General features: G+C 38.6%; 1 protein-coding gene across 1 annotated transcript; it reads left to right on the top strand.

The window, feature by feature from the left end:
* Window positions 1–1,670: 1,670 nt before the first annotated feature.
* On the top strand, window positions 1,671–3,595 carry LOC113783666 (major allergen Pru ar 1-like). Its single transcript, XM_027329870.1, has 2 exons — window positions 1,671–1,952; window positions 3,017–3,595. The coding sequence occupies exons 1-2, from the start codon at window positions 1,769–1,771 to the stop codon at window positions 3,310–3,312; spliced, it is 480 nt and encodes a 159-aa protein (XP_027185671.1). The 5' UTR covers window positions 1,671–1,768; the 3' UTR covers window positions 3,313–3,595.
* The last annotated feature ends 140,584 nt before the right edge of the window (window positions 3,596–144,179 follow it).

Raw genomic sequence — 144,179 nt, 5'->3', positions numbered from 1 at the left:
AGGGAGGTATGTGTAATTTTTCAAACCTTAGGACAGCTCAGTAAAATTGTCAGAAACCTCAGAGGAGGTTTCTGAAATTATCCCAAAAATGATAAATTAATTTATATCAAAATTGTGCCATTTTCACAACCAGACGAAATTGTACAAAATCTCAAATGGAAAAGGCCTAGATCCCACCAACTTCCTACCCTTCCAAGAAAGTCACTGCGGGATCGCAATACAGGGTTGGCGGTCAATATCGACGTGCACAATAAGAAAAAACTTGGAAGACATATTTCTGTATCAGTGGGGAAAGGGCACCCGTCTTTGTGGATACAGTGGACAATCTTTCATACGTTGGTGGCCATAATTTCCTACCAATACAAGTATTAGAAAGTCATAGAATTTCGGTCCAACTCCAGAATAATGGTAACGAAGACTTCTTTCGTCCCGTTTAAAATGTCATACTTTCTATTTTAAAATGTTCTAAAATATTTGTCCTGTTAAAAAAATTAAAATATTTTCTAGTTTCTCTTTTCAATATAATCCATCATTCTAATCATAAGTATGTTACTATTCAAATTCAAAATTTGAATTTGTGGAGGCAAAAGTGAAAAAAGAAGCACAAATATTATAGTAAGCCACTATTCTTAAAAAGTTGAATTCCTGAAATATGACCAAATAATTGGGATAGAGGGAGTATTATATTTCTGTTACAAATTTTAAACAGTTACTTAATGTTATATGCCTATTACAAAATTTTTTCAAGTTCTTAAAGAGTGGCTTGTTAGTAATTCAATCGATATATAACTTTTTTCAAAGCTCGACCCATTTCTTAGATAATTCAAGAAATTATTCTAACAAAAGAAAAGAAAAGTAACTGATGAAGACAAGGTAAATTGTCCTTGAGTTCAAGATTGATGTTGTGAAGAATATTCTATTCGAAGTTTTTTCATCCAAAACTTTCAAGAATTACCAGCGGAGGAGACAAATTTGTCAACAAGATCATAAAGATCGTCTTATTTAACTATCGTATAGAAGTTTAGCAACTAAAAGTTAAAAGTGATGCGTTCATCTTTTGGAGAGTCTTGTTAGTTCGATTTTGACCTCTTCTTCGTTTTTCATTTTCTTTTTTCCCCTAATAACAATATGCATACGTATGGCCAACAAATTCACCGGAGTGTCTAGAAATGCCCCCATCTGCAGCCTATCTTTTTGTAATTTTCCCTTTTATATGGTAAGAATTTAGTCAAAAAAGTCTATCTCCACAATTTCTTTTGATTATTTTCATTGCCTATCAAGGAAGCTTTGGTTAAGTCATCAAAATCGCCTGCTAACTCAAGTTCTGGTTCTTCCTAAAGGACAAAGATTAAACCGGATGTCATCTTTCGACCTTGCTTCCTGCATAGAATTAGGTTGTAATGGATTAAAAAAAAGGTTTTTGACATCTGAAATTGCTGACAAATCCCAACAGGCATAGTCAAATAATTCCACCAACCATATCCAGTGCCAAGGCATCGGCACACCAGAATGGTATGAGGTTAATTAATTTTGACTGCTTCGGTCAACGTATATGATCCAGAATGGATGACCTTGACACAAAGATGGAATATGACTAAACATTATAATACCGGTTTTCACCGGGAGACCTTGAAAGTTTCACTCTATTAATACAGCCCCCAACTTCTCAAACCATCGTCCATCAAAGCATCTTTGTACGCAACTTTCAGGCTTAAATTAATCTCTTCTTTTTCTGGTCAATTTTTCCCTTCAAATTCTCTAAGATATCATGGGTGTTGTCACTTACGATCATGAGGTTATCACCTCAATCCCACCAGCAAAGCTTTTCAAGACTTTCATCGTTGATTTTGACAACCTCATTCCTAATATCTTGCCTCAGGCCTTCAAGAGTGTCGAAATCCTCCAAGGTGATGGTGGAGCTGGAACCATCAAAGTCACCCATTTTGGCGAAGGTCAGTACCTTCCTGGTCTAGCCATCATTATCTAAATGCACGCGTCTTATTAATATGAATAGTATCAATTTTTAATGCATTATCATATATATTTAGATCCAGGAAATTCTTAAGTGCCAAAAAAGTTGAATCTCGAATATGTTCAAAGCCAATGAGAGACGCCGAATAATTACCCAAAGCGGAAGATGGGGAAATTTTGCAAATTTTGAAGTAGAAGAAATAAGGGGGGATGGATGGTGGGGCTAGTTACGGGATGGGGGAGTAGTGAGATGCAGGGAAGTTGGCGATTTGTGGGAATGAATTGAGCTGTTTGTTTGATCATCTCAGTCCCCTAGGCATGTTGAATGGATGGGGAGAGAAGAAAGAAATGGTTTTTTTAAAGCTGTGGAGTTATAGAAAATATGGTGACTTATACAGAGTGGAAATGGGAAGGAGGCAGCTGCGGCGGAGAGGCCTTGGCAAGGGATGACAGAGGACGAAATAAGAGGGAGAGAAACTAACAGCAGGGGATGGTTGTGGCAGAGAGTCGGGAAGGAGGTGGAGGTTGGAGGACATGGCAAAATATTATGGGTCTTTTTTGTAATTAACATAATTAATAAATTTCTTTTGAAATATTAGAAAACGGGGATGACTGTTGTTTGCGAGCTGAACATCTGCCGCCCTGCTATGACCTTTTTTTGTAATTTTTTTTAGTATGAAAGAGGTGGATGTAAGAATAGAAAGAAAGTACGGTGATTAGAACATAGGACCTCTAGGAATAGAATTAGAAATTTTAGTTTGAGAAAACGAAATACATGTACATATAAACTTTGGAATCAACATAAAATTTTTTAGAAAGTTTTTGGAGAGAGAGGCAAATAATTTAAAATACATAGAAAATTTTTTATATACTTAAAATTTTAGAGGGAGAAAATATAAATATCTAGAACTTAGGGGGGGCCGGGCCCGCTGTGCTCCGTTAGTTCTGGGACCCCTAATTCCTAAAACCTATAATTTTTGTCCCCTTTCCTTTTGGCCTAGCATTGCAAAAAGATGCAATTGGTAACAAAATTTTATATACGCAGGTAGCCAGTACAAGAGCATGAAGACCCATGTTGATGAGCTTGACGAGGAGAATTTTGTCGTCAAATTTACCATTATCGAAGGAGATGTTTTGGAGGATGTGATTGAGAAAATTACTTTCGTGATTAAAATCCTACCCTCTGCTGACGGAGGATCCATTACCATAACCAGCAGCACATACTACACCAAGGGTGACGCCAAGATAAACGAAGAGGATATCATGTCTCGTAAAGACAAGGCTGCTGGAGTCTTCAAGGCTCTTGAGGCTTACTTCGATGACAACCCTGATGATTACTAAGTCTTTTTCATCAATTTCTGCACAAAGAAGAATAAGTCTAGTATGTGCGTCTTTAATGTGCCTGATTTTGAAACTTCAAAAATGCGATTTTTTGCTATGTCTTTTCTTTCTGGGGTATGCATCTTTCCAAGGCAATTAAATTAGTGCCTTCGGTTTCTTAGTAAATGCTACTACTTAAGTTTTGATTATCATGTTGCCTATTTTGTACCGTTTGGATTAAGAGATAGGCATGGATTTGAATCCAAAACAATACAGCAATATTTTTCAGCACCACATTGAGTTATGTGCCAGGTGTATGATCAGTTCAACATTCTTTGCTGGTGGCAATGTCAGTACTTCCCCAAAAAGGCAGGCAGTGAGGTATCAACTTGATCAATCCCAAGTAATTCGAGAAGCTCCCTCGTGGATTAATTCAAGTCCAAAAATGAAATTCAATTATTTGACAACCTCAAATACAAAAAAGGTCCATCCAACTAACAAGAAAGGCATTCCTAAATTCTTCACTTGGATAGGGATATATAGTCAATGGATAATGATAGAATGAAAATAGACTCTCTATCAACGAAATTAACGTTGATCTATTCAAATCCAGATAACGCGTATGCTATGAAACAAGTCTGACTTTCGTTCCTGTTGGATATAAGATTATCCTACTTATGTTGTTGAACATGAAATCTAGCGTGTTCCGTTTCTCGTGTCCCTTAATATTGATAAACAAATAAATATGGTAGTAATTTGAGCAAATATTTAAGAAACATATGTAAATAAATAGTAAGTATGATACTAATTCACATGCATCTTTCATAGTATGACGCGCAAGTTAGAATAGACTTTTAAAACTATTAAGGTTTTGAAACCCAGCTTGCTCATGGATCTAAAAAAGTTATTAAGTTTAGGGTCAGTGGTTCAATTGTTGAGGCAATCGTTATTGACTTGTGATATAACAATTATTTAAAAATATTAAAGATATAAAATACATATCTAAACTATGAAAAAGATAAAAAAGAATTTCAAAGAGAAGAATATGCTAACAATTCAAAATGCACCGTATAAGTAACTTGTTGAAAAGAAAGAGTAGAAAAGGAAACTATATGTGAGGAATCAATGCATGCTTTATTGAGCGAATTGAAGAGAACTTGAGATCGTACGTAATTGGTTGTCGTTTAATGCTAATCATCGCTTGATGACGAGATTTGACTAAATTTGAAGTTGTTGGCCTTAATTATTACATTAAGAGTAATAAACCGGCTGGTTCATCTAAAATCATTTTAATTCAACAATTTAATGGTTGAACCGGCGGGTTGAGCTAGGATAGGGTGGTTTTCTTTCATTTTAGGTTTGAGGACTTGACTGGACCACACGACAGATCAATCAACCATTTAACTAGCTCGACCCTCAGTCTGATCCATGTTTAAAATCATGTTTAGTACAATACGGCTTCTATCATCTCTTGAAATTTCAAAGCATACTTTTTCTACCAGTTCATGTTATATTATAAGAACTAGTTATGATGGCATACTTAGCGAAGTGTTAAGCATGTTAATAGGTAAGGAATAGATTGACTCAGTAAGATATATCAATACTAATCTCAGATTCGAACCCTCGTGAGTTTGATAAATAAATGAGCATCCCGATAACCAAAGGGTATAATTAATATTTCACTAAAATCAAATTCAAAAACAATAGAAACATATGGAATTCAGAGATAACAATATACAATCCAATTACCATTTTTAAATTAAAAAAAATCAACATTAAAAAAAAATATTGCGTACAAGAATTATGAATCACAAGCATAAAATATTATGAAGTAAATTTTATTTACTTAATGATTTTTGTCCATATTTAACACTCAGATTGCATGTGTGTGTTTGTGTATGTATGTATGTAAGTATATATATATATATATGTACATCCACACACATATGCATATAAATTTGTGTATGTGTATGTGTGGATGTACACATATGTGTGTGTAACTGCTAATGGATAAAATTGTTTTCTCAACGAAAATTTAAAATCAAGCATATTAAAGGGAAAGACAATTTTCTCTTCTGGTTGCCATCTCATCCACGTGTCCTTCCCTTGGTAAATGCATTTGGTTAGTCATCACATTCCAGCCACTCTCAATATGATGATTTGGCAGAAAGAATAAAACTTCTCCCTGAAGCACACCAAGTAGTCGTAATGGAAAAGCGTCAAGCCCTTAGAAGTTATTATCACGTGCAAAGATTTTTGGAAGCACCTATTTTCAAGAAGGGAATAGTCTCTCAATTTCATTATAATCCAGGTTATTTCTTCCTTTCTCTTATCCGCATTCCCTCAAAACTCTTTCTATTGCCTACCCAAAGAATTCCTTTACCTTTTTCGACAGCTTTTCAGAAAATATCACATTATCCTATCCTTTAATTTTTCAAGACTATTTGCATATCTATTTTAGTGTGACATTAACTCACAATGGAGGTGAACTAGACCAACAGTCTGAATTTACAACAGATCTTACAATGATTTGGCAATTCCCCTGATTATATTAATCAAAGTAATGTCCAGGGTGATATGGGGAACAATGCATTTGTCCCACATTCATGACATGTCACTGTACATGATCGGTCACAGACAAACATTGTGGAAACTCTGTTCGCATACCAAGCGAAATGGATGCAATTTGGACTAGATATGTTCAAAACTAAGGGAATTGACATTCCCATGGAAACAATTCCAATGGCAGTACTCATGGGAACCAAAAAAAGGTGAACCTTCTCATCCATTATCTGCAAAAGTGTTGGAACATCTGTTTAATTATAACTAGAGAGAAGATTGCAGCTCATATAAGTCCTACCTCCTACCAAGTCCATATATGTTTGAAGACATTGGACCTTATCTAGAACCAGAAGATTATGATTCTGGTGAACAAGACTTTGATGATTCATTTCTGCACACTTTTAAATATCATTAGTTCATTCATCATTGATTTTTTCATCATCAAAGCAAAGGATTTTACAATAAATCGGTTAACATTCTCCCCCTTTTTGTCAATGACAAACCAATGATGAAACAAAATAGCAAGGATGGAGAGTAATCAAAATTTCTCCCTCTTTTGTCATCAGCAAAACAATAACAATAGCTCTCCCTGAGAAAGTGCACCTACCCAAAAATATACACGCCAGGAACAGGAAATATGTGACATAAGACTAAGAATAGAATACAAAAAGATAAACTGAAGCAAAAATGCATTTAAAATTTAAAGGATATTCAGCAATTGTAGTCAAACAAAGTAAAAGTGTGGTGTCCTATTCAGTTCTAAGATTGAGAAATCCAAGTCTCAGGAATTCCTAAAAACTAGAGAATTAGGATTGATCATGCTTTTTCTCGGCTTGTATTTCTCCATTTCTTTTTCTCTTCTTGGTCTTCACTTTCCTAGTGGCAGATGAGTCACCCAAAGTCTCAACATCTCGAAGAACTTCTTGAACAATGATACTTGGACGTTTAATGGCTTCATGGAAAACATCTTGAGCTGCTCTGGTATCCAATGTGTCAACAACTTGTGTGGCTAAGTCGATAGATGAATCATTTTGAATTTCTTCTGGTTGACCTTGTTCATTGTTAGCAAGATCTTCTTGAGTCTCTTCAACTATCAACTGAGTCTTAGTGTGAATAGTTTCTTGCTCAGTGGTAACATGAACTTCAACTTCTTTTTGTGCAATCTTAGTTTGTTCTTCCACATTGTGATGTTCAAGTGCAGGTTCCTCGCGTGTAGTTTGCTCCTCCATAATGTGGGCTTCAGTTGTTGTACGTTCTTTAGCGCCATCTAAGTTTGCAATGTTCTCATCTATATCACCTTCCTTCTCACTATCTGAGTCCAATTGGAATTGAGCCTTGTACTCAGCACACAGAGATTGAGCTGAGTAAGGCATCCCAAGTAAAATGGCAAGTTCCAAACATTGTGTTGCCTCGAAGAAATTCTATGAACCTTCTTATGAGTCTATTCAGAGCTCTTATCCAAAATGCCAAGTCTGGCATTGATGCTGTGAAGCATACTCGTCAAAGAGGATGTGGCTTGTAAAGAAGGAAATTTATGGATGGATTGGGAGGTAAAGGGAACGGATAAGGGTGATATAAATATAATAGGTTGGGAAGGTGGATTTCAACCAGCAGCAAGAGCGTCAAATTTGGCTTTGTCAATTAAAACTCGTGCTTTCTAAACCATTTTTCTTTGTAAAATTTCAACCCTTCTTTTCAAGATAGAGAAAATGGCCAATTTAGTCCTGAACATTTTTTTCCTTCGATTTCATCCTTATATATTATTTATAGTTAATTTGATCCTTAAACTTATATTTCGGTTCCAATCAAGGAACTCAGTAGTGGCGCCACCACATAATTTCCTTCAAGTTCCTAATTGAGCAACCTAGAAGGGGTAATTTAGGGACTTGATGTTGGAGCTGTAACAAAAATTAACCGATAGATAAGTCTTGTGAGAAATACCCAAAACCCAAAACAAAAACAAAAAATCTTCCAAAGCTGCCAAGTGGTGCTGGTGGGGTTATGCAGTTTTTGTTTTTGGGAGGAAATGATTTCCAAGGTGTTTTGCCGCCTTATCTCTCTGATTTGTGTCCAAGCTTGGTGGAGTTGGTGTTGTCCTACAATAATTTGTCAGATAATGTCCCTGAGAGCTTTGGTGCATGCTCTGTTTTGGAACTATTTGATATCTCAAACAATAAATTTTCTGGTGAATTACCTGTCGATACCCTTGGGAAGATGAGTAACTTGAAGAATTTGTCCTTATCATTCAATAATTTCCTTGGTTCTTTGCGTGAATCTTTGTCCAAGATGGTCAGTTTGGAGACTTTGGATGTGAGTTGTAATAATCTCTCTGGGGTGATTTCACCTGGGATTTGTCAGGACCCCAGGAACAATTTGAAAGTGTTGTATCTTCAAAATAATTTGCTCACTGGTTCAATACCAGAGAGTCTGAGTAATTGTTCCAAGTTGGAATCCCTTGATCTCAGTTTTAACTACTTGACTGGTACACTCCCATCTAGCTTGGGATGATTATCTCTTGGTTAAATCAGCTTTATGGAGAAATCCCACAAGAGCTGATGTACTTGCAGAGGTTAGAGAATCTGATTCTTGATTTCAGTGATCTGAATGGATCAATCCCTGCTAGTCTCAGCAATTGTACGAATTTAATTGGATTTCACTCTCAAACAACCAGTTGAGTGGTCAAATCTTGCGATTTTAAAGCTCGGAAACAATTCATTATCTGGGAATATTCCTGCAGAATTAGGGGATTGCTGTAGCTTGCTTTGGTTGGATCTTAATACCAATTTTCTTAATGGGACTATCCCTCTTGGTCTATCCAAACAAGCTGGCAATATTGCTGCTACACCGCTTACAGGGAAGTGGTATGTGTACATCAAGAATGACGAAAGCAAGTAGTGCCATGAAGCAGGGATTTTGCTAGAATTTGCAAGCACTGCCATGGAGCATGGAAGCAACCCCACCAGCACCACTTGGCAGCCTTGGAAAATTTTTTGTTTTTGTTTTGGATTTTGGGTATTTCTCACAAGACTTATCTGTCAGTTAATTTTGTTATAGCTCTAGCATCAAAGTCCCTAAAATATCCCTTTTGGATTGCTTAATTAGGAGCCTAAAGGAAATTATGCTATGGCGCTGCTGCTGAGTTCATAGATTGAAACCAATATATAAGTTTAAAGATTAAATTGACTACAAATAATATATAGGGATGAAATCGATGAAAAAAAAGTTTTAAGGACTAAATTGACCATTTTCCCTTCAAGATATTCTTGAGTAACATAAGAAGGATAAATGTGAGAACTAGTAATGGAAAAAAGAAAGTATTTGAACACTTTAGTTAAAAACTTTGCAAAAGGGAGATTTCTCCTGGTATTAGTTTCCTTAGAACCTTAAAAGCAACAAAATAGAAGGCATAAAGTAGCACTCTACTCGGGTTAGTCCTATGGCCATGGGTTGGAAACAATAAATTTGTAGCTAAGACGTATAAAATCTGCAATTTGGGACTCAACAAGGTGGTTTTAGCCCTCTGTAGCCTTTTTAAACTTAGCATTGAAAATATCAAGACCATCATTTGTACCTCCGTAAATATCAAGACCATCATTTGTACCAGGCCATTGATCAAAAGAGAAAAAGTAGGAAAATTTACCAGGGTTTTTAATCGTGCAATAAAAAAATTTGTTTATCAAAACAGAGTCAATTTCATGTCTATTCCGTTCACTCTAGAAACAATGTACTCACAGTCCTCAGGCTTTCCCACGTTTGCAGTCAATTGGACTACCATCTCCTGATAAAATGGTTCATCAAGACAAAATAAATGACCCCAATTTTATTTTGCAAGACATTGTTCAATAAATTGTAAATTCAGCTGTGCAGATCGCCTTTCTGCATAGTCTTTGTGGAATAAAGGTTTCAGTAAGGAAAATGGAATGCCTATCAGAGGCTTCAGGATTAATGAATTCAGGAAGAGAGTTCAGTTGAAATGGGGTTCAACTAGGAGCTCTTCCACCCTCAGCCCCTGAAGAACCTCTCCCTTTCAATGAATTTTGTATCCGGTAGGAATAGTTGTTCCCTTTCCTTTATCAGATTGCCTTTCTTGACCTATTCCTCTTCCTCTTTCAAATCCTAGCCCAGTAGAAATAGATGCAGAAATGGTAGGCCTTTTTACCCGAATCATGATTATGAATCCGAATTCAGATGCTTGAAGAAGACCCACTAAAAGAATCGAGCAATCGAATGACCGTGAGACCATTGAGAAATAGGAGTGGAGAAATGCCTGGGATTTGGTTTAGAGAGAGAAAATCAGATTAAGAAGGGATTTTGAATGTTTTGTTTTGAAAAAGAAACTAACGGTTAGAGAATTTAAGAACCGAAATGGGCCTCACAAGTTCCATTTCATATAAGTTGGTGAAAATTAACAATTTACACTCAATTTACACAAAATTGTTTTCAGTTTATTAAATGATAATAATTAACTTATATCAAATTGTACTTGATTTATATCAAATAGTAACAAATCAAGATACATAGATCTGCGCTTGATTCACATCAAATAAGACCTGATTTGTACCCAAATTCTATTAATTTACATCAAAGGTCAATTTGTGCGAAATTATACGAAACACAAATTGTTAGGCATTGGATCCTTTTAGGAATTGTAAGTATGAGGGTTCAGCTGGCCGATAGAGATTTGACCATTTGATCTATTATCCTAAAAGTGAAATTTCTAAGTAAAGATAGGACATATTGTCAAATTGAGAAAAGAAATGATCGTCCAAAAACTGCAAAAAAAAAAAAAAAATAGTTATTTTGAGAAAACTTTACGAGTCAAGTGGAGAAATAGGTCGGACGGTATTTCATTTTTTTTATATAAAATATCATAATTTCATTAAAATCTGCAATAATGGTAGAAATTACATCTTCAAACATATACAAATATCAAAAAATAGATTTGAAGAACAATAAAAATTACATTAGAACTTTCTTTAGTGAAAATATCAACTAAATGATCATTTGTACACACATAATCAACACAAATATCACCTTTTTAAACAAGATCTCTAATGAAATGATGCATTGTATCTACGTGCTTTGTCCTAGAATGTTGTGTTGGATTCTTGGTGAGATTAATAGTATTGGTATTGTCACACTTAATGAACACAATTTTGAATGCGAAACAAAAATCTAACAAAGTGTTTCTGATCCAACTTACTTGAGCACAACATGCACCTGTAGTAATATGTTCAACTCCCACCATAGATAAAGAAATGAAATCTTGTTTTTTGCTAAACCAAGATACTAGACATTTTTCTAAGAAATGACAAGTTCCACTAGTACTTTTCCTGTCTAACTTACAACCAGAAAACTCAGCATCCAAGAATTCAACTAAGTCAAAACTATGTGACTTAAGTACCATAAACCATATTCTAATGTACCTTTAAGATATCTAAGAATTCTTTTCATAGTAATCAAATACGATTCATTAGGACAAGATTGAAAATGAGAATTTAAACAAATGGCAAAGATAATGTCCAGCCTATTTGTGGTTAAGTAAAGTAAACTATCAACATAGCTTGATATTATTTTTCATCAAATGTTGCACCTTTTTCATGTTTGTCAAGTTTGATTGATGCTTAAGTCAGAGTGCCTACTTGGTTTGATTTTTGCATTCCAAATCTTTTGAACAACTCCTTCGTATAGTTGACCAAATGTATGAATGTTCCTTCCTTAGTTCGATGGAATCGCAATCCAAGAAACAAATTCATCTCTTGCATTATGCTCATTCAAAATCCTTTTGCATAACATTGGAAAAATCCTTGTACAAATACTTACTAGTAGCACCAAAATAAAATTGATATCATCCACATAGATTTGTATAAATAAGAGATCATTATCACATGCTTTTGTAAGCACTATAGTATCAATAAAAATTGTTTTGAAACCATTTTCATTTAAAAATCTAGTTAGTCTTTCATTCCAAACTCTAGGTGCTTGTTTTAAATCATATAAACCTTTTGAGAGTTTAAACACATGATATGGAAATTTTTCATACTCTGTAAGTCCCAAAGACAACCAAGAGGGGGGGGGGTGAATTGGGTTGATTAAAATCTTAATCAAATTTATGCAATTTTTGCTTAATAAAAATTTACCTTCTTTTCTAGTAATGATCAATCAAGTAGATTACAAGAAGAGAGAAATATTGATTCGAAAAACAAGTATAGATAAGCAATTAGAATTTTATTAAACAAAAAAGAATAAGATAGAATATCAAACCGATTGTCTACCAAACTTTCCTCAAACTTGAAGACCAATCACTAGGTTGAGCAACTTCTCTTTGATGAAAGATGATCAACTAGATGTACAATGGAGGGAGCACTTCCTCCTTGCCCTAAGCCTCACTTAGTCAAGCCAGGAAGTTTTACAAACACTCAGATAACCCTCAACAAAGCTACACTATTGAAACATTCAACCACAAGAGAAAAGCTCACAAGAAATTCACACCACTTGGAGAACAAATCTAGCTTTGGAGACTATTTTCTAGCTAAAATATCTCTTGAGATCTTGTAAACAAAGTGTGCAAAAGTCACTATCTGCTTCAGAGTCGTTTGTATTTAAAGGGAACGAAAAATGGGCTTCATTAATACTTCCAACGGATAGAAGGCATATGAAGAGTCAGCTAGCCGTTGGGGCTGTCGGACGTCCGACGGCTTAGTCATCGTCCGAACCCATCGTCCGAAAAACAGTCAAGTTGTTGTTCGGACGTCCGATGGAATTTTATCGTCCGAGCTTCAGTGTCCGAACGTCGTCCAGAGAGTTATCAAATCTTCGAGGAATTTTTAGGACGTCCGATGAGATTGATGTTCGTCCGAAGCATGCGTCCGATCCTTCAGGACGTCCGATGCTTCCTAGCGAGCGTCCGACAGAGTCTTGGCAGAGAGTCATCAAAACTTTGTGGAATTTTTAGGACGTCCGACACGATCGATGTGCGTCCGACAGAAACTCCTTCCTGATGTTCTTCATCCTTTCGGACGTCCGACAGATTCCATTGGACGTCCGACATGGGTGTCCTGTTTTTGCTTCTCCTTTTGGTTGATTTTCATTTCATGACATATTCGTACCTGATTCTTTGATAGGCAAAAAACACTTATATTTGAAGAGAGTTAGATAAATATTTCAAAGACCTTTGTGATCATCAAAACCAAGAATAACATTCTCCCCCTTTTTGATGATGACAAAACAAAGGTTTGAAATGAGATTTGATGATTGCAATAAAAACTCCCCCTTTCTTAATAGATAAGAACTCCCCCTTACTTAGTGAATCATAAAAATTTTGAAAAAGCTCCCCCTCACTTGGCTGCCCAACCGAATTAAACAATTATCCACAATATGACAATTAAGCAGCCAAAAACCAACATTTTACAAATTCAATCCATCAGCCAATCCAAATTTAATCAAATCATCAATCAACCAATCAATCCAACATCATCAATCATCAATCATCAACCAATCAAATCATCTCCCCCTTTTTGTCATCACAAAAGGGCAAACAATTATATCCATCTCATCCACACACATTCATCAATGCAAACCAAAAACTTCATTACATCCACACAATCATCATTCCAAAATACTTAAGCATCTATTAAACAGTACCAAAAGAAACATAAACATAATCAAAACCAAATGTTGAATTCATCTACATATCCATTGTTGAACACCACAAACACATGAAATAGACAAACAAAATGCAAATGTCCTAAATGGTGAACTATGTGGATCCAGGAGTTCTTCGAGAGAGCTGATATTGGGAGAGGTCCTCCTCTTCAGTTTCTTCATCAGCTTCAGCAGCCTCTTCAACTGGTGCCTTGCCTTTATCTGCTGTGGAAGGGCCATGAGGAGTCACAGGAGTTGATGAACCAGGGTCTGGAATTGATGAGCTGGGATCAGTGGGGTGTGGCTCTTTGTCATGGGACACTTCCTCAACCACAGGTGGGGGAAAAAGAAGGTTCTTTTTGTCTAGGAAGGCTGTTTGTTGCTCACAGGACATGGTGAGCATTAGACCATGTTCTAGAAGAAGAACATGTTGTTTGAGTTCACGAAGGAGCTCAATCACTTCATCATTGGAGGAGGAAGATGCCTTAGTGGCAGACTTCCTGGGATGAATGGGAGTGAGTGAAACAGATGAAGGATCATGTACAGACTTAGACCTATGTTCACTAGATGATGCCCCCTTATAAGCCCACAGATTATCTTTAAAAACAAGATTTTTCCTTTCAAAATATCCTTTGGTAAAGGCATAAGAAGATGCTTCTTTGGGACAAACACCAAGAATTGGAACTTTGTAAAACTCAAAAATCTTTTGAAGAAACTTTCCATAAGATAATTTTCTGCGAGAATCAGTGGCATAGCGAAGTAAAAACTTGCACATGACAAAACCAAAATCAATACGAATTTTTTCTCGAAAACAGTAAAAGAGATACAACTCCATTTTGTTTGCATCAGTTCTATGGCCATCAGTGGGTACAAGCAGGTTTGAAATGATTGAAAAGGCAATTAGATTCACAGGAGCAAGATCATTCAGTTTAGCATCAGCAGGGGAGGAAAAACTTCTTTTAAAATAAGTCAACATTTTAGCCCCATCAAAATGATTATCAGCAGTAGGGTGCTCCTCATAGGAAAAGAAGTTTGCAATTTTATCCTTGCATCCAGGTTCAATAGTAGTTTTTAAAATGGAATTCACAATTTCAGAATCAAAGATTAAGTCTACCCCATTAACCCTGGACATGATCTCAGTTTGGTCAGTGCCTTTCTTAAGATTGGCAAAAAATTGATGCAGCATTTCAGGATAATAGACATTGGGCATAGAAACGAGATGTGACCATTTCTGGAAAGCAAATAGACTCAGAATAGATTCTAAACCTATGTGGCGAAATTCAGAAGAGTTTACAGTTCGTTGAGGGATGACACCTTTCTGGGATATCCAGGAGTGTTTGTCTTTTGCAGCATCATCAAAAAATGTAGGGAGTGGGGCTGATTTTGGAGGCGGTTGAGAAGAGGTTCCCTGTCCAGATGTAGGCTGAGAGGTGGGTTGTGGAGTAGGCCGTGACATTTGACCCTTTATGGCTCCTCTCTTGAAGCGTTTGGATGAACGTTTGACCGTAGGAAGATCCTCATCCTCATCCCTGAGTGGATGCTTGCGTCCGGCAGTAACCTTTCCTCCTCTTAGATTCACCATTGTGCAAAATGTGTGGAATGAAGGATGCAAATGATGCACACAGTAGTAGGGAAGTGAGTCGCACAGAAATTTTGGGACAAAAAGTCCTTGAACAAGATTTGACAGAGCGGTTATGAGAAAGTAGGGTTTTGAGGGAAATTTGGGAATTTACGAAATATTGTGCGATTCGATGAACTAATCAGGATAAATGAATCGCAATCAATCAGGAAAAGTTTTGCTTGAGTCAATTTGGGAATGAGAGCTTCAAAATGGTACGAATTTGAGAGTGAGGGAAGAGAGAGTTTTTGTCCGAGAGGAAATAGAATAGGAAGAGTCTGAAGCAAATGAGAAAGAAAGTTATTTAAAAAATTGATCCATTGCACTGTCGGACGGCCGAACGACGTTGTGCGTCCGACAGCTGCGTCCGAACAGGCGCAATCTGGAAAATGGCTGAAGAACATCATCGGACGTCCGTTCATCTTCTTTCGGACGTCCGAAGACCCAAAAATTAAGATGATTTTTCGATTATTCCTAATTTGATCTTAGATGAATGAACTGATCTAATGGCAAAACTTTTGTAAAAATATCCGCAAATTGATCTTTAGAACAAACATAATTTACACATATTTCACCTTTTTGAACAAGATCACGAATAAAGTGGTGCTTGAAATCTATATGCTTTGTCCTAGAATGTTGAATTGGATTTTTGGTCAAATTAATAGCACTAGTATTATCACAGAATATAGGCAAGCAGTCATATAACAATCCAAAATCATTCAAGGTGTGCTTCATCCATAAAAGTTGAGCACAACATGCACTAGCGGCAATATATTCCGCTTCGGTTGTAGACAAAGATATTGCATTTTGCTTTTTGCTAAACCAAGAGACTAAGCAGTTACCAAGAAAGTGACAAGTTCCACTAGTACTTTTTCTGTCCACACGACAACCACCAAAATCCGCATCCGAATATCCATATAAAGCAAATTCACAAGATCTAGCATACCAAAGACCATAGTCTAATGTACCTTTCAAATACCTAAAAATTCTTTTAACAGCATTTAAATGTGATTCTTTTGGACACGATTGAAATCTAGCACACAAGCAAACAGCAAACATAATATCAGGTCTGCTTGCGGTCAAATAGAGTAAGCTTCCGATCATACCTCTATAGTGCTTTTCATCCACTTGTTTACCTTCTTCATCTTTGTCAAGTTTTGTTGAAGTGCACATTGGAGTTCCAACTTGCTTTGAATCCTCCATGCCAAATCTTTTCAGCAATTCCTTAGTGTATTTTGCTTGATTTATGAAACTGCCCTCTATGGCTTGATGTATTTGAAGTCCAAGGAAGAAATTTAATTCTCCCATCATACTCATTTCAAATTCACTTTGCATAATGGTGGAAAACTCCTTGCATAGACACTCATTAGTGGCACCAAAAATAATATCATCTACATATATTTGCACAATAAGAAGATCATCTACATATATTAGCATTGTGTCTAACTACCCACATGCATTTCATCCCTTTGTTCAGATTTCTTTTCACATAGCAATCTCCTTTCAAATGCCCTTTTTGACAACAAAAACCACACATAATGGAAGAATCCTTAACATGTAATGGTTTGACATATCTCAATCCACTTCTTCTATATGTTGTGAAACCATGTGCATTTTTGTTGTGTGCTAATGTTCTTTGATGAGCAGTAAGAAAGGTAGATGACATGTTCTTTTTGAGAAAATCTTGCTTTCTTGCTTTCAAAGTCTCATCCAAGTTGTCCATTCTTTTCTTCAAATCACCATGTCTTTCCTTCAGCATTTCACAAATACTTGTCTTTCTATCAAGCTCATTTTGAACATCAAACCCGGCTCTTACAAGACATTCATTGTCAGTCTTTAGTTGTTTATTTTGTTGAAGAAGACTTGCATTTTCATGAATCAGAAAAGCAATTTTCTGTTTTAGCTGCTTGTTTTTATCATAAGATTCCTTCAAGGCATTATGTAGTTTTTCAACAAAGGATTCAAGATCATCATCTTCTTCATCATCACTTTCAGATTAAGAGTGTATGGAAGTTACCTCATTATCTCTAACAGCCATGAAGGCCATTTGAGCTGATTCTTCCTCTTCTTCAACTTCCCCATCGGAGTTGCATTCATTCCAAGTAATCTGGAAGTTGTTGAATCTTGGCTTTCGATCAGCTTTCCCATCTTTCATTTTCTTCATGGGGCATTCGTTTGCATAGTGTCCAGGCTGTCCACATTCATAGCATTTGTCCACTTGCTTCTTGTTGAATTCTTGTTTTCCTTTGTTCCTTGCATTTGATGAATAATTTTGGAATTGATTGCTAGGTCCTCCCTTTCTAAACTTCCTTTTATTCAAGATTCTCTTGAAGCCCCTTGTGATGAGAGCAAGATCATTATCATCACCATCCGAGTCTTCATCATCCAAGTGAGCTGGATCATCTTCACCTTGAGTAGTCTTTAGAGCAATGTTTCTCTTTGCTCTAGCATCCTCTTCCTCCTGCACTTTAGATTTCAATTTCAACTCATAAGAGGTTAGTGAGTTAATGAGAGATTCAATAGGCACAGAATTTAAATCCTTAGCCTCCTCTATTGCAGTCACTTTATTTTCCAATTCTTTGCCCAATGCATTGAGAATTTTCCTGTTCTTCTCTCCCAATGTGTACTCTTTGCCCAACACCTCGAGATCTTTGATCAAGTCATTGAACCTGCAATACATTTTGTCAATATCCTCAAGAGGTTCAATTTTAAATGATTCATACTTTGTGACCAAGATAGCCTTTTTCTGTTCTCTCACGTTGTCACCACCCTCATGGATTTCTCTTAGCTTATCCCACATTTCTTTGGCCGATTTACAGCCTTTTACTCTAATTGATTCATTTGAATCTAAGGCACTATAAAGAACATTCATGGCTTTGGCATTCAATGTGAGATTAGTCCTATCTTGAGCATTCATTTCAGCTCTTCTTTTTGGCCGAAGCAACCCTGTATCTGCATCAAGAAAATTAGCTTCATGCGGTCCTTCACTCACAATAAACCATAACTCAATATCAATGGATTGCAAAAAGATAATCATTCTTTCTTTCCAACTAATATAATTATAACCATTAAACATGGGAGGCCTAGTGACAGATTGCCCCTCAACAAACATAGCATGACTGGTTGTCATCTTTACTCCAAGCCGTTAGAGCTTAATCTCAAGGAGACCAAGCTCTGATACCAATTGTAAGTCCCAAAGACAACCAAGAGGGGGGGTGAATTGGGTTGATTAAAATCTTAATCAAATTTATGCAATTTTTGCTTAATAAAAATTTACCTTCTTTTCTAGTAATGATCAATCAAGTAGATTACAAGAAGAGAGCAATATTGATTCGAAAAACAAGTATAGATAAGCAATTAGAATTTTATTAAACAAAAAAGAATAAGATAGAATATCAAACCGATTGTCTACCAAGCTTTCCTCAAACTTGAAGACCAATCACTAGGTTGAGCAACTTCTCTTTGATGAAAGATGATCAACTAGATGTACAATGGAGGGAGCACTTCCTCCTTGCCCTAAGCCTCACTTAGTCAAGCCAGGAAGTTTTACAAACACTCAGATAACCCTCAACAAAGCTACACTATTGAAACATTCAACCACAAGAGAAAAGCTCACAAGAAATTCACACCACTTGGAGAACAAATCTAGCTTTGGAGACTATTTTCTAGCTAAAATATCTCTTGAGATCTTGTAAACAAAGTGTGCAAAAGTCACTATCTGCTTCAGAGTCGTTTGTATTTAAAGGGAACGAAAAATGGGCTTCATTAATACTTCCAACGGATAGAAGGCATATGAAGAGTCAGCTAGCCGTTGGGGCTGTCGGACGTCCGACGGCTTAGTCATCGTCCGAACCCATCGTCCGAAAAACAGTCAAGTTGTTGTTCGGACGTCCGATGGAATTTTATCGTCCGAGCTTCAGTGTCCGAACGTCGTCCAGAGAGTTATCAAATCTTCGAGGAATTTTTAGGACGTCCGATGAGATTGATGTTCGTCCGAAGCATGCGTCCGATCCTTCAGGACGTCCGATGCTTCCTAGCGAGCGTCCGACAGAGTCTTGGCAGAGAGTCATCAAAACTTTGTGGAATTTTTAGGACGTCCGACACGATCGATGTGCGTCCGACAGAAACTCCTTCCTGATGTTCTTCATCCTTTCGGACGTCCGACAGATTCCATTGGACGTCCGACATGGGTGTCCTGTTTTTGCTTCTCCTTTTGGTTGATTTTCATTTCATGACATATTCGTACCTGATTCTTTGATAGGCAAAAAACACTTATATTTGAAGAGAGTTAGATAAATATTTCAAAGACCTTTGTGATCATCAAAACCAAGAATAACATACTCAAATCCTAGGGGTTGTTCAACAGACACTTCTTGATTAATGCAACCATTTAAAAAAGCACTTTTCAATAAACAAAATAAAGAAACATTGTAATAGATTCCAATCTAGTTACTTGAGTAAAAGTTTCATCATAATCTATCCATTCCTCTTGTACATAACCATTAGCTACTTGTCTAGCCTTATTCCTAATGATTTCACCTTTGTCATTTAATTTGTTTCTAGAAGCCTATTTAGTACCAATTACCAAGTGATTTAGTGGCCATTCAACTAAAATCCATACTTTGTTTTTGTCAGATTGAGCTAATTCATTTTTCATAGCTGCTATCATCCAAATATGATCCTTTGAATCCTTATTTACACTCTTAGGCTCAAGTTGGGATAGTAATGCAAAATTATCAATCAAAGATTTATGAGAAGATTGAGATTTTACCCTCTCTAATGGATTACCTATAATCAACTCTTTTGGATGGTTTTGAACAAACTTCCAATCTTTTGAAAAGTTTTTTAGTGATGCATCCTCTTGGTCATCACCCACGCTAAGTGGGTGACAGGCGGACAGCCTCTCGGAATGCTGAATCCCCTAAATCCAGGCTGTGTAGTCAGGTTATTAAGGCCTCGTGACAGGACCTCAGCCCCAATTACAAACAGTGAAGGAGAAAGGGGATCCCCCTGCCGCAAACTTCTACTAGATTTAAAAAATCCATGTGGCGATCCATTAATAAGAACTGAAAACCAGATGTTCGACACTAGGTGCCACACCATGTCAATAAAATGTTCCCCAAAACCAAACTTACGCAGGACAGTGACAAGAAAAATCTAGTCAACCCGGTCATAGGCCTTTGACATATCCAGTTTGAGTGCAACATTGCCTCCTCTAGTCTTTTTTCCAATACCCGTGATAATCTCTTGGGCCAACAAGAAATTTTCTGTGATATTTCGACCCTTAATAAATCCAGTTTGTTGGGGGGACGCAATTCTGGGAAGAAAAATTGCCACTCTATCCGCTAGGATGCGAGATAGAACTTTATTGAAACAATTACACAAACTAATCGGACGGAACTGGGAAAAGTCCTGAGGGTTCGAGACCTTTGGAATGAGGATGATGGATGTAGAGGTCATAAAACGGGGTATCTTGGCCCCACAGAAGAAACTCAGTACCCGATTGTAAACATCCTGAGCCAAAATGTCCCATGCGAAAGTAAAGAACTTACCAGTAAAACCATCTCTGGACCAGCCGCACTGTCCCCGTCCATCCCGAAAACCGCTCGTTTTACCTCCTCCATTGAAGGATACCTCTCCAGGGCCACATTATCCTCCCATGTGATGAGACTCGAAATAAGATGCAGCATCCCCGACTCTGCTCTACCGGAAGCTGAGAACAAATCTGAGAAGTAACTGATAGCTGTAGTTGCAATGCCCTTGTCATCCTCCACCCAGTCCCCATTCATATTCCTTACACGATGAATCGCCCCTTGCACCCTCTGCTGCTTGACCGTTGTATGGAAAAACTTCGAGTTGCTATCCCCGGTCCGTAGCCATTTTACCCGAGCCTTCTAGCTCCAAAACTACTCTTCAATCAAAAGAGCATGACATAGCTCTGCTTGAGATTTGTTCAGCTCTATCTGCGTCTCCTCCGAGTCCTCATGCTCTACTCGTGATTCCGCACGGAGTACATTCTCCTCTGCTGCGCGAATAGCATCAAACACATTCCCAAATGAGTTTTTGTTCCACTCTTGAATCGCTCGTTTGGTCGCCAATAGCTTGTAACATAAGATCCGCAATGGGGGTCCACTCACATCCTGCTTCCACACATTTTGAATCACTTCCAATAAAGACCGGGTGGAAGTCCAGACATTTAAAAACCGAAACTGTCGTGGCTTATCATCCAAGTGGGACTTATATGAAATTTTTAGTGGAGCATGATCCGAAGGGTGCCTCGCCAGATGAGTTACTGAAATGGACGATGACAACGTCGCACATTCTTCATTGATCAAGAGTCTATCCAATCTCTTCCAAATTCTTGCTCGACCCCTTCTATTGTTAGTCCATGTGAAGCTTGATCCTGAGAAACCCGCATCAAATACTACGGCCTCCTCCATAACTGACAAAAGCTCTTGTCCCTCAGTGTTGCCAAATGGGTGCCCTCCTCTCTTCTCCTGTGGCTCCATAATCACATTAAATTCTCCACACATGCACCAAGGTATCAAAGTTGGCTTGTCAGCCAACAAAGCATGCCATAGTATCCGTCTCTCCTCCCTCGAGCAGCTCGCATAGGCAAATGAGACAACTAAATTTCCTGGTAGCCAAGAGTGATGAACTAGAAGGGAAATATGTTTGGAAGATCGACCTAACGCGGAGCACATAAATGGTAAACTATAGAAAACCCATATATCGCCTGACGTGTTAACCTCTACAGCGTCAAACGAAAGCCGTAATCTAATGGACTCAATCTGTGAGACATCTGCCTTTGGTTCACATATTGCAGCAAATTTTACATCATGCATTCGTAATAGTTTCACTAACCTCTTGAGGTTGGGGGGGTCTTGCAACCTCTCTAATGTTCCAAAAAAGGTTGTAATCATGAGATAACAATTGGTAAGCATTGTGAGAATATGTTGATGATGAGCGAAGTTGCCTGTCCGACGGGAAGGTCGCCCTTAATCCTCTTACTTTCCTGTGCTTAGTGCCAAACCCATCAGCCCTTGGCTGCTCGATGTTTAGAGCTTCCAAAGTATAGTCGATCTGAGCTATGTACACACTCCTTGCCCTCGATGATAGGTTACCAGTGCTAGATTGCAGCTCAAACAAACTCCTTCCAGTGTCATCAGCCCCCCCTCTTCATTAACCCGCAAGCTGTCTAGAATATGTGTGGGGTAGGGAACCAACTCCGTCTCCAAACTCCCCACCACAACCTTACATCATTGCCCTTTTTCGCTGCCAGAAGCCTCCGCAACCTTTTCTCCCTCTCTCCTTGCTGGAACCTCTTCCATGATGTTTGGGACTGTCGTCTCTACGCTACGTGTAGGCACCACTGGGAGCAACCTTTCCTGAGAACACTTAGCATGCCTCAGCAAGATAGATTGCCCGTCCCCAGTCTCTTTCGCTTCAGCCATGCTGGAGTCTCCGACCGAGACTGCGGACCTCTCGCGGATCCGGGTTGGGTACAAGTTACACTAGGATTAGCATTGCACTCGCCAAGATGCACATTAGAGTCTTGGCACTGCTGTTTTGATGTTTCACTATCCGTGTTCATCTTCGTGCTCTCCTCCGCCAAACAGCCCAGCTTTGTGATGTGTCGACCCTGAGCTACAGTAGTAGTCTTCGTTTGTGGCTTGGCCATCTCTATCTCGTTGTCATTTCGCCTACACTCACCCTCCGATGACCCAGCCTCCAGCAGGACGAACAGTACCTCGACACATCGTACATTACAACCTTCTGCCAGAACCCAGCTTCTCCCTCCACCACCACCCACACCCTTACACATTGTGTTTTCAGCAAGTCTATTTCCACACATTCCCTGGCCACATTTGGCCTTGTTCCTGCCGTAGTCGCTGTATCTAAAAATAGGGGCTTCCTTATGGGAGACAGAATTGAGAACAGAGAGTGCTTATCATGGAAGTGGATTGGCAGTGCTGGTAATTATACCCAAACAGGAACCAAAGAAGACTCCCTATAAACATGGAAGTCCCTGGTCCAGCAGAACATGCGTATGGGATAGTTGCCCAGCTACCAAACTCCTCTCGTCCAGATTCGGTTAAAATCAGCTTGTGAAGTGCATCGTAGGGGGATGTGTTTGTAGTCCAAAAGACCGACAGTGATTTGATTTGGTCGCGCAGGTTAAGGGAAGTGAAGAATTTTCTGATCTTCTCCAATGGCGGACAACCATGGGAAAACTTTCCCACGAGAGCTAGGCGATAGGGGCTGCCAATCTGTCGGCATCTTCCTTTGAGAACACAACAGTAGCCTTCCCTTTGTATGTGGATGTTGGTCGAATCTGAATTTGTGGAATTGCCTGCTGTGTAAACAGTTGGGAAAACGATTTCTTACTAGTCGGAGATACCGCTTGCCCCTCAACCAAAGGTTGAAGGGCAGCCATGCCCGTGGAGCAGCCTGGAAGTTCCTAGTAACCCTAGAGTTGGTGACGGCAGCCCTAGGCAGCAACCCTAGCCATGCACGTGAAAAAACTTTGGTGACATTCTTTGAAAAAGCATAACTTAATTGTCAAACTTACCAAGATGTTCCTTGATGTTCAAAATGAGACAGTTGTAGCAAAAAATTTTGAAATAACCAACAATTGGCTTCTTAACAAATAAAGTTCATAAGATATTTTGTTCAACAAAGATCTCAAAAGAACTTTATTTATCACGTAGCATGCTATAATTATAGCTTCAACTTAGAAATACTTTGGCAAGTCACATTTATTAATCATAATTCTGGCCATTTTTTGAAAAGTCTGATTTTTCCTTTTAACAATTTCATTTTGCTATGGCACTTTTATGACAGAAAATTTATGTGACATACAATTGTGATCACAAAATTCAAGAAAGGCACAAATTTTAAATTCCAAACTATTGTCACTTCTAATCTTAACAATATTGAGATTCAACAAATTTCAAACTTTAGAAAACAATGAAATATAATTTTTGAAGGTTTCATCCTTGTTAGCAAGAAAAAATATCCATGTATACCTAAAGTAATCATCAACAATCACAAATGCGTATATTTTTTTATCCAAACTAGCAACTTTAGTTGGTCCAAACATGTTTATGCGTAAGAATTCTAAAGATCTTGAGGTAGACATATAGTTTTTTGATTTAAAAGTTGTTTTGGTGTGTTTTTCAAATTGATATTTATTACAAATTCTATCCTTTTCAAACTTGATTCTAGGCATATCTTTAACCAGTTCTTTCTTAAATAATTCATTGAGCAAATTCATATTAAAATGACGAAGTTTTCTATGCCAAAACCAAGGATCATCTTTTGTAATACTCAAGCATCTAACATTGTTGTGATCAAGTTTTTCATGATATATATTTCCTCTAAACACAATATTAAAGTTAGTATTAAGTATCAACATTCATGCTTTTAAGGAAAGATATTGTTCCTTGTCACATAGTTGAATAACACTCAACAAATTATAGTTTAAGCCATCAATCAAAAGCACATTTTGAATAAAAGTTTTACCATTCTTACCAACATCACCTATACCAATTGATTTTGCCTTCATATCACCACCAAATGTAACTTTGCCACTACTTTTTGGTTTTAGCTTGATAAAGAGTGATGCGTCTCCAGTTGTTTGTCTATCAATGAATCATTTGGATGCTTTGTTAGTGATATTTAACCAAACTTGCACAAAAAATTTGAAAATAACTTTCAATATCCATGCTCTTTTGTGTCCAAGAGGATTAGTAGGAGTTTTCAACACTGAATATTTCTTCTAACATACCATTCCTTCTTGACATGGCCATTTTGACAACAAAAGTTGTATATTACATTTGAATTTCTAACATGAGATCTAATGTAGCATATTCCATCTTTTTTAAAAGTAGTAAAATTTTTGTTAACAAGTGAATTTTTCTACTATCTTTTTATCAAAACAGTTTGTTTCTTATCTTGTAAAAACATATTTAAATCATCCATCTTTCTCTTCAACTCATTCTATCCCTTTTTTTTTATCTTTCATAAAACATTTCCTTTGATTTAGCTTTCTATTCAATTCATCCCTTTGATTCAGCTTTCTATTCATATCTTTCATGAAACATCTCTTTTTGAGACTCATTTTCTAAACAGTTTAGAGTACTCATTCATTTAAATAGTAATCTTGAGTTTTAACTCCACATTTCTAGCATGTGATTCTTCCAGGTTGTCATGCATTTTCAACATTAGTGATTCAACATCATCAATATCATTCTCATCTAAATCATCACAAGCATTGTAACTTGTTGTTAGCTCATTTTCCACCACTAGCCATAAAAAGCTATTTGTACAGTTTCATTTTTCTCTTCAGCTTCACCTTCAAAGTTGTAATCATGGCAAGAAATTTGATACTCGATGAAATGTTATTTTCTTTCTCCTTTGCGTTCTCTTTTCTTCTTGTTTGGGCATTCATTTGTGTAATGCCTTGACTTACTACATTCAAAGTAGTTATCATTTTGCTTCTTTGTCCTTTCTTGATCGTCCTTTCCCTTGAATAAGGTTGAGACTCGGTTGTTGTTTGAGTTATCAGGACCTGCTGTTCTCACTCTTCTTCTATTGACAAAGAATTTTTTTTCTGCCCTAACTGATAAGAGCTAGGTCTTCCTCTTCAAGATCTTCTTCACCAAAATCAATTAAGAAAACATCTTTGAGTGGAATTTTTGCTCCTTGCTCTTGCTTCTTCTTCATCATGAGTCTTAGGTTTCAATTTCAATTCATGATAAAATGTTAGAGAGTGGACAAGAGACTCAATAGGTATGGAATTTGAATCCTTAGCCTCTTCAATTGTAATTGCTTTTGTTTTTCACTCCTTTGAGAGTGCATTCAAAATCTGATGTAAGCACTGAGACTATCAAAGTGTGGAGTTACTTTTTCACTGTGGTTCAAATTGTCCAAGTTGCCATTGGTGTTTCAAAAGCATTTAAAGGGGCTAAAGAGATGGATCAAGTTTAGTTTGGAATCATTTGTTTGCATTTATTTTTAGTCATTGTTTTAGCTATTTTAGTTGGTTATTTTGTAAGTCAAATTTGGCCAATAAAATAAGTATGTTTGTGGGCCATTTGCTTAGTTAATTAGTCATTTATTGAAGTCCTTTAGTTGTTAGGAAAAATTGTTATTCACTTGGATTGAGTCTTGTAAGTCTTATAGAAGGACCTTATTTCTTTCATTAATAATAGAAGACAAAAATTTCTAGCATTTATACAAGTGAGAAAACTCTCTCTTGGCTCTTTGAACACCTTTGAATACATTAGAGGTTATCTCTTTAGTGTTCGGCTTTAGCTTATCAATTAAAAACTGCATTTGATTGTGGCGCTTTCTACCATCTTAGGGTTCACTAATTCACAACTATGAGGATTAGATAGGTCTATGTAGGAATTTCCGCAGCCTAAACCTACTTCGATCATCAAAGATCTAGGACTTGTTGATGCGAGTTTCATCATATCATGGGATTCGTATCAATTGGTATCAAAGCTAGTTGATGATTTCCAAGTTATATCCCTTTTAGTTTTCTTGTTTGTGTCTTCCTTCTTATTTTAGAGTTTCTAGGGTTTTGTGCTTTGAGTCCAAAAAAAAAGTTACTATTCATCGATACTACTGTTCATTGTCATTATTGTTCATCTGTGGGTAATGTTCATCTAAAGTTACTGTTCATAAAAAAATTTCTATTTGTGTGTTATCTTTCTTGTGTGTTTTTGTGTCTTGTTCAATAAAAAAAAATCAGTCCATTTGTGTCTTGAAGAAATCTGACATCAATGTTAGAGTTTCTTGGCGAATTGTGTCATGTGTCTAGGAAAAGTGTACTGCTCATTCCTTTTTCTTGAAATTCTTGAATCAAACTTTGATTTCTTGAAGTTCTTCATTGGTTGAAGAAACAATCTTGAAGTTCTTGAAACCCTAAAACGCGATTCTTGAAGTTCTTGAAAAAAAACCCTAGAAGTGTTCTTGAAACTCTTGAAACATTGGACTGTTTTGGCAAATTTTCTTGAAACCCTCCTCCAATTCTTGAATCCTTGAGCTAACATGTTGAAAATCATGGGAATTCTTGAAGGTTTTCTGGGGTTTTTGGACCATTATTTCAAACAACATCAACTTTCCAAAGCTATCCAAAAGAAAACCCAAGTTGTCTGCAACAAGTTCTTGGCTGTTAATTGAAAAGAATTCCAACCATGAATTTGATCTTCAAAGCAACCTTAAATAGGTGCTGGCTGTGTTTTTGGAAGTTTAAAAATCTGTTGGACAAGAAAAAAATACAGCCACCAGTTATCCTTCCAAATCACAATTGGATTCCTCCAGCTTTCGAATCCGATTTGTTTTTGGCCAAAATTCTTTTGGAAACTGCCAATTACAATTTATTTAGTCCTTGTTTCACTGGGAAAAGGGGTTAATTTCCAGAAATTATCCAGATTTCCAGCCCGTTGTCAATTTTCTAGTCGCTAAGTCCTAAACTAGTGTCGGGTATTTCCTTTCATTTCTTTCTTGCACTGTTTTCTTTTTGTTTATTCAAGTCGTTAATTTTAGCCTATTTCCAGTAGTTTTCTAGAATATTTTTGTGCTTAAATTCCAGTTATTTACTTCTAAAAACTCCAGTTTAGTATTGTTCCTTGTGCCGTCCTATAAATCCTCAATTGCTGCACTCAAGCAACTCGATTGTTGAGCTTAGTTGATAACCTTTGAGGAAACTCTAATTTCTTTGAGAGAGGCAATCAAGGCCTTGAGAATATACTTGGAGAGATTATTTGAGTGATAGAAGCACTTGAGTGTAGACATGAGAGTGAGTGGATACACGTGGGCTTGTGTACTATGAGGAATTCTTTCGTTTTGTTTCACTAACCATTCTTGCAAGTCAAAATGTCATGTGATGCTCAACAATTTGACCCTATTCTTACGATGTAGTCCATGTTTTTTTTGACGTGACCCCCTTTTATGGGGCTGGGTTGCCAGACCCTAATTTATTCATAAACTTGGAAACTTTACAAAAGCTGAAGGGGACCAAATCTAACCTCAGCCAAAATTACCCAAGAGATACTATCGTGAGCATACATGGCAGGCCTTGTGAATCAAGAACTACAGTGGCTTGAACTAAAGAAGGCAATTGCTACATATGATCATATACAATCTCACTAGATGCCCCAATAGCCACTAATCAATCCGCTAAAGAATTTGCTTCTCGAAAAATATGCAGTAGAGATGCCGAAAAATCTTGTAATAACCTTCTAATTTTTATTAAAACATTACACAAAGGCCATTTAGCAAGTGCCTCAAAGCATGTCAATCTAACCAAAACCTGAGAATCCATTTCAACAAGCAACGAACAAACACCTTTTCACTGATAGAGCTGAAGACCAAATAATAAAGACAAGCTTTCCGCCATCAATACATCACATTCCCCAAACTCCTTATAATATGTGAAAAACAACCTCCCATGGTAATCCCACACCAAACCTCTACTCGATGCCTTAACTTGTCTAACGCTAGCATCAGAATTAAGCTTCTATCCTCCTTGAAGAGGTTTTTCCCAAGCCACCACACTACATGAGAAATTCTTGGGAGAGAATTTAACAAATTTTAGCAAACAACAATCCAAATCACCTCTAAAGTGCGATTTACGAAACATGTGCGAAACTCCAAGCTGCTCGAAAAAACAATCAACCTACAAGATCACCCTGTCCGCGCCCTAGGAAACATTCTAAAATTAAGCCCGATTCCAGGCTAACCAGAGAAACCAGCAAACCACTACTGGCAAGAAAACATGAATATGGCTCCTTGAAGTATTTGGTGTTGAATAATACCAGTAGACAAACAATGATGCCAAATTTGAGCATCTTTGCAAAGAAAACCAAATTTACTTGAGAACATGTTCCAAACTTCCCTTGGAACTTGCCAGTCTAAAAACACATGCAAAGCTATTTCCTCTGCACGATGACAACAATCACACCTTGAAGGAATGTTCAACCCCCATGAATGTAAACTAACATCTAAAGGAAGAAAATTATGCACTAGCAGCCAAGCAAAAAAAGGACATTTTCAATGGTAAAAGTGATGATGAGAACATGAAGATTTGGATTCCCTTCAAATTCAAGAAAATTCAATTGATGGTTGATGGTGCAATCGGGTTCAAGAATCATTGAAGATTTGTCATGCTTATTTCTTGTTATTTATTTAAGTAAGTTTCCAGCAATACTTATTAGTTAGTCTTGAGTTATTAAGGGAAATAAAGGCTAAGGTCATGTTGACCATAGTTAAGCCAATTGAGTCAGTTAGTTTCCTATTCTAATTGAATTAGAGTTTTAGAAAAGTAGTTGATTACTTTCAAATTTATTTAGGAAGTTGTGTCAAGTCAAATAAGGAAGCTTGTATTGTTTCCAATTTAGATTAGGGTTTTGAGTCTTGTAAGGCTATAAATAGCCAACTTTATTTAACTATTCAGGGACATGAGATGGAAGATGAATTAATAAAAAGAGAGTTGTCTCCTTTTATGGAGTTCCTTGATGGAACTTGCGTTTCTCCTTGAACAGTATCAAGTATTTAGCTTGGATACTTGTGGTGTTCAAGGCAAGATGATCACACCATCTTGTTCTTTCAAGCCAATAACCAATCCACTAGGTTTTTAGAGACGGGTTCTCTTTAGGTCTAGTAAGGTAGTTATTGTTCCATAACCCAATAACCAATCCACTAGGTTTTGAGAGACGGGTTCTCTTTAGGTCTAGCAAGGTAGTTATTGTTCTATAACCTGATCAAGATAGATCCTTCCGCTGCCTGATCGACTTGGTTCTTCAAGACAGGTTCTTCTTGGGTCGAGTTCGTGTCATCTGGTATCAGAGTTTCGACTCTTGATTCAGGTTAATATCCTTTTCTTTTCTTCTATTTATTTTTCTACCAAAACCCTAGCCGCCTTTTGATTTAAAAGAAACAAAAAAATAAATTTTGATTCTTGTTCTCTTGATTTTATCACTTGAATCTAACCTATCCTGTGATTGATCGAGGTTGGAATTTTTTTGGTGTGATTACGTTCTTGAAAACAGGTTTTTCAAGGGTTTAACTCCCATTAAATTTCTTCCAAGTGAAGTCGTAACCTTGTGTTGAGTCGTCAAAGCAAAAAAAAAAAAAAATCGGAACTGTTCACGCGCGTACTATTCATCGGCACTATTCATGACTGTAGCAGTACTGTTCATCCGACGTAGTAGTACTGTTCATCCGAAATTTTTTTTATTTTTAAAATTTTTTTACCTTGTGTTTGTTTCTTGTAGTTCATTTGGTAATTTCTTGAAGTTCTTGGATTGCATAGTGGGTTCTTGAAAAAAAAAATCTTGATACTTTGAAAACCCTAAAAATCATCCTTTTGAATCTTGAAGTGCGGCTACCTTATTTTCTTGAATTGGCAAGTTAGAAAAACAAAAAAAAAGAAGAAAGAAGGAAAAAAAAAAAGAGGCAGCCTTGCCTTGAATGGTTTCCAAATCTTGATTGATATCCTGATTGATTGCCAAATCTTGATTGATTTCCAAATATTGGTTGACTTCCAAATTCTAGCCAAGTACAATTGGGTGAAGATATTCTGGACAAATGGAGCATGTGCAATGGTTCGCGTTCATAATCAAGTTGAGTTGGTGACATGGTTCTTGGATTGCATTTATCAAGACATTCTCCGAGTTACTCTTTTGTAAACAAGCACTCGATTTGAGGACAAATCGTCTTTCAAGAGGAGGGGAATGATGAGAACATGAAGATTTGGATTCCCTTCAAATTCAAGAAAATTCAATTGATGGTTGATGGTGCAATCGGGTTCAAGAATCATTGAAAATTTGTCATGCTTATTTCTTGTTATTTATTTAAGTAAGTTTCCAGCAATACTTATTAGTTAGTCTTGAGTTATTAAGGGAAATAAAGGCTACGGTCATGTTGACCATAGTTAAGCCAATTGAGTCAGTTAGTTTCCTATTCTAATTGAATTAGAGTTTTAGAAAAGTAGTTGATTACTTTCAAATTTATTTAGGAAGTTGTGTCAAGTCAAATAAGGAAGCTTGTATTGTTTCCAATTTAGATTAGGGTTTTGAGTCTTGTAAGGCTATAAATAGCCAACTTTATTTAACTATTCAGGGACATGAGATGGAAGATGAATTAATAAAAAGAGAGTTGTCTCCTTTTATGGAGTTCCTTGATGGAACTTGCGTTTCTCCTTGAACAGTATCAAGTATTTAGCTTGGATACTTGTGGTGTTCAAGGCAAGATGATCACATCATCTTGTTCTTTCAAGCCAATAACCAATCCACTAGCTTTTTAGAGACGGGTTCTCTTTAGGTCTAGTAAGGTAGTTATTGTTCCATAACCAATAACCAATCCACTAGGTTTTGAGAGACGGGTTCTCTTTAGGTCTAGCAAGGTAGTTATTGTTCCATAGCCTGATCAAGATAGATCCTTCCGCTGCCTGATCGACTTGGTTCTTCAAGACAGGTTCTTGTTGGGTCGAGTTCGTATCAAGTGAGCTCCAAAGCAAAGAATCCATAAGTGACAAATTCCTCTTTTTGCGCAACAACTTCCAAGCAGATTTAAATGAAAAAGAACCAGTCTGCAAAGGAAACCATACCATCTTGTTGTTCTAATCTATTTGAAAGCAAACATTCTTGATAGCATGAACCATATGAACCGAGACCCATTGCGTAAGTCATTGTTCATTCCAAACATCCCTTGCAAAAAACTCGGACACCAAGAAATGAGGCACATCTAGCCGACCCAAAATAGTACACAATGGCTCATCATATAACCACCTATCTTTCCAAAAATCCACTAATCCTTCTCCCAGTGACTGTCGAATATTTGGCTCAACCAACGGCCGAACCTCCTCAAGCCGTCTCCATCATGCTGTGGGTCAGGAAAAGGAAACTGCTGCTAGATGAAGACCTTTAATGTATTTTTCAAGCATAAACTCTGCCCATGTAGAATCATTATGCCGAAGCTTCCACCAAAACTTGGATGAAAATGCCCTAGACATGTCCACGAACAATCGAAAACCAAGGCCACCCTCCTCCACCGGGAAACAAACCTTATCCCAAGAAGACCAATGAATACGCCTATTTTCTAAACCTTAATCCCATAAAAACACATTACAGATCCTTCCCAACCAACCCAACACGGCTTTGGTGGGTTTAGCACTTGAAGTAAGTACATTGGTAAGGATGATAAGACATGGTGAATTAAAACTAAATTATCCCCAGCAAAAAGCAATTTTGTACTCTAGTGCATCAACCTCGACCTCATCTTAGCAACAATACCATCAAACAATACGTATCCCAACTGTACCTTATAAATTGGAGCCCGAAAATACGTAAAAGGGAATTCTTGTTTTTGAAATCCCAAAACAAAGGACACCAACTGCACATGATCAGTGTTTGCCCATGAGGAAGTAAAGAATGAACTCTTGTTTACATTTACTCGTTGACTAGAAACTGTCTGATACTCCGATAAGAAATCCTTAATAGCATTCAAGCAATCCTGTAAGCATATAGGAAAAATCAATATGTCATATGCAAAGGTAAGGTGTGAGAACTCGAAAATTATTTTATATTTTCTCTTAATTTTGAAAAAATTTAGTTTATATTTTCTTTTATTTTGCTTTACTAGCTTAAATTTCATGGTGATTTTAAAGGTTAAGTCAAGATTTTTCTCTTTTCCTTTTTATAATTTTGATATATGTTAAGTTTCGTAGAGTATTAGGATAGTTCGATTGACTAGTGAGATGTGCGCATTATAGTTGATGAACAAGAAAGATTGTAGTACAAGAGGGATGATGTGATTTGAAGTGTTAAGAGTGTATTAGATGAGCATAAACTAGCAATTAGAGGCTAAGAAAAACAAAGAGATAGGAATGGAGCCAAGAGACGACAAGTGTCAACGTTGGAAGCTTTCTTTGACTAAGACTTCTTCTAGTCTTTATCTTGCAATTGACCAAAAATTTCCTCCATTTCTCCTTCCTTATGGCCGAACCTTGGAGAGGAAATAAGAGAGAAAACACTCCAAATTTCACCTTGATTTCTTGAGAAATCCAAAGACCAACCTTAATCCACTCTGATAAACCTTGAGTTAAGCTTGGAGGTGAGCTTTTGGTGGAGTTATTTGAAGAAGAAAACTCTTGAGTTGCTTGTCATCTTGGGGTTTTGAGGTAAAATTCCCAGATAACATCTCTTTTTACTTGTTTCTTGAGATTTATGCAAGATATGTTATGATTGAAGTTAAAGGAAGCATGTTTATGGTAATTTCATGGTTTTGCTAGGGTTTGGTTAATTTCCAACTTTAATGTTCAATTTTTAGCTTTGAGATGAATTTCCAACTTTGATAAGAGATGCTCTAGCTTTGATATGAAATTTTAAGCTCTGATATGTGAATTTTATATATGTGAATTTGTGATGAATTTTCTTGCCAAGAATGTATGTCATAAGCCTCATGACATGTTAGTTATATAATACTGTGCATTTGCCATGAAAATAAGTACGAAAGTTGAAATTTTTGATGGAGAATTTTACTGGAAAATTTCTGTTATGGCTGGCCGAGAGGGATAGAGGGAATTTCAACTTCCTTTTCAGAAATTTTTGTGATGATTTTGACATACTCTTGTTCAAGATATTTGTTAAAACCTTGCTCTTCATATGTATGTTGATTTTGAGCCAAAACAAAGAGGTTTAAAAGGGAAAAAAAACCCTAGCTTTCCAAACTATTTGCTTGCTGGAAATTTTCGCAGGAAGCTCTTCGCAGTTTTGGAAAATTTGCTATAACTTTGTATAGAAAAGTTAGAATTGAGTTCCGTTTGTTGCGTTTGAAACTAGACTCATAGAGCTTCCAATGGTATAAAATTCAGGGTTTGGTTCAACTTCTATAAATACCTAAAAATCTGCAAAGTTTCTTGAAAATCACGATTGTTCTGTTTTTGCACATGTGATAGCTGTGAGTTTTGAACTGAAATTTGACTAATTTATGAGTTGAATTTCATGAAGATGTCTTCTAAAGCCTGTTAATGCTTCGAGTCTATTTTTCAATGGTGTAAGTTTTGTGATTTTTTGACCTCTGGGACTCAAGCTATACCTCTTCAAAGAATGTCACCAAAGTTGGGAATTTTATCAAATGAATTGAGTGGGACTTGGAAAACTTTGGGAACAATTTTTAGGTTTTAAACCTAACTTTCTTTGGGTGAACCTGTAGTTTCTATGGTTGCTAAGTGAAGTTTTGAATTTTGTGTTTTCTCATCACCTTGGCTTTAAGTGGCTACACTCTTAATGGATTACTTAACCACAAGATTTGAGCCTGTCCAAGAGGAGGAACCAAGGTTGAAGTGAAATGATTGTGATCAAGTGGTAAGTGTTTCTTGCATGTTTGTGTTTTAAATGACTATGTGGAATGTTGTGTATGTTTGTTTGAGTATTAAATACTTTCCAATGATTACTAAATGGATTTTCAATTGATGAGTGTGTATTTTATCGCACGTGACCTAAGTGAAAGTGGATTTTCAATGATCAAATGATTGAACATTACTTGTGTATGAATATAAGTCATGCGGTACTATACTATACCGCATTGGTTGAATTGGGCATTTGCCCTTCGTTGCCAGTTGACTCGAGTCAGAAGCAGACTCGGTCGACAGGCTGGTGACCCTGGAACAGTATTGGTATACTCGAGTATGACCATGAAGTTGGGTGGAGTACTGGCCAGTGAATGAAATGCAATGATTGAAATGAATGACTGAACGATTAACTAAATGAAATGATCACTGAAGGAGTTTTCACTTTCAAATATTTTCAAATGTTGGAGGTATAAGGAGAAATGGACAGCAACTGAATGATTGAATGACTAAATGAATGGCTCCTAATGAGCATGTATCTTTTCAATGATTGAATATTTGCTTCTTGAATGACTGCTTATTACTGTACAAAGTGTGTGAAGTGTTAAATATAATATATCAATGATTTATTGCTTGAATGCTTGTTTGGGAACCTCACTGGGCTTTTAGCTCATTCCTTTAGTTTGTTTTCCTTATAGGAGTGGTGATCCTGAGCAACTAAGCATGAACTAATGTGTATAACCCTCTCATACTTGTACCTTTGGTAGATAGAATGTACTTTGGATATTTGATATTGCATCTTATATTTTACTTTTAGTTTGTAATTAAGCTTGAATTATTAGTTGCATTGTAGAACTCCAGTGTTCATATGAAGGTTTGAATAGTGATTTTGAAAATTGATTGAGTGAATGTAGTGAGTCCTGGCAAGAGCTAGGCAGGCAGTCCGCCAAACGCTTGGGTTCACCCTAGGGGGAGGTAGGACCGTCACAAAAGCTATGGTACTTTAATGCATGCAATTACAAAAAATCAGTTTGCCTTGAGTGCAAGAGTATGCTGTATACCATGACCAAGATATTCTGCAACAAGTACGAACAAAGCTGGTGACAACGGATCCCCCTGTCTCATTCCCTGAGATGATTTGAAGAAACCTAACAGGTCCCCATTTACCAAGACCGAAAACCAATTACTTGACACAATTCGAACCAAAAGATCAACCGCTTGCTCATGAAAACCAAAGTTACAAAGCATAAATAAAATGAACGACCACTCTACCTGATCATAATCACTTATCCAAATCCTGAACCATTTCCTGAGCAATCAAGGTATTCTCTGTAATAGCTTTCCCCAGGATGAATCCTACTTGCCAAGACGAGATCAAATGAGGCAATAGTCTTCCCAACTTATTAGATAAAATTTAAGAACCAATTTTAGAATTAACATTGCACAATCTTATTGGTCTACAATCCTTCCACTAAGTAGCCCCATCAATCTTAGGCAACAACATAATAGAAGTGCTTGTATAGCTCCTCGGTAGTTGCATCCCTTGGAAAAAAGCATGCACTGCCTCTAACAAATCACTCTTAATGATGTCCCAACATGACTGGTAAAAACTAGCACCAAAACCATTAGGCATGGCCGCACTATCAGCACTCAACGAAAACACCACTATTTTAAGTTCCTTCGTGTCAAGCAGAGCTAATAAAGCCATATTATCTGCCTCAGATAGTCGTGGCCAAAGGAAATGATAAAGTTGGCAATTGTCTCCCGTCCCATTCAGATAAAAAAAGAGATGAAAAATTCAACAGTCGACCTCTTAATATCGTCAATGGCCTCAAACCAATTACCCATAGCATATTTAATTCTAGCTACATAATTAAAATTTCTCTGCTGCTGACACCATGAATGGAAATAAGCCGTGTTCGCATCCCTGACTTGCAACCATTTAATTCCCACTTTTTGTCTCTAATACTCGCACTCATCCGCCAGGTTCTTCGCATACACAGCCTTCGCCTCTTCTTAAGCACTTCTAGATGAGACATCACGTGCAGTGTCATATTGTTCCTTTTTTTGCTTCATTAGTTCCTCAGCCTTTTTCACCTTTGAAAAGATATTACCGAACACCTGAACATTCCATCATTGTAAACACTCATTAACCTCCTTCAATTTATTGTAAAATTTAACCATACCCTTGCCTATCACCTGCACCACCCAATCCTCTTGAACCACATCCAAAAATCTAGGATGTTTTCACCAAACATTCAAAAACTTAAAAGATGATTTACACTATCCTCCATTTCGACACTTGATTAATAACAATGCATGATCCGACTGCCCTTTGACCAAATGCGAAACATGAGAAAACTCATATGCCTCTGTCCATGCATTATTCATCAACACTCTATCCAACCATTGCCAAACCCTTCCATTTGTCCATGTAAACAATGATCCATCAAATGGAATGCCTGATAGGCCACAGTTGAATATTGCCGTATTAAATTCCTTCATTGTGAACCACAGCTCCCGTCCACCTACCCCAGTACATCTTGCATAAATTGCTAAAAATTGATTGCAAAGCCTGGTCGAAAAAATATTTTCATGTGAAGTAGCTGCTCAGCCATTTCCCAAAAATTTATGGTTTGGTCATTGTACCAAAACACCCATATTTTTCCATCCAAAAATACCAACGCCTTATCAAACCTTAACAATCATCGAACCACTTCTAATTCAGCCACTTCCGACATTGGCTTAAGTAAAACTAAGAGCCGAACAGAATTTACCATACACAATTTATTTAAATACCGAAGTGAACCTCTACGAGACGCACCTCTAATGTTCCAAACAATTGTGTTAATGGGATTTATCATAATACCTCAAAGAATATTGAGTTTGAGAATGGGCAGGAACCTATTTTTGTGATTGCTTAGTTGGACGTCCAACCTTCTTTTTAACAACCGACTAAACTTGGGGTTCATCTAAGTTGTGCTCCAAGTGAATGTCACCAGCAACAATAGATCAATGAGCCTTAACATCTCGCAACTTGCATCTTTGCATTCTTTGGTGAATCATTTGTTCAAACTCCTTTAACTACTCAATCGACACCAAAATCTCAGTCGAGTTCCCAATAGAACACCGTCGTCCAGGCTGTTTCTTTGTTGCTCGTGGTGAAGAAAGGGGAGACCCAAGAGCAGTAGCCCTCATCCGAATCACTCCAAGCTCATGCATCTCCATGTCTGCTATACTCCCCAAAGCTACAAACGAGTTTGTTGCAGCATCAGGATCATCAATGCCTACTTCAAAATCTACAACCGTCTCTTCACCAGTGCGCACGACCTCCTCGCTCATCACAATGGTCGAACTACTACGAACCAACTTTTGGTTTTTACCACTGGAACCACTTTCAATCGCAACTACATCCAACATCTCCACACCATCCCATGTTCCTTTAAATTTTGAATTCTGATTAGTTTATGCCTTCCCACCAGCAACTGTGATCATATCCCGCGCCACTGACTTAGACAATGACTAAGCTTGATCCTCACTCCTACTTGTAGTACCTGCTACTAAACCATTCAATGCAATCTCACCAGACACCAAGGCATCATTGGTTACCTGGTGATAAACAATTTGATTTGCAATAGCTTCATTAGCATGTACACTGAACCCAAGCTGAACGTCATTCCTTTTGTCATGGCTCTTAGGTAAAAAAATCTGCTTTGTCTTCTTTTGCTTCTTGCTTGACAGAGTGCCACCATTCACTGATTTCAATTCTAGATTTTTTCAAAAACATTCATTGTCCAAGGGACCAATATGCTCGCAATAAGAACAAAATTTAGGCCATTTCTCATATTCGATAGACTATCAAAAACCCTCCTAATCATCTCCAATCCAGATACGCTTGGGAGGCTGATGTGCAATGTCCATCTTAATCATAACTTGAGCAACAGATGGCCTTTTAAGCTTCAGAGTTGTAGAGTCCACTCTCAATGATCTTCCCAACAACGATGCCAATTTACTAATATACTTCTTGTTAAACAAAGATAGCGGCAATGCTGGAAAGGACACCCAAACCGGAACAATTGTTGATTCCTGATGCGTCATAAAGTCGAGAGCCTATTTCGAAATCACCATCGGGACACACTAAATCAACCAAGTGCGCCGCATGAATAACTTTGTATAATCTTCCTCCGTAGATGGCCGCATAAGAATATCCAATAGACCAACTAAACAATGGCCCTTAAGGCCCAATGACTAAAAATTCCTAATCATCTCCATAGGAGGTCTGTGTTGTGGTACAGAACCGGAATTATTACAGGAAATGGAATAATTGAGCTTTGGGAATGAATTCAGTGAAATTTGCAAAATCAAGGAATTGCAAGCAAACACCTTCTTTGCATTAATCAACTTCTTAATTCAAAAACACAGAAATAGAATTGGCGGGAAAGATACAAAAAGAGGAAACAGAATGCAGGAAACTTGAAGGGGAAGAAAAAGTACAAAGAGGATATTCTCTTTGATTACAGCAGCAAGATTTCAGCTAAAAAGTTGAATAAATATTACATGATCTAATTCTTCTATAGAGCTATCAATCTAACTAACTAATTCAATAGCTAATGGGTGAGTGACACGTGTCCGAGAGAATCTTTTCAGTTGGCCTAGTTCCCAGCTTCAGTAGAAACGTATGAACCCAGAAAAGGCGTGGTTTCATAACCGCGCCTTCCTCTGCCAAAGCTGCCCTTATCACATTTTCTTCACACATTCTTCGTGCCTTCACCCTCCTTGTGCCTTTTTCCAGTTGACTTCCTTCTAGACTCACGCCTTCCCTTCTTTGCCCTCCACGCCTTCTTCCTTCTTCCTTCTAACTTCATGACAATAACTCACGCTTCCCTTCTTTGCCCTCCACGTTTTTTTCCTTCTTACTTCTGACTTCATGACAATACCTTCCCCTGGAGAACAATCTTGACCTCAAGATTGGAATCTGGGGAACTGTCCTTCAATCGCCTCAGCATTCTCCCATGTAGCTTCTACAGGATCTGTACCCCACTAGTGGATCAACCATTGTACTGCAGCAGCATTTCCTCTTTTCACTATTCTTCTGTCAAGCACAGCTACTGGCTCAACCTTCCAGTGTCTCTTCTCATCAATTTTAGTCAGCTGGAGTGTAGGGGTGACCTTGCCTCCTATTTTCCTTTTGAGCAGTGATACATGAAAAACAGGATGAACCTTTGTGGTGGTAGGCAACTGCAGTCTGTAAGCTACGTTCCTAATTTTCTCTTCTACTTTGTAGGGGCCAAAGTACTTAGCTGTGAGCTTGGTGTTCCCTCTGAGAGCCAATGAGCTTTGCCTATATGGTTGTAACCTTAGATACACCCAATCACCCTCACTGAACTACCTCTCGCTTCTACTTTCATCAGCTTACTTTTTCATCCTTTCTTGACCCGTCTTCAAGTTCTGCTTCAGCATGCTATCTATTTGCTGCCTTTCCCTGACATAGTCTCCAACTGCAGCTATCCTAGTTTGCAGGTAGGGTCCCAGAGCTAGCTGGGGAAGGGGAATACCATACAATGCCTCGAATGGAGTCATCTGTATGGCTGTGTGGTGGGTGGTATTGTACCACCACTCTGCCAAGAATAGCCACTGGTTCCATCTCCTAGGCTCTAGATGAGTGAGGCACCTGAGGTACATCTCTAGCATCTGATTCACCCTCTCAGTCTGTCCTTCAGTCTATGGGTGATATGCTGTGCTGTAGTCCAATCTAGCTCCCAACATGGAAAAAAAGTTCTCCACAAAAGTTACTGACAAATATCCTGTCCCTATCTGACAACATGCTCTGGGCAATTCCATGTAGCTTACTGACATGATCAATGAAGAGCTTGGCTACCTTTGGTGCATCAAAAGGGTATGCAATATTGATGAAATAGCATATTTGGTGAATCTGTCCACAATTACCATTATGGTATCCTTCGCTTCTGATTTTGATAATCCTTCAATGAAGTCCATGGTTACATGGTTCCAGGAATGCTGAGGGATAGGAAGGGGCTGCAGCAGCCCTGGGTAAGCTACATGCTCATCTTTGCACTTCCTACAGGTGTCACATTCCAGAACAAACTGTTTGATCTCCTTGTACATCCCTGGCCAGTAAAACAGCTGCTTGACTCTCATGTAGCTGGCCTGAATACCTGAATGTCCTCCCCTTTGGGAGTCTTGTAGAGCAGTGATAAGTTTCCTTCTTATGTCACCCTGTCCTCCCACCATCAGCCTCTTCCTGTATCTGAGCACACAATCCTGATAGGAGTAATCTGGTACTTGAGTTGGGGCCAGTAGTACTTGGGAGATGGTCTCTTGAGCCCACACATCCTCCTTATAGCTCTCCACCACTTCCTTGATCCATGTGGGTAGTGCACAAGAGATAGCTGTGCATTCTCCTGACTCTTCCCTGCCCTATCTAGATAGAGCATCAGCAGCAATGTTGTCTTTCCCTTTCTTGTAAAGGATTTCGTAACTCAGTCCCAAGAGTTTGGTGAGCCATTTCTATTGGAGGGAGGTGGTGATCCTTTGCTCCAGTAGGTATTTTAAACTCTAATGATCAGTGTGTATGATGAAATGATGTCCTTCCAGGTAGTGTCTCCACTTGGTTACAGCAGTCACTAATGCCAGGAGCTCCTTCTCATATATAGATAGCCCCATGTTCTTCTGTCCCAATGCCTGACTGAGATAGGAAATAGGCCTCTTGTTTTGCATTAGTACAGCTCCCATGCCATCATAGCATGCATCTGTCTCAATGATGAATGGATGGGTGAAGTCAGGCACTTCTAATACAGGAGTGCTGATCATGGCCTTCTTCAACTCCTGGAAAGCTGTTTCTGAGTCCTCTCCCCAGTGAAAACTGTCCTTCTTCAGCAGGTTAGTTAGAGGTTTAGCTATGGCCCCATACCTTTTGACAAACCTTTTGTAATAGCCTGTCAACCCCAGGAACCCCCTCAGCTATTTGACATTCTTGGGTTTGGGCCACCTCTCCATGCACTCTACCTTCTTAGGGTCAGCTTGCACTCCTTCTGCTGATATGATATGCCCCAAATACTCCACTTGCAGCTGAGCAAATGAACACTTGCTCATCTTAGAATATAGCTGGTGCTGCCTTAGGATATTCAGTACTTCAATTACATGCTTGACATGCAACTCCAGGGTTGGGCTGTAAACCAGGATGTCATCAAAGAATACCAGGATATGCTTTCTCATCTGCTCCTGAAAGATCTGGTTCATTAGGTTTTGGAAGGTGGCAGGAGCATTGGTCAAACCAAAAGGCATGACCTTGAACTCATGGAGTCCTTGGTGAGTTTTGAAAGCTATTTTTGGGATGTCTTCCACCTTGACTCTGATTTGGAAGTATCCTGCTCTCAGGTCAATTTTGGTGTAGTACTTGGCTCCATGTAGTTCATCTATCAGTTGTTCAATCAGGGGCATAGGGAATTTGTTCTTTACTGTCAACTCATTAGCTGTCTGTAATCTACACAGAACCTCCATGTCCCATCCTTCTTCTTGACTAGCAGTACTGGGGAGGTAAATGGACTGCTACTGGGTTGTATGATTCCTATTTCCAGCATTTCTTTTACCAATCTCTCAATCTCTGTCTTCTGTACGTATGGACATCTGTATGGCCTTACCTGGAAAGGCCTGGCTCCTTCTTTTAACACAATTTGGTGATCATGGCTCCTGGTTGAGGGCATCCCCTTAGGCTCTTCGAAAACATCTCTATACTGCTCCACCACCTGACTGATCTTAGCAGGCATCAGGTCTGAACCTCTCTCTTCTTCTACTGCCACCAATTGTGCTATCACTCCATATGCCTGTTTCTTCAACCACTTCTCCATCCTACTCCCTTTAAGCATTCTCAGTCCAGTGCTGTTATCTTTCCCAAGCAACACCACTTCCTGCTTCCCCTTACAGATTTTCATACTGTGTTTCTGGAAATTGAATTCTATAGGGCTATGTTTGGCTGGCCAGTCTATCCCCAGGATCATGTCACAGCCTCCCAATCTTAAGGTATTGAAGGAATGCTGGAATTTATGGCCCTGCATATCCCATTGCAAGGGTTTATCTAGTCCCCTTGACTCCACTTTCTCCCAATTAGCTACATTGACTACCAATGTGGGACCCTGTGTACCAAGCTTCAGTTCCTTTGCTAGTTGTTCATCTAGGAAACAGTATGTACTGCCACTGTCTATCAAAGCAGTAATCTGCCTACCCCTCACCAATCCCCCTAGTTTAATGGTTTAGTGCCTTTTTCCCCCAGCCAATGCATGGACAGACACCTCTATATGTTCATTAGTCAGTTCCCCATTAATACAGTCACAGTAAACCTCCTCTTCCTGTTCCTTGTTCCCCCCTGAGGACTCAGTTTCCTTAGCCAATAGGTAATGTATGTGAGACTGTTTGCAGACATGCCCCAGGGTGTAAGGTTCAGCACATCTATAGCATAGCCCCTTTTCTCTCCTCAGGTTGAATTCTGTGGGGGTGATTTTCTTAAATTGGTTCTGGTTGGTTGTATTTTGGATAGGGAATCTGTTAGTGTGTTTGGAGTTGTCTTGGTTCCATTTGTGGAGGGGTGGAGTTTTAAGGCAGTTCTTCTGGTTACTAAAATTAGTAGGGGCAGACTTTTGCATCTTCTGGATAGCTTTGAGGTTCTTTTCTTGGAGTTTGGCCATCTCTATGGCATCAGCCAACTTTTCAGGTTTAGACATTTTCACCATATTCACTATCTCTTCTTTCAATCCACTCATAAAATGCTTTGTAATAAGAATCAGATAAGTGAGGCAAGGATGGCATTACCAGAGCTTTGAGCATCTCAAATCTTTCTAGGTAGTCAGACATTGATCCAGACTACACCAACTTGTTGAATTCTTCGATAGCTTCCTCAGGATTCCCCTCACCAAATCTGGTACACAGCAGTGGATAGTTCTGACCATGGAATTACCTCTCTTCCATGGAAAACTCCATGGAACCAGATGTCTGCTCTGTCTCTAAAGTAAAGTTCAGCAACCTCAGCCTTCAGATCATCCTCTATTTCGTGGATTTTAAAGTATTTGTTAGCCTTCCTGATCCACTCCCTTGGATTATCACCATCAAAGGTTGGTAGATCCATTTTAGGTAGCTTATTAGTGAATCTAGTCTCTCTTCTGCCAACTACCTCCTTCTGAGTCTCCAGCCTAGATCCATCAGGTCGAGCTCCCTCTCTTGAGCTGCTGCTTCCTTCCATCTCCTTCCCGCGGTCACTGACTTTAGCCATTAACTGCGCCATCATGTTCATCATTCCCTCATACTTCTGATTCAGTCCTTTCAGCAGCTTTTTAGTAGTATCCTGTCTAAACTCCATTGTCCTGATAACCTGTTCCATTCCCTCATTCTTGTTAGTAAAGGTCCTGACCACACTCCCTAATTCTACCACATCTCTTCTCAGTGTTTCATCCTGATTCTTTGTCATCCCTATGGTTTGTATCTGAGCTCTGATACCACTGTTGTGGTACAGAACCGAAATTATTATAGGAAATGGAATAATTGAGCTTTGGGAATGAATTCAGTGAAATTTGCAGAATCAAGGAATTGCAAGCAAGCACCTTCTTTGCATTAATCAACTTCTTAATTCAAAAACACAGAAATAGAATTGGCGGGAAAGATACAGAAAGGGGAAACAGAATGCAGGAAACTTGAAGGGGAAGAAAAAATACAAAGAGGATATTCTCTTTGATTATAGTAGCAAGATTTCAGCTAAAATGTTGAATGAATATTACATGATCTAATTCTTTTATAGAGCTATCAATCTAACTAACTAATTCAATAGCTAATGGGCGAGTGACATGTGTCCTAGAGAATCTTTTCAGTTGGCCTGGTTCCAAGCTTCAGTAGAAACGCATGAACCCAGAAAATGTGTGGTTTCATAACCGCGCCTTCCTCTGCCAAAGCTGCCCTTATCACGTTTTCTTCGCGCCTTCACCCTCCTTGTGCCTGTTTCCAGTTGACTTCCTTCTAGACTCACGCCTTCCCTTCTTTGCCCTCCACGCCTTCTTCCTTCTTACTTCTGACTTCATGACAATGACTCACGCCTTCCCTTCTTTGCCCTCCATGCCTTCTTCCTTCTTACTTCTGACTTCATGACAGTCTGCTATATGTAAACCTTCCAATCAAGGCATTATGGTATGGCTCGGCCAATACTAACATTTTTTTCTTGGAAAGCCTAAGCGTTGGTTCACCCTTATGCTTCAACAGCACTCCCAGGTCAGGTATATTCGAATCCTCCACCTAACTAGACCTAGCCAATACCTCTGCAAATGATTTAGATTTTGGCGGACTACCACCAGAAGTATAATCCGACGGCCAAGGGGGAACCGCCATGATGAGCAAAATCCTAGCAAAACCCTTACCCTTGATCTTGTATCAATATGTAATGGTATTATCAATGTAGTCCATGTTGAATGAATGTTAGCAAAATTGGGACAATAAAGACAAGTTAATCAATAAAAACCTAGACGAATAGCCAACTCGCAAACTTTATCATCCAAGCGAGTGCATCGATTGCCAAAGCATTAGTTTCATACACTCAAGGATGAAATGGGTCATGCTCGTGCCGAAGGTGCATATTAGAGATATAGAAACACTTGTGAGGAGTTTGAGAAGAACCATAGATGGCCATATCAAGCATTTAAGTAGAGTTCATCCTTGACCAAAAGGAGCTTCACTTGGACATTGTCATGACCTCGATCAAGTTGTGGAGAATTCGAATGGAAAACATGGAGAGCAAAAGGAAGAGAGTCCAATTAGAAAGAGGAAAGAGTTTCCATTAGTTTCTTCCAAGTCTAAATCTGAAATTGTGCCATCAAAGGAGGAGTTGGTATGGATATCTACCAACGCTTTCTATACCAAAAGCAAATGAAGGAGGTGCAATACTTAGAAATCTCTAATAGAGGATTTTTTTGAGTCCGATGATCGTGAAGTTCAACCTATATTGGTTCAAGTCAAGACCTAGTTGAGGAATTGTGCAATACTCAGAAATCTCTTATAGAGGATTTTGTTTAGTCCAATGATTGTGAAGTTCAACCTATATTGGTTCAAAGTCAAGACATAGTTGAGGAATTGTGTGAGAAATGTGAGAACCCGTAAAACCCTAATTATTATCCTAGGGTTTATTTCCCCTTAATTGCATGTTTTCTGGCTTAGAAATATTTTCTTAGTGGAGTTTATGAGCAATGATAGTTTTAAGATGATTTTTCTAGCATTTGTGAATTTTTAGAAAATTGAGAAGATATAGTGGACGTGGGACCCACAAGTGCGAAAAGTTCGGAAAAATTCGGCCAATAAGGTTAAGTTTCGGATACTGTGAAAAATTTATCGGGTGTTAAGAGATAAGTAGTGTGTGTGAAGTGATTGATGTGAGAGAGAAAAGAAAGATAGGAAGGCATTTAATGAGATGCCACATGTCACTTTCTCATTGGTTATGACTTAAGAAACACTATTCACCTTTTGACAAATTTTTGACTTTTGACCCAACTAGTAAATATCTTCAAAAATTCACTAAAATTCCCTCATTTTCTCTCCACCATAGCCGGCCCTCTCAAGCTCCAAGGAAGACAAAACTCCTCAACATTCAAGCTTCTAACAAGTCCAAATCCACCAAATCAAGTGCTTAAGTTAGTTCTACTCCATAAAAACTTTCCTTCTAGTGCTAGTTAGTTGTTTGGTGAACTTTGTTTGAAGGACTAAGGTGTTCAACATCCCTCTCTCTCTTGGTTCTTGGTAAGTGAAGCTTGAAACACCCTACTACACCTAATGATGCTTATGTTGTGCTTACTAGTGATAAGAGTGCTGAAATTTCTGGTTTTATCTTGGTTGGAATTGATTTGGTGAAGTTTTCCATTTTATGATGATTTTTCTGGTTTAATTGGATTATGATGGTGTGGTTGTTTGTGATGATTGGCAATGGACTATAATGGCTCTAGTGGATGTGAAATGTGGTTAAATGCAATCAATTTTGGATTTGGTGTGAAATTGAAAAGTTAGGGTTCTTAATTCCCCAATTCTGTCCGGTTTTTGATCATAGGTTTAGAGGCCGAATTTGACTTTTCTCAAAACATGAAAGTTGTAGGTATTGATGTGATGGAGATGCCTGTAAAATTTCAGGGCATTTGGATTAGTGTGGAGTGAGTTATGACGAAATTACTGTAGCTGTTCTGCTTTGGACAGAATGCGAAAACTGCGTTAGTAATTGGCCATTTTGACTGGTTTTGGTTTGGATTTTCGAGTTGGTGTCTTCTGATGAAATGTAGCTAGATGTCTTAGCTAACATATGCCTTTGGAATTTCGGCAATTGGACTTATATGGACTGAGATATACTGATTACAGTTTTTGGTGATTTGCAAACCTGTTTTGGTATTTCTGGTTTAGTATTTTGCAATTTTGACCTAGTTAAGCTAGGAACTGGATTGAGTGCCCTTCTACATTGTTGTAGCCCTGTTTCATAGCTTCGAAATGGTGGGTCTTACACCCCCAACCGATAACCGTAGTGAATTTGACGCCATTACCGCATTATAAGATCAAACACGGTTTTTCTATCGAGGCTTAAGTTAAGGCCATATTTTAATTTCTGGTTTGCTATCATGCCTACTTATGCATGTGAAACCCTATTGGGGTTGTGTTTAGCATTGTTTGGTGACTCGTTCTCGAGTCTCATTGTATGTGTTCCATGTTCTAGGGCTTGAAGGTAGTGCTCGACGGCTTGGTGATCGTGGTACATGAAATACCACTTACTTGCTTGGTGAGTATACTACTCACTTGATGGATTACTATGTGGCTTGTTAAATGTTATGTGATGCCTTAATGGCTTACTTGGATATTGAAATTGATCAAGGTGAGGGTGTACTTGACCGCCCTCACCTCTTTTGATATTGTCACTGATTGGTTACCGCTTTATTGCATTACTGAACTTGATATATTGGTTGGCGAATTCCATTTCATGGAAACTGAATTGTTGTCGTTTGGATGATGTCCAACGGCCATACTGCATTACTGAGCTCAACCCCGTTTGGTAGTCAATTGGATCGAGCCGGCGAGGGCTTGGTCGTGACGATTGAATTGCCACGGGGACTGTACTGGGGAACCTTGTGGTAATGAGACCCTTGGTTCCGGTAAACTCGAGTCTTACCAAAAGCTACTGAAATGGAGTGCGGGCCCGGTTGGGGTATGTTGGTGGAAGGAATGGAAGTAAAGAGTTGTCTACGGTTTGGTTTTATAACATTGACGGAGAGTCAATGAGGTTGGTTCAAGATTTCAAGCGTGGAAACGGGCTCTTGAGAGCCGACCGTATCCTTTTACCGTTTTACTTCATTGCTTATTTGTGCACTTTAAATGAAAGTTCATTCTTATATGACTTTGATTGCTTATTGGGTGGTATACCACTGGGCTTTAGCTCATTCCGTGTTATTTGTTTTCCTTACAGGGTGATAATTACTTTTGAGAATGAATTGGATAGTCAATTGCCGAATTGAGCATGTAAATGTCTTTTGTATTGCTCTTGAAGTGAAACCCTAATGTAACGGGTTCATTTCCTTTTGATAGGCAAATCGAATGTGTACTTCCTTAGTGAATGGTTTTGGCTTGCCGTTGTGGCTTGTAAATGGCTAATGTTATGTTGTATATGTTTTTCGATGCTTGGTTGGGTTTCGGACGGGTCGGTTACTATTCATGGCCGACTCTGGAGTTCGTTTCTTTTATTTTGGGATATTTTGCCCTTTTACCTTGTTGCGCGCGTTATAAGTTTCAAACGTGATAGATCGCTTTATACTGCACCGTTAGTCCTGGCGAGAGCTGGGCAGGCAGTCCGCTAACCTCTTTGGTTCGCCTTAGGGGAAGGTGGGGCTGTCACAGGTGGTATCAGAGCCTAGGTTTGAATTAGCCTGGGTGTTATCGGATTGTTTGACTTGCGGATTGTTGCTTTTGGCCTTTAAGTTTATATTGATTATTGATGATTACATGTTCTTGTGATGTAGGATGGCCGAACAGGGTGACCCTAGTGCTAGTCCTTCGGGGGCTAGACCTCGTAGAGTACTCCCCGTGATTCCCTATCAGATACGGCCGGGAGGGGCCGTCATTCGTTGGAGCCCTTCTAACCGTCTACGACGGTGCCCGTGTAAGGAGAGGTATGCCTACCCGAACACCCTCGTGTTTGCGCTAGATAAAGAGCGCAAGGGGTTGGCGCGAGAGAATGCTCGACTGGAGGTCGATGCTATCCAGGATAGGGCGACCAAGGATAAGCAAGCGGCGCGTATAAAAGAGTTAGAATACGACGTGCTTGAGGCTGAGGATCGAGTGGATGACCTTTGCGCTCAATTAAAGGAGGCACGAGAGCGAGAGCTTAAGCGAGCTCGCAAGGTTAGGGGTCGCGCTGAGGCGATTCTTAATTTGTGTGACGATGGCCTGGAAGAGTGTAGTGACGAGGCATCGTGTGCGGAGGCCGACCCTGGGGAGGAGTCTACCCCATCGCCTGGGTCCCAGACCCCAGCGACTGACTAGGCCCTGACTTATAGGGCACCTTGTGGATAGTGGTGGTTTTTGGTTGTACATAGGGATACGGATAGAGCCTTAGCTAACCGTTTTGGATGTAGAGTTAGCTCCGTGTAAATTTCTTTTGATAGGCCTATCCTCAGGTGGATCTTTTGTGTACGTACGTGCTTTGGCCGTACTTGACTGACTGCTTGTATAACTGTTTGGCTTGTATATATGTGTGTTTGTGCTCCTGTTTGCGACGTATAACTGTGTGTTGCTGTGAAAGTTTATGTGTGACTTACTTGCTTTCTTACTGCTTTGGTTTAGTACTTTTGCCTAGACCGAGTGAACTCATGGAAGGTACACGAAGTGGTCGGGGACGTGGGCGCGGTATTAGACAACCCACACCGGTTAGGGAAACTGGGGAAGCTTCTACTGGCCCAATTCCTGAACCTCAAATAGACCCCAATGCTCAAATAGCTGCTGCTATGCAGCAAATGACAAACCTACTCGCACAAGTAGTGCAACAACAGGGCCAGAACCCAAACCCTAACCCTGGAAACCCCGGAAACCCTGGCCATCATAATGAGAGCGATGATAGAGCTCTAGAACGTTTTCAAAAGTTTTCCCCGCCAAAGTTTATTGGGGGACCCGACCCTGACGTCGCCGAGAAGTGGCTTGAGAAAATGGTTGATATCTTCGCGGCCCTACACTACCCAGAGGAACGGCAGGTGACATTCGCCGTGTTTCAACTCGAGGGAGCTGCCCGTTCCTGGTGGAACGTCATTAGGCAGAAATGGGAGCGGGAACAGACACAGAGGACTTGGGTGAACTTCATCCGCGAATTTAATGCTAAGTTTTTCCCTCCTCTAGTCCAGGAGAGGAAGGAGGACGAGTTTATCCGGCTCCGGCAAGGGGCTCAGACGGTGGCGGAGTACGAGAGCCAGTTTACCCGCCTGTCCAAATTCGCGCCTGAATTAATTATGACTGAGCAACGACGCGTGAGGCGCTTCATTCAGGGTTTGAACGTTGAGATCCAGAAAGACCTCGCGGCGGCTCAAATCACTACTTTTAGCGAGGCAATGGAAAAAGCCCAGCGAGTGGAGAGTGCGCGGCTTCAGGTCCGAAACTTCCAGGCTAAGAAGCGTGGTTTTCCTGGGAGTACATCCGGACAAGGTGAGAAGAGCACTCCCTCCAAGTTTGGACGAGGAACTGGGGGTGGACGACAATCTGGATCAGGCAGAGGGACTCCGTTCAGGGGCGGCCAAGCTGGGCGAGGACAAAGGGGAAACACCCAGAGTGGCTCGGCTTCGGCACCTCGTGGTCCCTGTGGGCACTGTGGAAAGACAAACCACACCGAGGACAATTGCTGGAGGAAACTGGGGAAATGTCTGCGGTGTGGAAGTGCGGACCATCAGCTGGCTACATGTCCGGTCCTGAAACAAGACGGAAAGGGGAGTCAGCTACCGCCGAGGACTAATACTGGACCAGTCAAGGGAGATGGATCTAAGCCTAAAGTTCCAGCTAGGGTATATTCCTTAGAGCCTCATCAGGTCCCAGATTCTTCCGAGGTGGTGGAAGGTACGATCCCTATTTTCCACCGCTTTGCCAAAGTTTTAATTGATCCTGGTGCCACTCATTCGTTTGTTAACCCTGATTTCATGTGTGGCATCGATATAAAACCTGCTAGCTTACCATATGACTTAGAGGTTAGTACACCTACGGGGAATCAACGTTTGGTGACTAGTATGGTTTATAGGGATTGTGATGTATGGGTTGGTGAAAGGAGATTTCTAGGAGACCTGATTAGCTTGTCCATTAAGGGGTACGACGTGATTTTGGGTATGGACTGGTTAGCCAAATATAACGCCCAACTGGACTGTAAAACGAAAATAGTAGAATTTCGCATTCCTGGCAAGGCAACCTTAAGGTTGGATATAAGGGGTAGGTTAGCCTCATCTGCTCTCATTTCGGGCATTCGAGCTAGGAAACTGATAAGTAAAGGGGCGCAAGGATTTTTGGCCTTCTTAATTAACACCCCTACGGATAAGTTAAAAGTAGAAGACGTGGCCATAGTGAGGGAATTTCCGGATGTATTTCCTGATGAATTAGTGGCCTTACCTCCGGAAAGGGAGATAGAATTCCGAATAGATCTTTTACCTGGAACCGCACCTATCTCTAAAACCCCTTACCGAATGGCGCCTGCAGAACTTAAAGAGCTTAAGTTGCAATTGCAAGACCTTTTGGAGCGGGGATTCATCCACGAGAGTGAGTCTCCTTGGGGAGCTCCGGTCCTATTTGTGAAGAAAAAGGACGGAACGTTGAGGATGTGTATTGATTATAGGGGGTTGAATAACGTTACGATCAAGAACAAGTATCCACTGCCCCACATCGACGAGTTGTTTGACCAGCTGCAAGGAGCAGTGGTCTTCTCGAAGTTGGACCTCCGACAGGGATACTACCAGTTGTTGATTAGGAAGGAGGACATTCCGAAAACTGCTTTCAATTCAAGATACGGGCATTACGAGTTCGCCGTTATGCCCTTTGGACTGACTAATGCTCCCGCCGCCTTCATGGACTTAATGCATAGGGTTTTTAAACCCTACCTGGACCGATTTGTCGTGGTGTTCATTGACGACATTTTGGTCTACTCTAAGTCACGCGAGGAGCATGAGGAGCATTTGAGAGTGGTGTTGCAGACATTGAAGGAACATCAACTGTACGCCAAGTTTAGCAAATGCGAGTTCTGGTTGGAGAAAGTAGCGTTTCTAGGGCACGTGATCTCCTACGAAGGTATTTCAGTGGACCCGGCGAAGGTGGAGGCCGTGACGAATTGGAAGAGGCCAGAAACCCCCACGGAGATTCGCAGCTTTCTAGGGCTAGCTGGATACTACCGAAGGTTCATTAAGGATTTTTCCAAACTGGCGGGACCTTTAACTGACTTGACAAAGAAGCATGGCCAGTTTATCTGGAACGGCCGATGCGAAACAAGTTTTCAGGAATTAAAGAAAAGATTGACCATGGCTCCGGTACTGGTCTTGCCAAATGGAGTGGACGGGTTTGCAGTATATGCAGACGCGTCGCGAGAAGGATTGGGATGCGTTTTGATGCAGAACCGGAATGTGATTGCTTTTGCCTCTAGAAAATTGAAGCTTCACGAGCAGAACTACCCGACTCATGATCTGGAACTAGCTGCAGTGGTGTTTGCTTTGAAAAAGTGGAGGCACTACCTGTATGGGGTGACCTTTGAAGTGTTTTCGGATCACAAGAGTCTTAGATATCTTTTCTCCCAGAAGGAACTGAATATGAGACAACGGCGATGGATGGAATTCTTGGAAGATTACGACTGTACGATCAATTACCATCCGGGAAAGGCAAATGTGGTAGCAGATGCCTTGAGTCGTAAAGTGCAAGTGGCAGGGCTAATGATTAAGGAGTGGGATTTACTAGAATCCGTGTGCGAGTGGAAACCCTGTCTTGGGAATCATAAGGTAATATTTAGCAATGTAAGGGTGACCTCCACTCTACTGGAACGTATAAAAGAGGCGCAAGGCGAGGATTTGATGGTACGGAAGTGGAGAGAGAAAGTGGAAAAGGGAGAAACAACGGACTTCAATCTGAGTCCTGAGGGTATGTTGAAATATCGAGATCGAATAGTGGTACCAAAGGAGGAATCGTTGAAAACAGAAATTTTGGAGGAAGCTCATAGGTCCAAGTATACAATCCATCCGGGTAGCAGCAAGATGTATCAAGACCTGAAAGGAACTTATTGGTGGGACAATATGAAGAAGGAAATCGCACAATATGTACAAAAATGTCTCATTTGCCAGCAAGTGAAGGCAGAGCATCAAAAACCATCGGGTTTGTTACAACCCTTGGAGATACCCGAGTGGAAGTGGGAAAACATCACCATGGACTTCGTTTCCGGTTTACCGAGGACGCAAAGAGGACACGATGCCGTTTGGGTGATCGTTGATCGATTAACCAAGTCGGCCCATTTCTTGCCGGTGAACATGAAGTACTCAATGGACAAATTGACCCGATTGTACATGGATGAAATTATAAGGTTACACGGCGTGCCGGTGAGCATTGTCTCTGATCGGGATCCACGGTTCGTATCTCGGTTTTGGCAGAAGTTCCAAGAAACCCTGGGGACGAAACTCAATTTAAGCACTACCTATCACCCTCAGACGGATGGCCAGTCAGAACGGACGATTCAGACTCTTGAGGACATGCTACGAACCTGTATTCTGGACTTTGGAGGCAATTGGGGTCAGCACATGACCTTGGTAGAATTTGCGTACAACAATAGCTTCCATTCGTCAATTCAAATGGCTCCGTACGAAGCTCTCTACGGACGCAAGTGCCGCTCACCGATTTACTGGGACGAGGTTGGCGAAAAGAAAGCACTGGACCCGACAACTATTCCATGGATGGAAGAGGCATACGAGAAGGTTAAATTGATACGGCAACGAATCCAAACTGCCCAAAGTCGCCAAAAGAGCTACGCGGATAACCGAAGAAAAGACTTGGAGTTTGAAGTTGGAGACTACGTATTTCTCAAGATCACACCCTTACGAAGTCTTACAACGGGCAAAGGAAAGAAGCTTCAACCACGGTACGTCGGACCCTATAAGATCCTTCAGAGGGTTGGAGTGGTCGCGTATCGATTGGAGCTACCATCCAGTCTCTCCCGAATCCACGATGTATTTCACGTCTCGATGCTAAAGAAGTACCATCCTGACCCATCTCATGTTTTACAACCGGAGGATATCGAAATAGATGAATCACTGGCCTATGAAGAGAAACCGGTCCAAGTACTCGATCGAAAAGTCAAAGAGCTCCGAAACAAGCGGATTCCTCTAGTGAAGGTGCTATGGAGAAACCACGGAGTTGAGGAAGCTACCTGGGAAATGGAAGAGGAAATGCGAAAGAAATACCCAAACCTTTTCGAGAATTAAGGTGAGAAATTTCGAGGACGAAATTCTTTTAAGGGGGGGAGAGTGTGAGAACCCGTAAAACCCTAATTATTATCCTAGGGTTTATTTCCCCTTAATTGCATGTTTTCTGCATTTTCTGGCTTAGAAATATTTTCTTAGTGGAGTTTATGAGCAATGATAGTTTTAAGATGATTTTTCTAGCATTGGTGAATTTTTAGAAAATTGAGAAGATATAGTGGACGTGGGACCCACAAGTGCGAAAAGTTCGGAAAAATTCGGCCAATAAGGTTAAGTTTCGGATACTGTGAAAAATTTATCGGGTGTTAAGAGATAAGTAGTGTGTGTGAAGTGATTGATGTGAGAGAGAAAAGAAAGATAGGAAGGCATTTAATGAGATGCCACATGTCACTTTCTCATTGGTTATGACTTAAGAAACACTATTCACCTTTTGACAAATTTTTGACTTTTGACCCAACTAGTAAATATCTTCAAAAATTCACTAAAATTCCCTCATTTTCTCTCCACCATAGCCGGCCCTCTCAAGCTCCAAGGAAGACAAAACTCTTCAACATTCAAGCTTCTAACAAGTCCAAATCCACCAAATCAAGTGCTTAAGTTAGTTCTACTCCATAAAAACTTTCCTTCTAGTGCTAGTTAGTTGTTTGGTGAACTTTGTTTGAAGGACTAAGGTGTTCAACATCCCTCTCTCTCTTGGTTCTTGGTAAGTGAAGCTTGAAACACCCTACTACACCTAATGATGCTTATGTTGTGCTTACTAGTGATAAGAGTGCTGAAATTTCTGGTTTTATCTTGGTTGGAATTGATTTGGTGAAGTTTTCCATTTTATGATGATTTTTCTGGTTTAATTGGATTATGATGGTGTGGTTGTTTGTGATGATTGGCAATGGACTATAATGGCTCTAGTGGATGTGAAATGTGGTTAAATGCAATCAATTTTGGATTTGGTGTGAAATTGAAAAGTTAGGGTTCTTAATTCCCCAATTCTGTCCGGTTTTTGATCATAGGTTTAGAGGCCGAATTTGACTTTTCTCAAAACATGAAAGTTGTAGGTATTGATGTGATGGAGATGCCTGTAAAATTTCAGGGCATTTGGATTAGTGTGGAGTGAGTTATGACGAAATTACTGTAGCTGTTCTGCTTTGGACAGAATGCGAAAACTGCGTTAGTAATTGGCCATTTTGACTGGTTTTGGTTTGGATTTTCGAGTTGGTGTCTTCTGATGAAATGTAGCTAGATGTCTTAGCTAAGATATGCCTTTGGAATTTCGGCAATTGGACTTATATGGACTGAGATATACTGATTACAGTTTTTGGTGATTTGCAAACCTGTTTTGGTATTTCTGGTTTAGTATTTTGCAATTTTGACCTAGTTAAGCTAGGAACTGGATTGAGTGCCCTTCTACATTGTTGTAGCCCTGTTTCATAGCTTCGAAATGGTGGGTCTTACACCCCCAACCGATAACCGTAGGGAATTTGACGCCATTACCGCATTATAAGATCAAACACGGTTTTTCTATCGAGGCTTAAGTTAAGGCCATATCTTAATTTCTGGTTTGCTATCATGCCTACTTATGCATGTGAAACCCTATTGGGGTTGTGTTTAGCATTGTTTGGTGACTCGTTCTCGAGTCTCATTGTATGTGTTCCATGTTCTAGGGCTTGAAGGTAGTGCTCGACGGCTTGGTGATCGTGGTACATGAAATACCACTTACTTGCTTGGTGAGTATACTACTCACTTGATGGATTACTATGTGGCTTGTTAAATGTTATGTGATGCCTTAATGGCTTACTTGGATATTGAAATTGATCAAGGTGAGGGTGTACTTGACCGCCCTCACCTCTTTTGATATTGTCACTGATTGGTTACCGCTTTATTGCATTACTGAACTTGATATATTGGTTGGCGAATTCCATTTCATGGAAACTGAATTGTTGTCGTTTGGATGATGTCCAACGGCCATACTGCATTACTGAGCTCAACCCCGTTTGGTAGTCAATTGGATCGAGCCGGCGAGGGCTTGGTCGTGACGATTGAATTGCCACGGGGACTGTACTGGGGAACCTTGTGGTAATGAGACCCTTGGTTCCGGTAAACTCGAGTCTTACCAAAAGCTACTGAAATGGAGTGCGGGCCCGGTTGGGGTATGTTGGTGGAAGGAATGGAAGTAAAGAGTTGTCTACGGTTTGGTTTTATAACATTGACGGAGAGTCAATGAGGTTGGTTCAAGATTTCAAGCGTGGAAACGGGCTCTTGAGAGCCGACCGTATCCTTTTACCGTTTTACTTCATTGCTTATTTGTGCACTTTAAATGAAAGTTCATTCTTATATGACTTTGATTGCTTATTGGGTGGTATACCACTGGGCTTTAGCTCATTCCGTGTTATTTGTTTTCCTTACAGGGTGATAATTACTTTTGAGAATGAATTGGATAGTCAATTGCCGAATTGAGCATGTAAATGTCTTTTGTATTGCTCTTGAAGTGAAACCCTAATGTAACGGGTTCATTTCCTTTTGATAGGCAAATCAAATGTGTACTTCCTTAGTGAATGGTTTTGGCTTGCCGTTGTGGCTTGTAAATGGCTAATGTTATGTTGTATATGTTTTTCGATGCTTGGTTGGGTTTCGGACGGGTCGGTTACTATTCATGGCCGACTCTGGAGTTCGTTTCTTTTATTTTGGGATATTTTGCCCTTTTGCCTTGTTGCGCGCGTTATAAGTTTCAAACGTGATAGATCGCTTTATACTGCACCGTTAGTCCTGGCGAGAGCTGGGCAGGCAGTCCGCTAACCTCTTTGGTTCGCCTTAGGGGAAGGTGGGGCTGTCACAAGAAACCATGTGAGCATGAGTTGACTAATATAAGAATTGAGAACGAGCAAGAGGTAAAATTGAGAGAAATGCAAAAGAAAGAGCGAGTGAACAATCAAGTGAGTTGAGTGAGAAAGAAAGCGAGATGATGAGTTTGTGTATCAAAATGAGTGAGAGTGGGTTAGTTATGAGTGCAATTAGTGGCTGTTTTGAGTTTTTTTGACTAACCATCCTTACTTTGTTTTGCCTAGTATTGTTTCTCCTTTGCAAGTACAACAAAGCATGAAAGTGATGAATGAGATTTGTATTGTTCCTAGATATCCTAGAGAATTACAAAGTTTTCTTGGAGTTGCATGTCCTTATAATCAAATTATGGAAACTTGCAGTTAGGGTTTGATGCTTTTCATTCACTTGAGTTGCAGATCATGGAGGATTGTCGAACGTTCAGTGACCTATATGGATTAAAGGAAGGCCATGATGATATTCCAATTTCTCGCCATGGAGAACTTGAACTTTCGAGCTTAAGGAGTTCCAAAATTCACTTTTAGTTGCTGCCAAGGTTGAGCAAACATCTATTTTCCAGCCATATCAACTAAGTGTATTTCCATTGGAGTTTGTGAGCCACATTGATCGATATTCATCTCAATTCATGTGTGTGGAGTATAATTTGTCCAAGCGACACACAAGTTGCCTTTTTTGTGTTGAGATCTATCAATACATGATCCAATCTAAGCAAAGCAACATGGAAGGCTTTATTCTAGATGTCGTGGAATATACTTGTTTCTCTACTAAGATTTTCGATCTTGATGGAGTACGTATGTTGCTTGTTCTATCTTTCACCATTTTTTTGCCAAGATTTGAGGATAAATCATTCTTAAGAGAAGGGGAATGATGTGAGCACGGAGACCATCTAAGTGTGGAGTTACTTTTTCACTATGGTTCAAGTTGTCCAAGTTGCCATTGGTGTTTCAAAAGCATTTAAAACGGCTGAAGAGACGGATCGAGTTTAGTTTGGAGGCATTTGTTTGCATTTATTTTTAGTCATTGCTTTAGTGTTTTAGTTGGATATTTTGTAAGTCAAATTTGGCAACAAAATAAGTATGTTTGTGGGCTATTAGATTACTTAATTAGTCATTTGTTGGAATCCTTTAGTTGTTAGGAAAACTTGTTATTCACTTGTTTCCTAGTAGGGTTAGGATTGAGTCTTGTAAGTCCTATATAAGGACCTTGTTTCTTTCATTAATAATAGAAGGTGAAAATTTCCAGCAATTATACGAGTGAGAAAACTCTTCTTGGCCCTTTGAACACCACTGAATACTTTAGAGATTATCTCTTGAGTGTTCGACTTTGGCTTATCAATTAAGAAAACACACTTGATTGTGGCGCTTTCTACCATATCGGGGTTCACTAATTTGTTTAGTTATGAGTTAAAATTGTATCAATGTTCACAACTACGGGGATTAAACGGGTCCATGCAGGAATTTTTGTAGCCTAAACCTGTTTCAAGTATCAAAGATTTGAGACTTGTTGATGCAAGTTTCGTCATATCGACGAGGTTCGTATCAAAATCTTCCCGTTTGTTTCTTTCAATGAATATTTCTTGTCGAGAGCTTCCAAGTCCTTTATAATATCATTAAACTTCCAATGCAACTTGCTAGGTTCTATTTTGAAAGACTCATATATTTGATCACAAACAAAGTTTTTTTTTTTAACATCATCACTGCTTTTATATGTTTCTTTTAGTTTATCCCATAGTTCCTTGGTAGACTTACAACCCTTGACTCTAATAGATTTAGTTGCATTTAGTGAGTTGCATAAGACATTCATAGCTTTAACATTTGAAGTAAGACTTTCATGAGTTGTTAATTTCCTTCCATTTTTATGTCCAAATATATTTGTCTCCTCATTTATAATTGTAGCTTCATAAGGTCCTTCATTCATTATATACCAAAGTTTTATGTTAATATATTGTCGAAAAACCTTCATACAATTTTTCCAACTCACAAACTGACTCCATTAAACATAGGTGATCTAGTTATAGACTATCTATTTAAAAATAAGGCATTGTTGGTTGTCAAATTAATCTTTTCTCCTAGTTTGTTAAACTATAATACTGGAGAATTGCTCTGATTCCAATTATAAGACTAGATGATAGGGGGTGAATTAGGTTGTTCTAAAAAATATAAACAATGAAAGCAAATTTTCACCCAGTTTGTCTAACCAGAAATTATCCTAAGTGATCAAAACCTTAAACACAAATAGTGTTATAAGATATAAAGCAGAATAAACACACAGGTTCAGAGAGTTTAAATTAGCAAGAAAGTAGAAGAAAAGCAAACCACAAATAGCAACAAATTAACTTGAAGAAACTTCAACTTGTATCCAGAATTGCTCCTTCTAATTGTAGGTAAATTAATTTTTGTACAAAGACAATGTGCACTCTTTGCTCATACCAAGCTCACTTATTGAACCAAAGAATTTTACAATAAACTCAAACTAAACTTTCAAGTTACAAAATAACTATTCTACCTCCCAAAGAAGTTTCGCAACTTCAGACCAATCTTCAAGATTGCACTTGAGTATCTTTCAGCAAAAATCGATCCTTGCTTGCAATCAACGAAAGTAATCATTATTCTAACTACTCAAAACAACTAGCTTGATTCAAAATAAAAGGCTGCTAAGAATCTTCTCAATCACTCTAATAATAAATGTAAAATAGCTAGCCATTAGGTGCTTCAGGATGACCGAAACACATAAGGATCATATAAAGGATTGTTTGCCATTGCTTGAGACTTCAGTTCCTTGTTTATTAGATAGTCAAATCTGTGTCCTTTCCTTTGTCCATTGAAAGATAAAAAGTTTGCACTAAATTTTTTTTCTTTGATTCAGAAAAACAATTGTTTTGTCCGTTCAAAAGATAAAAAGTTAGCACTCAATTTTTTTCTTTGATTCAGACAAACAATTGTGTCTGAAGGTAGATGTTCTTCTTTCTTGAGTTCAGCTTCACATTTCAAATGGCCAAAGCAATTGCACATGAGTCTGGAAGAGCATTTGTGTAGCTTAAAACTTGCGTGTTTGCAGCTTCACGGTTTTCACTAGTCTTCGTAGTTTGAAAGGCAATAGCATTTGTCCATTCATCTGAATGTTCGTCATTGAGGTACAATGTCATAAATAGAAGTACTTGTCTATCTCGAATGGGTGCAACACTTGTTCATTCATTCGTTCGTGCCTCCATGAAGTTCAAAACTTCTCTCTTTGTGACACTTTCATCAATGCTTGTGTTCTTTTGGATGGCCACAAATGTTCATTTTTCCAATCATGCATCTGCAAAATTCAAAACTTCTTTCTTTATGATATTTCAAACTCCATCAGAAGAGTTCAAACATCAAATGGATTTGGTCATGCATCCAAAGTTATATTTGACAATTTCATTTTCTGGAGTTCCACAAGAAACTATTTTTTAAACACTTATATACATCATTCACTCATTCATTATTGATTTTATCATCATCAAAATGAGGTATTTTATAATTGGGCTAACAAATTCTAATGATCACATTCTCAATTTAAATATCAAGAAATGCAAAATAGATAATGTGAATTCTTCATACCATTGGCATTGTAAACTTGGTCATATAAATGAGAAATTAATTTTTAAATTACATAAAGATAGCTATTTGGACTCGTGTGATTATGAATGATTTGAGATATGCAAATCTTGCTTACTTCAAAAAGGCCAAAATACCTTTTAAAGGAAAAGGAGATAGGTCTAATAAATTATTTAGGCTAATACATAGTAATGTATGGGGACTCATGTCAATTATTGTTTGAAGTAATTACTCATATTTCATCACTTTTTCTAATGACCATTTTAGATAACATTATGTGTATTTAATGAAGTTCAAGTTCAAAACCTTTGATAAATTCAAAGAGTACAAGAATGAAATTGAGAAATAATTAAACAAAAGAATCAAATGCTTTCATATTGAGGTGGTGAATACTTAAACAATGAATTCCAAGATTATAAAAAGCAAAATGAGATTGTCCCAAAAAGAACTCCACCTTATCTTCCACAATTGAATGGTGTATTAGAAGGAGAAATTGCACCTTATTGGATATGATACGATCAATGATGAGTCATACAAACCTTCCTAAATTGTTTTTGGGTTATGCTTTGAAAACTGCTTTCTACATTTTAAACTATGTTCTAATAAAAGTAGTTGATACAAGTCCATATGAGACATGAAAATGCAAGAAACCAAATTTCAAATACATGAAGGTTTAAGACTATCTTACTTATGTGAAGTGGGTAGAATCAGGCAAGTTTGAGCTAAGTCCAATAAATACATATTTGTGGGGTATCCAAGAGAAAATTATGGGTATTACTTCTATGATCCTATTAAGCAAAAGATATTTGTCTTAAAGCACTCCGTCTTTATAGAAAAAGAGTTTTTTTCTAAAAGGAGATAGTGGAAGAAAAATAGAACTTGAAAAAATTTAAGATGCAAAGCAAGCTTAAATCAACCAACTGAGCAAGAGTTTCCATTTCATATTGATGAGGTACAACTAAAAGTTTAAAGCATATAAGTACTTTATAAATCTAGTAGGACACATCATACTCCAAAATGATATGGATTTTTTCTAAGCATAATGATGTGTTAATCATAGAAGATGGTAAACTTACTTCTTATGGAAATGTCATGTTTAGTGTAGACAAAAATAAATGGCTTGAGGCCATAAACTCCAAAATAGAATCTATGTCTGAGAATAAAGTTTAGACCTTAATCGATCTACCTAAAGAGCTACACTCCACATGGTGCAAATAGGCTTGGAAAAGAAAACAGACATGGATGGTAATATAATAGCCTATAAAGTTAGATTGGTAGTACAAAATTACAAGCAAGGATAAGGTGTTGACTTTGAAGAAACCTTTCCACCAGTCGCTGTGCTTAAATCTATTAGGATTATACTTGCTATAGCAGCAGGCTGCGACTATAAGATATGGCAAATAGACATAAAAACTGCATTTATTAATAAAAATTTAATTGAGAATGTGTACATGACACAATTTGATGGTTTTACATCAAATAAAGCAAATAAAGTGTGCAATCTTTAAAGATCCATTTAAAGACTTAAACAAACATCAAGGAGTTGGAATATTCATTCTGATAAGAGAATCAAAGAGTTTGGAAGAAGATGAATCTTATGTATACAAGAAGTATAGCAAAAATGATTGACATACGGTCCAATTTTGTGTACTAAAATACATCATTTGAGAAACCATACATTTGCAAGACAACTCTTCTTGTGTACGTTTATAAGTTTTGAAAACATTTAGAAAATCATCAATAACAAGGATGCTTGTAGAAGTAACCTTGAAACATGCCTTATTTATATTATCCATTCAAATATCATTTAGAAAAATAAAAAATATTAAAGACTACTCATCTCTCGTCAAAATTCAATCTTTAAACTTTGACTTTCCTTTGAACTTACAATAAACCTTATATTCGTATAAATCATCCATCAATTACTACCATCAGTAGTTTTGGAACCTTAACTTAATTACCCTAGAGTAATTCTTATAATCATCAGTTACTATGATGCATGCAATTGGTTGACAAGCTTTTTCATCTTTGCACTTTACTTAAATAACATCACTTTCAACCAATGTCAAAGGATGTAAAAATTGGAAAGCACTTTTACCTTACTCTTTGTTCAGCATGAAACATCCTTTAGGAATCTCAGGCAATTTACACAAGGTTTTAGGGGTTCTAGACTTCAAAAGCATGACTTAAGATGCAAGTAGAAAATTTGTAGACTAATATACCCTCACTAAACCAACCATAACTTGGGCTTGAAAACCACGTTTTCAAAATCTAAAGATCTATAACTTTATCAAAATTCTAGAACTACATTTCTTGGCTTGAAAACTACATTCAAAATTCTAGAACTTTTGTGAAGAAACCACTCTCAAATTTTTGAAATATTTGATATATTGTATGGATCAATTCATTGTCAAAAACAGGCTAACAATTTGACCTTCTTTCAAAAGTCACCTTAATTCATATAGATCTTGTTTGACTATTAATTTTTTTTCCAAAAGTACTAATCTCAATCTAGTTTTATATAAAACAAATGGCATTCAATTACATGTTTCTATAATAAGTTATGAATTTTCAAAGTCAGACTTATAATAAACTTATACAAAAATTTCCAATAAATTGCAGCTTTTACAAACCTCTTTCCTTTTCCTTTAATTCACAATCTAACGTGGCTACCACTACCCACCACCTTCATCACCAGCCGACATAAGCAGCAGTGATCAGCAATTTCCCTCCCAAGCTTTTCCGGCAACCTTAGTCCAGTGAGTCACTATGGCTAGCTGGTCTTGCCAATTGGCAATGGTTTCCTTTTGCCCTTATATTTTCTACAATTTTTTTCCTATTCCTTTTCTTAAATTTCTTATCATAGGGTTCATTGGAAATCCTAGAAGGTTGTCTTCTCCCTTTTTTAATATAATCAGTTTTTTTGTAAGATTTTCTTTTTAATGTAGAGGGTGATCTAATACCTTGAATACCAAAAGCTTCACTAAATGATCCTACTTCTTGTTTTTGTGATCCTTACTTTTGTTGCATTTTTAATTCTGTGCATAATGCTAATCCTTCTTTTTTAATAAATCCTAATAATTGTCCCATAGTGACTCCTTCTAATGATAATATATCTGTACCCATTTCTTTTTGTAAATTAGTCATAATTCTTTGAGAAAATAAAGTTGGTAGTCCAGTGATAAATTTTTCTTTCCAGAAAGACATATTACAATCAAGTCTTCTTAATACATGTCTTAAAAATATATCTTTGTACCATCTATAATCTGTAAGAGTTGGACATCTTAAATTGGTTAAAAACATTTTATTAGAATGTAATTCTTCTTTTGGATTTCCTACAAAATACATTGCAATTGTGACTATTAAGAATTCTGCTGCATCTGATTTAGTAGTGATGTTACCTTGCTCATCTTCAACTTCTATAGTGTGATTTAATATTGCAGTTTTGCTTTCTAATGTTAATGCATTATCCCACCAATTTTTTAATTGGTCTGTGAATCCTGATATTAATATTGTTGCAATTGATTTTTCATCTGCATGTCTTACTTTATATGCTAATCTTGCCATTCCCATTTCTTGTAATGTATTTAATATCTCATATTCTGTTTTGCCATCTATATTCCATTCATATAATGATTTTCCATCATATTTACTGGTGTGAAATTTTGATCTTTCTTCATATTGAATATCTGGAGGTGTGGGTCTTGTATAATAATTTCTAGTGTCTATCATTTTCCAATTTTTATAGTTTCTTTGGGGTTTTTTATATTTTTTCTCAAAATTTTATTTATGGTATTATCAAATTGTCCTTCAACTACATCTATTAACTGATTGTTTTGTTCTTCTTCTTCGATGTCTGAAAATTCTTCTGGAGTGGTTGTTTCTTCAGATTCTGAAATTTCTTTAATTTTTCCTTGTTCTAATGTTTGAATTCTTGATGTACTAGGGTCTGTAATTGTTAAGCTTCTTTGAATTCTTCCTAATATTTGTGCTTGTGCTAATTCTTCTTCTTGTTTATATTGCAGGCTTCTAGGTTGCAAATGTGGTGCTGAAATATCATTAGGAAATTTAGGTGTGGAAATTCCTGGAATAGCTTCTATCCTTTTTTCTAATTTATTTCCTATTGTTTGAATTTTTGTATCTAAATATTCTACATTTTGGGATACCGAATGTAATAATTGATTTGTATAATTATTTTGATGATATACTTTTTAATATCTTCATAAACTAATATTGCATTATCTTGTGCTTCTCTGCCTTTTTTAAATAGGGAGGCCGTGGTTAAATCATTAATTTTGATTTCTTGTAATGGAGGATGTATTGCAGTAACTATAGTATTATCTGCTAATGTCCATTTTTTATATAGACTAGTTTGAACATTTATAGTAGGGGTATTATATGGTGTATTTGTAATTTTATTTTTAATCATATAATATTCTATCCATTTGAAAAAATAAATTTCTAATTGTCTTTCTTTTACTTCTTTATACCATAATTCTTTTAATTTTCTCTGACATATTTGGTCTAATTTTGAAAACCATTCTGTATATTCATTATTTTCTTCATTAAGTATTTCTTCTTCTAATTTATTAAAATCTATTTTTCTTTTTAAGTTTATCATATTAATTTCTCCTGCCATTTGTGAATGTGTGGGTGAATATTCACTTTTGTTCGTCTGTATTATTTCTGGAATAGGACTTTTAAACTTATAATTCGTATCCTGATTTTGAACTGGTTGAAAAGTTTCTGGAAAGTCGGACATAGAATTCCTAGGAGGTTGTATATATGAATAAGATTTGTAAGAACTGGAGGGTCTTTCTCTAAATGAAGGAAATTGTAATGTTACCGTTCCATCTACTTCTTCAATAATTTGTTCTACTTCAGTTTGTTCTATATTTCTAGATATTTGTGGATTAGTTATTTGAAATTCTTGTGGAATAGTTATTTCATTCCATTTTAATTTTTTAGGAGTAAATACATTAGATTGTTCGACTTGTAATTCCAATAAAACTGTTTCATCTTTTGAACTAGGTACCATTATACATTTTGGTGAAATTTGAGAGGATAATAGTTTAATATATACTTTATATATTATAGCAAAATTTTTACAATTTTTATGAAATTCGTTTCCATGTAAGTGAATATCTAAGACTAATGAATCCATTATTAATGGGTCTGTCATGTCTAATGAATAGTTAGGTGCACAATTAAAATAAATAGGACCATTACATGTGTTAGTTTGAATTAATGCTAATAAAGAGCTTTTATATCTTTTGAGTCTTTTATCTCTTAATGCCATGAAGATTGGGGCATCTACCCCCATATGAACTAAGGGTTTTACGGCTACTTGTACCAAACCTATGTGAATATATCTATATCCATTATTAATATATTTTTGTAATGATTGGTCATTTAATAAATGTATAGTTTGAAATTGTTCATTTACAGATCGAGTCTCTTCATGTATTTTTATAGTCATTGCTACTTTGAAATCAAATAATCCTACTTTGTAAATTTCTTCAATTTTCTGTTCAGGTATAGTCCAATTTGAACTATCTATTTCCATCTTAACTTCATTACTTAATACCAAGTCTGAATTCTTTGAATCAGATCTAGTCATCCATCGTTTTAATTTAGCTGCCATTTTTGCTAATCTCTTCTATTCATCTATCCTATGGGAACACCAGAGTCTTATGCCGGGAACACCAACTCTCTAGGCTTACCAACGGTCTCACTAAGTCTCAATGGCTTACCAACACAGCATAGAAAACAGACAAAATATAGCATAAATAGTAACTTTAATTAAAACAATTTCTGACCAGGCTCTGATACCAGAACCAGCCCAAGCATGAAGGCATTAATTAAAAAGGAAATAAATAATTGAAATCAGAGCCTGGTGTTCCCATAATTTTGCTATCATTTGATAATACCATAAATAGATGTAGTTGATAGATGTAGTTGAAATTAGAGCCTGGTGTTCCTATAATTTTGCTATCATTTGATAATACCATAAATATAATCAGTTAATAGATGTAGTTGAAGGACAATTTGATAATACCATAAATAAAATTTCGAGAAAAAAATATAAAAAACCCCAAAGAAACTATAAAAATTGGAAAATGATAGACACTAGAAATTATTATACAAGACCCACACCTCCAGATATTCAATATGAAGAAAGATCAAAATTTCACACCAGTAAATATGATGGAAAATCATTATATGAATGGAATATAGATGGCAAAGCAGAATATGAGATATTAAATACATTACAAGAAATGGGAATGGCAAGATTAGCATATAAAGTAAGACATGCAGATGAAAAATCAATTGCAACAATATTAATATCAGGATTCACAGACCAATTAAAAAATTGGTGGGATAATGCATTAACATTAGAAAGCAAAACTGCAATATTAAATCACACTATAGAAGTTGAAGATGAGCAAGGTAACATCACTACTAAATCAGATGCAGCAGAATTCTTAATAGTCACAATTGCAATGTATTTTGTAGGAAATCCAAAAGAAGAATTACATTCTAATAAAATGTTTTTAACCAATTTAAGATGTCCAACTCTTACAGATTACAGATGGTACAAAGATATGTTTTTAAGACATGTATTAAGAAGACCTGATTGTAATATGTCTTTCTGGAAAGAAAAATTTATCACTGGACTACCAACTTTATTTTCTCAAAGAATTATGACTAATTTACAAAAAGAAATGGGTATAGATATATTATCATTAGAAGGAGTCACTATGGGATAATTATTAGGATTTATTAAAAAAGAAGGATTAGCATTATGCACAGAATTAAAAATGCAACAAAAGTATGGATCACAAAAACAAGAAGTAGGATCATTTTGTGAAGCTTTTGGTATTCAATGTGACGCCCCCACTTCTCCCTAAGGCGAACCGAAGGGTATCCGCGGGACGCCTGCCCAACTCTCGCCAGGACTCAAACAATTCTATTCAAGCTTATCACCAGTCTACACAACACAAGTAAATAACTTAAATATAATAAATGCGGAAGCGTTTAATCTTAACAATAGTCATCCATTATCCGACCCGCACGTCGGGTGTTCAAAGTACATCATATATCCCAAATATACATCACGCCCCAAATGTTACATTTCAATTCCAAAAGTGCAACCCAAAACCAAGGCATAGCTAAATATAATAGAAATCCTAAACAAAAATACATCAGGAGGGTTTCTCCAATATGTCTCCGAGTTCAATCCTGTTAAGGAAAACAAATCTACAGGGTGAGCAAAACGCTCGTGAGGCCAAGAACACACATGCAAGCACGTAGTCCAGATAACAGTCCCAAATAACAGTTTAAGAGATAATTACAAGTAATTAATAAAGCCAGTGAAATTAAACAAAAACAATTCAAGAATATAGTAGCTCTCAGGAGCTAAGTTCCACTTGCTGTGTCGATGACATTCGTATACCTCCCCGCGGTGACACTCCGTCAACCGGGTCGGTATTTCCAATCCATAGAACTCCACTAACTTCCCATCCGTCCACCGTACACCGCTTGGGGCCCGCACGACATTTATAAGGCGATACTCCACGAGTATGCCAAGCAAGATCTCTCAATAGATCAAGCTTATCATGTGAATCTCATGGCTCACTGAGGTTCCCGACCAAGCCCATGCCGGCTCGAGTTCCAAAGTCGGCCTATGAGTTTGGGCGTCCCCCATGTACATGTAAATGTCGAGGAGATTCACTCCAACGACGTATGCACTCATAGCATACCAAGTCATGTATACAAGTATTTGACAAGTCCAAGCATGTAATTCAGGATATGTAAGTCTAGCAAGCCAGGCCAAACATGAATCAATTATTTCAAATGAGTACGAGTGCGATAAAGTACACACTCGACTCCATTTTATCAAAACCAGGTAGATTAAGCAAGACAAGCATGTATCAAGTTCACAGGAGTTCAAGTAAACATGCACTTGATACTCACCAAGTAGTAAGTAGTCCCAACCGAAATTTAAGCATTCACCGTGGGATTCTCTTGAGGGTTCTTGTGTGCACCTGAGCAAATAATAGTGAAGTGTCACTCATATATCTCAATTATCAAGGAAGATTGTACACTAGTACAATCTAAGGAAATTTTATGAAAACGAACCTCAATTACTCATAAATCGGGGTTAAAATGGAGTTTCTTAAAGTACACGGGTAATCGAGTTTTCATTTTGGGAAATCAAGTATAAAACGTTCAAGAAATATTGAAGGAATAAGGAGTACTTGAAAACTCCCTTCCCTTGGAATTTGGAAAAACTTCAGGTTTAATACGATACTTTGAAAAATCGTATCTCACATTTTACATGTCAAAAATTGGAAAACTTGGTGCCGTTGGAAACCTCTTCCAAAGTAATAAAAGTTCTTAGAATACACTTTTCTAAGATTCCAAATGGAAAACATTCAAAAATGAGCTCAAAGTTGCTGTTTTGGTTCATAAGGCAGATTTAAGTTGGTTTTTGGCCAACTTTGAAAATTCGACAAAATTCACTTGATTGGAACTAGCCTTTGAAATTTGCAACTCTATTAGTGTTGTAACCCAAGTTTACAACAAAACAAGCGCAACAAGAAACGGAGTTGTGAGCACCAAGATTTGGTAACTCAAAATTACCCAAATTTTCTTGTTAAACAAGGGTTTTCTAATATCAAGTCTTGAACTTTGGCGATTTAGTCAAGCAGCGAAATGGACTCGGATTGGTACCAAATCTGGCAGTATAATACTCCTATATAAAAAGTATCCCTCTATCAAATTTCATGGAAAAATACCTTCGGAAAGGTAGTCAACCAAACAACCAAAGTTTCGAAAATCCTAAGGCAGAACTGCCTTGAGCTTTTTGTTTTTCATTCCAAACATTTGGCCAAGGAAAATCCCTCAAACATGGTTCATTTGTGCAGAAAAAACCTGAGGAACATTCATGGTATATTTGGTAAGTGTTTTAACTCCAAGAAATTCAATTGGCAAGTCCACACCAAGTCTAGCATCAATTTTGCCCAAAATTTAGGGTTTTCAAGAATAGAGCAGGTTTCGTATTTTGATCATAAATCATTCAATTCAACTCAGAATTAAGCATGGTTGGTGGCATTGGAAAATAAATTCATAAAAATATAATTTCACAGAAGAAATTGTTTTGAAATTCAGCACCCAACTAGCTCAAATTCGAGCCTCAAGTTGCAGCCTCTGTACTGCATTCCAGGAAAACAGAGAAACAGGACAGTCATCTTAAAACGGTTGGTACGGGCTACTCGGGTGGAACTAGGGGTTGCATTTTATACCGTTGGAAAACTGGGAATGTCTAGTTTCAAATACCACTGACGACACTTGATTTCGAAGTCGGAGTACAGAGTTATGGATGAAACAAGCGAGCTGTCTGAGCATTACGGGAACAGTTTTCCAGATTTACTAGCTTCACGAAATTAATCCATTTGACCAAGCAAACCTCAATATTTTTCGATGAAACTTTATACACCATCTATACAACATATAAACATCATATACAAGCCATCAAAACCTCATAATTTTGCAAAAAGGTGCACGATCAAAGCAGGGGCAGAATCGGAAATTTTTCAGCCATGCATTCCTTGAGGTTTATACTAGCTATGCAACATTAATCTACCAATTTAAGCACTAAACCAACATTAGAACCATCATCAAGCATCATATCAGCCATCAATCCAAGAGTGGGAGTTCATAGAGCCCACCTTCCAAATTTTCCAACAATAACAAGCCACCCACGTGAATACAAGAGCTCATAAGTGTAAATCAATTTCCATAAACCAAGTTTCTAGGTTTAGATCATCACTTACTCTAGTTGATGTCCAAGGCAGTGATTTTCGGTCCTTTTTGATCCAGCAAAACCGTGAATGTTAGCTCCTTTTTGCAGTTTAATAAGGTCTCCAAGTGTAGAGCTAAGTGTGGGTGAAATTTTGGTTGAATTTGGTGAAGGTTTGTGCAAGATTTGGAGATGAAAATTTGAAAAACTTTGAGTTGTTTTTGCAGCTGATAGTTCGGCCAAAGTGAGAGGGAAAAAGAGTGTTTACTGATGATAAGGCTTCTGTAGACACCAAATTTTGAATAATTTTATGTGGCATCTATTTCATGATTTTCATTTTAGATTGCTTGCATTCGTTGTTTACTTTTAATTTTTAGTTTTAGCTTTTAAGTTTAAAATTAGCGTAGAGTTTTTAGAAAAAAGAAAAGGAAAACATCAAAAATATGTTGTAGTCATTTTGTTTTTATTCAATGCTTTCTTGAAAAGAAAAAAGTCAAAAAATAGGCTTTAGTTGGATTGGAAAAATGAAAAAAAGAGAAAAAGGGAAAATTGGTCACAAAAATACGTTCAAATTCAATCTTTTGGAACTTTAGTTATTTTTATTAAGTTATTTTGAGAAAAGAAAAGAAAAAAAGAAAAGGGGGAAAAATGAAGAAAATTTGAAAAATGGACATTTTTATTGTTTTTATTTATTTAGTTTGTTTTTTTATTTATTTGTTCTCATTACATGGTTTTGTCATTTTGTTATTGTTATTATTATTATTATTTATATTATGTATTTATTAAGTTAAAAAAAAAAAAGAAGGAAGAAACGCGACTGCAAGCTGCGTTTTTCGCAGCTTGCAAGAAAGGACTTCGGGCAGCCCTTGATGGCAAATATGGAAGAAAGTACTGGAGTTTTAGGGTTGGAGGCTCCCATATAAATAGGGAAAGAAAGAACAGCCGCAAGGGGGGTGGAAAAAATTGAGAGGTTGACGACGGCAAAAGAAAATACAAGGCAAACGAAAACAGCTTGGAGAGCTACGGGAAGAAAAGCCGAGGGTTTGGGGGGGCTTCATCTAAGAGTTTGACGGCTAAGGTTGGTAAGAAACTAGAAACCAGGAGTGAGAGGGAGAGTTCGTGGGGACGGAAAACAAAACAGAGGATTTTTCTGGACAACGGAGGAGAGGAGCAAAAAGAGGGAGACAACGGCAGGAGTTCTTGGGGGGTTGAACGGCTGTGAGAAGAGCGGCTAGGAGAGAAAGAGCAAGAGAGGAGGATTTGGAGAACCAAGGGAGAACTAGAGAGAGGTGGCGCAGCAAGGAGGAGGAGCCCCAACGTCATCATCGTCTTCGATTCATCAAGCAATACGAGTACTGCGGACCTGAAGAAGAACGTTGACAGCCGAGGAAGATAAAGCTTTTAGGCTGCGCAAGGACGCCCAGTTCATCAGCCCAGATCCTGTTCTTTCCTCTGGAAAGGGATAAAGGTAACGCCTTTCATTTGTCTTCTGCCCATAGCTTGTAAAATCATGCCAGAAAGGTTGAAATTTTGCTGCGATGCTAGATTTTGTTTTGCTGCGAGTTTGGTTTTTCTTTTTCTGCACTTCTGTGATTGGCAACCCGGTCAGGTTATCTGGCTTTGGGGCAATGTTATGAGAGTCATGTGATTATGGACGGACTGTTGTGAAGCTTGTCTGAATTTTCTCTTTTCTTCTTACGCATGAGTAGATTGGGTTTGGACTGAAATAATTGTAGAAACAGATTTTTCTGGGTTCAAAATTGTAGTGGGCGTTGATGCTTTCTTTGCTCTTTTTCTTTTGTTTCTTCACTACTGAGATTGATGTTTGGTAGATGAATGGGGAGTCCAATGCAATGTTTCTGCCTTTAATTTACGTGAACCCATAGCTGCAGAAAGTTTCCGCAACAAAGAACAAAAGGAATTGCATTTCCTGTTCCGTTTTCTTTTCCATAGCTGCACATCAAGTCTTTCCACTTAAGTTGCATGTTTAATCTGCTTTGGGGGAATGGAAATAGGAGGTTAGGTGTTGAGTTTGCATGTTTAGGGTCTAAAATACTAGAACCATGATCGAACACCTTGTTGAAAAGCAAACAAACAGGCTGCCGAAACCATTTCTGCACTTACGTTCAGATTTCTGGTATGATATCTTCCCAAATTTTTGGTCTTTGGTTTGTGATTATCATGAAGTTTTGTTGCTTAGTTCTGAGGTTGTGATGTTGAGAAGAAGAATGTTTAATCAAAGCATTGTATTTGGGCCAAAAATCTGGTTTGCATGAAAAGCCACGGTTGGAAAAGAGAATTGCAGAAAGTGTTCATTGCAGAAATTTTGTTTCCTCGTATGCATGCATGTACTAATTCTTCAAAATTGCCTCTTAACTCCCTCAAGTTCCTCCTTGACTCACTATGACCCAGAAATTGGAAGGATTAATCAATTTAGTCCATGAAATTTTGCAGCAATGCTACAAAGACCCGTTTGCTTTTCAATCGTTTGCATTCAAGTTCTAAAGTGTTTGCAATCTGAGCTATTACTTGCTTTTGTCTTTGCCCTTAGACCTTTGAAGTTCCTGAAAGTGTTTGATCAAGCTTGAGTGCTTTGCTAATATTTGCAATTTGGTCCTTGGAAATTTTAATTTTTCAATTTCATTGCTTGTTTTGCTTCAACTAATTACCATGCTTTGTCAATTGCACTTAAGCCATGACTTTGGGGACTTTATGATCAAGTGAGCTTTGCTTTGCACATTTCTTTTAATTTTTCTTAAATAAATTGGTACCTTGACCATTTTTTTTATTTTGGAGGGTAAATTAGTAATTTCACTATGTTGGGGCGTCGCTTCAAGGGAAGTACACTCTATCCCTCATTTGCACTTCATTTGACCCTACGTGCTCCTACGTGTTATGTGAACATGCATGCCTACTCCGTTTTCCTTGCCTCCTTGTGTGCATTTACTTGCTTTTACTTTTATTTAAGTTTTATGGGGTATGTGTACACCTCTTGGCTTGTAATAGATAGGGCTCGGAGTGCCTTTGGTCCATTTCCCCTTCCCCTTGGTTGCTTTTATTTAAGTTTTATGGGGTATGTGTACACCTCTTGGCTTGTAATAGATAGGGCTCGGAGAGCATCTGGTCCATTTCCCCTTCCCCTTGGTTGCTTGCCTTTGTTGCTATATGTTTAATTGCTTTAGTAGACTCTTGCATCTAGTCGAGCATGCTAAGTGCTACGTGTTACGTGTTTACAAGCGTTTTGGCATGTCTACTTGCTTTCATAACCATGAATGAATGGAATGGATGAGTGTACGTCACCGCACTAGTCCAACGCTAGTTGTGGCTCATTATTTCATTAGGAATTCATAGAAAGGGCTAGTCCAACGCTAGACCCAATAGGATTTTTCCTTTGTTTTTCATTAATGCATTATTTGCCTGTTCACTACATATCATGCATTTTTTTTCTTAATTTTATCATCTGGCATGCTCCTCGATTCCCTTTTCCCCTCATTTTAGGTTTTGCATCCCATACTAGCTATAGGGTTCATTTTGCTTGAGTGTCCCCTTCTGATAAGGGAAACGAGCGAGTGTGGCTAATCGATAGCCTTAGCACGCTAGTTTTGCCTTCTAATCAAAAGGAAAATCAAGTCGAAAAGTTAGGAGTCCATCCTCATACCCGTCTTGCTTGCATTCCCTAGGCTCATGCATTCTATATTCACTCTATCATTCTATACCCTCATTACACTTTTATTTTCTCCTCCTACTTTCACACATGCACCTTCATATCCCTTCCCTTGCACACAAACACTTGGATTTTTCACACAATTTCACACGAGCACCATTTCATACATCTGCACACAAACACTTGGATTTTTCACACAATTTCACACGAGCACCATTTCATACATCTGCACACAAACACTTGGATTTTTTTTACAATTTCACACAAGCACCTTTATACAATTTTGCACACTTGCACTTACATTTCTTGCATCTTTCATACACTTTCACACTTGCACACTTGAGTCTCATTTGCATTAATCGACCTCTATGAGGTGTTCCTTTGTTGGCCGCCACAATTCATGTGGTTTGGGACCAAAAGCCTCACAAGAGACATCGTAGAATTTAGGATTGCATTTTTCTTTCCGTTCTGCATTCACATAGTCATATCCAACGTGCGAACATACATTGGGTAGAAAACTAGGAAAAATTGGTTTAAGTCGCGCCACTAGCCTTGGCTAGGTCAAAGGGGTGCCTTGGATTCTATCCTTGCCTTCCCCTTTGTCAAACGTGACCCCCGAACCTTTTTCTTTGGCTTACGTGGACTAGGAGTCGTTTTAAAAAGGGTTTTACTACTTTGTCTTTAAAAAACACCTTTTGGGTGACTTGGTACACCCCAAATCTATACCAAGTGGCGACTCCATTTTCATATTTAAAAAACCCTTTTTAAATTTCATTTGGCCAAATCGTCGCTTTCCAAAGTCCCATGGCCTTTTACTTTTTATGTTGCACACGTTCACACCACACTTCGCACACATTTCACATTCATTCGAAAAGTGGGGCGCGACAGTTGGCGACTCCACTGGGGAGCTCCTAAGTGGGTCCGAGCATTTGACTTAGCCATTCGTTTCCTTTTTCTACCCTTTTTATGCATTGCACTTGGATATTAGGGTTGCATTTTTTTTATTTTAGGCCTTTTTGCCTCGCGCGCGTATCCAACTATTCCCTCACTCACGTACGTGTGATTGGTTGATTGGATGTATGTTTACTTGTTTATCTCGCGCTTGCATTGCATTTGGGGGGGTGTGTGTCACCTTTAGAGCCTCGCGTGGTTCTCACCCCTTTCCCTCAAAATAGGGAACACTTCATACGTGCACGTTTACTTGCTTTTATCCCATTTTATTTTGTTTTTCGTGGGCGTTTCCCACACCGCCTTGTAGGATTAGGATCGATCGCCTTGGGTAGGCGGCTGGTGTGCTCTGCGCCCATAGCGCTACCTAAGGGATCACTCGAGCCACCGATCAAAGGCCCTGGGAGTGATGACCCTTCGCCTTTAGGTCTGAAGGCTTGGGAGCCGAAGCTTTATCGAGTCTAGGCATTAGTGAGCCCCAGCCTCATGCATCCATGTTAGAGTTTGCCTAAGTTAGAGTCAGCCTCACCATTTTAAGCACATTAGGCACGAGGGAAGGGGTTCCGCCCCTTTTACTTGCTTTATTGTATTTCTTTTCTTAATTGCTCCCAATGTGTTATGTGTATTATCAATTGCACTAACCATTCTTGTGTTTTCTTGGCTTGCATTCATATGCCTTAGCAATAAGAGGCCTCTTTGGCACTCTTTTAGTGACTTACCCACTAGATAGCTCACATGTTTAAATTTCAGTCATTACATTGAATTTTCGATAAGTACATGTCATTTTAGACCTTTTCCCCCGATGCATTATTCATGTCCTTTAGGTCATGTTTGTCACATGTTTATATCGCTTTAATAAAATGGCATCATGCATAAACCCTAGAAAGGGAATGCCATTTAGGGGATCCCGTGTTAGGAACGAACCCCCCCATGTCTCGGATATATAATCCAAATGAGACTTGCACGTTTACCTTTCTCGTACCATCCGAAGGGGTAGTGCACAAGGTAAGGTAAAGATCCGATCATTTTCATAGAGTGATCCTTGGAATATGAGCATCTAATAATCACTTTTTGGCCGTTTTATCAAAAATTGGTAAAAATCCCTTGCGTAAAGGACATTAATTTGAAGAAAATTCACAAGCGATTCCTCATGGTTGAGATGATAAATATGGAGGCCAAATCTTGATTTTAGAAGGCTCATAGACTAATTTCCTGAAATCACTAATAGCCGGACAATTCAACCAATCCATTTTGCCAATTCATTCAATAAATCATCAATTTGACTAATTTACCCTTTTAGGGTCACCTGGTCGATTTTTGAATAAATCGTCAATTCATTTGACCAATTTACCCTTTTTAGGGTCATTCGGTCGATTTTGAATAAATCATCAAATCTTTTGACCAATTTACCCTTTTTAGGGTCATTCGGTCAATTTTGAATAAATCGTCAATTCATTTGACCATTTTACCCTTTTTAGGGTCTTTTGACCAATTTACCCATTTTTAGGGCAACCGAGCCGATTTTGAATAAATCAAGTTTCATTCAATCTGTTTGATCAATTTACCCTTTTTTTAGGGTGATCTGATTAATTTTGGATAATTTTCATTCAATTCATTTGACCTGTTTTCCTTTTTAGGGTAATTTGGTCGATTTTAAATAAATTGTCAACTTCATTCAATCCATTTGCCCTATTGGGGTTTCATTGTCAAATTCCAAATTGGGAAATCTAGTCAATTTTGAAGAAAACCGTCCATTGCATCCAATCACTTGATCAATTGGGGTTTTGACCCGTAATTCACTGAGAAATTTTATCAACGAATTCCAATCTCTTTGATAGGAAGTTCGTCAAGGTCAAACCCATGCGTTTTGCAAATCAAAGGTAATCAATCCCTTCGGGCAGGGTTCTCATTTTGACAAACGTCTCTTCTTCTCGTCACTCCAATGGCCAAATTTTTCAAATTATTTTTCACTCAATGAGTTGATCAGATCCGTCAGGTATGGTATAGTGCTTACCCTAGAGGATCGCATTTTCATGCTAGGCCTACCCTTGGCATAAAAAGGGCTCCCCAATAGGACATGCATCCGAATTTTTTTGGATAGTTACTAACTCTTGCCTTTTTCTTTTCCTTTTCTTTATTTTCTTTTGAATAATTAAGCAAGGGTTGAATCTAAAGGCATTCTTTCAAAAATTTTCAGGTAGTATTTAAACATAGCTTCTCGTCGAAGCCCCATCATAACGCGATCCCGTAGTCAAGCCCAGAGGAATCGTGTAAACATGAGTTCGCAATCGGAACTGTCGGATAAGTCTGCTACTACAGCCCAACCTGAGACTGCAAGTTTGGGGGTCCAACTGATCGAGATGCTTACGAAGTTTGGTGAAATGGCAACTGAAATGGCCGCCCAAAAGAAATTAATCGATGAGCTTATCAGTAGTGGAGTTCAACCTGAGCCTGAGCCCGTCAGTCAGCCGGAGCCAGAATCGTTTGGCATAGCTGCAACCCAAACCACTTTTACTCCACCTTTCATTATTCCACCTGAAGGAACTTTCACCTACCCCACCATACATTTGCCATACACTTACCCTCCTAATCCTTCATTGTTTCCTACTCATATGCAGGGCCCACAGCCCCAAGTTACTTCAAACATACCACCTGAGCCACATACCTTTTATCACACTGCTGCTGAGCCATTCCTACCAGTCTTTACTGTTCAAGCTAAGCCAGAAATGGGGGAATCCTCTGCTCCCGTTGATATAAAGCTGCTTAAGCGCCTTGACCGCTTTGATGAATTTATGAAGAAAAGTCAAGAGCTAAACAAGCAAGGAGTTCTGGATTACGATGAGCTTTGCCTTTTCCCGAATGTGCAGTTACCTGAGGGGTTCAAAACCCCTAAATTTAACAAATATGATGGAACTGGTAATCCCAAAACACATCTCCGACTGTTTGCTAACAAGTTGGGAAAGCCCGTAGACGACGAGAATTTGCCTTTAAGGTTATTCCCTGAAAGTCTGGAAGGGGATGCACTTGATTGGTACTCCAACCTGAAGCCCGAAGAAGTAAAAACCTGGATCGACTTGTCCAAAGCTTTTGTAAGGCAATACGAGTATAATTGCGAGCTGGCTCCTACACGAACCACGTTGGAAGGGACAAAAAGAAAACCCTCTGAGGACCACAAGACATATGCCAAAAGGTGGAGGAAAATAGCTGCAAAAGTCGAGCCACCAATGACTGAGGATGAAATCATTCGCACCTTCATTAAAGCACACGATCCCCCGCATTTTGAGGAAATCTTTCGCATGACTGGATGCTCATTTGCTGCTATCGTCAACAAGCTTGAAGAATATGATGATTTTGTGAAGGCTGGAAAGATCGTTAATGTGTCGGCTCTGAAATCACAATTGGAAGCAATGCAAAATCAAGGCAGCAATAACAAGAAATTCCTGTTCAAAAAGAGGGAAGAGGAAGTTTCATCTGTCTCGAAACAAGGAGTTTCTTTCCGGCCTAGATCCCAACAATATCCCACCTACTCCCCCCATTATCCATACCAACCACACCTTCAACCTGTGTACCATACCACTATTAACCACCCGCAACCTCGACCAAATTACCTAAACACACCTACAACACCATTCCATATTTCTCCACATAACTTTCAAACTAGACCTCGCTCTCCTTATCATCCAAGACCCACCTTACCCGCCAACCATAATTACAACTATCAACAAACCGCTGGCATCCGAGACCCGGCCCGATATAGAACTTTTACCAATTTAGGTCGGCCCTTGGATCAACTGTATGAGCAGCTCAAGGCCGCGGGCAAAATTGGTACAATACCTCCTAAAGTCTATACTAAAGGAGTTCCCCCTGGTTATAATCCTCAATCTTTTTGTGCCTACCATTCTGGAGCTCCTGGACATTCTACTGTCAATTGTTGGGTACTTAAACACAAAATCCAAGACATGATTGAGGCCGGAGACATAATTTTGAAAGGAAGGGAAGAACAAGGACCAAATATAAGTATAAATCCTTTTCCTGAACACAAGGACACCTTTGAGGCATCCACCTCCAATGACGAAATTTGAAGGTCTTGAAAGAGCTCTTCACAATTTGGATGGCTGACTATCTTCCCTCTCGAAGGGAATTTTGATAAATCTAGGGGTTGTCATTTGCTAAAATTCAGGAAAACTTTTTCTTGCATATGTACATAGCTTAATGAAAGCATCTTTTGCAATTTGATTATTTGTTTATTTGATTATTGTTTTGGATTTTTTGTTAATTCTTTGAGATGGCCAAAGGTGAAGTTATTTGACTCTTTTGAATATCACTGTCTAGGAATTTGATGAAACCCTTTATTGAAAATCTTCATTGAGAAAGTTTTCATTGAGAAAAACCATTGAAAAATCCCTTCATTAAAAATCACTTCACTGGAAAAATCCCTTCATTAAGGAATCCCGTCACTGGAAAAATTCTTTCATTTGAAAATTCCTTCTTTGATAAATCCCTTCATTTGAGAAAATCTCTTTCCGGCCAGGTTGGAAGTTGATTGGTTAAAACAGTGTCATTAACGATTGATTCTGATTGATGAAAAGGAGTTGAATGCTATGTGCCATGACCAATATTGTCAAAATGCATGGCCTATGTTCATAACAAAAGGGTCCGCCACCGATATCCTGAAGAAGGGAACAAAGTGCTAATGTGATTCAAATTGACAAAGCTTATTGGATGTTCAAGAGGTATTGCCTGGAGGAGTACTCATTTTGGGCAGAAATGGAAGGACAGACGTTCCCTCGACCTATCAACTCAGACATGTGTAAGAAATTCTTTATTTGATTATGCAAATTCCTTCTAGGAAATCATGCAAGAGACGAGGCAAAAGTCAGGCCATCTTCCTTTCCAATCAAAACATTTCATCCCTAGTCGTCCCTTTTGAGTTATCAGAACAATAATTTTTTCGTTTGGCAGCCCCTGAAGATTGCAAACCCCACACTGGGGCAAATTCATTTTGAAAAGAGAGGATTAGAAGGGGAAAGCCCTACACTGGGGCAAATTTATTTTTGAAAATGCGGAAAAAAAAAGAGAAAAGAGATGAAAAGGGAAAAAGAACCCCACACAGGGGCAAATTTAGTTTTTGAAAAAAAGGGAAAAAGAGAAAAAAAATGCAAAAGTGAAAAAATGCAATGAAGAAAATGCAAAGAAAGAAAATCCAATCAAACTGGGGCAAAATTTTCCTCAGTTACGTTCAAAATTGGAAATAATTTCAAAATGATGCAATCTCAGGCTATTTCACACCCCTCTCATCAAAGTTTGCTTTCAAGCCTCAACTTTTCTTGAAAAACACCCCACCTGACTTCATTTCAAAAGCCCAAAGTCCTGGCTTTCGTCATTTGCCGTATTTTCTATTGGGAAGTTTGCTAATCAACTGGCAAGTGATGTCCATAATGCCTTCGCCTAATTTACAAGGGAAGCGCATTTTACTGATGTCAGCAATCTTCAGTTCATACTCCTGAGTCGATTATGGTTGAGTTTTTCCATTGTTCCTTAGGTGAAAACCCGAAAGGGCACCTCAAGAGAAAAGGAGGAAAAGAAAAGAAAGAAAAAAAAGGGAAAAAACAAAAACAAAACAAAAGAAAAGGAGTGGGAGGAACCTTGGTGAAAACCCGAAAGGGCGTCAAGGTAGGATTTCTGCAATGAGCAAGCACAAGGAGGAACAACTGGTGATTTGGTCCATTTGGATTTCTCCTCATTTTTTTTTGTCATGCCCCTGCCAATATTGAATTCCAGAACAAGGATACTCAGAGATTCGAATACACATCCTTTGGCCAAAACTGTGTCATTTTGTAAAACATTCTTTGGCAAATACATTCTTAGGAAATTCATTTTTACCAAATTTCTTGCATTCATGGCATTTTTATAGAATTTAAGCACAAATAGTTGTGAGTGCATTCTTGTGCATATTCATGTGAATTTTTCTTGCATACCTCATTCTTTATCATTGAATTGTGGTAAATGACAACCCCCGTGGTTTGCTCGAAGCATACTTGGGTTCAGTCATCTCTTAAAAAGGGCTAAGGTGCAACCAAGCCAATTACAAAGGCTTCGCAATATGGCAAAAAGCTTACCCGGTCAGTCTGGAAAAGCAGAGACATTTTGAATGATAAATCCAACCAAGTCAGATGCCGCGGCCAACTTCGACGAATGCATCAAAAGGCTTATGTTTACACGATTCTCAAAAGGCAAGCGGATCAAATGATGGTGGCAATTCTTTTATTTTTTCTCTTTTGCAGGAAAATTCCATGCATGGACGAAAACAATCACACCTCGCACTGGAATCGGTGTTGGAAGGAGTCCTCTGGTGAACAAAGGCAAATCGAAAATGTTGCAAGTAAATTTGATCAAAAGGTGCAACAGCATGGCGATACAGAATCAACAACACACTCAAGTTGCAAAAATCCATCATAATAGGGCAAATTAATTTTTTGGAAAGATTTTCAAAAGTCAAAAAAGAAAAGCAAAGAGAAAAATCATCAATCAAAAATCAACACAAATTTTATCCCGCTGACCGCTTTTTTCGTTGGGACCGGGTTTCATCCCGCCAACCTTGGCAGGATCGGGTATTATCCCACTGGTCGATCATCATGGCAGGTTCGGGTTTAATCCCACTGACCAATTCATTACTGGGGCAAATCTGTAGATACGTTCTCAAATAAAGTCTTATACAGTTTTCTTCATACAATCCCATTCGAATTTCCTATCTCTAGTCAATCCCAATTTTATATTTCTGTCCGGGTCTATCCCGTGGGTCTATCCCAATTTTACATTTCTGTCCGGGTCTATCCCGTGGGTCTATCCCAATTTTATTTTTCATGTTCGGGTCAGTCCCGATTTCAAAATTCCTGTTCGGATCAGTCCTGTTTTAAATTCCTGCTCGGGTCAGTCCCGTTTTATTTTTCATGCTCGGGTCAGTCCCGTATTAGAATTCCTGTTCGTTGGAATCTTTTGCAACCCAATAACACAGGTAAGTATTTGGTGTCTACTTCTTTGCCTCAAGTTTTTTCAAAACTCAGACAAAGAGGGGCAAACTGTAGACACCAAATTTTGAATAATTTTATGTGGCATCTATTTCATGATTTTCATTTTAGATTGCTTGCATTCGTTGTTTACTTTTAATTTTTAGTTTTAGCTTTTAAGTTTAAAATTAGCGTAGAGTTTTTAGAAAAAAGAAAAGGAAAACATCAAAAATATGTTGTAGTCATTTTGTTTTTATTCAATGCTTTCTTGAAAAGAAAAAAGTCAAAAAATAGGCTTTAGTTGGATTGGAAAAATGAAAAAAAGAGAAAAAGGGAAAATTGGTCACAAAAATACGTTCAAATTCAATCTTTTGGAACTTTAGTTATTTTTATTAAGTTATTTTGAGAAAAGAAAAGAAAAAAAGAAAAGGGGGAAAAATGAAGAAAATTTGAAAAATGGACATTTTTATTGTTTTTATTTATTTAGTTTGTTTTTTTATTTATTTGTTCTCATTACATGGTTTTGTCATTTTGTTATTGTTATTATTATTATTATTTATATTATGTATTTATTAAGTTAAAAAAAAAAAAGAAGGAAGAAACGCGACTGCAAGCTGCGTTTTTCGCAGCTTGCAAGAAAGGACTTCGGGCAGCCCTTGATGGCAAATATGGAAGAAAGTACTGGAGTTTTAGGGTTGGAGGCTCCCATATAAATAGGGAAAGAAAGAACAGCCGCAAGGGGGGTGGAAAAAATTGAGAGGTTGACGACGGCAAAAGAAAATACAAGGCAAACGAAAACAGCTTGGAGAGCTACGGGAAGAAAAGCCGAGGGTTTGGGGGGGCTTCATCTAAGAGTTTGACGGCTAAGGTTGGTAAGAAACTAGAAACCAGGAGTGAGAGGGAGAGTTCGTGGGGACGGAAAACAAAACAGAGGATTTTTCTGGACAACGGAGGAGAGGAGCAAAAAGAGGGAGACAACGGCAGGAGTTCTTGGGGGGTTGAACGGCTGTGAGAAGAGCGGCTAGGAGAGAAAGAGCAAGAGAGGAGGATTTGGAGAACCAAGGGAGAACTAGAGAGAGGTGGCGCAGCAAGGAGGAGGAGCCCCAACGTCATCATCGTCTTCGATTCATCAAGCAATACGAGTACTGCGGACCTGAAGAAGAACGTTGACAGCCGAGGAAGATAAAGCTTTTAGGCTGCGCAAGGACGCCCAGTTCATCAGCCCAGATCCTGTTCTTTCCTCTGGAAAGGGATAAAGGTAACGCCTTTCATTTGTCTTCTGCCCATAGCTTGTAAAATCATGCCAGAAAGGTTGAAATTTTGCTGCGATGCTAGATTTTGTTTTGCTGCGAGTTTGGTTTTTCTTTTTCTGCACTTCTGTGATTGGCAACCCGGTCAGGTTATCTGGCTTTGGGGCAATGTTATGAGAGTCATGTGATTATGGACGGACTGTTGTGAAGCTTGTCTGAATTTTCTCTTTTCTTCTTACGCATGAGTAGATTGGGTTTGGACTGAAATAATTGTAGAAACAGATTTTTCTGGGTTCAAAATTGTAGTGGGCGTTGATGCTTTCTTTGCTCTTTTTCTTTTGTTTCTTCACTACTGAGATTGATGTTTGGTAGATGAATGGGGAGTCCAATGCAATGTTTCTGCCTTTAATTTACGTGAACCCATAGCTGCAGAAAGTTTCCGCAACAAAGAACAAAAGGAATTGCATTTCCTGTTCCGTTTTCTTTTCCATAGCTGCACATCAAGTCTTTCCACTTAAGTTGCATGTTTAATCTGTTTTGGGGGAATGGAAATAGGAGGTTAGGTGTTGAGTTTGCATGTTTAGGGTCTAAAATACTAGAACCATGATCGAACACCTTGTTGAAAAGCAAACAAACAGGCTGCCGAAACCATTTCTGCACTTACGTTCAGATTTCTGGTATGATATCTTCCCAAATTTTTGGTCTTTGGTTTGTGATTATCATGAAGTTTTGTTGCTTAGTTCTGAGGTTGTGATGTTGAGATGAAGAATGTTTAATCAAAGCATTGTATTTGGGCCAAAAATCTGGTTTGCATGAAAAGCCACGGTTGGAAAAGAGAATTGCAGAAAGTGTTCATTGCAGAAATTTTGTTTCCTCGTATGCATGCATGTACTAATTCTTCAAAATTGCCTCTTAACTCCCTCAAGTTCCTCCTTGACTCACTATGACCCAGAAATTGGAAGGATTAATCAATTTAGTCCATGAAATTTTGCAGCAATGCTACAAAGACCCGTTTGCTTTTCAATCGTTTGCATTCAAGTTCTAAAATGTTTGCAATCTGAGCTATTACTTGCTTTTGTCTTTGCCCTTAGACCTTTGAAGTTCCTGAAAGTGTTTGATCAAGCTTGAGTGCTTTGCTAATATTTGCAATTTGGTCCTTGGAAATTTTAATTTTTCAATTTCATTGCTTGTTTTGCTTCAACTAATTACCATGCTTTGTCAATTGCACTTAAGCCATGACTTTGGGGGCATTATGACCAAGTGAGCTTGTGTTTGCCTATTTTCTTTAATTTTTCCAAATAAATTGGTACCTTGACCATTTCTTTTATTTTGGAGGATAAATAAGTGATTTCACTTCATTGGGCCCCAATTTCAAGGGAGGTACACTCTATCCCTCACTTGCACTTCATTTGACCCTATGTGCTCCTACGTGCTATGTGAATATGCCTGCCTACTCCGCTTTCCTTACCTCCTTGCATGCATTTACTTGCTTTTACTTTTATTTAAGTTTTATGGGGTATGTGTACACCTCTTGGCTTGTAATAGATAGGGCTCGGAGAGCATTTGGTCCATTTCCCCTTCCCCTTGGTTGCTTTTATTTAAGTTTTATGGGGTATGTGTACACCTCTTGGCTTGTAATAGATAGGGCTCGGAGAGCATTTGGTCCATTTCCCCTTCCCCCTGGTTGCTTGCTTTTGTTGCTACATGTTTAATTGCTTTATTAGGCTCTTGCATCTAGTCGAGCATGTTAAGTGTTACGTGTTACGTGTTTACGAGTGTTTTGGCATGTCTACTTGCTTTCATAGCCATGAATGAATAGAATGGATGAATGTACGTTTCCGCTAGTCCAACGCTAGTCGGAATTCATAGAATGGGCTAGTCCAACGCTAGACCCTTAGGGATTTCCCCTCGTTAGCACATCATTTGCTTGTTCACTACATATCATGCATTTTTCCTTAGTTTTAACATCTGGCATGCTCCTCGAGCCCCTTTTCCCCTCATTTTAGGATTTTTGCATCTCATGCTAGTTATAGGGTACATTTGCGTGAGTGTCCCCTTCTGATGAGGGAAACGAGCGAGTGTGGCTACTCGATGGCCTTAGCACGCTAGTTTTGCCTTCTATCAAAAGGGAAAATCAAGTCACGATTTAGGTCTCCCCGTACCCGTCTTGCTTGCATTCCCTAGGCTCATGCATTCTCAATCCACTCTATCATCACACTTTCACTTTTGTCTCATTTGCACACATGCACCTTTTTATCACTTTCACTTGCACACGAACACTTTTTTATCTCCACTTGCACACGAACCCTTTTATCTTCACTTGCACACGAACAACTTTATCTTCACTCGCACACGAGTACTTTCATCTACATTTGCACACCTTCACTCTTACCTTATTACTTTTATCATTTTTTTACTTCACACAAACTCACACTTTCACATGGCATGCATCCCACTCATTTTTCACGTCATTTAGGTTTAGGTGTGACCTCTCCAAAAGGATCATTATTGGGCTTCACAATTAATGTGATTAGCACCACTCAACCTTTGAAGAGAAATTTCCCCCAATACCCCTAGGTCTAGGTTTTTGCATTCATATAGACATATCCAATATGCGATACATACCTTGGGTAGAAAACTAGGAAAGGTAAGGTTAAGTCGCGCAACTAGCCTTGGCTAGGTCAAAGGGGTGCCTTGGATTCTATCCTTGCCTTCCCCTTTGTCAAACGTGACCCCCGAACCTTTTTCTTTGGCTTACGTGGACTAGGAGTCGTTTTAAAAAGGGTTTTACTACTTTGTCTTTAAAAAACACTTTTTGGGTGACTTGGTACACCCCAAATCTATACCAAGTGGCGACTCCGTTTTCATATTTAAAAAACCCTTTTTAAAATTTCATTTGGCCAAATCGTCGCTTTCCAAAGCCCCATGGCCTTTTTACTTTTCATTTTGCACACGTTCACACCACACTTCACACATCATCATCACACACATTCACATCACAATCAAAAAGTGGGGCGCGACACCTGGGTTTCAATTTTGAAAAGAAAAGAAAAGAGAAAAAGGACGAGTTCTGTCCGGCGGATCACTTATGTTTCATAGATATGGATGAACAAGAGTCTTCCTCAGTCAGTAATTCAGATACATGCAAGAAATTTCGCATTAATGAAAGTTTTCTTTCAGAGTTATTGTAAGGAACGGAATAAAAGTCAGGCCCTCTTCTTTTCCAGTCAAACATTCTATCCCTAGTTATCCCTTTTGAACCTTCAGAATAAAATACTTCATTTGGCAACCCCTGAGAATCGCAAACCCCACACTGGGGCAAGTTTGGGTTGAAAAGGAAAAGTTTCAAGAAGTGGAAAAGTGATAATGCAACAAAATCAAAAGACAAAAGAAGAAAAGAGAACCTCAGTTCAAAAATAAATTGGGGCAAATTTTGTGAAAGTTCAAAAGAATGACAGAAGGCCGAAAAATCAAAAGAAGAAAGAAAATGAAAGAGGAAAAGCCTCAATTGGGCAAATTCTGATTTAGCCCTAAAATAGGGTTGGCGCAACAATGCGATCTCGGATTCTTCAAACAGTTTTTGAAATCCGCTTTTAAGCTTTAACTTTTCTAAGCACCTCACCTGACCCCATTATAAAAGCTGAAAGTCCTGACTTCTGTTCTTTGCAATATCTCTGCCAAGAAATTTTCTAATTGGCAAGTGATGCTCCTATACTGATGCCAAGAAATTTTTTAGATGTATTTCTGAATTGATTAGCTGTGAAGTTGACAAACATCTGAAAATCCGCCAGGCCACCTTTGAAAAGAAAAGGGAAAAGAAAATAAATGCAAAGAAAATGGAAAAGATTTGATGGTGAAGTCCCTGTTAAGTGATGATGAAAGTCACAAATCTGAGATCCTTGAGTTCAAAATAGGGGCAATTTTGGAAAAATGCGATCTTCGGTACAATGTCCTTGAAAGACTTATTCTTTAACTATCGTTTTCAAGCCACATTACAAGCTCATAAAGTCCATCGTTGACTTATCCTTCATGACAACCCAAAGTGAGGATTATGCTCATAAGAAATCATCAATCATTCGTGATTATAAGGGTATAACCAGTTTTCACATGTTTAGCTATCGTTTCTACCCATATGTTGCAAGCTTATAAAGCTTATATGTTGACTACGTTTTCTTAAGAAATAAGGGTGATAAACTCTTTGCTTTCACTAAGATGTGATATTGAAGAGATTACATACAATTTGGACACAAGAATAAGACAAATCCTGACCTCTCATTTACCTTAGCCACCTCAGAATCAGAAATAAAGTCACTTGATTGGTCCCGAAAGATGAGCCAACAGGAAATGGTGACCCATTACCCAAAGCATCGATGCTAAAGTGAGGAAGAGATCTTTTGTAATTTGGTATTATTTTGAGAAATTCATCATGAAATTTTCTGTGTAAGTTTAAGCAAGACGTTCAAATTTCTTCACATTATATAGGAAACACAGTTTCTTACTTTGTTCAAATAAATGGAGAGGCATCCAAACCAATTTTTGCAATCAAAAGGGCTCACACTGGAGCAAAATTTTTATTTGTAAGATTTCGCAAAATAAGCCCACACTGGGGCAAATTTTTTATAGTCCATTTGAGGATTTCGTCAAAGAGTCAAGCAAGACTTTCAAATCAATCACACTGCTCTTTCCATGAGTAATAGTTGCAATATTTTAAAATAAAGTGCATGTTGTACTTTGGCAAGCCCCCTGTGCAGGTATCCATGGCTGAAATCGATGAAGAAGCGTAAGTCAGAATCTTACGAATCAAGGTCTCAAGGAGGAGCAACCGTGCCGTAATGCAAATCAATTGATCAGTTGCACAATAATTGGTGGAAACTGGGGCAAATCATTTTTTAAAAGATTCTCCAAAAAATCAAAATTTAATTTAATTTCTTGTTCCTTGACAAATTTCAATTTCTTGTTGATGAAATTTCAGCGTATGCCGCGCACCCTTCCATCCCCCTCTTTCTTGACAATCACACTTAATTTCTTGACCAATTGGATGGCAGGACTGGGTCTTATCCCACTGACCATTCACAAACATCACGTTGGGCCTGGATTTTGTGCCGCCAACTCCACAAAAATCACGTTGGGCTTGGTTTTCGTGCCGCCAACTTCACGAACATCCCGTTGGGTCTGGATTTTGTGCTGCCAACTCCACAAAAATCACGTTGGGCTTGGTTTTCGTGCCACCAACATCACAAACATCACGTTGGGCCTGGATTTTGTGCCGCCAACTTCACGAACATCACGTTGGGTTTGGATTTTGTACCACCAATTAAGGCAGGCTCGGGTGTTGATCCCACTGACCAACTGACCAATTCATCACACTGGGGCAAATCTTTGGATAATTTTTCCAGCAAGTCTTATACAGTTTCTTCATACATACCCGCATTTCTTTTATTCTGCCACTAGCCGTTGGGTCAGTCCCACTAGTGAGCATTTCATTTAAATCGCCATTAAACATGGGTCAGTCCCACTAGTGAGCGTTTTGTTTTCATTGCCGCTAAACATGGGTTAGTCCCACTAGCGTGCATTTTATTTTCACCGCCACTAGCCGTTGGGTTAGTCCCACTAGTGAGCATTTCATTTACACCGCCACTAGCCGTTGGGTCAGTCCCACTAGTGAGCACTTCATTTGCATTGCCACTAAACATGGGTTAGTCCCACTAGTACGCATTTCATTTTTCATCGCCACTGAACATGGGTTAGTCCCACCAGTGAGCATTTCATTTTTCACTGCCACTAAACATGGGTCAGTCCCACTAGTGAGCGTTTTGTTTCCACTGCCACAAAACATGGGTTAGTCCCACCAGCGTGCATTTCATCTTTATTGCATTTCATCTTTATTGCCACTAAACATGGGTCAGTCCCACTAGTGTGCATACCATGATTTTAAATTTTGTTCGGATCAGTCCCATGATTTTAAACTCTGTTCGGGTCTGTAGACACCAAAATTTTAAGGTATTTTGTTTACTATTATTATTATTTCTGATTAATTTCATTTGCTTTTACTCTTTTATTTTGAAGTCATTTTTATCATATAATTAAACTTTCATCATTTAGTCATTTAATTTTTATTTTTGTTTGTTTCGATTCTAGGGTTTTGAAAGAAAAAAAGAAAAAGAAAAAGAAAAAGAAAAATCAATCAAAGGGACAAAAATAAGACACATAAGCCTACTTTGGGGTTTGAAATCTTGGCCTTTGAAGCTAGGTTTAGTCTTTGGAGGTGCCTTTAAAGATGAAAGAGCCGCAAAACAGAAAAACGAGGGGAGGAACAAAAGAAAGGAATGGGAAAAGAGCGGCTGAGGGGATCGGCTAAAAAAAAACAGAGGAGGGAACGATCTAAATTTTCAGGGGAAAGGAAGAGAGCTTCGGCTGAGGAAGAAAACGAAAGGCAGAAAAGAAAAAAACAGAGCAACAAGCGAGGTTAGAAAGGGCTTCGTCCAGGGGAGCCAAGGGAGGGGAAAGAAAAGAAACGGGTGACGAACGGAGGAGCTCTGGGGAAAGCAAAAGAAAAAGGAAACAAGCGACGGGGGAGAGATTTTGGGGAAGCCAAAAACAGAGGAAAATCTGGAAATTGGGCGGACGAAAAACAGGGGAGAGCTAGAAGAACCTAAAAGGGAAGAGACCGAGAGGGTGGAGGGCCACGAGGTTTGAGAGCCGAGTGAGAAGAAAATTGGCGGCGGCTAAGACTGGAGTGAGAGAGAACCGAGAGACGGACTGAGTGGGAGGAGTTGCGGTTGAGCAAGACAAAAATTGAGAGAAAAAGGGAATCGAGAGGGCGACGAACAGGAAAGGAGAAAATCTGAGGTAGACAGCGAAACAAGGAAAATCGATAAGGAAGCCGCGGCTGAAATCTGGAATTTGGAGGAGGAATTTCGGGCAGAGGCAAAAGAACCAAACGGAAAAGTGAGGAAACAAAGACCAGGAGGCCTAGCAAAGAACCGGAATCACCACCGCAATCCGAGCTCCGCCATGGCACCTCCACCTCGTGCGCCATCTTTCTTCTCCAGCGCGACCAACAAGCGGTCAACCGCCTTCCCAAGCCACCTCCAGGCCGCACTCGTCGCTGTTGCTGTCTGCTACTCTCCACCTCTGCCGCCACCTTTCAACCTCCACTGCCGCCATTGCCGCCACCAGAATTTTCCCTTACGATTTGCGAAATTTTGCCGAGCAAGAGCACTGTAAGTTTTTCTTTTCCTCTCTTTAAGTCTCAGTTCTGGTCAAGTTTGTTGAAATGTGTCTGCCGTGGCATTATTTAGTGCAATTTTTCTGTTAATTGGCCTTTATTTCTGAATACACATGATGCATACGTTGTTTGGGCTGAATTTCTTTGTTTCTGGCAAATTTTTGGGCTAGTTACAGCATTGATTGAACAATGAATCATTAAAGATTTTTATGCTCTTTTGTTGCTCGACAAAATGCTCAGCTAAAATTCCCCTTGAATGATGACTTGTGCGATGAGTTAGAATTCCATTTCAAACCTGGCCAGAAATTGTACAAATTATGGGCTTCTGTAACGGTCCTGTTCGTTTAGCTAATGAGGATGATTGTGCCTATAGCGGGCATGATTATTTGCTTAACCCTATTCTTGGGAAGTTTAAGATGCTGAAATTTGTGAGCAAGATAATGATTTCAATGATTGGTTGCATGCGGTTTATTGATTGGGTTGAAATTCCTGGTTTGTCTGATAAGATTGGGGCAGGCCGTGACTTCATGGGAATGACAATCATCGAAGTTCTTAATGCCCAATTCCTGTCTGATAAGAGGTCCGAATGAAAAATGGAAAATCTGCTACTGCCACGCCAATTCACATTTTTGAAACATTAGGTTGCGTCAGCTGAAGCTTAGTGATCTTATTCTGAGGTTCCTTTTGCATGTTTAGATGTTAAATTTCAGTGGTCTTACTGTCCAGATTAAAGCTTTGATGTTTAGTTGAGAAAGTTTTGATTAAAGTGTGCGTTTCAATCTGAAATTTGTGTGCGAAAATGAAATTGCAGCAGGTTTGATATGTTTTTAATATGATGTGTTTATCTGGTTTTGATGTTCTGGGTTTGCTTCCTGGAAATTCGGATTGAAGTTTTTAGAGGTTGGTTTCGGGAAAATTGGATTTGTTCGGGTATTTTTGGTCATGCATATTCTGTCTTGTATTCTATTCCTTCATGGCTATTTTGACACTAAAGCTTCCGAGAAGGAATGGAGTTTCTGGAATTGAAATTTGCGCGTTGGAGTATTGAATGCTGTGCTTCTTTGCTTAAGATCTAAAGCTTTGATGTTGGTTAAAATGGTTCTGATCAAGGTGGTGTGTGAGGTTGAAGTCTACATACGAACATGAAATTTTGCTGGCTGCGTTTTTGGTTACAGAATGCATTCACTGAAATGTTTCTTGTTGCAGAACGTTTCACAGCTTTTGTATGCAGTTTGCATGGAAAATATTCCAAAGATTACACTTTAACCCCCCAAGTTCCCCTTTGTTTCACTATGACCCAACCAATTGAATAATTTCATCAATTTGGTCCTTGGTAGTTTTAATTTTACAACTTCATTGCTTGTTTGCTTCAATTAATTACCATGCTTTGTTTAGATTGCACTTTATGCATGAGTTTAAGAACTTTGCGTCCAAGTGAGCTTGTGTTTACCTATTCTCTTTAATTTTCCCAAATAAATTGGTACCTTGACCTTTTCTTTTCTTTTGGAGGATAAATAAGTGATTTCACTCCATTTAGGGCATCAACTCAAGGGAGGTATAACTTCTTTTATCTTTTTTGTCTCTCCCCTACGTGATCCAACGTGCTAAATGAGAATTGCATGTCTACTTGGCTTTCCTTGCTTTTCCTTAATTCATTTCATTTATTTCATTTACTTTTTGCTTTTATTAAGTCATTATTTTATTTATTTATGGGGTATGTGTACACCTCTTGGCTTGTAATAGATAGGGCTTGGAGAGCATTTTTTTTTCACTTTTCCCCTTCCCCATTTGTTTTAGTTAGCCAATGTAATAGGTTCATTAGTGTGATTTGCATGCTTACGTGCTACGTGTTAATTTGCTTTATTAGGCTCTTGCATTTAGTCGAGCATGCTAAGTGTTATGTGCTACGTGTTTATAGGTGATGGGCAAGTCTACTTGCTTTCTATAGTCATAGATGAATATGATGGATGAATGCACGTCACCACACTAGTCCAACGCTAGTTGTGGCTCATTGTCCCGTTCTCCACTAGTCCAACGCTAGTAGGAATTCATAGATATGGGCTAGTCCAACGCTAGACCCTTAGGGATTTCCCTCGCTAGTTCATACTTGCATGTTTCACTACATTTCATGCATTTTTCTTAGTTTTCTAGCATTTGGCATGCTCCTCCAATCCTTTCCCCTTCATTTTAGGCTTTTGCATCTCCATGCTAGTTATAGGGTACATTTGCCTGAGAGTCCCCTTTCGATATGGGAAACGAGCGAGTGTGGCTACAAATAGCCTTAGCACGCTAGTTCTTCCTTCTAATCAAAGGGAAAATTAAAATCATGAAGTTAGAAGTCATTCCCGTACCCGACTTGATGCACTCCTCTAGGTTCATACACTCTCATTTTATCATATCACTTCCTCACTTTCTTTATCCACATTTTCTCACTACTTATATTTTTCTCACTCCACATGCCATGTTCACATTTCTCTTCTTTCCCTATCACTCATTTATTTTCTACCTCACAAATTGCACCCAATTACACTTACTACTATTTATACCATATTTTCATCCACTTGCACACAAACACCTTCATTTTCTCAATTGGCACACATGCACATTTCTTAGATTTGCACACATTGCACTTTTCTTACATTTGCACACATTGCACTTTTCTTACATTTGCACACATTGCACCTTTCTTACATTTGCACACATTGCACCTTTCTTACATTTGCACACTTGCACTTACATTTGTATTTTTATGTTATTTTGCATTCCTCTTACATTTTTCACACTTGCACTCATATTTGGGTCTTCATTTGCATTACCCGTGACCTCTATGAGAGTTTTCCTTATTGGCCATCACAACTCATGTGATTGGGACCAAAAAGCCTCATAAGAGATATTTTAGATTTAGGATTGCATTTTTCTCGTATCCATTAGTCACATCCAACATGCAACACATATTTTGGGTAGAAAAATTAGGAAAAGTGGGGCTAAATCAAGCAACTAGCTTTGGCTAGGGTAAGGGAGTGCCTTAGGCTTTGCCTTTGCCTTCTCCCTTATCAAATGTGACCCCCGATCCCTTTCTTTGGTTACGTAGACCTAAAAGTTCTTTAAAAAGGGTTTGTTTGCTTTACTTTCCAAAAATCACTTTTTCTTGGGTGACTTGGTACACCCTAACTCTATACCAAGTGGCGACTCCATTTCCATTCAAAAACCCTTTTTTGAACTTTATTTGGCCAAACTGTCGCGTTTCACAATCCCACGGCCTTTTATTTTCATCTTCACACACGTTCACATACACATTACTTTCACACCTTCAAAAAGTGGGGCGCGACAGGGTCAGTCCCATGATTTTAAAGTTTGTTCGGGTCAGTCCCATGATTTTAAATTTTGTTCGGGCCAGTCCCATGATTTTAAATTCTCTTCGGGTCAGTCCCATGATTTAAATTTTGTTCGGGTCAGTCCCATGATTAAAAGTTTGTTCGGGTCAGTCCCATGATTTTAAATTTTGTTCGGGCCAGTCCCATGATTTTAAATTTTGTTCGGGCCTGTCCCATGATTTTAAATTCTCTTCGGGTCAGTCCCATGATTTTTTTGTTCGGTCAGTCCATGATTTCGGGTCCATGATTTTAAATTTGTTCGTCAGTCCCATGATTAAAAGTTTGTTCGGGTCAGTCCCATGATTTTAAATTTGTTTCGAGTTCCATGATTTTAAATTTTGTTCGGGCCAGTCCCATGATTTTAAAGTTTGTTCGGGTCAGTCCCATGATTTAAATTTTGTTCGCGCCAGTCCCATGATTTAAAAGTTTGTTCGGGTCAGTCCCATGATTTTAAGTTGTTCGGGTCAGTCCCATGATTTTAAATTTTGTTCGGGTCAGTCCCATGATTTCAATTTCCTTGTTGGGGTCAGTCCTCTTTTAAATTTCTTGTTCATGTCAGTCTCGTTTTAAATTTCTCATCTGGGTCAGTCCCATTCTTTTTAAAATTTTGTTAAAGGGGTCAGTCCCCATTTCAGAAAGCGTCAATCATTCGAGTTGTTCGCAGCCGAATAACAGGTGAGTATTTGGTGTTTACTTCTTTGTCTCAAGTTTTTCCAAAACTCAGACAAAGAGGGGCAAACTGTAGACACCAAATTTTTAAATAATTTTTATCCTAATTCTATTTTTATTTTTAGTAATAATTCTTATCTATTTTTATTTGTTAATTCCATGATTTTAGTTTTAGACTTTTGGCGTCTGTATAGCATTTTAGATCATTATTATTATCTATTATTATTTTTATTTATTTTTTAGTTTTATTTTGTTTCATTTTCACCCTTTTAGCTATTTTTTTATTTTATTATTAGACCTTTTAGCATAAAATTTGTCAAAAAAATTGTTCATAAAAATATGTTTATTTCTTTCTACTGTTTATTAATCAAAAAAAAAAAGAGAAAAATACAGGAAAAATCTTAGTTTTTGTTTCATCTTTTGTTGCTAGTTTGTACATTTTATTTACGTTTAAATTGTTATTTTTGTATTATTGGTTAATTAAGTGATTGAAAAATAAAAAAGAAAAAGAAAAGAAGAGCTGCGCATGCAGCATTACAGGAGCATGAAGAAATATCAGTTTGGTCATCGGAGGGCTCATGTTTTTGGGTAAAACTAACTCTTCATCCTCACCTTTGAGGTGAGGGTTTAGGAGACATCGGTTCCTATAAAAATAGCCGCAGCCGAGGGAGAATGGAAGAGAGGACAAATAGCAAGGAAAGGAAGGGTTCTGGGTGGCGAAAGGAAAAAAGGAGAGACCGAGAGGAAGAAGGGAAACTGGAGAGCTTTCGGGCAGAGTGAGGAACCAAGAGTGACGGCTGAGAGTGAGGATAACGGCGGCTGGAAAAGGAGAACGAGAGGGAGGTAGCTACGGACTAAGTATCTGGGGGGACGGCTAGAACAGAAAGAACAGCGGATGGAAAAGAAAAAGCAAGGGAGATTGTGAAGGAAAGGATAGAGAGGGGCTGCTGCGTAGAGGAAAGGGTAACGGGGAAATTTGGACAAAACGAAAAACCAGAAGAAGGGAACCTCGGGCAGTGACGGGGAAGAGAGCTTCGGTAGTAGCGACGGAAAGAAAAAGGAAAACACAGAGCGGCCGCAACCTCAGAGGATCCTATCGTCGACATTGGCTGAAGTGGTGGCGCTGTCATTGCTGTTGCTGCTCTCCTTCTACTGCCGTGGACTCCACCACCACACTTCACCCCCAAAGCCCACTGGCGCACCTTCGAAGATCCGGCAGAAACCACCTGAGCCTTCTCTTTAGTCATCCCACGCCTCATTATGTGTTTAAGGTAAGACCCTTATCTTTTATGGTAGAAAGCTGTTTTCTTTAATTGTTATTTGCTTTCTTTTTGCTGTATACTGGTTCTGTCTTTGCTTCCATGATTAGTTGATGGTTCTCCGCTGATAAAGTTATGATATTTGGAGGTTATCAATAGGTCTCATTTGAATTACGGCGTGATTATGTTTTGGCCGAACGAAAATTGCAGAAAGTTTGCAGCTTTGATTGTTTCTGTGCTTAGAATCTTTTAGCACATCTAAATCTAGAGTTGGGTTCAGTTTGGACTGGGTTTTGAAAGATAGAAACCAGGGTTTTGAATAATAGTTTTGGAGTCTTAATGCCTTGATTCAATCCATGTTTAGGCATGTTTGGGACTTTTATGAGGTACCGAGGGACGCTGCAACAAAGTTAGAGTCCTCTACTTTGAAAAGAAAAATAAAATTCTGTTCTTTTGGGTTTGTTGCGGTCTCAGGGATGGCTGGAGTTTCATTTTGGCTTTGTTTGTTGTTTGATAGTATCCCATGTACGTGCTTGCTGCCATTTCAAGTAGCAAGGTGCGGAATACCTTTGGACCGCAACAAATGGTTAAAACTGTTGCAGCCGTGGCCTGTTGTTTTCATTTTTAGACTTTTAGTTGTTCTAACCCAAGTCTGAGCTCGCATTTGTTTGATTCTGGTTTCGGTGTTGGTTTAGCGTTATTTCGATCAAGCTTGGCTATTTTCTTTTTCTCTGTATCTTTTGTTCCCTTTTGTTCTTTCCTGCATTGCATGTTTCGTCCCAGCTTTGGAAACTTGGTTCATGTTCTTGACGCAAGAGGGATGGGACTGTTTTTCCTATCAAAATGGCATGTTGTAGTTCCTTTTCTTTCATTGTTGTGCGATAGATTTAGGTGATGAATAGCCGAGAGCTACGGGAAGCTTGCGAATGTGAATTTGCAGAGAAAGCTCCTGCTGCATTCTTTTCTTTTGCTGTTTCGCTATTTACTTTTTATCCTTGATGGTCAGCTCCATTTCTTTGTTTCAATCCCGCAATGAAGTTGCATGTTTAGTCGATGATGGATAGGTAGAATTTGGATATTTGTTGGACTTTGTTTGCATGATGAAATGGAAGAAAGCCACGGTTGGAAATAGAATTGTTGCAGAGAAAGCTTCTTCTACGTGTGCATGCATGAAAACCAAAAGGAAAAATTGCATTTTTAACCCCTTAATTTGTGTTTAATTCTACTATAGACCAGAAAATTGGAAAAATCAATCAAATTGGCCCCTTTAACTTCTTTAATTGTTTCAATTGGGTCCTCGTTGGTTTCAATTTAATGACTATGAGCTGTCTAGTTTATTTGAACGCTTTGAGTGATTCAATTTCCATTTCATTGATTATTTTGTTAATTAAAGAGATGCCTTGACCCTTTCTTTGTTTTTTGGAGGGTAAGTAAGTAAATTCGTGTCATTAGGGCTCCAACTCAAGGGAGGTACACTCTATCCCTTATTTTCTTATTTTATTTGACTCTACATGCCCTATGTGACTTTACGTGTGTAATTGCATGCCTTTTGAATATTTTTTTTATTATTTCATTTATTTATTTGTTTTATTTCTTTGTTTAATTTTGTATATTTATTTTAGTGCAATTTTTGATCATTTGGGAAGGCACTTGAATGCCACAATTGTAATAGTTAGATTTATTTTAACTATTTATTTCATTCCATTTCTCCTTTTAGATTGTAGTAGGCCTTCCCCCGTAAAAATGTAATAGTTAGGGCCTTAATTGCCTTATGTGTTTTGCATGCTTAGGTGCTATGTGTTTAATCGCTTTCTTAGGTTTTGGCATCTAGATATGCATGCTTATGTGTTATGTGAATTACGTGCTCCCATGTCTACTTGCTTTAATTATGCCAATTACTTATATATGTGTATGATGGATGCCAATGCACGTAACCGTGGCTAATCCAATGCTAGTCATGGTTGTCCCCTCGAGCTCTTACAAGTCCAATGCTTGTGAGAGAGCGTAGATGTGGACTAGTCCAATGTTAGATCCAATAGGGCCGTCCCTCGCTAGTACATTCGCATGCCTTCATCTCATGCATATTTTTCACTTTTTTAGGGCCTCTTCCACCATATTGCATGACACTTTCCTTATATATGTATACCCACTTCCCCCCATATTTTCCCTTATATGTATATTACTTGCCCCTTTTGTATGAAACATGACATTAGACTTGCATCTCATATAAGCATTAGAACTAGGTTAATTCATTTGCTTGATTAGATTAGAGAAAACCCCTTGGATATGGGATATGGACGAGTTTGGCTTTTCTAGCCTTAGCACGCTCGTATTCCCTCTATTAAAAGGAAAAATTGAGTCACGAGCATTAGTCCCTCGTACCCGACATGATGCATTCCTTTAAGACATGTATATTTCTATAATTATTTTATCCTTTTCCTCTTCTTAGAGTCTCATATTTTTGCATAATTCGTGACCTCTCCAAAGAGTCATTATTGGGCGTCACAATTAATGTGATTGGCACCATTCAAGCTTTGAAGAGAAATTTTGTCCCTCGATGCCCTCTTAGGTTTAGGGTTTGCATTCATATAGTGCATCCAAATGTGATAAATTTTTGGGATAAAACAAGAAAATCTTTGACTAAATCACGCAACTAGCCTTGGCTAGGTCGAAGGGGTGCCTTGGATTTTTATCTTTGCCTTCCCCTTCGTCAAATGTGACTCCCGAACCTTTTTCGTTGGTTTACGTAGACTAGGAGTCGTTTAAAAGGGGTTTCTCTACTTTTTTTCTTTAAAAATTCATTTTTTTAGGTGACTTGGTACACCTTAACTCTATACCAAGTGGCGACTCCGATTTTATTTCAAAAACCCTTTTTAAACTATATTTTGGGTCAAAATCGTCGCATTACAAACCCCCATTCATACCCATTTTCCTTTTAAATCAAAAATCATATTTTCAATCAAAAAATTCACTTTTTAAAACCATTTATTTTTCTTATAAAAAATGGGGCGCGACATAGCGGAATATGAAGGGAAGTTCACTAAACTTTTCTAGTACGCCCCTGAATTGGTGATTAACGAACGGAGGAGGATAAGGCTGTTTGTACAAGGGTTTAATGTGGAAATTCAGGAGGGTTTGGCCGCAACCCAAATCTCTACTTTTACTGAGACTCTAGAGAAAACACAAAGAGTTGAGAGTGCCAGAGTGCAAGTGAGGGACTTTCACAATAGGAAGAGAAACTTTTCCAGTCACACTTCTGGACAAGCTAGTAAAAGTGCACAGCCTTCCAAAATGGGAAGAGGAATGGAAGGAACAAAGACTGCAGGAGCTTCAAGGGGAGCTTTATCCAGAGGAGGTCGCAGTGGGCCGGTTCAAGCTAGGGGAGCACCTTCTAGTGGTTCGGCCGTGACCCCTTAAGTTACTTGTGGGTACTGTGGTAAACCCAACCACTCTGAGAACGATTATTGGAGAAAGTCTGGGAAGTGCTTGGCTTGTGGCAGTACCGAGCTCCAACTCGTGAACTGTCCAAATAAAATGAAGATAGGAGGTAACCCGCAGAGGTCAGAAAAGTCAACCTCTAAACAGACTAGTACTGGAGGGAGTCGACCTAAGGTACCGGCTAAGGTTTATACACTGGATCATCAACAGATACCTGATACGATTGAGGTGGTTGAAGGTACGATTCCTGTTTTCCACCGTTTAGCTAAGATTTTAATTGATCCGGGTGCGACACATTCCTTTGTAAACCCTAATTTCATGAGAGGAATAGACTTGAAGCCAATTAAGTTACCGTAAGACTTGGAGGTTAAGACACCTACTGGGGACCAAAGTCTAATTGCTAATTTGGTATATAGAAATTGTGACATCTAGGTTGGAGAACGGAAATTACTGGCCGATTTGATAGGCTTAGCAATTAAGGGGTATGATGTGATTCTAGGAATGGACTGGTTAGCCGGTTACAATGCCCAGTTGAACTGTAAGACAAAAATAGTAGAATTGTGCATTCCGGATGAGGCAACCTTGAAATTGGATGTAAGGAGTATATTAGCCTCATCTGCACTTATCTCAGGAATCCGAGCTAGGAAAATGTTAAGTAAAGGGGTTCAAGGATATTTGGTTTTTCTAATCAACACTCCTAATGATAAAGTGAGATTGGAGGATATGCCTGTAGTGAACGATTACCCAGATGTCTTTCCTGAAGAGTTAGAGTCCTTATCCCCGGAAAGGGACATAGCTTTTAAGATTGATGTGACTCCGGGAGTAGCACCTATCTCTAAGACGCCATATCGGATGTCTCCAGCCGAATTGAAGGAATTGAAATTGCAATTACAGGATTTGTTGGAACGGGGTTTTATAAAAGAGAGTGACTCACCGTGGGGAGCCCCAGTCCTGTTTGTTAAAAAGAAAGATGGGAGTCTAAGGTTGTGTATAGACTATCGAGGCTTGAATGATGTCACCATTAAGAATAAGTACCCGTTGCCCCACATTGATGAATTGTTGTTTGCCAATTGCAAGGGGCGGTGGTATTCTCGAAGTTGGATTTGATACAAGGTTATTATCAATTGAGGATTTTGGAGAAAGATATACCCAAGACTGCTTTTAACTCGAGGTATGGACACTTTGAGTTTGTCGTAATGCCATTTGGGTTAACGAATGCACCTGCTGCTTTTATGGATTTGATGCACAGGGTCTTTAAGTCTTATCTGGACCAATTTGTAGTGGTATTTATTGATAATATTTTGGTGTACTCTAAGAATGTGACAGATCACGAGAAACACTTGAGAATTGTTTTGCAAACCTTGAGGGAAGACCAATTGTATGCTAAGTTTAGCAAGTGTGAATTTTGGTTGAAAGAAGTGACATTCTTGGGACATGTAATTTCTAAGGTTGGAATTAAAGTAGATCCAGGTAAAGCTGAAGCTGTTTCAAAGTGGAAACGACCGGAAAACCCTACTGAGGTTCGAAGTTTTATAGGATTAGCAGGGTATTACCGGAGATTTATCCAAGATTTTTCTAGAATTGCTGGATCCATGACTGAGTTGACCATGAAAAGTGGGAAGTTTATTTGGAGTTCTAAGTGTGAAGAGAGTTTCCAAGAGTTGAAAAGACGTTTGACAAGAGCGCCTATGTTAACTCTACCAAATGAAAAAGACAGCTTTGTGGTCTACACAGATGCTTCCAAGGAAGGATTGGGATGCGTTTTAATGCAAAATGACAAAGTGATAGCGTATGCCTCTAGAAAATTGAAACCGCATGAAGGAAATTACCCGACTCATGATTTGGAGTTAGCGGCGGTAATGTTTGTTTTAAAGAAATGGAGACATTATCTGTATGGAGTGACATTCGAGGTTTTTACTGACCACAAAAGTCTTAAGTATTTGTTTTCTCAAAAGGAGCTGAATTTGAGGCAACGTAGGTGGATGAAATTTTTAGAAGACTATGATTGCACGATAAAGTACCATCCAGGAAAGGCCAATGTAGTGGCCGATACTCTAAGTTTTCAAGTACAAGTGGCTGGATTGATGATTAAGGAGTTACACTTGTTGGAAGAGGTTAGTTATTGGAATTCTCGACTTGAGCCGAGAAAAGTAATCCTTGAAAATATTGTAGTGAATTCCACTTTGTAGGAATGTATTAAAGAGACTCAAGAAAAGGACCCTGAAGTGTAAAAATGTGTGGAGAAAGTCAAAAAGAGAGAAAAATCGGATTTTAACTTGGGATCAAATGGTATTTTGAAGTTTCGGAATCGGATAGTGGTGCCAAAAAATGAGGGACTTAAGAAGGAGATTTGGGAAGAGACACACCGATCGAAGTTTACGGTACACCCTGGAGGGAATAAAATGTACCAAGACTTAAAAAGTTTGTATTGGTGGGAGAGCATGAAGAAGGAGATTGCTCAATTTGTCCAGACCTATTTGATTTGTCAACAGGTTAAAGCTAAACATCAGAAACCATCGGGACTTTTGCAACCTTTGGAAATACCTGAGTGGAAATGGAAGCATATCACTATGAATTTTGTATCAAGATTACCAAGAACACAAAGAGGCCATGATACTATTTAGGTAATAGTGGATAGATTGACCAAATCGACACATTTTCTGCCGATTTACCCATTAGAGAAGTTGGCTAAGTTGTACTTGGATGAGATTATCAGGTTACATGGAATACCTGTAAGTATCATGTCCGATAGAGATCCAAGATTTGTTTCAAGATTCTGGCAAAAGATGCAAGAGGTATTGGGGACTAAATTGAATTTTAGTACTACTTACCATCCCCAGACCGATGGACAGTCCGAGAGGACAATTCAAATTCTTGAGGACATGTTAAGGACTTGTGTGTTGGATTTTGGGGAGAGTTGGAGTAAGTATTTAACTTTGGTGGAATTTGCTTATAACAATAGCTTAAACTCTTCTATTCAAATGGCTCCGTATGAAGCATTTTATGGTCGGAAGTGTAGATCCCAGATTTCTTGGGATGAATTAGGTGAACGAAAAATCTTAGACCTGACTACAGTGCCTTGGATTGAGGAGGCTAATGAGAAAGTGAAGTTAGTACGCCAGAGAATTCAAACCGCACAGAGTCGTCAAAAGAGTTATGCAGATAATCGGAGGAAGGATTTAGAATTTGCGGTTGGAGATCTAGTATTTCTTAAGATTACACCTCTAAAAGCAAGTTTAATGTCTGGGAAGGGAAAGAAGTTACAATCGAGGTTTGTAGGACCTTATAAGGTTATCCAACGTGTAGGAAATGCGACCTATAAGTTGGAATTGCCACCGAATTTGTCTCGGATTCACAACATTTTTCACGTGTCCATGCTTAAGAAATATCATCCAGACCCTTCTCATATTTTGCAACCGGAAAGTATTGAAATTGATGGGACTTTGACCTATGAGGAGAAACCGGTAAAGCTTCTGGATAGGAAGGTGAAATAATTGAGGAATAAACGGATACCGCTGGTAAAAGTTTTTTGGAGGAACCACGGGCTAGAGGAAGCGACCTGGGAAGTCGAAGAAGCAATTCGAGGAAAGTATCCAGACCTATTCACCAATCAAGAAAAATTTCGAGGACGAAATTCTCTTAAGGGGGATAGGATGTGAGGACTCGCAAAAATTTACTTATTTTAAATTCCTATTACTAGCTTATTTAAATATTTAATTGCCCGTTTACTCCAAATATTTTATTTCAACCTTTTTAGACCCAATTACATGGAATTATGACTTGCTTATATTTTTAAAATGACTCGTTTAAAAATTTAATTTTTGAAAGCTCGTTAAGTGAGGATAGTGAATGCGCGTTTGGAAACAATAATCGATTTGAGAGTTATTGACCCTGGTTCCTAACTTTTGATTTTTACAAAACAAATGGATAATACTAATATCTTTTCTAGAAATACTTTCAGTTATGCAGCAATCAGACTCAAAGATCAAATGCAATTGAAAGGGTCAAAGGCTGCTAAAAGCTGTCGGACGTTTGGATCGGAAGTCCGATAATCATTGCGTAACTTCAGACGCATGAAGAACTCCACCACCGGACGTCCGAAGGAAATAAGACATTTTTCCTGGATCACTGAACTCGATCGGACGCAAGCATCGGACGTCCGATAGGATCATTGAAAGTCGACGAAACCATCGGACGCTGAATATGTCTCCACCGGACGTCCGATAGAAACAAGATGATTTCTCAAATCTCTTTGTTTGCTATCGGATGCACAAAGAGCTTGCACCAGACGTCCGAAAGAATTGAAGAAAATCTTTTAAACTCACTGCCTGCTGTCGGACGCAAAAAACAGGACTATCGGACGTCCGACACTCCAACGGCTAGTTGACTCTTCATCTACTTTCTATCCGTTGGAAACATTAATGAGGCACTTTCTTGGTCCTATATAAATAGTGGTTGGTTAGATATACTTTAAACAACTTTTGCACACTGAAGATACAAAAGATCTAGAGTGATTTTAGTGAAAAAATACTCTTCAAAGAAGATTTGTAGTCTTAGTGGTGTGAGGTTCATTGTAAGCTTTTCATTTGTGAGTGAATACTTCATGAGTGTAGCTCTGTGAGGGTTGTCCTGAGAGATAGTAAAACTTCCTGACTTGATCGAGTGGTGTTCGGGGCAAGGAGGAGGTGAACCTTCCTTTGTACGCAAGAGTGATTGTAATTCATCAATTTGAAGAAACTTATTTGAATTAATCTACAAGCTCAAGAGGAGCTTGGTAGTTAATTGGTTTGCAACTCTTTCCTTTTTATTTATTTATTGTTACGTTTGTGATCTTTACACTGCTTATCTCTTTCATTTGGTTGTCTTCGATCCTTACAATTGGTATCAGAGCTTGGTCTCCTAGAGATTAAGCTCAATCGGCTTTGGAGTAAAAATGACAACCAATAATGCCATATTTTTTGAAGGACATTCTGTGATTAGACCACCTATGTTTAATGGGTCGAATTATGTGAGTTGGAAAGAAAGAATGATTATCTTTTTGCAATCGATTGATATTGAATTGTGGTTTATTATTAGTGAAGGTCCATATGATGTCTCTCTTATAGATGAAAATACTCATAGATCTAGACAAAAAATAAGAAGTGAACTGACTGCTGTGGATAGAGCTTATCTCACCTTAAATACAAAAGCCATGAACGTGTTATATTGTGCTTTAGACTCAAATGAATCTATTAGAGTCAAGGGTTGCATGTCAGCTAAAGAAATTTGGGACAAATTGAAAGAAATTCATGAAGGTAGTGAGAATGTTAAAGAGCAAAAGAAATCTATCTTAGTTACTAAATATGAGTCGTTTAAAATGAAAACTCATGAAAATATTGATCAAATGTATTGTAGATTCAATGATCTCATTAAAGATTAGAAGTGTTGGAAAAGGAATACTCTTAGGTGAGAAAAATAGAAAAATCCTAAATGCCTTGTCTAATGATTGGGAAAAGAAAGTGACTGCTATTGAGGAGGCTAAAGATTTGAATACTATGCCTATTGAATCACTTATTAATTCTCTGACCTCTTATGAGTTGAAACTTAAGACTAAGGTACAAGAGGAAGAAGATGCAAAGGTAAGAAGGAGCATTGCTCTAAAAGTATCTCAAGATGAAGATGATTCGGCCTCCTTGGATGGAGAAGATGTGGAAGTTGATGACAGTGATCTTGCTCTCATTACAAGAAGTTTCAAGAGGATTCTTAACGAAAAGAGATTTAGAAGAGGAGGATTTAGCAATTCAGATTCTAATCAATTCAACAATGCAAGAAACAAAGGAAGATATGAGGCCAACAAAAAGTAAGGTGACAAATGCTATGAATGTGGCCAATTTGGACACTACATGAGTGAGTGTCCAATGAAGAAGAGGAACGGTGAAAAAAAGTCAAGATTCAACAACTTTCAATTCACATGGAATGAGTACAACTCCGATGGTGAAATTGAAGAGGAAGAAGAATCTGCTCAATTGGCTTTTATGGCCATTGGAGATGATGAGATAACATCTTCTAACTCTCAAATTGAAAGTGATGATGAAACTGATGATGAAACTGATGATGATCTTGAATCTTTCATTATATAATTGCATGATAATTTGAAAGAATCTTATACTAGAAACAAGGAGTTAAAACAGAAAATTAATTTTTTGCTTCAAGATAATGCAAATCTTTTTCAACAAAACAAAAAGCTGAAAACTGAAAATGATTTCTTTAAAAAGAATGAGATTGATTTACAAATAAGCTTGATAGAAAAACAAGATTTTGTGAAATGTTCAAAAAGGAACAAGGTGAATTGAAAAGAAGAATGGATGATCTTAGTCAGATGCTTCAACATAAGAAACAAAACTGTTTTCAAAGAAATGACGCAATACCTCATTTTGGTACTCATCAGATAAAGCTAAATCAGAATGCAAATGAATTTGCTATTTATAAGAGAAGACAAGTAAGATTTATTAAACCTGTTCATGTAAATAACTCTTTGGTTATGTGTAATTTTTGCTGTCAAAAAGGTCACATGAAAAGTGATTGTTATGTGAGAAAGAACATGAGAAGAGACATGAAATGCATGTTGATAGTTAAATATGATGCTAACTTTAACAAGTAGGAGATTTTGGTAAAATTGGTGAGATTCTTGTTCATAAATTTTTTTGTAATTCTCTTTTGATATTTCTGATGTCTTGAACTGAGTTTTTCTTGATATTTTTGAATATTACTGAATTTGTATGATGTCAAAAAGGGAGAGAAAATAATAATTCTGATCTAATGATGATTTGTTTTGTTAAACTCTTTGTGATATGTTGGTATTTGTTTTTGTATCAACTCTCTGTGATATGTTGCTGGATTACGATATTTTTACTCTCATCTTATGATGACAAAAAGGGGGAGAAATGGATGCTTTGTCAAAGGAAGAGTTTATTCCGAGATTATATGTTTGTTTCTTACATTTTTCTGATGCAATAGGTGAGGGGGAGCTTATGCTCATATGCACAATCTTTTTCTTTCCTTTATCCATTGTTTTGTCATCATCAAAAAGGGGGAGAATATTGACCCTGGTTCCTAACTTTTGATGTTTACAAAATAAATGGATAATACTAATATCTTTTCTAGAAATACTTTTAGTTATGCAGCAATCAGACTCAAAGATCAAATGCAATTGAAAGGGTCAAAGGTTGCTAAAAGCTGTCGGACGTTTGGATCGGACGTCCGATAATCATTGCGTAACTTCGGATGCATGAAGAACTCCACCACCGGACGTCCGAAGGAAATAAGACATTTCCCCTGGATCACTGACCTCGATCGGACGCAAGCATCGGACGTCCGATAGGATCCTTGAAAGTCGACGAAACCATCGGACGCTGAATATGTCTCCACCGGACGTCCGATAGAAACAAGATGATTTCTCAAATCTCTTTGTTTGCTGTCGGATGCACAAAGAGCTTGCACCAGACGTCCGAAAGAATTGAAGAAAATCTCTTAAACTCACTGCCTGCTGTCGGACGCAAAAAACAGGACTATCGGACGTCTGACACTCCAACGGCTAGTTGACTCTTCATCTACTTTCTATCCGTTGGAAACATTAATGAGGCACTTTCTTAGTCCTATATAAATAGTGCTTGGTCAGATATTTTAAACAACTTTTGCACACTGAAAATACAAAAGATCTAGAGTGATTTTAGTGAGAAAATACTCTTCAAAGAAGATTTGTAGTCTTAGTGGTGTGAGGTTCATTGTAAGCTTTTCATTTGTGAGTGAATACTTGATGAGTGTAGCTCTGTGAGGGTTGTTCTGAGGGATAGTAAAACTTCCTGACTTGACCGAGTGGTGTTCGGGGCAAGGAGGAGGTGAACCTTCCTTTGTACGCAAGAGTGATTGTAATTCATCAAGTTGAAGAAACTTATTTGAATTAATCTACAAGCTCAAGAGGAGCTTGGTAGTTAATTGGTTTGCAATTCTTTCCTTTTTATTTATTGTTACGTTTGTGATCTTTACACTGCTTATCTCTTTCATTTGGTTGTCTTAGATCCTTACAAGAGTACTATGAGTTTGGAAAATTGGTGACTCGTACATTAGTTTTAATATATGTATTTTTATGTTTAAGTGTTCAAGTGTTAGTTAGTTATATTATCGTTATAAGAAATTCTTCGAGATTTCACTTTATCGCGCACAAATCGGTACTACACGTTTTTGCGCGCGCGATTAATTGAGGGACTTTAGACCCTTATTTTTAGACCATTAAGAGTGAATAATAATAAAATGAATGGGAGTGCATTAGAGGCTTAGTGCACAAGTGAAATAAACTCGAGAGGAATCGAGCATGAAAAACGCGCGCGCGCGTGGGGAGAGAGTTGATTTTTGCACAATTTGGAGCCACACATTAAAGCTTCTCAAGGAAGCTTCATTGCAGCCCAAACACTCTCCTTTCTCTCTCTCATTCCTGCGGCCAAAAGAGGAAGAAAAACAGCCCACATTTCTTCTTCATTTCACCTTCAAATCTTCACCAAATCACCTCAAATTTTATGTACAACTTGCTAAACACTTGGTGAACAACCTCAGCTAGGAAAAGAGCTTGCTTTCCAGGGTTTTATTTAGCTATCAAGGGCCAAAAATTTCTGCTTGAGTCACCAACAAAGGTAATCAACGATCAACCTTTCAATTCTTGGTTTATAGAAGATATCTTGCACGTATAATCTCATATATTCATGTGGGTAGCTTTATTTATGTTGAAAATTTGGTGTGTGGGCTCTATGAACTCCCACTATGGTTTGATGGACTGATTTGATGAGTTTTGATGTTATTAATGTTGGATTAGTGTTTAATTTAGTAGAAATAAGTGATATTGTGGATGGAAACTCAAAGGAAGTGAGGAGGGGAATTTTTCCGTTTCTGCCCCTGTCAATGCCGTGACCCTTAAAGTATTTTTTTGAGGTTCAATTGACTTGTTTATGATGTATATATGTTGTGTGGGCTGTGTGGAAGATTTCCACAAAAAATTACGTGATTTGGTTGGCCAAATGTTGTGATTTCGAAAATTCATCAAAACTGGAAATGGGTGTCCAGTGCACTCTGGCAGCGTTTATGTTTCGGTCATAACTTTTGCTCTGATGTTGGAATCGAGTGCCGTTTGGGGCACTGGAAACTAGACATTCCCATTTTTCCAACGGTATAAAATACATATCCTGATTCTACTTGAGTGATCCGTACCAACCTTGTAAAGTTGCCTGTTCTGTTTCTCGTTTTACTGGAAGCTCTGTTTTAAGCAGCGAGTTGATGCTCGAATATGAGCTAGTTGTGGACAGATTTTTAAAATGATTTCTACTGAGAAATTGTAGCTTTATGAATTTAGTTTTCAACGCGACTAACCACATTCAATTCCGAGTTGAATTGAGTGAGTTGTGGCCGAAGTTCGAAACTAACGTAGTGATTGAAAACCCTCTTTTTGGCTAGTTGATGCCTTAACCTTGATTGGGACTTGTTGTTTCGAAATTTTGGTGTTAATCACCTATCAAACACATCTTGGATGTTTCTTCGACATTGTCTACATAAATGAACCATATTTGAGATGTTTTCATTAGCCGAATATTTAGAAAAGGAAAATTTACATACCAGGCAGATTTGCCTTGGAAACTTGTGGGACTTTAATGATTTTTTTAACCAAATTTCCGTACGTATTTTTCTATAAAATTTTACAGAGGAATACCGCTCATATGGTAGTATAATACTGCCAAGTTTGGTGTCATTCTGAGTCCATTTCGATGCTCAACCAAAGTCCCAATATTCGTGATTTAAACCTGGAAAATCTTCGTTCAAAGAGGAAATTCAGCAACTTTGAGTCACTATATCTTGGTGTTCAAAACTCCAATTCTTGTTCTGGTTGTTGTGTTGAAAACTTTGATTGTAACTCTAATCGAGTGCCAAATTTCAAAGGCTAGTTCGCATTGTGTGAATTTTGCTGAATTTTCAAACTTTGTCGAAAATCAACCCAAATCTGTCTTGACTTTCCAAAATAGCAACTTTGGGCCAAATTTTGAATATCTTCCAATTGGAATCATGGAAAAGTGTCTTCTAGGAACTTTTAGTACTTTGGAATTAGTTTCCAACGGTACCAAGCTTTCCAATTTTTAACTTGTAGAGGGAGAGATACGATTTTTCAAAATACGTACGACAAATCTGAAATTTTCTAACTTAAGGAAAATGAAGTTTTTCAAACTCTCTCTCTTCCTTTGATATCACTTGATCGTTTTGCACTTGATTTCAAAGATGAAAATCAAATTTCTCTTGTGTTTTAAAACCCCACCCTTGAGTCTTGATTTACTAGTAATTAAGGCTCGTACTTGCGAGATATTCTTAGATTGTACTAGCGTGCAATCTTTCTTGATACTTAGGGGTTTTAAGTGATTTTGAGTGATAATGCATTATTAATTGCTCAGACACCCAAGAGGACCTTCAAGAGGATCCCACGGTGGACGCCTGAATTTCGAGTGACATTTCTTCTTTGTTTACTTGGTGAGTGTCAAGTGTATGAGTACTTGATACATGCTTACTGTTATAAATGATTGGAGATTTTGAAAAAAAAAATGGAGTCGAGTGTGTACTTTACCGCACTCGTTCTCATTTGAAATAAATGACTCATGATTGAATTGATTGAATTGAATGAATGAACCATGAATGACTTAAATGAATGATTGAATGTATCAAATGCTTGAATGACATGAATTAGTATGTTATGGCTGCATACGTCGCTGGAGTGAATCTTCTTGACTCACAAATGTTACATGGGAGACGCTCAAACTCATAGGCCGACCTTGGGACTCGAGTCGACATGAGCTTGGTCGGGAACTTCGGTGAGCCATGAGAATTCCATGAAAAGCTTGATCTATTTGAGAGATCTTGCTTGGCATACTCGTGGAGTATCGCCTTATAAATGTTGTTCGGGCCCGGTGCGATGTACGGTGGACGGACATGAGAAGTAAGTGGAGATCTACGGATTGGAAATATCAACCCGGTTGACAGAGAGTCATCGCGGGAAAATATACGAATAAGATTGGCAAAGCAAGTGGAAATTAACTCCTGAGAGCTACCATATCCTTGAATTGTTTCTGTTTATTTTTCACTGGAACTGTTTACTTCTTGCATTTTATCATTTTCCTGTTGATTGGGGTTGTGACTTGAACAACGTGTTTGCATGTGTGTTCTTGACCTCAGGAGCGTTTTGCTCACCCCGTAGATTTGTTTTCCTTAACAGGAATGGGCATGGAATGAGTCTTGAAGGAACCCCTTTTGATGTACTTTTGGCTTAAGGTTTCTAATGTAATTGGCTAGATATTTCGGATGTTGTATATTTTGGGTATTGTTGTTACTTTTGAAAATCCGATGTAAGGATTGGATAATCGTTATATATTGTTAAGTTCGAAAGTTTTTCCGCACTTTCTTACTTTATCTGGTTGTGTTGGCTAGTATTGTGTTAAGCCTGAATGGGATTTGTTCCGAGTCCTGGCGAGAGTTGGGTAGGCATCCCGCGGATACCCTTTGGTTCGGCTTAGGGAGAAGTGGGGGCGTCACAATAACTATTTAACCTATTGTAGTATAGTAGCAATATGAACTATTCTGTTATCACTGATAGGAGGGAAAAGAACTCGTGGGTTAGTATAACTTCGTTCATTAACCATATTCTATACCGCAAATGCATGGTTTTGATACTTGATATAAAAAAAGGACAATTAAATTGTTACATGATAAACATAGTAATGATATATAGGTTAATCGACAGATTGTACCAGTAATCGAGATCCATTGCTGTGACAGCCCCACCTCCCCCTAAGGCGAACGAAAGGGTTCGGCGGGCCGCCTGCCCAACTCTCGCCGGGACTCAGTCGATCACTACAGTCCTCAAATTAATTACAATATAAATCTCAAATATTACATCAAATTCTCCAATAATTACATGTCATAAGCGAAGCGGAAAAAATTTCCAACTATACATAAAATGATTCCAAATCCAAACGGTACAAGATATATGCCATCCAGTCACGGGAATAAGTACTATAAGCCTTCCTTCGCCATGAGCCCTGTGGAGGGGAATAAAATATTTTTGGGGTGAGCTAGAAGCTCAGTGAGTAACCAGTAAAAGCAGTCATCCAATATATTTCACAGTAATGTATTTCAATGATGTCATGATTCCGAGATCAAATGTACGTATTTTGCTCTCGTGAGCCAGTGAAATCATTGCACTTACACACCCAACGCTCAAAAGATCCAGTAACAGTAAACAGTAAGAGGGAGCCCCTTTTTGAGCTCCGGAGCCATTTGCTCCAAATAAACAGAGGTGGAGACGTTGGTGTCCAGCACAAGACTCCCCAAGAACTCATTGAAGCCAAAATCATATCATGAATTCACATGCAAGCACGCATGAGATGCAGTCGAGTAAATAATGCAAGAAACAGTTCATAAGTAGCTTTGGAAACAGTTTGGGGTCACTCACCTCCACGGCTCAGGAACCATCCATCATATATCATTGTCTTGCCCAAATCCAAGCCCTTCAACTCAAACTCAAAGCCATCAAATGCTTTCAAGGATCGGACAGCATATCCCCTTAATTTCCTTACTTTTCCAGCCGTCATGGCTTCATTATTTCCTCAGCCAGTCCCAAAGTCATACGAAATATAAATTCATCACAACAGCCGTTCAATAGGCTCAAAGTCATTCAAATACAAGATTTAGCTAGGAAAATGACCGGAAATGAAAGTTAAGCTCTAACTCGGAAAATAGTTTTTGGCATCGTTTAGCGGTTTCGGTATCACCGGCACTACGATTATCGGATGGAGGTGAAAGATTCACTGTTTCGAAGCTAAGAGATAGGGATACAATGTTGAAGAAGGTAACTCTGTCCATTCTCGAGTGTAACCAGGTCAACAATGCAAGATACTACACCAGAACCGCAAAAACAGGTTCACAAACCGCATTCTGGTTCAAACATCATGAATCAGGCTACCTAAGTTCAAATCCAGTGATTCCAAAGCCATCCGAAAGCTAAGATACAAGGCTACATTTCATCAGAAGACCTCAACAACCAATTCTGAAGCATTCCGAACCAAATTAACCAATTACAGACGCAACTATTAAATTCGGGTAAAACCTGGGCAGCAAGGGTAATTCCATCTTTTCTCAAGCTAAGTTGCTCTGATTGACCTGAAATTTTGCAGGCATATCTAAAATATCATTCCCTACAACTTTTATGTTTTAATCCAAGGTCAATTCGGCCTCTAATTATGAGCTACAGTGCCAGGCAGAATGAAGAACAATGAAACCCTAACTTTCCAATTTTCTTTCCAAAACAGAAATTGCTTGCAATTAACCACTTTTTTCACCTTCTAGCTTCCTTAAATATCATTTCCAACCATCATACATGACCACATAATCATATTCATATGAAAACAGAAAAATCACCAATAATTATAAAACTTCACCAATTCAACCAAACATCAAGATATAATCCATAAAATTGCATCTTATACCACCACCAATCATGAATTAAACATCATTAGAGGGAGGAGAGGGGTCCTTCACTACTCACCTTAGTAACCAAAGGAAAGAAATCACTTGGCACCTTAATCTTCCAACCCACTTCACTAATCACCTCACAACTACTAAGAGAAGGATTTTTATGGAGAACTTTCAAGTTTAATCGATTGAAACACACGATTTAGGCAAGATTAGAAGCAAAAGATTGAGAGTTTTCTTCCCTTGTTTTCTTGAGAGAGAGAGTCGGCCAAAGCTTGGAAATGTTGAGTGATTTTTGGGTCAATTTTTTGAGTATTAGTAAAGGTAAGAAATAATGGTCAAAATCCAAGAGTGAATTGAATGGTGACACTTGTCACCTTTAGGTTTAAAACTTATCTTTTTGTCTCTCCAATACAAATCTCTTAACTCCTTGTAAAATAATATCACTTAATACAAAATTCCAACAAGTTTTCAAAAATATAATGCATTTACCGCACTAGCGGGTCCCACGTCCAAAATATACTTCAAAATTAACGTGGACTAACTTGTATCAAGGAAATGATTTGAAAACTATATTCCCTTATAAAAATGTATAGGAAATTAAGATATTGAAGAAAGTCACAAAATTATAAACGAGTAAACAAAATAATGTCGCGAAAATATATAAAAATTTGCGGGTTCTCACACTCATTCTTTCGGGGCGTCAGAATTGCTTCCTGAACAATTGGATGTACCACAATCACCGCAGAATGATGAGTTGAGAAGTTGAGGTCTGAGTTTTAATTGAAAGAAAAAAAACCAAAAGTTTGCTACACCAAGTGTATAACAATTTCTAAAGCGAAATATTTAGTTACAATTTTGCATTGCCACTTTGATTCTTATTCCAATAATGACTGGAAACTGTTGCTTAGGAGCCATAATGATAGGACCATCAGCTTCTTCAAACTCATTCCACAGAGTTAGAATCACTAGCTTCATACTATGAAAAAAGCAAAGACATTTAGTTGATGATAGATCTAATTGATTTCATAAAGGATAGGAAAGAGAAATCAGATTTATAGACAAAAGTTTACCTTTGGTTAACAATTACATAATCTCGAGAAATGCATTGTGCTCCTTGATGAGTGACATTTTTGGCAGGTAAAGTATGCACCAGAACTCCTATAACATCTAAGGCAAACCATGTAAAAGACAAACTGAAATGCAAAGGAATTATTTGTCTAATGAAAAAGTATTCATGCTATAAGGATTGACTTATTAAATGATGTGTATCAGCAAAAATGTCTAACATAGCAAATGGAGCCAACTGAAAATAAAAAGGAAACGAAGGGATACTTCTAGTATTTCTTGTATTATGGTAGCTCTAGTAATAATCCAATAGAATGGATATTCAGTAGTAGTAGCATTTGTGCGTGGTTGACAAACAGTAGCTCTAGAAATATAGTACTTATTGAATGGCACAAGCAGACCAGCAATACATTCAATTGTATCTCCAATAGCATGGACATTAACTTTAATACCCTAGATCTAACAACAATGATGTATTTGATATAAGTTAGGAAGGAAAAAGGAAAAAGCTGAAGTAAATATATATCACTTGTTCGTTAGCAAGTACAGAGGTTCAAAATCATTGCTGAGAGTGAGAATTTTTTTTGGTATGAGTTGCTTCAATTACTCGAAGAACAACACTCCAGTTGAATAAATATGGATTAATAGTAGATAAGGGGACATTAACAGCTTCCATGACTGGATACTATATAATACAAGCGATAAATACAAAAGTACACATTTATAGGCAACACGAAAGAATTTTTTTTGCATATTACAAGGGGAGTGGATGGAAGCTCTTGATTACTTGTTTTGCTGTCACATATGTATGTATAATTTTTTTGATTTTTTTCATCAGGTATTCCTTAATATATTTAGTTTACCGTTTTTGAACATAGTCTCGTTTTCTCTTTTCTCTAAATGTGAGAGACTATATGTATGTTTCTTTATTTATAGCTTGGTGAAATTTAGCAAAGGAAGCTGTAATTGTAAATCATCCAGGATTGAAAGTAATAATCAAGAAAAATCGAGAAAGGTGTAGTAGTATACCAAATTTAACAGTAGCATTTTGATCCTCTCCCCAAATGAATATTTCATTTTTCTTAACAATTGCTATTAATGGGGTGGCCAACGTGCTAAAATCTTTCACAAAATGCTGATAAAAGCTCGCGAGTCCATGAAAGCTACGGATTTCTCCAATAGATTTGGGTGTTGGCCACTCTTGTATCGCCTTAATTTTGCTCTTGTCCACCTGTATACCCTGTGCCCTAACAACAAAACCTAGAAACACTAGCCAATCAATGCAAAAAGCACACTTCTTAAGATTAGTATATAGCCACTCTCATCGAAGTACAACAAAGGCTGCTCTCAAATGATCAAGATGTTAATCTAAACTTTGACTATACACAAGAATATCATCAAAATATACCACAACAAACTTTCCTAAAAATGGTGGTAACACATGATTCATTATTCATAAAAGTGCTAGGTGTATTAGTTAATCTAAAAGACATAACTAACCACTCATACAACCATACTTAGTTTTGAAAATTGTTTTCCACTCATCACCCTCTTTAGTCCTAAATTGATGATATCCACTTTTTAAATCAATTTTAGTGAACACCCCAACACCATATAACTCATCTATCATATCATCTAACCTAGAGATAGGGTGAAGATATTTTAATGTAATGGCATTAATAGCTCGACAATTGGTGCATATTTGCCATGAACCATGTTTCTTGGGAACTAAGATAATTGGAACCCCACACTAAGCTCTCCCTTGCCCATGCTTTGCTCGACAACTCATCAACTTGGCAGTGAAGTTCCTTAGTCTCCTCAGGGTTGCTTTTATAAGCTAGATGATTAGGAATGAATGCTCTAGGGACAAAGACAATTTGCTGCTTAATTTCTCTCACAAGTGGTAGTCCACTTGGAATCTCATCTGGAAAAACATCAACCAATTCTTGCAAAAGAGAAACAACTACACCAAACAAAGATGGATCCAACTTGTCACAGTAAGTTAAACTACTCGTTTGGCCTATTTGGCTTTGTAGTTCAAGTTTTTAAGCATAAAGAATTGTTACAACAAGATGAATTATGGCTGACTCCAATTCAATAAACTTCATGAAAGAAACTGGACAATCAAGATTTTTGCAAAATCAGCCGTAAAATCAATTGGACAGCCATAGATAAGAGGTAACAAGTGACACAATAGAAATTTTTTTAACTTCAAGAACAAGAAAAAACCCAAAGACAAATGACACAAAAGGAAAATTTCAAACCCTAGGAAGTAAATTTTTTTTTTTGGTTAAAGACAAGGAAAATTAGGGCTTGCTAGAAAAATAAAGGGAAAAACAAGAAAATAAAAGGATATTAACCTGGATCAAGAGTCAAAACTCTGATACCAACTAATACGAGCCAGATTCTCCAAACTCCCACTTTTTGAAGAGATGATCCGATCAAGTAGCAGAAGGACCAATCTTGACTAGGTTATGGGTAGTATTAGAATGAAAGATAGGGTAGGCTAGCCACAACTTGGATGAATACCAAGCTAATACGACACTCAATCCACTCAAGAATGCTCACTTGAGATGAATCAAGATTTGAAAGACGAGTTTCCACTCAAGCCTGAAGAAACTGAAGAAACATTGAAATTTCAATTTTCATTCATCTGAGTCGACTCCATATTTTACGATGAAGTTTAAAGCCTTATATAGGCAAAACCCTAACCTAAATCAAAATCCAAACTGGACTTGGAATGACTTCACTTATCTAATAACTAAACTATTGGACTCAACTAAATTAATGGACCATTAAACTGAAGGCTTAACACAAGATTGTCCTTTTATTAACTAAACACATCTAAGCAAATGATCTAATAAAAAGTCAAATAGTAATTAATTAAAATAGACAAAATAGGAAAAATTCTAAAAAAATTAATGACACAGAAACTACAGACGGATTACACATAAACTCCATTGGTTAAGTGGACCGGTTTGTGGGCAATAATTTAAACTTCTTTCTTGTGTTAAGCCAATGTCTTCCAAACTTTTGGCCTGAACCTTCTTGCATTCAAATTAAATAAATGGAAGTTTGAAAAGGTTCCTTAATCCATTTAAACAAGTTTTGATGTCTAGATCACAGATCGGTATCCATGTGATGATCTCATGTCCTATCAATCCAATTAACTTGATCATGTAAAACATTCACATATTTAGTTTTGCTATCTTTATATCATAGCAGACATGATCTATTACTTCCTTCAAAAGGAAGATACATAGTATGTGGTAGTCTATCTGTATTAATAGTGACTCATCTATTAAAACTATGATTAGAGATCTTAACAATAAATTCTAGTTAATGTATCTCATTATCATAACACTTTATGATTACATTCAATTAGGTGTCATTTACTCTAGGAACTTTATCTAATTAATCATGTAACACAATAATTAAGTAAACAAAAATGCTTTTTATTGAATACAAATAATTAAATCCAATGATAAAATCATAATACTATATTGTGGATGACATATTGATAATGGGAAACAACATACCTATGCTACAATCTATTAAAGTATGGCCGTCCAAGAATTTTTCTATAAAAGAGTTAGGAAAAGGAGCTTATATTCTAAATATAAGGATTTATAGAGATAGACCTAGAAAGTTGTTTGGCTATCTTAATCGACGTATATAAATAAGATTTTAAAGAAGTTTAACATGGAAAACTCAAAGAAAGGTTACTACTTATGAATCATGGTTTAAGTGTTTCTGTGACGCCCTCACCTCTCCCTAGAGCAAACCCTAGGGTATCAGCGGGGCGCCTGCCCAACTCTCGTCATGACTCATGCACTCATTCTAACTTAATAGAGAACCACAAGTCAATAATAGATTTAGGATTAAAGAAATACTTCAAATATACAAGCCAAATTCTTCTAAAGCTACCATTTACAATTACAATCCAAAAACCCAAGTATAACAAAATTTACACTTCAAATGTCTCCAATATCATACAAAAGGGTCACTAGTTTCAACCAAAAATCGCTAGTCTAAAGTCCCCAACTTTCACTTCCAAAACTTGTTAAGGAAAACAACTTAGGGTGAGCTAACGCTCAGTGAGGCTAAGAAAATCAAGCAAGCAAGCAAGTAGCGCAAATTAAACCAAATATCACACTTAAAAGCGACTTAACATGAAATTTCATTTAAGTGCACAAATAGAAAGTAAAACACAAGTAGAAAGGATACAGGAGCTCTCAGGAGCTATTTCCACGTCTTGGCCGGTTCAAACCATCTTTGATTGACCCTCCATCAACTCAAGTAGTAACACGTTCGTAGAGCTCCACTTACTTCCCCCATCCACCATATCACCCACTCGGATCTGGAACCAAACAAGCAAGAGGTGGTAATACTATTCGAGTATGCCAAGTAAGATCTCAAAAGATCAAGTTATAACATTTCCCAAGGTTCACCAAACTTTTCGACCAAGCCCTTGCCGGCTCGAGTTACAAGGCTAGTCAATGGGTTGGGGCATCCCCACATGTACAATTGGTCGATGAGACAACACTCCAATCGACTTAGAATCGATCATAGCACTGAATTGGGATGAGAGGCACCTCCCACTCGAATAGGGTGTGGTACATGCTACCGCTCAGTGCTCACGAGTCAAAACATGTTTGAGTACAAGTGCAAGTCATACAAATTCATATTTCAAGTAGCAAGGATTCAAGAGGGAGAGAATGAAGGTGATAAAGTACACCCTCGTCTCGACAAATTCACAAGAATCACATAGCACTTGTACAAATATTATTTCAATCATAGCAGCATGAAACATGCACTTGACACTCACCAAAAGTCAAGGGCAAAGCAAGAGGTCAGACGAGCTCCTCGGTGTCCACGTGACCACCTGAGACATGCATAATCAGGATTACCTCGGTGTCCAGTGTGCTGTTTAGTACATACTGGTCGGCTGCACTGATTAGAAATTTTCAGGTTTGATTTCTTCCCTTTAATTTAATTTTAACTCATTCAAATAATGTGATTTTTGGAAGACAATTTACACACACATAACCCAACATGTAGCAAGCATTTTTGCATCAATATAACCACAAATTTTGAAATTAAAACAAGAGAATCACTCCCTCAAAAATTCGGACAGCAGTCCTAGATTCTTTCTGTCAAAATTTTTCCTCCAACTCTCAACCCAAAACCAAGCTAGAATTTACTAAAACAACAACCAAACAAACAAGAAATCTTCAAGGCCACTATCTAATAATTTTTCTCAAAGCATCTACCTAATGTCAAGGTTCATAGAACCTATCAACAAACCCAAGTTTATCTAGCTAAAACTAACTAAAAGATGAAAGAAAAATGGGAGCTTTGAGGGGTTACCTTTCTCCAATGGTAGTGAGCAAAACTTCAAGAAATCAAGCTCTAAACCACCAAGAATCTTTCCTCCACAAAGTCTTCTACCAAGCTTGAGGATGATCCAAGTGTATGAGCAAAGTTGGAGCAAGTTTAGTGAGCAAAAATGAAGAGGAAAAATTGAAACTTTCTTGGCTCAATGGAGGATGAGAGCTTCGGCCAAGGGAGGGAGAAGAGAGAGGGTTTTTGTGTGACTTTTGTGAAGTGATTTGAATGAAAGAAAGACAGGACATAAGCTAACTTTTGGTGCAAAAGTCGACATTTGAATAGTGGCCCATTAGTGCTCCTAATTGAATTTAATTCAACTTACTCACCTCTAACCCCTCAATTAACTTTTCTTAGTCTACACTCGATCATACTTAATTCTTCAAGACCACTGCACTCTCGGACCAAATATTGCATCGAAAAACGTGTTTCTCTAATTTTCACTAATCGGGCAACAAAAAAATTAAGTTTAAAAGCAAACGTTTTAAAAATATAAAATGAGACATTGTACCATGCAGGTGCAATTAAAATGAATGAAATAAATTAATTGGAGAAAATGAATAAATAAATAATTAGATAAACCAATAAAATAACATAAAATAAATAATCAATAAAAAAAATTCCGGTCCTCACATCCTTCCCCCCTTAAGAGAATTTCGTTCACAAAATTCATACCTTAATTCACAAATAATTCTGGATATTTCTTTCGAATTTCCTCTTCAACTTCCCAAGTTGCTTTCTCGATTCCATGATTCCTCTATAAAACTTTCACTAGAGGGATTTGTTTCACGAAATTCATACCTTGATTCACAAATAACTCTAGATACTTCTTTCGAATTTCCTCTTCAACTTCCCAGGTTGTTTCCTCAATTTCATGATTCCTCCATAAAACCTTCACTAGAGGGATTTGCTTGTGTCTTAACTCCTTCACTTTTTGATCTAAAAGTTTTACTGGCTTTTTCTCATATGACAAATTCTTATCAATTTCTACTTCTTCCGATCGTAACACATGGGACGGGTCAGGATGATATTTCTTAAACATGGAGACATGAAAGATATCATGAATTCTGGATAAACTCAAGGATAGTTCCAACTTGTAAGCCATGTTCCCTACGCGTTGGGTAACCTTATAGGGCCTCACAAATCTCGGTTGTAACTTTTTTCCTTTTTCCGCCATTAGACTTGCTTTCAAAGGTGTAATCTTAAGGACCACTTTATCTCCAACCTCAAACTCCAAGTCTTTCTTCCGATTATCTGCATAGCTCTTTTGGCGGTTTTGAACCGTTTGGATCCTCTGACGTGTCAATTTCACCTTCTCAAAAGATTTCTCAATCCAAGGCACGGTAGTCGGGTCCAAAATCTTCTTTTCTCCAACTTCATCCCAATGAATCGGAGACCGACACTTTCGACCATAAAGGGCTTCTTAAGGAACCATTTGTATTGAGGAATGAAAACTGTTGTTCTAAGCAAATTCCACTAACATAAGGTACTGACTCTAATTTTCTCCAAAATCCAAAATACAAGACCTCAACATGTCCTCTAGGGTTTGGATCGTCCTTTTCGATTGTCCATCTGTCTGTGGGTGGTAGGTGGTACTAAAATTCAGCTTAGTCCCTAGGCTTTCTTGCATCTTTTGCCAAAATCGAGACACAAACCTAGGGTCCCGATCTGATACTATGCTCATCGGTATCCCATGCAACCTTATAATTTCGTCCAAGTACAATTTAGCCAATTTTTTCAAGGAGTACTTCATACTAATCGGCAAAAAGTGAGCAGACTTGGTCAACCGATCCACTATTACCCAAATAGCGTCGTGCCCTCTTTGAGTCCTTGGTAGCTATGATACGAAATCCATAGTGATATTCTCCCACTTCCACTCAGGTATCTCTAACGGCTGTAATAATCTAGACGGTTTCTGATGCTCGGCCTTAACTTGTTGGCAAGTAAGACAGGCCCGAACGAATTGGGCAATTTCTCTTTTCATATTCTCCCACCAATAGAGGCTTTTCAAGTCCTGATACATTTTATTACCTCCAGGTTGCACCGTATACTTGGAACGGTGAGTTTCGTCCAAAATTTCCTTCTTTAACTCTTCATCTTTTGGCACCACTAGGCGATTTCTAAACTTTAATACTCTATCGGTTCCCAAATTGAAGTCGGACTTTTCCTCTTTTTCAACTTTTTCAATCTATTTTTGCACTTCAGGATCTTCTTTTTGAGTTTCTTTAATTCGATCTAACAAGGTAGACTTCACAATGATATTCCCAAAAATTACCCTCTGTGGCTCAAGATGCGGGTTCCAAACACTAACTTCCTCTAGCATGTGTCATTCTCTCACCATTAAACTCGCCACTTGCATCTTACAACTTAGGGCATCTGCCACTACATTAGCTTTTTCAAGGTAGTAGTTAAGCGTACAGTCATAATTTTCCAAGAATTCCATCCATTTATGTTGCCTCAAATTCAACTCCTTCTGGGAGAATAAATACTTAAGACTCTTGTGATCAGTGAAAACCTCGAAAGTCACCCCATATAAATAATGTCTCTATTTTTTCAATGCAAACACCACTGCTGCTAACTCCAAGTCATGGATCGGATAATTCTGCTTATGAAGTTTCAACTTATGGGAGGCATACGCAATCACTTTTCCGTTTTACATTAATACATACCCTAAACTATCCTTTGAAGCATCTGTATAAACCATGAAACCATTTCTTCCATTCAGCAATGCTAATACAGTTGCCTCAGTCAAACACTTCTTCAACTCCTGGAACCCTTTCTCGCATTTAAAATTTCATATGAACTTGCCATACTTCTTGGTCAATTTAGTTAGGGGTTTCGTAATCTTAGAAAAGTTCTTGATAAACCGGCGGTAATACCCCGCTAACCCTAAGAAACTTCGAATTTCGGTAGGGTTTTCTAGTTGTTTCCACTTAGAAACGGCTTCTACCTTCACTGGATCCACAGTAATCCCTTCCTTAGAAATTATATGACCTAGAAAGGCTAATTCTTCCAGCCAAAACTCACACTTATTGAACTTAGCAAAAAGTTGGTGCTCTCTCAGGGTTTGCAAAACTATTCTCAAGTGCCGTTCATGATCTTCTCGAGACTTAGAGCACACCAATATGTCATCAATGAATACCACCACAAATTGATCCAAATACGGCTTAAAGACCCGATGCATCAAATTCATAAATGCTGCTGGCGCATTAGTTGACCCAAAAGGCATAACTGTAAATTTAAAGTGCCCATATCTCGAATTGAAAGCGGCCTTAGGCACATCCGCTTCTAGGATCCTCAACTGGTAATAGTCCTGCCTCAAATCCAACTTGAAAAATACCATGGCCCCTTGCAGTTGATCAAACAACTCATCTATGTGAGGCAAAAGGTATTTGTTCTTAATAGTCACATCGTTCAAGCCTCGATAGTCTATGTATAGCCTCAAGCTTCCATCTTTCTTCTTAATAAAGAGCACTAGAGCTCCCCACGGTGAATTACTTTCTCTAATAAAGTCTCTTTCTAATAAATCTTGCAACTGTAATTTCAATTCTTTTAACTCAGTTAGAGCCATTGTGGCGACCCCACTTCCCCCTAAGGCGAACTAGAGGGTTGGCGGGCCGTCTGCCTAGCTCTCGCCAGGACTCACGCAAGCAATCTAGCCCAAATCCTTCCGAAGAATAACCTAAGCTATTACAACACCGTTTCCTTCCAAATAGGCTGATGACTAAAATCACATTAACTTCAGAGATAACAGCATTTTTAAGATAGCCAATCGTCGACTCTTAAATACCTTACGTGTTACAAACCAGGCAACAAAAACATACAATCCAAATACATTAGTACAAGCCAAATAACAATTCCAGGGTTTACACTTTTCCAGCTTCATGAGGCAATCCAAAATAAAAGATACAATGTTTAACTCAAACGACATGCATAAAAGTGAAATTAGATTTCAAGTCTTGCTCAAGAGCCAGGACCTGTCAAAGAAAACAAATGAACGTGGGGTGAGCTAAAACTCAGTGGTGCCCCAATACATGCAATCACGTAAATCAAACAGCGAGTAACAATTTCACAAATTAAACAATTAGAAAGCGTATAACAACACAAGATAGGATACAGGGGCTCTCAGGAGCCATTCTCCACGAACTTGATCAAAATTTTTCGTAGCCGACCCTCCGTCAACTTTCACTACCTAAGGTCCATGTAGATCTTCTTATTTTTCTTAACTCCGGCCACCAATCATACCCCTTTACCGGGCCCGAACGCCAAACACGAGAGTGGTAATACTCGAGTATACCTTTTTATAAACTAGTCGGGGGATTCACCCAACGACGTCACAACACGTAGTTACCAGGTCAGGATAAGAGGCCCTCCCACCCTAAGGTGTGGTACATTCCCCTGCCTGGTAGATTAGTTGACGAGTCCACGCTCCAGTCAACAAATTCAAGGTTTTAGTACTTGAGATAGGATAAGAGGCCCTCCCACCCTCAGGTGTGGTACATTCCCCCACTCAGTACTTAAATAGTGCAAGCAAGACATTCGAGAAAACATTTCAAGTAAGTCACCACTCGAAAGGACTAGTGCGATAAAGTACACACTGCCCACTTCGACGGATCAGGAAAACCACTTTCCAAACATCACATAACAAGTCAAGAAAGCACTTTAACAAGTTAATCATAGAACAAGCACGGACACTCACCAAGAGTGAAGTTCAAAGGTCAAGCTGGGAATCGAAGTCCACGTCCTCGCTAAACCCTAGAAAATTCAAGTTTTAAAAACTATAAGTTTTACTAAACAAACCCTTGGTTTATAAATAAAAGATTATCTTGTATAAAACTAGCTTAATTCCTCGAAACAAATCAATAACTTTCTCTTAAAATTAAAACTGGAAAAGGAATAAAATGTTTCGTGTGGTTTCTTTTTAAAGATATTTCCCTTCTAGAAGCAAACTAGAGCCAAATTAGTTTTAAACAAGGTTTCTTGCCAAACAAATTTTCTATGTCTTTTATTTGAAATTATTCAAATCTAGTGTTTTTAACAAATTTTCTCTAAAACAACTAGTCAAGGGTAGTTTTACGAAAAACTTAAAGTTTAGTAGTTATTGCAATTACTCCCTAAAGGTAATAAAACTGGTTTAAGCAAAGAAAAACATAACTAGTCGGCAAGGTTTTAAAAGTCCCAATATCTAAGTTTTACTATTAACGTACCAAACTCAGTATATATAACTTAATATTAGGGCAAAATATTCCCACAAGATTTGATTTAAAGATACTTGAATTCAAAAGACTAGAACGGACTTCACGATTCCATTTCATTTGCACATTGTATTCCAAGTTGCCAATATAGCTAAAGCACAATTTAAATATAAATTTCACTAGGGCTTCATCAATCATTAGCCCTAGGTCTCAACAGATTCTAGTACAATCAAAATTCAACAAAGGAAGTCCAAGGTATCAAGACAAGTTCTAAATCACAAACTATGGACCTTCCAAGTACATTTCAGCCAACCACTTGAACAAATTCACCAAAACTTAGATTCCTGCAAAAGCTACTCAAATGGCCAAGAGCTTCATCAATCATTAGCTCTTGACAACAAACAAACATTTGCAATCACAATTCAACCAGAACAAAAGAAAAACCACAGCCAACCTGACTCCCGAATAATTCTAAAAATTCAGATTTTCTTTTCTTGTTTTGATAGTCAGGAAGATTCCGGCAAATTTTAGTTTAAGATATCCAACTTTTATTTGCTAGAGACACTAAACGTATAGCTTATAATCTGTCCAAACCAAACTAGAACGAATAACACACAAAGCCAGAAAATAATCTCACTCAAAAACCTCAATTAATTCGGCCAGCTATCAAATCCAATTTCCAGCAATATAGTAGTTCATTTATAGAGCTTTTGTCCCTAGTTTTCTCCAATTTTTACTCCAACCCAACATGGAAAAGGTGATTAGTAGGTTATAAATAGATCTTAAGCATCCAATATGAAAGTCTCAGCTACAAACTTGAAGAAAACTTAATCAAATGCTCAACTCTTTCTCTCGGCCACAATTTCAGATTCCTTTTCTTTCTTTTTTTTTTTTATTAAACACGACTCATCTCAGCTTCATGCATGATCAAAATAATTAACTATCAATCAGCTTTGATCCAATCCAAGTGCGGACATCATAAAAAAAATCATCCAACCAGAAATTTCATTCCAACCCACGATTGACATGCATGCATCCAGATTTTGTTTTCCTTCAAATTTCTGGTTTACACACTGCTAATAAATCTCATGCAGGGCTTAATCATCCAGTATTTAGTTAGCTAAACACGCAACCAAGTGAGAAACAAACACTTTTCAGCAAATTTCACACTAAATTACCCATACAACTCCCAAAACAACTCCATCGGCTAAGCTGGAAAATTTGTTTAGCAGTCCAGCAACTTCCAATAAAAATTTCCAGCCATGCAACCGAATTCCTGGCCACAACGTTCACATGCAACACCAAATAACAAACTATCTATCAGATTGGGTCCAAGACCAAGTTCAAATGTCATCAAATATCACCATCTAACCAGAATTTCAACCAAATTCTCTCGGTTGACATGCATGCAACCAGATTTCTGTTTCATTTTTTTTTCTTTCTTGCTTAATCCGAACTGATTACCCTCACGAATAGCATAATCATCTAGTTTCTAGCTAGCTAAACACATAACTAAGCTCAGATTGTCATAAATTAACAAATTGAAACTGAGATTTCCAGCTCAAGCTCTCGGCAACTTCACTTCCTTCTCAATCAGATTTTTTTTTCTTTTGAGACTTAATCTATCATCTAACGGCACAACCCTCACATGCATGCCTCTGTTCAGCTTCATCAACCCATAACCAACTAGTTCAAGTCTAGAAATTACCTCAGCTTGGAGTTTACACACACACGGCTAGCAGCAGAAATAATTTCCTCCCTTCGGCAGCCCAGAAATTTCAGTCCGCCACTCTCCCTCTCCCTTGCTCAAACTTGCGGCTGGATTGGGGTAGTTTAGCTCTCGATTTTCTCCACCTGCTCACGGCAAGAATGAAGAATGAGCAGCAGGTCTCCATTTTTTTTCTTTGTTGGCTTACGGCCGAAAGTAAACAATGAGAAGCTCGGCTCTCCCTCTCGGTCGTTAATTCCAAGGAAGCTACTCACTCACGGCTCATGGCAGCAAAAGGAAATAGACGTGTGGAACAAATGATATGGAAGGTTTGTGGTGATTAGTAGTTGATATAGTTGTGTGTGGTAGTGGAGAAAGGAACCGACACTAAGGATGGAAGGTGTTGGAATGTGAAGTGGAAAATGGATTCGGCAGAAATTGGGAAGTGTTTGAAATTGCATTTGTTCAAGAATCATTCCATGGCTGCATGGTGAATTTGAATTGGAGGAGGGCTATTTTGGTCTTTTCACATTTCATCCAAATTTCCACTTAAGCCCTCAATCCTAAACTAATTCCAGAGTTTACCCCAAATGTAATTCGAATGCCTACTAGTATACTAACCTTGCAAAAATTCAATTATCGAAATACAACGTCCTAAGAATAATTATAAGGGTTTTGAACCTAAATTGTTTTTATCTTAGTTCTAAATTTAACGTTATTAACACTTAAACATAACTATCGCAAATCAAAGAACCAAAATCAAGGCAGTAAAATAACCTACATAAAAAAAATATTAATACTTGAAATTAGCTTTTGAAATCAAAGAATTAATATAAAAGCAATGACACACTCTTTGACAAGAAATATTAACGTAACTTGGCAAAAATTCATATAATCTAATATTTGCACAATTGAATTATTTGTGACCTAAAACAAATTATTTTTGCACACTTATTTAAGATCAAATAATAATAAAGTTTATTAAAAGTCTAAAATGCACATTTAACGTGTACATACATGTATATATGTATATCTATACTTCTCAAGGTTCTCACAGCCATCCTGTAAGGCGTCTTAGAGATAGGTGCCGTCCTCGGAGCTACTTCAATTTTTAAGGCTATTTCTCTCTCCAGAGGAAACATCTCTAACTCCTCGAGAAAAACATCGAAAAATTCCTTCACTACTGGCACGTTTTCCAACTTCACCTTATCCCTAAGTGCATTTATAAGAAAATCTAGATATCCTTTACCCCCACTACTCAACAATTTTCTAACTCGAATCCCTGAAATTAAAGTAGACGATACTAGTCTATCCATCACATCTAACTTCAAAGTTGCTTCCCCTGGGATGCGTAATTCTACTAATTTCATCTTACAATCCAATTGAGCATGGTATCGATCTAACCAATCCATTTCAAGTATCACATCATATCCCTTAATTGCTAGGCTCATTAAGTCTGCCAACAATTTCCTCTCACCAACCCAAATCTCACAATTTCTATAAACCTTATTAGCAATTAGGCACTGGTTCCCCGTAGGAGTCTTAACTTCCAAATCAAAAGGTAAGAAATCACACTTTACATCTATACCCTTCATAAAGTTAGGATCTATGAATGAATGAGTTGCCTCGGGATCGATTAAAACCCTAACTAGGCGATGAAAAAAGGGGATCGTACCTTCCACCACTTCGGTTGGGTTAGGGATTTGCTGGTTGTCTAAGGCATAAAGCCTAGCTGGCACTTTTGGTTGGCTCCCTCCAGCACTCGACTGCTTTGAAACGGACTTAGCAAGCTGCTGAGTATTTCCTCCTTCCCTATGGGCATTAGGGCAACTCGATATCTGATGCTCGGCATTACCGCAGAGCAGACACTTTCCTTGCTTTCTCCAGCACTCGGCCTCGGTGTGATTAGGCTTGCCACAATATCCACAAGTCACACGAGTAGTCACGGACTGACCAGCTTGAGAATTTTCTTTTGCTGACCTCACCCACTATGATTTCCTTTTGGCGGGGCTCCCTTGATGGAGCTCTTCCTGATTTTCCGGGCATCCTCACTCCTCCAGCCCCTCTTTCCATCTTAAGGGGTTGGGTAGACTTTTCAGACAGTTCAGGGGTATTGCTTGGATTGCTCCTCTTTCTAGCATGAAAGGTTTTGGATTGAGACTTAGCATTCTCTATCCTCTGTGCCTTATCCAAGGCATCCGTGAAAATGGTGATCTTGGTTGTTGCTAGGGACTCTTGGATTTCTATATTTAACTCTTGAATGAATTTCCTTATCCTTTTGCGCTCCATGACCACTAGATCTAGGGCAAATTTGAAAAGTTTGGTGAACCATTCCTCATACTCGACTACACTTAGCAACATTTGTTTCAACTTAATAAAGTCGTCCTTCCTCTTTTCTTGTATCATTGGCGGGAGGAATTTGGCATTAAACTCCCTCTCAAAATTTGCCCAAGTTCAGGGGGTTTGTTCTCTCTCCTATTTCGCCCTCACAACATTTGATCATGAGCGCGCCGCTCCCTCGAACTGAAAACTGGCGAAATTCACCTGCCTCTCCTCGCCATAATCTAGGGTGGCAAAAATCTCCACCATCCTTTCAAACTAATTTTCTGCCACTTCGAGATCAGATTCCCGTGAAATTTAGGTGGGGTGAACTTAAGGAAACGCTCTAGGGCTCTATCGTCACCCCTCTCTTGGTTTCTAGGCGGGTTGACCGGCTTAGGGCCTTGATGTTCAGCTAGACGCTCAAGGACATCAGTTATGCAGTTAAGGGCCGTAGTCACTTGGTCATCCCCTTCATTCCTAGGGTTTTGGTTCGGACCAGTCGCTGATCCCTCATCTCTCTCGGGAGTGCGGAGTTGCCGAAACCCACGCCCACGACCCCATCCACGTCCTCGCCAATCCATATATAGCAAGAGTCTAAACGTATAATTAAAAGAGAAAAAATAAGTATAGAAATTTAAAAGCATATGCAAGTTGCAAGAACACTTTAAAATTAAAGCATAATTCTTTACATAAACTAAAAGTCATGTTACAAGTCAAGAGTGTATAAAACAATTCAATAATGTCAAGTACAAGACATAGGCATCTAAGTGTCTCAAAATATAGGGGTATATGCAACAAAATACAACAGGTCTTAAGACGAGGATCACCCCTTCTAAGTCCTTGGCAAAAGTCAAAAGATCACAAGATCACTAGTATAAGTGGACCGAACTAGTAGACCCCACATTCTCAGAAGGATCCTCCTCCATGGGCTCTATCTTCTCCTCATAGTAATGGGCAGCATCCTCAGGTCCTCCTCCACCCATGGCCTCCTCTATGTGATCAGCCATGGTCACACACTCCGTCATAATGCCATCCACACGGTCCCTCACCTCCTCTACAATCCGAATAAGGCGCCCATCGGTCGCCTGAAGTTGAGCGTGGGAGGCGTCAGCCCTCTGACACTCCTCGAGAACCCTAGTCTCCAACTCCTGAATCCTGGTGGCTTTGGCCTCCATAGTGGCCCTCATCTCCACTCTCTCTGCTCGAGCTACCCTAAGGTCATGGGTCAACTGTCTCCTCTTCTCAACTACCCTTAACACCACGTGGTTAGTGTGAGGACTCGTGTTTTTATTTCTTAATTTAGGTATTTTTATAATTAATTGCCCTAGTTATATTTAATAACCCTAGTAGTGCATGAATTTTTCTTAAGTTTCAATTTTTCGAGCGCGCGTCGTAAGTTCGTGCAAGTACGCGTGTTTCGCGTCGGAGCGGCTAAGTGGAGATTAAGAAACTTATACTAGACTACTAAGAGTAAATAATTATAGTGCTAAAGGAAGTACACTGGAGATTTAGTGCACAAGTATAACAAACAAGAGAGAAAACGGTGGTACGAAACCCGCGCGCGACAACTATTAACAGTTGACTTTTTGGCCCAACACTTATGGCTACTATTCCATTCTTTCTCCCCAAGTTTTAGCACACAAACCTCTCTCATCTCTCTCCATTTTTCGGCCAGCAGCCCAAGGAAGAAGAAGGAAAGAAAACTCCATCCAATCTTACACCATTTCACCTCTAAATCTTCACACAACTCACATACCACTTGGAGAGCAACTTTAGCTTGGAGGAAGGCTTCATCTTGCGGGTTTTCTTGGGAGTTGTTGGTGCAAAATTTATGGTTTCTTCAAGAGCTAAGAGGTAGCCTTCATCCACCTTGAATTTTTCCATTCTTCTTCAAAGTTGGAGCTTTAATGGCAAGGGTTTGAAACCCAAGCATGAAACTAGGTAGAGGACTTGAGGAATCCATTTTATTTACTTTAATCTTAGGTAGAGGTCTTGAGGTGGCCTCTAGGAAGCTGGATTGAGGTGTAAATGCTTGAATATGATTGTTATGTGTGTAGATGAGTTGATTATGGATAGAAAATGAAGAGAAAATCGAAGGAAAGTTGGTGCATGGACTTGGCCGAATTTGTCCTGTTATTGCCTTGCCTAAATTTCAAAATTTTGATACGCAAATGACTGTGAAACTGATGTATATATGTTATATATTGTGAGTAGAAAGTTTCTACAAAAAATCATTTGAATTGGTTGAGCAAAACTTGAATTTTCGAAATGTGAAGAAACCTAGAAATGAGTTTAGACTGTCCAAACAGTACCACTTTGATTGAACATATCTCTTTGTACAAAAGTCAAAATAAAGTGCCATTTCTGGTATTTGAAACTAGACATTTGTAGCTTTCCAACGGTATAAAATTCACCATCTAGTTCGAACTGAGTGAGCTGTAGTGATTCGGCAAAATTTGCTGCCCTGTTCTGATTGTCTGTCCAAGAGAAAAGTAGAAAGCTGCAACTTGTGGCTTAATTTTCTCTCCTTTGTGAACTGATTTTGAAAATAACTTGTTCTGATGAAATGTAGAGTCTTGAATCTAGTTTCCAACGCCACTGACCATTCTCAATTTCAAGTTATATTGAGTGAGATATGGTACAATTTCCAAACTATGACAAAGCTGGAAATCTGGAAATCTTTCTCTTCTTGCTGGCCGAAGGGTCAAACTTGTTTTGGAATGTTTTGTTTTGAAAACTTTGATGTCAAGTGCCTCTAAATTGCTCATTGGATGTTTATGGAACCTTAGTTTCAACATTTGAGCTAATTGGGGTTGATTGTGCGGGACAAAATGTTTGAAAAGGAAAGAGAACCACGGACGGCAGATTTGCTTTGAAATTTTCCCGAATTTTGACTATTTTGTTAACTATCTTTCCACGTGAGTTTTTCCATCAAATTTGGTAGAGATATAGGTCACATATGGAATATTTAGTGTACCAAATTTGATGTATTTACAATGCCATTTCGATGGCTAAATGATACTTCAAAGATAGCTTTTCAAATCTGGAAAATGACTGAACAGTTTGCAAAACGCGACCAACTTTGAACTGATATATCTCGATACTCAAAACTCCGAATTTAGTTCCATTTGTTGTGTTGAAAACCTTGTTTGAAACTCTTATTGTGTTACGAATTTCAATAGGCTAGTTTGTGAGGCCCCAGTCCGATCGTAAGTCGATATTAGGGTTATTTGATATTTGGTTTGGAAAAATAGGGTTTTATGGCTAGGAAGGAAACCCTAATTCGGTTAAGTTGGAAAATCCTAGTTTACGTATTATGATTATAAGGTTCAAGCTATAATTTATATTCGGTAATCTAGTGTGTGCCTTGACATAGGTTAGTAAGTTTGAATGATTAGCAAACCTCTAGTGTTGCAATATTAGAAAGTTTCAGTGGAGATTATTTATCGCCGCTTTTCCACATTTTCTTATTAGAAAAGTTCCCCAGATAATTTTTATGAGTAAATATAGTTTTAGATGATTTTTCTAGTATCGGTTAGATTTTGAGAAAATAAGAACGGATTTCGGACGTGGGACCCACTAGTGCGAAAAGTTCGGGAAAATTCGGCCAATAAGCTTAAATTTCGGATACTGTGAAAAATTTATCGGGTGTTAGGAGATAAGTAGAGGAGGTGATTTGATTGATGTGAGAGAGAAAAGAAAAGATAAGATTGCATTTAAGAGGTGACAAGTGTCACCTTCTTAGTGGTTCCAAGTTAAGATTTACTATTCCAATTTTTGACTTTTTTTGACCAAAAGGTAAATATCTTAAAAATTGCTCAAAAATTCATCATTTCTTCTCCTTGGTGGCCGGCCCTCTTGTGCTAAGAAAGGAAGAAAACTTCTTCAATTTACAAGTCCCAACTAGCTCAAATCACCCAAAAATACTTGTTTCCATCTATTTCTACTCCATAAAATCTCTCTAGTTGGTGTTAGTGGTTGGTTTGGTGAAGTTTTTGGAAGAGCTAAGGTGTTCCACAACTTCCTCTCTCTTGTTTTCTTGGTAAGTGGTGCTTGACTACCCTCCTATACCTTATGAAGCTTAGGTTATGCTTATTAGTGATTAAAGTGCTGAAATTTCTGGTTTTTATCTTGGTTTGAAGTGATTTGGTGAAGTTTTTATCTTATTGATGATTTTTCTGGTTTAATTGGATTATGATGGTGTGGTTGTTTATGATGATTGGCAATGGCCTATAATGACACTAGTAGGTGTGAATAGTTGATGATTGCAATCAATTTTGGATTTGGAAGAATTTCTGGAAAATTAGGGTTCTTGGTTGAACATTCTGTCCGAAATTTTAGGTCATAGATAGAGGCCGAATTGGACTTTGCTCAAAACATGAAAGTTGTAGGTATTGATGAGGTTGAAGTGCCTGCAAAATTTAAGGGCATTTGGAGTAGTATAGAGTGAGTTATGCCGTTTTTACTGTTGCTATTTTTGGTGAACAGAATGTCCGAACTGCGATAGTAATTGTCTGTTTTGACTGGAATTGGTTTGGATTTTGTTGTTGGTGTCTTCTGATTAAATGTAGCTTGATGTCTTAGCTTTCATATAACTTTGGAATCAATGCTTTTGGACCTGTATAGACTGACTTGGACTGATTACAGTTTTGTGTGATTTGGGAACCTGCAATTACGGTTCTGGGTTGGTTTTCTGCATTTTGACTTAGTTGTGCTAGGATTTGGATTGAGAGGCCTTCTACATTGTTGTATCCCCTTAAGTCCTGGATATCTGTGTAAAGTTTCAGGATTAACGGAGTGGTATAACCTGAGTTATAAACGAAATACTCAGACCTGTTTTGACCGTCAAATTCTGTTCTGTTCTTATATCCGGACAGTTTACGACTGGAACTTTGGCTTCACGTTTGGCTAGGTTACAAGCTGTTTGGGCTTGCGACCAAAACACCAAAATTATAGCTCTATATCAGAGCTTTCTAACGCCCTTGGAATTTCATGAATCGGATTTATAGAACCTGAGATATAGCCGAGAAAATAAGGCCTGCCCGTGAAAATGACCATTTTCTGGTCAGATCTGTTTTGGTCCTGACAACCAACTTCCGTTCCGAATTTGGATTTCCGACCTTCATGAAAGTTGTTCCATTTGGAATGAACTATCTAACTGCCAATTTTCAGCTCTTTTGCCCATGTGTAGCATAGAAAACAGCTTGCACTCAAAACTGACCATTTGTGCATTGGCCAGATTTCGTATGTGATTGTGTTTGGTTCATTTGGGGCTGATTCATAACAATTGTTGTTCATCCTTTAAGCTTCGATATGGTGTCTCATACGCCTTAATCCGATATTCGTAGCTCAACTTATGATTACAATAGAAACGAGTGTCAAATCTGCCGTTTCCGCTAACGGCCGTTTCCGTTTCCGTCCGTCATATGTATGTGCGCGCGTGCCGTTTTTGCCGTTTTGTTTGTTTGAGGCACGATAGTAGCCGTTTACGATATGATGTGACACAATCTTCTATTTCAGACGGTGGTGAGCTGGGCGGAACTGGTGGGGCCCACTACTAGCTGTTCATTTCGATCCGACTTCGTACTTTTGCTATTTCAGTTTCTGAGTAAGTATTCAGGCCAGTTTGGTGTGTTTTCTTTGCTATGTGTTTGAGATGTGTGAAAAGGGTACTTAGGCGAGGGTGTACTTTATCGCACTCGACCTAAACCCTAATTTGAATGTATAATTGTACTTGGCATATGTATATGAACCTTTTGGAACCAAAACCCTTGAGCTTGTGGCTCGGGGCGACTTTCGAGTAAAGTTTGTGAAGTTTGCAAAGTTTGTGAGTTCGTGGGCCCGATCCAAGACCTGTTTGGACTATTCGAGCCGGTTAGGGCTTGGTCGAAGTCAGTCCAACTTAGTCTGAGGTCACCAAGTTTGTAGGTTCATGTTATGAACCAATTTTGTGAATCCGGTTCACCGAGAAGGTGACCAAGTTTGTGACCCGAGCTTGTGACTCAAGCTCAAGTTTGTGATTTCGTTCGCCCGGGCAAGTTCGTGAGGTGACTGGCCAGTGAGGGTGATAAGGTGTCGGTGGGTGTACAAGTGAAGTTCTACGGACCATTGAGTGTGGTCGACGGAGTGTCGGCAGGAGATCACGCATGGCATATGAATTGGCTTTGGAGCCACCTGTATCCTTATTATGTGATGTTACTTTTCTGCTTGTACACTAGATGGCCTCCGGTATTCGAGGTGGAGGTAGAGGGCGAGGACGAGGCCCTGAAATGGAACATGAACAAGAGCCAGACCAAGTAGCTACAGCCATCCAACGAATGGCTGACTTGATGGAGCGTATGGTTGACCAACAGGCTCAGGGCCACGGGAATGCTGCTGGAAACCATGGACATAATCCGGGACATAATCATGAGGGCGAGGACCGTGCCTTAGAACGGTTCCAAAAGTTTGCACCTCCTAAGTTCATAGGAGGACCTAATCCTGATTTAGCAGAAACCTGGATGGACCGAATGCTCGATATATTTGCCGCGCTTAGGTATTCGGAAGAGCGGCAGATATCTTTTGCTGTTTTCCAGTTTGAGGGGGCCGCTCGAGCCTGGTGGAATGTGATCAGAGCTAAGTGGGAGCGGGAACAAACCCCTTGGACCTGGATCAATTTTACCCGAGAATTTAATGAGAAGTATTTGCCGCCCATCGTGCAAGAGAAACGGGAAGATGATTTTATTCGCCTGCGTCAAGGTGCATCTAGCGTGGCAGAGTACGAAATCCAGTTCACTAAACTTTCCCGCTTTGCCCCAGAGCTGGTGTTAACGGAGCAGAAACGAATCCGTCGCTTCGTTCAAGGTTTAAATGTGGAAATCCAGGAGTCGCTAGCAGCTGCTCAGTTGAACACGTTTAGCCAAGCGCTAGAAAAAGCACAGCGGATTGAGACTGCCAGAGGACAGGTTAAAGCCTTCCACGATCGGAAAAGGAGGCAACCTAGCTCAAATGATTCCATGGTCGGACAAAGCTCGCGAAACGAGCCACCTGCCAAGATAACGAAAGGTACGGATGGTCCACGACCTGCAGGGACCCCGAAAAACTTTGTGCGGGGTCAGGTCGTGCAAGAGGGGCCGAGGAGTGTCCAGCGTGGAGGGGCAAGTACAGCCGCCAAGTCAACCTGTGGTTTCTGTGGGGGCAATCACACCGATGAAAATTGCTGGAAGAATAGTTCGGTACGCAAATGCTTCAAATGTGGTAGCACCGAACACCTGATTGCCCGGTGTCCTAAGATGAAAAAGGAAGAATTTAAGTCACCGACTGAAGGGACCACAACTAAGCCGTCCAATGCAGGGGACAATCGACCTAAAGGGCCAGCAAGAGTGTATGCAATGGGTCAACAGGAGGCGATTGACCCTTCGGCAGGTTTTGAAGGTACGCTTTGACCAACGAATTAATTTCGAGGACGAAATTGTCCTAAGTGGGGGAGATTGTGAGGCCCCAGTCCGATCGTAAGTCGATATTAGGGTTATTTGATATTTGGTTTGGAAAAATAGGGTTTTATGGCTAGGAAGGAAACCCTAATTCGGTTAAGTTGGAAAATCCTAGTTTACGTATTATGATTATAAGGTTCAAGCTATAATTTATATTCGGTATTCTAGTGTGTGCCTTGACATAGGTTAGTAAGTTTGAATGATTAGCAAACCTCTAGTGTTGCAATATTAGAAAGTTTCAGTGGAGATTATTTATCGCCGCTTTTCCACATTTTCTTATTAGAAAAGTTCCCCAGATAATTTTTATGAGTAAATATAGTTTTTAGATGATTTTTCTAGTATCGGTTAGATTTTGAGAAAATAAGAACGGATTTCGGACGTGGGACCCACTAGTGCGAAAAGTTCGGAAAAATTCGGCCAATAAGATTAAATTTCGGATACTGTGAAAAATTTATCGGGTGTTAGGAGATAAGTAGAGGAGGTGATTTGATTGATGTGAGAGAGAAAAGAAAAGATAAGATTGCATTTAAGAGGTGACAAGTGTCACCTTCTTAGTGGTTCCAAGTTAAGATTTACTATTCCAATTTTTGACTTTTTTTGACCAAAAGGTAAATATCTTAAAAATTGCTCAAAAATTCATCATTTCTTCTCCTTGGTGGCCGGCCCTCTTGTGCTAAGAAAGGAAGAAAACTTCTTCAATTTACAAGTCCCAACTAGCTCAAATCACCCAAAAATACTTGTTTCCATCTATTTCTACTCCATAAAATCTCTCTAGTTGGTGTTAGTGGTTGGTTTGGTGAAGTTTTTGGAAGAGCTAAGGTATTCCACAACTTCCTCTCTCTTGTTTTCTTGGTAAGTGGTGCTTGACTACCCTCCTATACCTTATGAAGCTTAGGTTATGCTTATTAGTGATTAAAGTGCTGAAATTTCTGGTTTTTATCTTGGTTTGAAGTGATTTGGTGAAGTTTTTATTTTATTGATGATTTTTCTGGTTTAATTGGATTATGATGGTGTGGTTGTTTATGATGATTGGCAATGGCCTATAATGACACTAGTAGGTGTGAATAGTTGATAATTGCAATCAATTTTGGATTTGGAAGAATTTCTGGAAAATTAGGGTTCTTGGTTGAACATTCTGTCCGAAATTTTAGGTCATAGATAGAGGCCGAATTGGACTTTCCTCAAAACATGAAAGTTGTAGGTATTGATGAGGTTGAAGTGCCTGCAAAATTTAAGGGCATTTGGAGTAGTATAGAGTGAGTTATGCCGTTTTTACTGTTGCTGTTTTTGGTGAACAGAATGTCCGAACTGCGATAGTAATTGTCTGTTTTGACTGGAATTGGTTTGGATTTTGTTGTTGGTGTCTTCTGATGAAATGTATCTTGATGTCTTAGCTTTCATATAACTTTGGAATAAATGCTTTTGGACCTGTATAGACTGACTTGGACTGATTACAGTTTTGTGTGATTTGGGAACCTGCAATTACGGTTCTGGGTTGGTTTTCTGCATTTTGACTTAGTTGTGCTAGGATTTGGATTGAGAGGCCTTCTACATTGTTGTATCCCCTTAAGTCCTGGATATCCGTGTAAAGTTTCAGGATTAACGGAGTGGTATAACCTGAGTTATAAACGAAATACTCAGACCTGTTTTGACCGTCAAATTCTGTTCTGTTCTTATATCCGGACAGTTTACGACTGGAACTTTGGCTTCACGTTTGACTAGGTTACAAGCTGTTTGGGCTTGCGACCAAAACACCAAACTTATAGCTCTATATCAGAGCTTTCTAACGCCCTTGGAATTTCATGAATCGGATTTATAGAACCTGAGATATAGCCGAGCAAATAAGGCCTGCCCGTGAAAATGACCATTTTCTGGTCAGATCTGTTTTGGTCCTGACGACCAACTTCCGTTCCGAATTTGGATTTCCGACCTTCATGAAAGTTGTTCCATTTTGAATGAACTATCTAACTGCCAATTTTCAGCTCTTTTGTCCATGTGTAGCATAGAAAACAGTTTGCACTCAAAACTGACCATTTGTGCATTGGCCAGATTTCGTATGTGATTGTGTTTGGTTCATTTGGGGCTGAAGCCTCCAGTTTCAGCTCTGGATGTCTTCATAACAATTGTTGTTCATCCTTTAAGCTTCGATATGGTGTCTCATACGACTTAATCCAATATTCGTAGCTCAACTTATGATTACAATAGAAACGAGTGTCAAATTTGCCGTTTCCGCTAACGGCCGTTTCCGTTTCCGTCCGTCATATGTATGTGCGCGCGTGCCGTTTTTGCCGTTTTGTTTGTTTGAGGCACGATAGTAGCCGTTTACGATATGATGTGACACAATCTTCTATTTCAGACGGTGGTGAGCTGGGCGGAACTGGTGGGGCCCACTACTAGCTGTTCATTTCGATCCGACTTCGTACTTTTGCTATTTCAGTTTCTGAGTAAGTATTCAGGCCAGTTTGGTGTGTTTTCTTTGCTATGTGTTTGAGATGTGTGAAAAGGGTACTTAGGCGAGGGTGTACTTTATCGCACTCGACCTAAACCCTAATTTGAATGTATAATTGTACTTGGCATATGTATATGAACCTTTTGGAACCAAAACCCTTGAGCTTGTGGCTCGGGGCGACTTTCGAGTAAAGTTTGTGAAGTTTGCAAAGTTTGTGAGTTCGTGGGCCCGATCTAAGACCTGTTTGGACTATTCGAGCCGGTTAGAGCTTGGTCGAAGTCAGTCCAACCTAGTCTGAGGTCACCAAGTTTGTAGGTTCATGTTATGAACCAATTTTGTGAATCCGGTTCACCGAGAAGGTGACCAAGTTTGTGACCCGAGCTTGTGACTCAAGCTCAAGTTTGTGATTTCGTTCGCCCGGGCAAGTTTGTGAGGTGACTGGCCAGTGAGGGTGATAAGGTGTCGGTGGGTGTACAAGTGAAGTTCTACGGACCATTGAGTGTGGTCGACGGAGTGTCGGCAGGGGATCACGCATGGCATATGAATTGGCTTTGGAGCCACCTGTATCCTTATTATGTGATGTTACTTTTCTGCTTTTGCTTTACTCTTACTGTGTAACTGTTGTTACGTGAAATTTATGCTTTCGCCCCTGTTTACTTACTAAGCATATAGCTTACCCCTTTCCTTTTGTTTTCCTTAGCAGGGGCCGACGCGGGGACTTTTGGCTCGTACACTAGTATAGATAGATTGGCTTGTATTAGTTAAACAGTTAGGATGTTTGTTTTAGTTTTGGTGGTTTGTATAAGGACCCTTCTTAGGGTCTATCTTCTGCTGGTTGTGGTTATAGTGTATTAGAGTGGTTTGACTCGAGACTTTAGAGGATGTAAATGTAACTTTTGGGATTGTATATATATTGTATATAGTGCTCTTTCAATTTATCTAGTTTTATTGCTTTAAGTTTTGAGTCCTGGCGCGAGCTAGGCAGGCGGCCCGCCGATACCCTTGGGTTCGCCCATGGGAGAAGTGGGGTCGTCACAGGTGGTATCAGAGAGCCTAGATTAGAGGACTTGGGCAATTATGGGACATACGTGATAGGTTTATTAGGATGACGTAGGATTATGTGATTCTCTTTAAGTGGAATGATATCTTTTAAGCTGAAATGCTGGTTGACTGACGACTTAGTGTTTTGTAGGTATGTATCCGGGCGGTTCGAGTGGTGCGGGACCCAGTGGCGTGGGACCGAGATTTCCGAGTTCGAGAGGCATAGAGGATCGAGTGCTGCGTAAGCGGGCGATCCGTTATAGGCAGAGGCTGGGAGAGCCTTACACTTTGTACTCCCCTTTCGGCCAGGTGTCGTGCCGACCCTGTGCGTGCTGGTATACTTTTGGCTATCCTGACGAGGTCGTCTTGTCATTGGATGACAAGCGTTATCACCTAGACATGACAGTCGACTCTTTGAGAGCGCAGCTAGACGAGGCCAGAGAGGTTGGCCAGGGGCGGGCGTCACGCATTAGGCACTTGGAGCGGAGTCTCCGAGAGGAGAGGGAGAGGACGGATGCTTTGCACCGTCAGCTCCAGGACACACACCAGCACCTCTTCGCTATGAAGAGGCAGCTGAGGGACAGGGCTCGGAGTATGTCTGTTGACTGCGAGCTCTTACTAGATTTAGCCACAGAGGCTCCGCCACGAGCCACCGGTCTGGAGATAATGGATGAGGTGGATACGTTAGGTTCCGTTGGGAACCTGGGTCCTAGGGGAGACGCATAGGGCCGCTTTTGTACTTTTGACTGTAAGGCGGGTTACTTTTGTTAGAACTAATTCGGCTAATTTCTTTTGTTACTTAGCCGACTAACTAGTTTTGGAGCCGGAGTGCTCGTGTATATTGGGTTTTGTACCGACTGGAGGTCGGTAATGTGTAAATCTTTTGGTGTGACTTTGTAAATACGTGTATATATGTGAATGGAATTTTGAACTTATCTTTTGTGTGCCTTTTGTGCGTAAGTTTTGTGTCTCTTCTTTTGCTCATAGTCTGGATGATAAGTGTACGGATTGTTTCAAATTATAGACTTGTACACTAGATGGCCTCCGGTATTCGAGGTGGAGGTAGAGGGCGAGGACGAGGCCCTGAAATGGAACATGAACAAGAGCCAGACCAAGTAGCTACAGCCATCCAACGAATGGCTGACTTGATGGAGCGTATGGTTGACCAACAGGCTCAGGGCCACGGGAATGCTGCTGGAAACCATGGACATAATCCGGGACATAATCATGAGGGCGAGGACCGTGCCTTAGAACGGTTCCAAAAGTTTGCACCTCCTAAGTTCATAGGAGGACCTAATCCTGATTTAGCAGAAACCTGGATGGACCGAATGCTCGATATATTTGCCGCGCTTAGGTATTCGGAAGAGCGGCAGATATCTTTTGCTGTTTTCCAGTTTGAGGGGGCCGCTCGAGCCTGGTGGAATGTGATCAGAGCTAAGTGGGAGCGGGAACAAACCCCTTGGACCTGGATCAATTTTACCCGAGAATTTAATGAGAAGTATTTGCCGCCCATCGTGCAAGAGAAACGGGAAGATGATTTTATTCGCCTGCGTCAAGGTGCATCTAGCGTGGCAGAGTACGAAACCCAGTTCACTAAACTTTCCCGCTTTGCCCCAGAGCTGGTGTTAACGGAGCAGAAACGAATCCGTCGCTTCGTTCAAGGTTTAAATGTGGAAATCCAGGAGTCGCTAGCAGCTGCTCAGTTGAACACGTTTAGCCAAGCGCTAGAAAAAGCACAGCGGATTGAGACTGCCAGAGGACAGGTTAAAGCCTTCCACGATCGGAAAAGGAGGCAACCTAGCTCAAATGATTCCATGGTCGGACAAAGCTCGCGAAACGAGCCACCTGCCAAGATAACGAAAGGTACGGATGGTCCACGACCTGCAGGGACCCCGAAAAACTTTGTGCGGGGTCAGGTCGTGCAAGAGGGGCCGAGGAGTGTCCAGCGTGGAGGGGCAAGTACAGCCGCCAAGTCAACCTGTGGTTTCTGTGGGGGCAATCACACCGATGAAAATTGCTGGAAGAATAGTTCGGTACGCAAATGCTTCAAATGTGGTAGCACCGAACACCTGATTGCCCGGTGTCCTAAGATGAAAAAGGAAGAATTTAAGTCACCGACTGAAGGGACCACAACTAAGCCGTCCAATGCAGGGGACAATCGACCTAAAGGGCCAGCAAGAGTGTATGCAATGGGTCAACAGGAGGCGATTGACCCTTCGGCAGGGTTTGAAGGTACGCTTTGACCAACGAATTAATTTCGAGGACAAAATTGTCCTAAGTGGGGGAGATTGTGAGGCCCCAGTCCGATCGTAAGTCGATATTAGGGTTATTTGATATTTGGTTTGGAAAAATAGGGTTTTATGGCTAGGAAGGAAACCCTAATTCGGTTAAGTTGGAAAATCCTAGTTTACGTATTATGATTATAAGGTTCAAGCTATAATTTATATTCGGTAATCTAGTGTGTGCCTTGACATAGGTTAGTAAGTTTGAATGATTAGCAAACCTCTAGTGTTGCAATATTAGAAAGTTTCAGTGGAGATTATTTATCGCCGCTTTTCCACATTTTCTTATTAGAAAAGTTCCCCAGATAATTTTTATGAGTAAATATAGTTTTTAGATGATTTTTCTAGTATCGGTTAGATTTTGAGAAAATAAGAACGGATTTCGGACGTGGGACCCACTAGTGCGAAAAGTTCGGAAAAATTCGGCCAATAAGATTAAATTTCGGATACTGTGAAAATTTTATCGGGTGTTAGGAGATAAGTAGAGGAGGTGATTTGATTGATGTGAGAGAGAAAAGAAAAGGTAAGATTGCATTTAAGAGGTGACAAGTGTCACCTTCTTAGTGGTTCCAAGTTAAGATTTACTATTCAATTTTTGACTTTTTTTGACCAAAAGGTAAATATCTTAAAAATTGCTCAAAAATTCATCATTTCTTCTCCTTGGTGGCCGGCCCTCTTGTGCTAAGAAAGGAAGAAAACTTCTTCAATTTACAAGTCCCAACTAGCTCAAATCACCCAAAAATACTTGTTTCCATCTATTTCTACTCCATAAAATCTCTCTAGTTGGTGTTAGTGGTTGGTTTGGTGAAGTTTTTGGAAGAGCTAAGGTGTTCCACAACTTCCTCTCTCTTGTTTTCTTGGTAAGTGGTGCTTGACTACCCTCCTATACCTTATGAAGCTTAGGTTATGCTTATTAGTGATTAAAGTGCTGAAATTTCTGGTTTTTATCTTGGTTTGAAGTGATTTGGTGAAGTTTTTATTTTATTGATAATTTTTCTGGTTTAATTGGATTATGATGGTGTGGTTGTTTATGATGATTGGAAATGGCCTATAATGACACTAGTAGGTGTGAATAGTTGATAATTGCAATCAATTTTGGATTTGGAAGAATTTCTGGAAAATTAGGGTTCTTGGTTGAACATTCTGTCCGAAATTTTAGGTCATAGATAGAGGCCGAATTGGACTTTGCTCAAAACATGAAAGTTGTAGGTATTGATGAGGGTGAAGTTCCTGCAAAATTTAAGGTCATTTGGAGTAGTATACAGTGAGTTATGCCGTTTTTACTGTTGCTGTTTTTGGTGAACAGAATGTCCGAACTGCGATAGTAATTGTCTGTTTTGACTGGAATTGGTTTGGATTTTGTTGTTGGTGTCTTCTGATGAAATGTAGCTTGATGTCTTAGCTTTCATATGCCTTTGGAATCAATGCTTTTGGACCTGTATAGACTGACTTGGACTGATTACAGTTTTGTGTGATTTGGGAACCTGCAATTACGGTTCTGGGTTGGTTTTCTGCATTTTGACTTAGTTGTGCTAGGATTTGGATTGAGAGGCCTTCTACATTGTTGTATCCCCTTAAGTCCTGGATATCTGTGTAAAGTTTCAGGATTAACGGAGTGGTATAACCTGAGTTATAAACGAAATACTCAGACCTGTTTTGACCGTCAAATTCTGTTCTGTTCTTATATCCGGACAGTTTACGACTGGAACTTTGGCTTCACGTTTGACTAGGTTACAAGCTGTTTGGGCTTGCAACCAAAACACCAAACTTATAGCTCTATATCAGAGCTTTCTAACGCCCTTGGAATTTCATGAATCGGATTTATAGAACCTGAAATATAGCCGAGCAAATAAGGCCTGCCCGTCAAAATGACCATTTTCTGGTCAGATCTGTTTTGGTCCTGACGACCAACTTCCGTTCCGAATTTGGATTTCCGACCTTCATGAAAGTTGTTCCATTTGGAATGAACTATCTAACTGCCAATTTTCAGCTCTTTTGCCCATGTGTAGCATAGAAAACAGTTTGCACTCAAAACTGACCATTTGTGCATTGGCCAGATTTCGTATGTGATTGTGTTTGGTTCATTTGGGGCTGAAGCCTCCAGTTTCAGTTCTGGATGTCTTCATAACAATTGTTGTTCATCCTTTAAGCTTCGATATGGTGTCTCATACGCCTTAATCCGATATTCGTAGCTCAACTTATGATTACAATAGAAACGAGTGTCAAATCTGCCGTTTCCGCTAACGGCCGTTTCCGTTTCCGTCCGTCATATGTATGTGCGCGCGTGCCGTTTTTGCCGTTTTGTTTGTTTGAGGCACGATAGTAGCCGTTTACGATATGATGTGACACAATCTTCTATTTCAGACGGTGGTGAGCTGGGCGGAACTGGTGGGGCCCACTACTAGCTGTTCATTTCGATCCGACTTCGTACTTTTGCTATTTCAGTTTCTGAGTAAGTATTCAGGCCAGTTTGGTGTGTTTTCTTTGCTATGTGTTTGAGATGTGTGAAAAGGGTACTTAGGCGAGGGTGTACTTTATCGCACTCGACCTAAACCCTAATTTGAATGTATAATTGTACTTGGCATATGTATATGAACCTTTTGGAACCAAAACCCTTGAGCTTGTGGCTCGGGGCGACTTTCGAGTAAAGTTTGTGAAGTTTGCAAAGTTTGTGAGTTCGTGGGCCCGATCTAAGACC

The sequence above is a fragment of the Coffea eugenioides genome, chromosome 9, assembly GCF_003713205.1.
Source record: "Coffea eugenioides isolate CCC68of chromosome 9, Ceug_1.0, whole genome shotgun sequence".
In the NCBI taxonomy this organism is placed as follows: Eukaryota; Viridiplantae; Streptophyta; class Magnoliopsida; order Gentianales; family Rubiaceae; genus Coffea; species Coffea eugenioides.
Note: the sequence above shows the minus strand (reverse complement) of the source record. Positions and strands in the feature narration are given on the sequence as shown.

Excerpts from the sequence above, each read along its gene's own strand:
- LOC113783666 (XM_027329870.1), top strand. The coding sequence starts at position 1,769 with ATGGGTGTTGTCACTTACGATCATGAGGTTATCACCTCAATCCCACCA. Across the intron at positions 1,953-3,016 it reads AGTCACCCATTTTGGCGAAG|GTAGCCAGTACAAGAGCATG; the intron begins GTCAGTACCTTC and ends TTATATACGCAG.